This window comes from Salvelinus fontinalis, chromosome 26 (genome assembly GCF_029448725.1).
Source record: "Salvelinus fontinalis isolate EN_2023a chromosome 26, ASM2944872v1, whole genome shotgun sequence".
In the NCBI taxonomy this organism is placed as follows: domain Eukaryota; kingdom Metazoa; phylum Chordata; class Actinopteri; order Salmoniformes; family Salmonidae; genus Salvelinus; species Salvelinus fontinalis.
In genome coordinates this window covers 34,880,271-35,010,122 of record NC_074690.1, presented here as the reverse complement: position 1 = coordinate 35,010,122, position 129,852 = coordinate 34,880,271, and the positions used below count along the sequence as shown (strand labels likewise).

Sequence of the window (129,852 nt, the reverse complement as noted above, 5' to 3'; positions counted from 1 at the left end):
TTTGGATTTCATGTAATGACATACACAAAATAGTCCAAATTGGTGAAGTCAAATGTAAAAAAAATACTTGTTTCAGAAAATTCAAAAAAATGGAAAAGTGGTGGTGCATATGTATTCACCCCCTTTGCTATGAAGCCCCTAAATAAGATCTGGTGAAACCAATTACCTTCAGAAGTCACATAATTAGTTAAATAAAGTCCACCTGTGTGCAATCTAAATGTCACATGATCTGTCACATGATCACAGTATATATACACCTGTTCTGAAAGGCCCCAGAGTCTGTAACACCACTAAGCAAGGGGCACCACCAAGTAAGCAATACTATGAAGACCAAGGAGCTCTCCAAACAGATCAGGGACAAAGTTGTGGAGAAGTACAGATCAGGGTTGGGATATAAAAAATATCCGAAACTTTGAACATTCCACGGAGGACCATTAAATCCATTACTAAAAAAGGCCAGGAAAGGGCCGCCCACCAAAACTCACAGACGATGCAAGGGGGATATTAATCAGAGAGGCAACAAAGAGACCAAAGATAACCCTGAAGGCGCTGCAAAGCTCAACAGCGGAGATTGGAATATCTGTCCATAGGACCACTTTAAGCCGTACACTCCACAGAGCTGGGCATTACGGAAGAGTGACTAGATAAAAATAAGCAAACACATTTGGTGTTAGCCAAAAGGCATGTGGGAGACTCCCCGAACATATGGAAAAAGGTACTCGGGTCAGATGAGACTAAAATTGAGCTATTTTGGCCATCAAGGAAAATGCTATGGCTGGCGCAAACCCAACAACTCATCCCCCCGAGACACCATCCCCACAGTGAAGCATGATGGTAGCAGCATCATGCTCTGGGGATGTTATTCATCGGCAGGGACTGGGAAACTGGTCAGAATTGAAGGAATGATGGATGGCACTAAATACAGGGAAATCATTGAGGGAAACCTGTTCCAGTCTTCCAGAGATTTGAGACTGGGACGGAGGTTCACCTTCCAGCAGGACAATGACCGTAAGCATACCGCTAAAGCAACACTCGAGTGGTTTAAGGGGAAACATTTAAATGTCTTGGAATGGCCTAGGCAAAGCCCAGACCTCAATCCAATTGAGAATATGTGGTATGACTTAAAGATTACTGTACACCAGCGGAACCCATCCAACTTGAAGGAGCTGGAGCAGTTTTGCCTTGAAGAATGGGTTAAAATCCCAGTGGCTAGATGTGCCAAGCTTATAGAGGCATACCTCAAGAGACTTTCAGCTGTAATTGCTGCAAAAGATGGCTCTACAAAGTATTGACTTTGGGGGGGGTGAATAGTTATGCACACAAGTTTTCTGTTTTTTTTTGTCTTATTTCTTGTTTGTTTCAAAATAAAACATATTTTGCATCTTCAAAGTGGTAGGCATCTTGTGTAAATCAAATGATACAAACCCCCCAAAAATCCATTTTAATTCCAGGTTGTAAGGCAACAAAATAGGAAAAATGTCAATGGGGTGAATACTTTCGCAAGCCACTGTACGCCTTGACCTATGTCTCTCTTCTCTCTCCAGATGACATCCTGCGACTAGCGAGGTCTTGCCGCCCGACAACCTGTCCGCTCGACCCCATCCCATCCTCCCTTCTCCAGATTATCTCTGGAGACCTTTTCCCATTCCTCACTTCCCTCATCAACTCATCCCTGACCACTGGCTGCATCCCCTCCGACTTCAAAATGGCCCGAGTTGATCCCCCTCCTCAATAAACCAACACTCGACTCATCTGACGTCAAAAACTATAGACCTGTATCCCTTCTTTCTTTTTTTCCAATCACTTGAGCATGCTGTCTCTGATCAACTTTCTCGTTATCTCTCTCAGAACAATCTTCTTGTCCCTAACCAGTCAGGCTTCAAGACGGATCACTCAACCGAAACTGCTCTTCTCCATATCACGGAGGCTCTCCGCAATGCCAAAGCTGACTCTCTCTCCTCTGTTCTTATCCTCCTAGATCTACTTATTTGACACCGTGAACCATCAGATCCTCCACACTCTTGGATTGCATCCTACCTGACAGGCCGATCCTGCACCATGTACTCTCACTACTGGTGTCCCCCAGGGCTCGGTTCTAGACCCTCTCCTCTTTTCTATATGTCCCACGTAACTTGACTCCGTCATATCCTCACATGGTCTCTCCTGTCAATGCTATGCTGACACCCAGGTGGCGACACGCATCTCTGCGTCCCTGGCAGATATCTTAACTTGGATGCCGGCCCACCACCTCAAGCTCAACCTCGACAAGACGGAGTTGCTCTTCCTCCCGGGGAAGGCCTGCCCGCTCAAAGACCTCTCCATCACAGTTGACAACTCCACAGTGTTGCCCTCCCAAAGTGCAAAGAACCTTGCATGACCCTGCACAACACCCTGTCATTCTCTGTAAACATCAAAGCAGTGACCCGCTTCTGCAGGTTCATGCTCTACAACATCTGTTGATATGCCACACCTGTCAGATGGAGGAATTATATTGGCAAAGGAGATATGTTCAGTAACAGGGATGTAAACAAATTTGTGCACAACACTTGAGAGAAATATGCTTTTTGTATGTATTGGACATTTCTGAGATCTTTTATTTCAGCTGATGAAACATGGGACCAACACTTTACATGTTGCATTTATATTGTTGTTCAGTATAGTTTAAAGCAATGAAAGATCTAATTGTTACAAATAATTAATGTATGGGCTATATTTGAGAATACATGATTTTTGCTTACCGTGGCAATCTTGAAGAGAGTATACTGATTTATCACTCCAAAAAAAGTGTTATGAGTGATTGCACATCAAACATATTTCAAGGGTGTTGACAGTGGTGTAAATTACTTAAGTAAAAATACTTTAAAGTACTAGTTAAGTATTTTGGGGGGGTATCTGTACTTTACTTCACTATTTATATTTTGACACATTTTACTTTTACTTCACTACATTCCTAAAGAAAATTATGTACTTTTCACTCCATACAATTTCCCTTGACACCCAAAAGTTCTCGTTACATTTTGAATGCTTAGTGGAACAGGAATATTTTCTAATTCACAGACTCATCAAGAGAACATACCTCGTCATCCCTACTGCCTCTGATCTGGCGGACTCACTAAACACATGCTTCGTTTGTAAATGATGTCTGAGTGTTGGAGCATGCCCCTGGCTATCCGTAAATTAAAAAAAACAAGCAAATGATGCCGTATGGTTTGCACTTACATTTACTTTTGATGCTTAAGTATATTTAAATCCATATAATTTTTAACTTATACCTGTAGTATTTTACTGGGTGAATTTCACTTTCACTCAAGAAGGACAATTGGGTACTTTTTCCACCGCTGGGTGTTGATGCATCCTCCTTCTAGCCTCTTCCCCAACACCATGTGTAGGGGAAGGGTGTACATCTGCAAAAGTGAAGTTTTGCTTTGTCTACCAACGTGAAATCAACTCATACTGGTCTTGGAACTTGTTGCACAGGTTTGCCACAAATTCAAATTGAATCTTGGGAGAATTGCCAACCAGAAACAAACCCCTGGCGAACTGTTTGCCTCTATTGGCAATTCATATTATTGTTGCCAAAGGTTTACCACAGATTCTCCACTAACTTCTGGCAACATTTTTGTTCCACACTATTTAGTTTGCAGCAAATGTGCATTTAACTTCTGTGAGGTTTGCAAGGAAGCTCACTCTACCTGCCTATCAAATTAAAGGCAAATGAAGTTAATAACACTACAGAGCCCTGTGTGAAAGAGGCAAGGTAGACTTAAAGCAGCAATAAGCAGTAGAAACAATAACAAAGCGTTTTCTCTACCCCCATTTCGGGGAAAAAGCTGAGGGATAGGGTTGGAGAAATGTAACCACTCAAATGCATAGTCAGAGCTATGGATGCAAGGACTGACCTTCCGTGTAACGGCGGTCCTCCTCCTCTTTTCCCGAAAAGGAGGAGTATTGAGGGAACCAAGGCGCAGCGAAGTTTGAACACATATTTATTTAACAAAGACACGAACTTGTATAAACTAACAAAACGGTGAAGACAGACCTATACGACGAACTTACATAAAACAATAAGAACGCACGAATAGGACAATTAGACTACACAAACCGAACAAACCGTAACAGTCCCGTATGGTGCAAACAATTACACAGACACAGGAAGACAATCACCCACAACGAACACTGTGACAACGCCTACCTAAATATGACTCTTAAGAGGAACGCCAAACACCTGCCTCTAATTAAGAGCCATACCAGGCAACCCAAAACCAACACAGAAACAGAAAACATAGAATGCCCACCCAACCTCACGTCCTGATCAACTAACACACATAACAAACTAACATAAATAGGTCAGGAACGTGACATAACCCCCCCCATAAGGTGCGAACTCCGGGCGCACCAGCACAAAGTCTAGGGGAGGGTCTGGGTGGGCATCTAACCACGGTGGTGGCTCAGGCTCCGGGCGAGGTCCCCACCCCACCATAGTCAATCCCAACCTCCATCTACCCCTAAAAATGTCCACCCATATCCCACAAAATCCTCCTTGTAACATCCATGACAGGGACAGCACCTGGACAGAGGAATAAATCAAGACAGAGGGATAGATAAGAATAAAGAGGTAGATCAAGAAAGAGAGGGAGATCATAATAGAGGGGCAACTCTGGACTGAGGGGCAGTTCTGGGTATATAGCCGTTTCTGGCTGAAGGGCAGCTCATGGCTGACTGACGAATCTGGACGCTCATGGCAGGCTGACGGCTCTCGACGCTCATGGCTGGCTGACGGCTCTCGACGCTCATGGCTGGCTGACGGCTCTCGACGCTCATGGCTGGCTGACGGCTCTCGACGCTCATGGCTGGCTGACGGCTCTCGACGCTCATGGCTGGCTGACGGCTCTCGACGCTCATGGCTGGCTGACGGCTCTCGACGCTCATGGCTGGCTGACGGCTCTCGACGCTCATGGCTGGCTGACGGCTCTCGACGCTCATGGCTGGCTGACGGCTCTCGACGCTCATGGCAGGCTGACGGCTCTCGACGCTCATGGCAGGCTGACAGCTCTGGCAGATCCTGTCTGGTTGGCGGCTCTGGCAGATCCTGTCTGGTTGGCGGCTCTGGCAGATCCTGTCTGGTTGGCGGCTCTGGCAGATCCTGTCTGGTTGGCGGCTCTGGCAGATCCTGTCTGGTTGGCGGCTCTGGCAGATCCTGTCTGACGGGCGGCTCTGGCAGATCCTGTCTGACGGGCGGCTCTAGCGGCTCCTGTCTGGCGGGCGGCTCTAGCGGCTCCTGTCTGGCGGACGGCTCTGTAGGCTCATGGCAGACGGGCGGCTTTGCAGGCTCATGGTAGACGGGCGGCTTTGCAGGCTCATTGCAGACGGATGGCTCAGACGGCGCTGGGGAGACGGATGGCTCAGATGGCGCTGGGGAGACGGATGGCTCAGATGGCGCTGGTGAGACGGATGGCTCAGATGGCGCTGGTGAGACGGATGGCTCTGGCCGGATAAGGCGCACTGTAGACCTGGTGCGTGGTGCCGGAACTGGAGGCACCGGGCTAAGGACACGCACCTTCATACTAGTGCGGGGAGCAGGGACAGGGCACACTGTACTCTCAAAGCCCACTCTATACCTGGTGCGTGGTACCGGCACTGGTGACACCGGGCTGAGGACAAGCACATCAGGATTAGTAGGGGGAGAAGAAACAGTGTGTACAGGGCTCTGGAGACGCACAGGAGGCTTAGTGCGTGGTGCCGGAACTGGAGGCACCGAACTGGATACATGGAGGAGGAACTGGGCTCAGGAGACGCACTGGTAGCCTAGTGCGTAGTGTAGGCACTGTAGGTACTAGGCTGGGGCGGGGAGGTGGCGCCGGAAATACCGGACCGTGGCTCTCTTGAGCATTGAGCCTGCCCAACCTTACCTGGTTGAATGCTCCCGGTTGCCCGACCAGTGCGGGGAGGTGGAATAACCCGCACTGGGCTATGTAGGCGAACCGGGGAAACCATGCGTAAGGCAGATGCCATGTATGCCGGCCCGAGGAGACGCACTGGAGACCAGACGCGTTGAGCCGGCCTCATGACACCTGGCTCAATACCCAATCTAGCTCTACCAGTGCGGGGAGGTGGAATAACCCGCACTGGGCTATGCACTCGTACAGGAGACACCGTGCGCTCTACTGCGTAACACGGCGCCTGCCCATACTCCCGCTCTCCACGGTAAGCCTGGGAAGTGGGCGCAGGTCTCCTACCTGCCCTTGGCCCACTACCTCTTAGCCCCCCCCCAAGAAATTTTTGGGTGTTACTCACGGGCTTTTTGGGCTTCCGTGCCAGAAGCGTTCCCTCATAGCACCGGTTCCTCTCTCCAGTAGCCTCTGCTCTCCTCAGTGCCTCCAGCTGTTCCCATGGAAGGCGATCCCTACCAGCCAGGATCTCCTCCCATGTGTAGCAACCTTTCCCGTCCAATATATCGTCCCAAGTCCATTCCTCCTTCTTTTCCTGTCCCTTACTCCGTTTACTCCGCTGCTTGGCTCTGGATTGGTAGGTGATTCTGTAACGGAGGTCCTCCTCCTCTTTTCCCGAAAAGGAGGAGTATTGAGGGAACCAAGGCGCAGCGAAGTTTGAACACATATTTATTTAACAAAGACACGAACTTGTATAAACTAACAAAACAACAAAACGGTGAAGACAGACCTATACGACGAACTTACATAAAACAATAAGAACGCACGAATAGGACAATTAGACTACACAAACCGAACAAACCGTAACAGTCCCGTATGGTGCAAACAATTACACAGACACGGAAGACAATCACCCACAACGAACACTGTGACAACGCCTACCTAAATATGACTCTTAATTAGAGGAACGCCAAACACCTGCCTCTAATTAAGAGCCATACCAGGCAACCCAAAACCAACACAGAAACAGAAAACATAGAATGCCCACCCAACCTCACGTCCTGACCAACTAACACACATAACAAACTAACATAAATAGGTCAGGAACGTGACATTCCGTGATATCAACGTTATAGTTTTAACCGTGTTTTGAGGCTATACAGTGTTTGTTTACATTTACTTTGTTTACAAACATTGGAGTGAAACAAGTTTATATGTTGGGTTCTGATGGGGTACAACAGTGGAACTAAGCTCATGAGACATTTAAAGTTATATTCTTCAAGAATCTTACCTTTAAATTATGTCCAAAAATGTTTGTAGCAACTGCTGATTGATTGATTGATTTAATTAAAACCAGTTGTGATAACCCACAAAAATGTGAATATGAAATATAATTTTACGTTTATAATTAATTGTTGCATTATTGTGCCAAACATTATACACTGTGATGAACTGTCCCGTGTGGCTCAGTAGGTAGAGCATGGCACTTGCAATGCCAGGGTTGTGGGTTTGATTTCCACGGGGGACCAGTATGAAAATGTATGCACTCACTATTGTATGTCGCTCTGGATATGAGTGTCTGCTAAATGATGTAATGAACTCTAGTATTGTCATTGCTGGTTGCACTTGCACTTGAACAGAACCCCAGCCAGTCAATGAGTGTCAACCTACATAGAGACACGGATGGAAACTCAGTGCGTCAGTCAGGTTATAAATGGATCAAGCCCTGGCTCTAACTGCCATCCCATGAACATTATATCAGGTGATTGTCATTGAAGAGAGCTAATGCAACCATCCCGGTATGTCCACCCCATGGGAAGCTCGTAAAACATTCAGTTCCTGTCATGTTTGCTATTTTGGTGCCTGCCCGTTGTTCGCTCTGGTATGTATCTTGGAAAGGCTCTAGACGATTTACAATGCCAATTGTTATTTGACCCCCAAACAAAGCAAAGCAACCTTCAGTGCAGCTGTAACAGGGACAGTTTAGTTTAGCAAACTAAAGTCATAAGTAAGTATAGACACATAAACTTAGTTTGGACGTTACTGGTTGGATTCAATTACAAGAGAATGAAACACAGTAACGTTCCTTTAATCCAGTAGGGAATAACAGAGACGGGTACTAACTAAGATTCATTCATTTATGAAATGTACACTGTATATTAACAACCGTACACTCTTCCAAACGGGTTATTCAGCTGTCCCCATAGGATAACCATTTTTGGTTCCAGGTTGAACCCTTCTGGGTTCCATGTAGAACCCTCTGTGGAACGGGTTCTACATGGAACCAAAAAAGGTTTTACCTGGAACAAAAAAGGTTTCATCAAAGGGTTTAACTATGGAGACAGCCAAATAACCATTTTAGGTTCTAGGTAACATGTTTTTTTCTAAGAGTGTAGCACACAATTATCAGGGAAATTCAGAAGACTCAAATTAGGGTTCTGCCCTGCTGCACGCCAGGCTATAATTCTGTCCAAGTTCAGGATGTGGTTAGCCCTCTTCTCAGGGAGGAAGAGAGTTGATTATTGCAAAGAATAATAATTTGCATAATAGTTAAACGGCCAGGACTAGACTGGCTAATTAGAGCTTTCCTTTGTGGAAATCCAAATTTTTTGAAGAACTATTTAAGTCAAATAAACAAATTTTACTAATGTGAAACTCATGTTTTACATGTTTGTATATTGAGAGTCACAATGGTCAATTGCGCTGACAAACATTTAAAGACAATTCAATTTGCCTTGCTGTAGCATGTTGTAGACATGCATTGTTGAATAATGTTGAACCAAGTCTCCAATCAGATAGTAGATTATAAGAAATGATGGTACGAGCACAGTTTGGAGTACACTAGTGGGTGACATCTATAATGGAATCATAGGCGTCACACTGTGCCATCATACTGTGGCAATTTAATGGTAATAGTTAAGATTGATCCACTTTCAGTGAACTTTTGTGAACTTTTTGTAACCTTCACATGTGCAACCGCAACATGTTCAGAATGAACTTTATGTTGGTGACAATGAATGTCATTTTGTGGTTGGCATTTACGTCTGAAAAGATTATTCCTCCAAATTGGTCTTTCAGTGCTCATTGAAACAACGGTTTAAGGCTCAGCTCCTCTGTGTATTGTCCTTTACTGAAAGAGAAACAAATAAAATAAAGAAGCATATTTCAAAATAAAGAGGATGACACAAAAAGTCATTTCACATCCTGAGGGATATTAGAGGTTTAACCCAACAAGCTGAATATATATTACTTTCTGAGTTTATCAACTTTCTTATATATTTATTTGTCAGTGGCGTCTTTTATTTGGATTTGCTTGTTTCTGATTGGAGTAATTCAAGGTGGTCCAATTGCAATGTACCAATTGCCCTCGGCCTCTCCTATAGGACTGTTTTGATGGAACTCACAAGTTACTCAGATTTATTGTTACAACGTAGCATGGATGAATGTATATCATATACAATATGTATTTGCTGAAGACCTGCAGTATTGAAAGCAATCTTGTATGATGTCACTTAAAGAACGTAAAACTATTATGGGCCAGCTCAACGGTCTAACAGTTGGCTAAATAGAGACAGTTACCTAATACCGGATCACTTTACAGTTTCCTAAAAGGCATTATCTTTTAGCAGTTTGCTGTAATATTTGAAAATAGCAAATGTGCTTATCATGCTACTGTACTTTTATTAAGAAATTAATTTAAGTTAGGGTCTCATTTTGGATCGAGAAACCAGTAACAAACACTGGCTACATAGATTTGTGTTGATCCTTTTGAATCTTACTTTAACAAAGTAAGAGTTGGATGGTAACACAAGGTAAAGCATCCTAAAACAAAGGCTACAGAATCCATTCAACAATTCAAATTTGTACCTAATGTTCTCCCAGCAAATTTGTCTGACGCTTCATCTGAGCTTAAAATTGTCTCCAGTCCACATCCCTAAGACGATCAGACATTTGGAAGTAAGTTGCTATCAGGCATACACTGACAGGACAAAACCTTTGTAACACCTCCCTAATATTGAGTTTCACCCACGTTGCCCTCAGAACAGCCTCAATTTGTTGGGTTACAGACTACAAGGTGTCGAAAGCGTTCCACAGGGATACTGGCCCATGTTGAATCCAAAGTTGGCTGGATGTCCTTTGGGTTGGGGACCATTCTTGAAACACACGGGTAACTGTTGAGAATGAAACACCCAGCAGGTGTGTTCCAATTGGTAGTTACAGTTTTGTCTCATCGCTGCAACTCCCGTATGAAGGTCGAGAGCCGTGCGTCCTCCGAAACAAAACACAACCAAGCCGCACTGCTTTTTGACACAATGCTCAATTAACCCGGAAGCCAGCCGCACCAATGTGTCTGTGAAAACACCGTACACCTGGCTACCGTGTCAGCGTGCACTGCACCTGGCCCGCCACAGGAGTCGCTAGTGCGCGATGGGACAAGGACATCCCTGCCAGTCAAACCCTCCCCTAACCCGGACGACGCTGGGCCGCCCCATGGGTCTCCCGGTCGCGGCCGGATGCGACAGAGCCTGGACACGAACCCAGAATCTCTAGTGGCACAGCTAGCACTGCGATGCAGTGCCTTAGACCACTGACCCACTCGGGAGGCCCAGGTTTGCAGTTCTTGACACACTCAAACCCGTGCGCCTGGCACCTGCTACCATACCTGTTCAAAGGCACTTACATCTTTAGTCTTACCCATTCACCCTCTGAATGGCATACATTCACAATCCATGTCTCAATTGTCTCAAGGCTTAACAATCTTTCTTTCACCTGTCTCATCCCCTTCATCTACACTGCTTGAAGCGGATTTAACAGGTGACATCATTAAGGGATCATTGCTTTCACCTGGATTCACCTGGTTAGTCTAATCTTTTGTACAGTCAGTTTATGTTTTCTACAGGAACTCTGTACTCAGATCTGATTGTCTCTTTTCCCCTCTGTTCCTCTCTGACCATTGAAGTCCACTTATGTAAAATATGTGGGTATTATATATTCAGTGATAGGACTAGACCTCAGGATTCCTGATTAGATGAACATTTAAAAAAATTATGATTTTAAACTCCCTGAAAACAGTGAATTGTATGGTATGTACAGTACATTGTCTGGTAATTATGAGTATTTCAAACAATACAACATAGAGCAGCACTGAATAGAAAAAAACATTCACTGAACTTGAACCTGCTGCTATGAGGCAAGCGCCACACTGTCAAACTGTCACCAGGAAAAAAAATGGACCACAGTGCCCTCCTTTGGCTAAAAAGTTACATATGTGAGATGGAGTCAACACCCACTGACTTTCTGTGTGACAGATGAGGAACAAGCTGTACAATTTTATATGAATGAAAGCTGTTGAATAAATGAAAGTGTGATTACATGACCCACTCATTATAATTATTGTAGAAAGTATCTGAAGAAAACTTTACAAGAGCTCTATTCAATCTTACAATGCCATCACTTGAACAAACTTGAATCTACATTAAACGTCAAAACAAAGACTACCTGCACAACCCTTGCCGGAGAGCTCTAGAAACTTAGCAGGTATTCTCGCTTTGCTCAGATCCTTTTAGTTGAGGGCTCTGATTGAAGCCAAAGTGGTTCCAAAAAGTGTCCCCCTCTGCGTCACAATGGGATTTAATGAACTATTAGCGTTCGTTGCTATATCAACGGTGTGATGACCTAATGATTAGAATTTTGGATATCATAACAGCCTAAATTATGTTATTTTCATAATCGCTATGCAAACAAGGCTGATCTCAGTGACAATTTCACTGTTTAAACAAGTTTTGTTAAGCTTTAAAAAATGAAAACATCAATTCAAACTACTTTTGGGTACCTTGGTAAGATTACAACATGAAACACATGTCTCAAATGTTGCTTAGTTTTGGGAAATGGCAACAAAAAAAACGTGTAATCTGCTTGATACATTAAAGTTACTTACCTTACAGATTTGTGATCTGTAAGGTAAGTAACTTTAATGTATCAAGCAGTATCAAGTTTGTATCAAGCTGATTACACACCGTCAGCTAATTTCCACTCCATTCTTATGTAAATCCATCTGATTCATACACCAGCTTGTCTGGCTGTCATGTTTTTATTTTAACCTGGCCTTCCCTAATCTACACTGAAATAATATTATTTCAATAGTCCTCCTCATTAGTACACCCTTGTGGCTGAATATATATGTATCTATTGTAGATACATATTGTAGATCCTAGGATACAATGAATAATGTGGAACAAATAAATATAAATACCATCAAAGGATACATCACAATTTACAACAATGAACACCTTGTGAAACAGCTGTGAAAACCAACTTGGCAATTTTTAAGATTATTGTCACGCCCTGATCTGTTTCACCTGTCCCTCTGATTGTCTCCACCACCTCCAGGTGTCATTTATTTCCCCCAGTGTATTTATCCCTGTGTTTCCTGTCTCTCTGTGCCAGTTCGTCTTGTATGTTTAGTCAAGTCAACCAGCGTGTTTTTTCCCGTACTCATTTTCTATTCTCTTTTGCTAGTCTTCCCGGTTTTGACCACTGCCTGACTCTGGACTACTTTCCCGCCTGCCTGAACATCCTGCCTGCCTGCCCTGACCTTGAATCTGCCTGCCCTTCCGTACCTATTGGACTCTGAACTGGTTATGACCTTTTGCCTGTACACGACCATTCTCTTGTCTACCCCTTTCTGGATTAATAAACATTGTAAGACTCCAACCATCTGCATCCTGCGTCTGCACCTGGGTCTCGCCTTGTGCCTTGAGTCTCAGAAGTGGAACTTGAAGAGGGAGACGACAAAGTCCAGGCAATACTGCTCTCTGTTCTGAATGTTTGCAGTGCTAGTGTTTTTGGTTCATCTGTGCATCTCACATATTGTTTGGCCAGTATAATAGAGCAATAAAACTTTATTAGCAGATAATGACAACATGACAATAACAGTAGCTGTAGATTATGTAATAAAAAGTTGGAGGGTGGTTGGTAATGGAGGACATCAGGTGGATCCACATCTGGGTGTTGGGCAGAACCCCTAGGTCCTGGAGCAGAGTTAAAGGGAACAGGGTAGGAGATGTAAACAAGCAAACACACAGGTTACACTTTACTGTGAGAAAATTTGATGGATTAGCGCAGTGTTATAAATGGGAGATATGTACTTTTCAACACTTTTGGAAGGTATAGCCTACCTCAAGCTGGTACCAGTCCGACTCAGAGCAAAGAGAATCAGACTGATCCAAACTCTGGTGGATGGGATACCTCCTGGGGGGCTTGGAGAGTCAATGGTCTTAAAGTCATTTGGAGAGGTAAATCGAAGAGATACATTTTTTATAAGCTCAGCATAACTACCATTTCTTGCTTCCTCAAATGTCAATCAAAGCTTACTTTCTCAAATGTCAACCAAAGCTTAAGCTTTTACCGGGTAAAAAAACCTCCACATCCTTCTCAGTCCGTGCCTGAATGTGGTCCTCGAAGGCTTTCTGATCTGATTCGACAACTTCCACCACATCAGGTGGAGCTTTAGTGATCTGAAAGTACGTTATACAAAAATAGCAATAGACAAACAACACTAAGTCAATCACAAATTTGAAAGACTACAGTATATGCAATAAATTGTATATACAATTGCATTGTTTACCTCAGTCGACAGCTGTGGCTCCCGTCCATACAGAGGACTGGATGCTGCTGTTGTGTGCAAAGAGAATTACCTTCATATTGTTCTCCCACCCTTCCTGGTACAAATCAAGGGTCTTGAGGGTCTGTTTGTTCCATTCACTAAACCTGGAGGAGGGGGTAGGAAAGCAATATCTATTGACAGTGTAAGATATTGAAATATGTCTGATTATGTACCATGAAAAAAAAAGCCAAAAAATAAATAAAACAAACCTTTGTGACAGAATATAATCCTATAACATTCAAACATTGTTCCAGCATTCATGACTTCACTCAAGATGACCTCAGGAGAACCGTGGGTGTTGAAGATGTCCACCATCGCCATGGAGGTGGCCTCACCAGTCTCGTCCTTAACTTCGTTGGGGTAGGGGGCAGCATTTTCACGTTTGGATGAAAAGCGTGCCCAGAGTAAACTGCCTGCTACTCAGGCCCAGATGCTAGGATATGCATATTATCCAAAGTAGATTTGGATAGAAACCACTCTGAAGTTTCTAAAACCGTTTGAATGATGTCTGTGAGTATAACAGAACTCATATGACAGGCAAAAGCCTGAGAAAAAATCCAACCAGGAAGTGGGAAATCTGAGGTTTGTAGGTTTTCAACTCTTTGCTTATCCAAGATACAGTGTAAATGGGGTCATATTGCACTTCCTAAGGTTAGCTTGCGTTCCATTGCATTTCTGAAGAGAAAGGAACTCTCCATTTGGAACATTATTGAAGATTTATGTTAAAAACATCCTAAAGATTGATTCTATACTTCGTTTGACATGTTTCTACGGACTGTAACGGAACTTTTTGATTTTTCGTCTGCTCCTAGTGATCGCGCGTCATTAATTTGGAATACTGGGCTTAACACGCTAGCAAAAAGGAGGTGTTTGGACATAAATTATGAACTTTATCAAACAAATCAAACATTTATTCTGGAACTGGGATTCATGGGAGTGCATTCTGATGAAGATCATCAAAGTTAAGTGAATATTTATAATGCTATTTCTGACTTCTGTTGACTCCAACATGGCGGATATCTGTTTGGGTTGTGTTGGTCTCTGAGCGCGTACTCAGATTATTGCGTGGTTAGCTTTTTCCATAAAGTTTTTTTGAAATCTGACACAGCGGTTGCATTAAGGAGAAGGATATCTTTAATTCTGTGAATAACACTTGTATCTTTTATCAACGTTTATTATGAGAATTTCTGTAAATTGATGTGGCTCTGTGCAAATTTGCGGGATGTTTTGGAGGCAAAGCCAAATGTAAACTGAGGTTTTTGGATGTAAATATGAACTTGATCAAACAAAAAATACATGTATTGTATAATATGTTGTCCCGGGTCTGTCATCTGATGAAGAATATCAAAGGTTAGTGATTAATGGGTATCAAACAAAACAAAAATCTATTATTGGTTCCAAGCACTATTTTTAATGTGTTTACAGAAGGGAATTTAGAGTTAAGCATGTACTCTTCCTTTACTGACCTGACTAGACAGGGTACTGACCTTTAAGCAAAAAAATGACAAATTGAAACATTGTGTGCTCTCTGATATGACATTTATTGAAATCATAATAATTTCAATTATAATAGAATGTGATTGATAAACAAAAGGTTATTTCATTTGCCCAGCTTTCCACCTCCTTGACAATTCCCTGTCAGGAGAAGCGTAGGTTGATTTTGGCAATCATACGCTTAACTTCGAAATGGCCAGCATGCATCTCGGTCAGCACGGCCTCCTTCTCCTTAGTAAAAATCACCCTCCTGTGTGGCTGGCCATCCTTCCCCCGTAGGTACATATGATTGCCTGTCAAGTTGTAAGAGGAGTTGTTGAAATACTCAAGTCTAAGTACATTTGCTCTGCTGGCTTTCTCTCTCTGTTTCTCTCTCTCCATCTCTCTCTCTGTCTGTCTTCCACTCTGTTCCCACCTCTCTCCCTCTCTCCCTTGTATCCTTTCTTTCTCTTCCTCTCTCTCTGTGTCTGTCTCATGAAGACACCTAGTAAAGAGCATTTTAAATCACCATAATTTCTTACACCTATCAATTTCATTGATCAGGTTTAACTTATACCTAGACACCTCAATATGTCAGACATATAATTATATCAGCGGAGGCTGCTGCGGGGAGAACGGCTCATAATAATGGCTGGAATGGAGTAAAAAAATATAAGTAAAAAGATTATCCTTTATTTAACCAGGTAGGCCAGTTGAGAACAAGTTCTCATTTACAAGTACAACTTCGCCAAGATAAAGCAAAGCAGTGCGACAAAAACAACAACACCTAGTTACACATGGGATAAACAGACATACAGTCAATAACACAATAGAAAACTCTGTATACCGTGTGTGCAAATGTAGTAAGATTAGGGAGGTGAGGCAATAAATAGGCCATAGTGGCAAAATAATTACAATTTAGCATTAACACTGGAGTGATAGATGGTGCAGATGATGATGTGCCAGTAGAGATACTGGGGTGCAAAAGAGCAAAAAAATAACAATAAGGGGATGAGGTAGTTGGGTGGGCTATATACAGATGGGCTGAGAACAGGTGCAGTGATCGGTAAACTGCTTTGACAGCTGAAAAATGGTTGTACATAGCTATATCTGTCCAGTTATCTAATAGAAGTTAACTGCTTAACGTTACCCTGAATTGTGATTTTCTCAGAATGTTGAGCCTCTTGTCGAGATCAGTGGTGCCTTCATAGAATTTCGCCTGGTTGGAAAGATAAAATAAAATCTCCTCAAGGGATGCCTTTGAAGTGCAAGCTACAAACAAACAGAAAGGATTGAGTTAATTTTGATTTAGATTTCTTTGGATAATTTTTTGGTCGGTTTGTTTTTGTAATTCCTTTTGCCTATTTTGCCAACATTATTATCTAATCTAACCACTGCTACCATCACTGTCCTTATTCTGTGAATGAAACCACAATTTTGTCTCATGCCTGCCTGCTGCATGCCCTTATTAAGACTGTAAGACACGCTTACCTTTTCACATTGTGGAAATGAGACGAACTATGAACCCTTTTGATTTGCATTTAGCCTATATTTTTGTCATTTAGCAAATGGTGTAGCCTACAGTTAGAGATGTTACATGTTACACACTTGTACAAGGATGTAATGGACATCTGTTTCTTGCATATCCCAATTCCCCAGGAGACACCTGCAGGGAGTGGGGTCATGGCCAGGGCCACGATTGTGCAGCACCCCTGAAGCAATTGGGATTAAGTACCTTGCTCAAGGGCAGAGCTTGCTCAATACCGCAAACTTTCGGTTACTACCCCAACACTCTAACCTCGAGGCTACCAACCACCCCTGGTTTGGTTTGACAATTCAAGGCCCAGATAGATGTCTGCTTCTCTGTCCAGGCGGCATCTAAACTGATTGCATGGCATGCATATACCAAATGGTTGCCACAAATCTGGGTATTAATTGCATTGCTTAAATCATAGCTAATGCTATTTTGTCTTATTTACCATCTGCCTAGTTTTCACAGCCTCCCTCCCTAAACTATAGAAAGGCCTTTAATGCACATTTATTGGGCACAAATGAGCTATCATGTGAAACATTTCAAGCAACACCAATGCAGCATTTATCTGACATAGTGATGGGGACATGCGTGCCTGTGCTCACCACCCTCGGTTGCTCGAGGAGAGTGCACCCTTTTTCCTACGTCTTCTGTCAGTATCTGTCCAGTGTTCCATATTTTGTCTGAAATATTACCTCAAATGAATTACAATATGAATTATATAGATGTCCTTCCAGAAAAGTCTAATTAATGATGTTAAAAAGCAGTTTTTCTCAGTGCCCCTTCTTGGCCTGTGAGAAAAAAACAGAGTGGAATTCAAATCATTAAATATGGGTTGGGCCGTATACAGGTAAAACTATTTGATAGCTCAGCCATTAAGACACATATACACTTGGATATTAAAATGATCTCCCACGTGCGGGCACTGAGTTGGGCAGAGTCCCAAGTCAAATAGCATGGACGGATTCCGGATGTGAATAAGCACGATGGAACTACTAGGGCACCTTACCATAAAGGCAATACATGCAGACTGATTATTTCACAAGTGTGAGAAGTCGGTGTCCTTTGCTTTGTCACTGTATTCGTGATATTTCTGTTGTTAGCTACCTAACTAGCTAGCTATATCCGTGTGAAGCTAGCTAGCTAGATACTGCTGCAACATACAGTTGAAGTTGGAAGTTTACATGCACTTAGGTTGGAGTCATTAAAACTCGTTTTTCAACCACTCCACAAATTTCTTGTCAACAAACTATAGTTTTGGCAAGTCGGTTAGGACATGTACTTTGTGCATGACACAAGTCATTTTTCAACAAAAAAATTACAGACAGATTATTTCACTTATAATTAACTATATCACAATTCCAGTGGGTCAGAAGTTTGCATACACTAAGTTGACAGTGCCTTGGAAAATTTCAGAAAAAAAAGTTTAGCTTCTGTGAGGCTAAATTCCATAATTTGAGTCAATTGGAGGTGTATTTCAAGGCCTACCTTCAAACTCAGTGCCTCTTTGCTGGACATCATGGGAAAATCAAAAGAAATCATGCTGCCTCATGCAGCATGACACATCTTCTTCACATAGAGTTGATCAGGCTGTTGATTGTGGCCTGTGGAATGTTGTCCCAGTTCTCTTCACTGGCTATACGAAGTTGCTGACAATTGGTGTGAACTGGAACACGCTGTCGTACACCTCGATCTAGAGCATCCAAAACATGCTCAATGGGTGACATGTCTGGTGAGTATGTAGACAATCGAAGAATTGTGACTCTTTCAGCATCCAGATATTGTGTACAGATCCTTACGACATGGGGTTGTGTATTATCATGCTGAAACATGAGCAGTATGAATAGCACGACAATGAGCCTCAAGATCTCGTAACGGTATCTCTGTGCATTCAAATTGCAATTGTGTTTATTGTCCTTAGCTTATGCCTGCCCATACCATAACCCTACCGCCAACATGGGGTACTCTGTTCACAGCATTGACATCAGTGAAGCGCTTACCCACACAAAGCCATTGCCATTGCCCGGTACAGTTGAAACTGGGATTCATCTGTGAAGAGCCCACTTCTCCAGTGTGCCAGTGGCCATCAAACATCAGCATTTGCCCACTGAAGTCAGTTACAAACTGCAGTCAGGTCAAGATCCTGGTGAGGACGACGAGCACGCAGATGAGCTATTCTGAGAAGGTTTCTGACAGTTTGTGCAGAAATTCCACAGTTGTGCAAACCCTCAGTTTTATCAGCTGTCCGGGTGGCTGGTCTCAGACGATCCCGCAGGTGAAAAAGCCGGATGTGGAGATCCTGGGCTGGCGTGGTTACACATAGTTTGTAGTTGTGAGGGCAGTTGGACGTCCTGCCAAATTCTCTAAAACGACTTTTGCGGCGGCTAATGGTAGAGAAATGAACATTACATTCTCTGGCAACAGCTCTGTTGAACATTCCTGCAGTCAGCATGCCAATTGCACGCTCTCTCAAAACATGAGACATATGTGGCATTGTGTTGTGTGACAAAACTGCACATTTTAGAGTGGCCTGTTATTGTCCCCAGCACAAGTTGCACCTGTGTAATGATCATTTTAGATATTGAAGTGTAGTTGTTTGTCCTTTTTACTAACACCAGCTGTGGATTGCTTGGCTTGCTAGCTAGCTTGCTAATGTGCAGTGAGTGTGCACTCCTGAGCCTGTGTCTGCCCCAGTCTCGATAAGGATCCTTCTCCCTACTAGTGATGTGCAATTCGCGAACGGTTTGTTATTTTTGAACAACTTTTTTGACTGACACGAGCCATGATTCGTTTTTTTCTGAGTGACTCGTTCATTTTAGTCATTTGTTTGACCTGCTTGCCGCAATGACTACAGCAGGCTCAGCGGCCAACAACTGTCAAATAGTTCATGCTGCAAGCAGCATAGAGAAGACAAATACATGTTTATAACTGTCAATTGATCACATGGTGAAAGAATGAATGCAATTATTTGATTTTTGAATGTTATGATGGACACATCTTTGTAGAACCATAACATACACACAGCTTCAGCTCAACAAACTCGAACTCAAGAGAGAATCATTTGGGGTGCTGCAGTTTACAAACGATAGGCTATTGGGCTTATCACCCTCATGGCAGTCAAGCAATGCTTTCCACCAAGAGTCGTTCACAATCTAGTCTGGTTGCGGCCACATCGAGACCTTGTTCGAAATGTATCAAGAAATAATCTTATTTGTATGTCTATATCAACAAATGTACATTTTTTGAAGCACACTTTTATTGTCTCAGTTATAAATGAAAGCTCCAATAAGCCCCTTATTTTATTTTATTTTATTATTTTTCAGTTTATCGTTCGCCGGTAGGGGGTCCTGCGTGCTCTGTGCATTACTGACTGAAATTAACTAATTGAGTCGAAAGATTTGTTCTTTTGGCTGAACGAATTGAAAAGATCAGAGTCAGCAAAAAGAGCCAAACTTCCTATCACTACTCCCAGGCGGAGAAGTTGGGAAAAAGTGGCTAGACCAATCACATTCAGGCCTGTCTCGGCCAAAGTAACCTAATGTAGCAGGCTTAAAAGCAAATGTCTGAAACTAGATCCACTACATACTGGCCTTGACGAGAAGACAAACAACTGTCATGGGAGGTTCTCTTCTGCACTGCTCAATCAATCCAGTAAATGTGGAGGAGGAGTTAAGATGGAGTGTCGCTTTAACTTCCAAATGTGGAAGTCACGTCTCAGGCATCCACTGAAAACCGGAACAACTGGTTGTTGGGGACTAGGCATAGGCTACTGCCAAAGAGGATGATGTCAGTATGCAAAACGGTTTGTTTCAAAAATAATTTTGAGATGTAGGTTTTACTGAATGTTTTTTCTGAAATGTATGCTTTGGCCAAGTAAAGGACAATTGAACAATATTATGTGGGTAGGAGCAAACAGAATATGACCTTTTAAAAATTTCATTTTTACTGGACAGTTACTTTAAATGAGATCTCTAGTACTGAAAATACATAGATGGTATGTGATGTTATGATTGCGTCTGCTTCTATATTCTATACGTTTGTATAGCCTTCAGCTTGTAAATGAAGTTTCAACCAGTTATAATTGGTTGAGTCAATGTTTTTTTCCCCACGTAGTGGCGCAAGGTAGGCCCTATTTCTACCTGGCATTGCCAGTGATCTCTGAGTACTGATGGGTAGACTACTAGGCTGTAGATTTGTCCAAAGGTATACCAACTCCTGGATTGAGTTCAGTTTAATTTAGATTTCTTTCTTGTTAGTTTGTCCTTTTTGCTTAATTTGCCAACAATATTTTCTATCCTAACCACTGCTATCATCAATATCCTTTTTTGGAAATGAAACCACTATTTTTGCATCCATTGCCTCATTCCTGCCTGCTGCATGCCCTTATTAAGACTGGAAGACACACTTACATTTTCACATTGTGGGAATGAGACATGAACTATGGACCATTTATTGTACATTAACAAACCAAGATAAATTATATAAAACACAAAGAAAAAAGACTTTGGAGTACCTTAAATCATATAATGTGCAGAAAACCCAATTAATCGCCTTCGTCCATTTAAATTGATGGGTAACTTATAACAAAACCTTTCAATAAGTGAAATTACAACATATTTTTGTATAAAATATAAAATAATAAAATATACAGAATAATGTTTTGAATTGAGTCAAGTTCTTGTGGGAGAGGTGAAAAAACAGGCTTAGAAAAAAGCTCAAGTAATTCCACTGCCAAAAATAGTAAAGGACCCTTTGCTGGTTCCAACAGTCGCCCAATCAGTTTTCTGCCTGTTCTTATTGAACTGATGGATAGAATTAAGTTTGACCAAATACAATGGTATTTTTCAGAGAACAAGTTAGCTACTGACTTTCAACATGCATAGAGAAGTATTGGTTAAAATAAATGGTAAATAAGATGATAGTTGGAGCTGTATTGTTAGATTTCAGTGCAGCCTTTGATGTTATTCATCATAAATTATTAATGAAGGAACTCACTTTCTATGGTTTTACATCACCTACCATCACATGGTTGGACAGTTATTTAGCCAATAGAACCCTGAGAGTGTTCTTCAATGGAAGCTTCACTAACATCAGATGCTAAATGTCCACTGCGGTGTCCCTCAAGGCAGTTGTCTTGGGCCGTTACTCTTCTCTGCTTTTACAAATGATTTGCCACTGGTCTTACATAAATCTAGAATGACTATGTATGCGGATGATTCCACACTCTACATGTCAGCACCCAAAGCCAGTGAGTTCACTGAAATTCTAAATAAGGATTTTCAGTCAGTATCATAATGGGTGATTAAAATAAACTGGTTTTAAGTACAGCTAAAACTAAAAGCATTGTATTTGGTTCAAAACATTCTCCAATAACCATATCTCAGCTGGAGTTGTGTATAAAGGGTGTGACCATTGAGCAAGTTGAGGAAGCTAAACTCCTAGGTATAAAATCGGATGGTCAATTATCATGGTCAAGTAATATTGCTAAAGTTGTGGTGAAGACGGGGAGGGGTATATCTGTTATGCAAAGATGTTCTGCGTTTTTGACACAAATCAACTGTACTAGTTGTTCAGGCTCTGGTATTGTCCCATCTTGATTACTGTCTGGTAATATGGTCAAGTGCAGCAAAGAAAGACCTAGCAAAAATGGCTCAAAACAGAGCAGCATGCTTTGCCCTGAACTGCACATACAGAACTAACATCAACAACATGCATGCCAGTCTTTCCTGGTTGAGGGTTGATGAGAGATTAACTGCATCAAGTATTTATATAGATATATATATACAGTACATATATATGTATATTATTATGTTGAAATGTCAAAATTGTCTGTATAATCAATTTTCATATAGCTCTTACAGACATACTTACCCCACAAGACATGCCACCAGGTGTCTTTTTACAGTCCCCAAATCCAAAATGAATTCAAGGCCATGATCACATGGAAATCCCTTCCAGGTCAAATGACTCAAGCAACCAGCAAAATGAGCTTTAAAAAACAAATAAAACAACACCTCAACACAACACCTCTCCCTTATCTGACCTAGTTCTAATGTATGTAAATTGGTAAGTATTTTTGTCTGTAATGTTTGTTTTTGCTATGTGTCGGACCCCAGGCAGACTAGCTGTCGCCATTAACGTCGGCTAATGGGGATCCCAATAAAATTTAAAAAATGTAATTCCAAAGTCTGAGTTTATTTTCTCTCGCTTCTGCTACAATAATGGCCGCCATTGCTTTCACCAAATTTTGAGTAATTGTTTTGTGGTTGCGTCATATTTGTTTGCGTACTTAACATTGAAGCTTGCATCGATGCATTCTTTAAAATATGTACAAACATAGTACGCATTCGAGAAGTGCCCTCTCTTCTCTGTTTCGTATACTTTGATTTTGACTCATACTCCGACTCTCCCGTGCTCCAACATGAGTGCTCGGAGCACGGCAGTATGCATTTTGAAAAACATTCTTTATGTTCCTTATTATTTACTTAGTTTTATCAAACTTCATCCAGATAGAACACTGTTGATGTGTATTGAGTACAAAATCACTAGTTAGCTTGCATTCGCCAAACAATAACACCGGTGTTCCTGTAACAGAATGTGTATACTGAAATAAAGGTTATAGCTAAGGGAGGAGGAAGTTGTAGCTCGTTAGAACACAGACATGGTTATAATTTCAGTGGTGCTCATGAGGATCCCCAAAACAATACAAATGTCAATGTGGCCCCCCTCAAACATAGTGTAACATAGGAAACCCTCATGTGGTCAATGTGTGATAGGACCCTGAGCGCAGGAGTAGACGAAAATGAACATCTGGGCTTTCTGTACATTATAATCATTTATTTTCCATTCCATTATTTGCTTAGCTTGTAATTGTAGTTTGTTATATAAACATGGTCCATTCTGTGTTTATTTTTTTACAATTTCATCCACATCCTCCCTTTATGTCAATATTACAATATTGCCAGCTTGCTCAGCCTCTGCTTGGTTCAGGCTATGTACTTGGTCTGCATCACACAGTCCAGGAGTCCTCAGTCCTGTAAGTCTGTCTGGCCATGGTTTTACTTCTGTGGCCATGCAGAGCAGAGAGGGGATGGTTAATCTAAGAGAAAATGGAAAATAGGCAGCTACAATATTAGTTCTCACATTTGGTGATTGTTGGATAGGACAGAATGTTACTCTGCTAAACACAGAAGTGCAAAAATTGAGGGATGAACACATTTCACTACCTACATACATCCAATCTCTCAACTTTGAAAGCAAGCTAGCTAGCTACAGTAATTAAAACCAAAACTGAAAGGAGTCTCTATAGTAATGAACCTAGCTGTCAAAGGGAATGTGCTGACTGGCCAATGTGATACACGATGCTGCAAAGTAATATCAAAACTTGCAAACTACAGTTCAGGTACGTTGTAAGGACAAGACATAATTATGACGCATAATTTGCGTTTGCTGACAAAGCTAAGCCAATGGGGTAGTGTTAGTACTGGTAAAACAGTGGTTTACTCACTGAATTATAAATTAACTTAATTCATATGGATTTACTTCACTGCACAGTTAGCTATGCTAGCCAGCCAGCCAGCCAAACTTGTATAGTTAGCGAGCAACTGCTACTTGCTAGCTAGCTAGCCAGCTGCACTCTTGCTGTAGCGCCACCATGCTCAATGTGTCTCCAGAAACAATGAGGTGTCCCAGCTGTGTTGACATTTCACCGATCACCTTCATCCACTGATCAGAATAAAATAGCTACAGTGGCTTGTGAAAGTATTCACCCCCTTGGCATTTTTCCTATTTTGTTGCCTTACAACCTGGAATTAAAATTGATTTTTGGGGGGTTTGTATCATTTGATTTACACAACATGCCTACCACTTTGAAGATGCAAAATATGTTTTATTGTGAAACAAACAAGAAATAAAACAAAAAAACAGAAAACTTGAGCGTGCATAACTATTCACCCCCCCCTTTTGCAGCAATTACAGCTGCAAGTCCCTTGGGGTATGTCTCTGTGAGCTCTGCACATCTAGCCACTGGGATTTTTGCCCATTCTTCAAGGCAAAACTGCTCCAGCTCCTTCAAGTTGGATGGGTTCCACAGGTGTACAGCGATCTTTAAGTCATACCACAGATTCCAAATTGAATTGAGGTCTGAGCTTTGACTAGGCCATTCCAAGATATTTAAATGTTTCCCCTTAAACCACTTGAGTGTTGCTTTAGCAGTATGCTTAAGGTAATTGTCCTGCTGGAAGGTGAACCTCCGTCCCAGTCTCAAATCTCTGGAAGACTGAAACAGGTTTCCCTCAAGAATTTCCCTGTATTTAGTGCCATCCATCATTCCTTCAATTCTGACCAGTTTCCCAGTCCCAGCCAATGAAAACATCCCCACAGCATGATGCTGCAACCACCATGCTTCCCTGTTGGGATGGTGTTCTCGGGGTGATGTGAGGTGTTGGGTTTGCGCCAGCCATAGCGTTTTCCTTGATGGCCAAAAAGCTTAATTTTAGGCTCATCTGACCAGAGTACCTTCTTCCATATGTTTGGGGAGTCTCCCACATGCCTTTTAGCGAACACCAAATGTGTTTGCTTACTTTTTCTGGACGCTCTTCTGTAAAGCCCAGCTATGTGGAGTGTACATCTGAAAGTGGTCCTATGGACAGATATTCCAATCTCCGCTGTGGAGTATTGCAACTCCTTCAGGGTTATCTTTGGTATCTTTTTTGCTTCTCTGATTAATGCCCTCATTGCCTGGTCCATGAGTTTTGGTGGGCGGCCCTCTCTTGGCAGGTTTGTTGTGGTGCCATATTCTTTCCATTTTTAAATAAGAAATTTAATGGTGCTCCTTTGGATGTTCAAAGTTTCGGATATTTTTTATAACCCAACTCTGATTTGTACTTCTCCAAAACTTTGTCCCTGACCTGTTTGGAGAGCTCCTTGGTCTTCATGGTGCCGCTTGCTTGGTGGTGCCCCTTGCTTAGTGGTGTTGCAGACTCTGGGGCCTTTCAGAACTGAACTTCAGAATATATACTGAGATCATGTGACATATCATGTGGCACTTAGATTGCACACAGGTCGACTTTATTTAACTAATTATGTGACTTCTGAAGGTAATTGGTTTCACCAGATCTTATTTAGGGGCTTCATAGCAAATGGGGTGAAAGTTTTCGCCACCACTTGTCCATTTTTTATTATTTTTTTGAAACAAGTTGTTTTTTTAAATTTCACTTCACCAATTTGGACTATTTTGTGTATGTCCATTACATGAAATCCAAATAAAAATCAATTTGAATTACAGGTTGTAATGAAACAATATAGGAAAAACGCCAAGGGGGTTGAATACTTTTGCAAGGCACTGTATTTTCTTACTTTATGTTCCCACTTTGGATTTTCCACTTCAAGCCCCAATATATCATACTTAGACTCAAACGACTACTTATTTTGTTGTGCAACATGATCGGTAAGCTCTAGGCATCGTTTTCCAGCTGAAAATATATTTTAGCTGGTGTGGGTGTTTAACGCATCTGTCTGGATGTCTGGGCAGGATATGGTAAATGACCTGATGTCTCATTACTGAATACCACTAAATAAATATTCACTCTCTAGTATACAGTTTACTGGTTCAGTAAGCAATACGCATTCTGCCTCCATATGAAGTTCACACAAAACTACAATTAAATCAAGTTTAGTTGAGGGTTGCATGTTGTACCCTATTAATGTTCTCCCTAACCATATTAAAATTGCTGCATATTTGGATATAATCAAGTTATAGTGCCAGGCTATCGGCTACAGCTGACCTCCAGTAAGCCTGTGAGGAAATGGTTGTTGGGTAAAAATCTATTATTGATGGGTAAAGGACACACCAGAATAGGCTGCCATAATAAATTTATGAAATAATCAGGTTGTTTGAAACACATCGTTTTTTTTCCAGCTTGGGGGAAGATTCAGAGATTTCCTGTCCGGCTTGGATCATATTTCCTGTTTCTTCATTTCCCATTGGGAGTTCAGAGTGGTGAGCTGCCAAGGCAATAAGAATTGCCTTCATATGAGATTGAGTTGACCTAGGTCCTCATTCCCTGGAGGTGTGACTCAACTATTGTTCTGTGGTGTTCAGAGAGAGTGTCCCCTCGCCTCGTTTGTTGTTCTGGAACAATAATGAAATCATAATTAGAGAGATAAGCTAAAGCCAAAGTATTATGTTGTAATTAAGGGTTTATTACCATCTATTACCTCATATCTCTGTGGCAGAGAAATAATGCCAAAACAAAGCATTAGAAAGGATGAGGGATGAAGTAAACTGGAGGACCATGAGCTTTTACTTTAACTTCAACATAATGTACATTGGAAACATATGTACACTGGGGTCCGGAATTATTGACACACTTGATAAAGATGAGCAAAAATGACAATAACATAAATAAGTAAAGTACTGAACTATATTTTATTCTCCAAAAAATAGGGACATTATATTCCTTTATAATAATACATTTGCTCAGAGAAAGATATTTTGTTTAACAAGTCATCTTTTATTTCTCAAAATGGTATGGGTCAAAATTGTTGACACCCCTGCTTTCAATACCTTTCAATTACTCACCTTGAGAGGAGAATGACACTGAGTCTTTAAAAAAAATGAGTTAGAGAACACATTAAACCATTCCTGCATACAGAATCCTTCCAAATCTTTGTTATCCTTCGTCTGCATTTATGGACTGCCCTCTTCAATTCAAACCACAGATTTTCCATTGGTTTCAAGTCCGGAGACTGAGATGGCCATAGCAAAGTGTAGATTTTGTTTCCATAACCATTTATTTGTGGATTTTGTTGTGTGCTTGAGGTTACTGTATTGCTGGAAGATACATTTGCGGCCAAGTTTCAGCATCCTGGCAGAGGCAACCAGGTTTTTAAATAAAATATCTTGGTACTGGGTAAAGTTCATGATACCGTTGATCTTAACAAGGGCCCCAGGACTGCTACCTTTTTTAGAAAAAAAGATTACTTGTTAAACAAAATATCTTTCTCTGAGCAATTGAATATAATTTCCCAATCTTTTTGAGTATACAATATAGCTAACTATTTGAATTATTTATTGTATACAGTCATTTTTGCTCATCTTTATCATGGTGTCAATCATTTCAGAGCACACTGTAAAAAAATAAAATAATGTATGTAGTTCTGCCCTTGAGCTGTTCTTGTCTATTAATGTTCTATATTATATAATTCTGTATTATGTTTAATGTTTTGTGTGGACCCCAGGAAGAGTAGTTGCTGCTTTTGCAACAGCTAACGGGGATCCTAATAAAATACCAAAATACCAATGTCATCGACAAAAAAGAGCGTCCTATTAGCCGACGTGTGGAAAGCATGATGCTTTAGTATGTGGAAAGAAAGCCTCAGGGTTGGATCAGAAGGCAATGTTTAGTAGGTTAAAAGCCAACATTGGTCCAATGACGAATTTTGAAAGATTGTGTTTTGCTTTTTATGTATTGATGTGAATGTTGATGTGTATATTGATATGTTTAGAGTATATTGACGTGTATTGATGTGTATACAGGGTTCATATGTAAAAGAGACGTTGGTAGAAAAAATCAAGGAACATTTTCAGAGCATATTATTTCAAATCACTTTATTAGGAGTACATCTTTCTCTACAAGACAACAAAAGTCATCAATTGATCAAATAAAGTGTATAAATGAACTCTTCAATGATGATAAATGAATGTGAAAAGGCTATGAGTCGGTCAAGCTCATAAACTGGCTTGTATCACATTGTGCAGCTAGGGACATTAAAACAATTCCACATAGCGTAGTAGAACCCGGCCAAATTCACATAATGTAAGTTATAGATCTATCATTCTACTTGAAAGCAAGTCTAATAAGCTGTAGATATGCTCTATGTGCGCTAGGTTTATGCTTTCCGTTCATAAGTTTTGTTTTTGCATCTTTTACCTACTTTACAGTTTTGTACACCAGGTTCAAACAGCTGAAAAAACAAATGTTTTATTTGTACATAATGTTTTTGCCACCGTCTCTTATGACCAAAAAGAGCTTCTGGATATCAGAACAGTGTTTACTCGCCTCGAACTGGATGATTTTTTATTTATTTCATGAGTCGGACGCAAACAATTTACTGCTAATACCGGACCAGGCCCAAATCCCTGTCATTCGCACGAGGAGACGGCACAGATACAGGGGATGCAGATCCAGGTGCCCTGTGAGAATTTGTCGGCGAGTTGATAACCCGCCTATACCGTCCTATTGGCCGACGTGCAATTATTGGAAAATAAACTGGATGAGCTTCGTTCGAGACTATCCTACCAACGGGACATAAAAAATGGTAATATCTTTCGTTTCACCAAGTCGTGGCTTAACGACGACATGGATAATATACAGTTGGCTGGGTTTTCCGTGCATCGCCAAGACAGAACAGCTACCTCCGGTAAGATGAAGGGCGGTGGTCTGTGTCTATTTGTCAATAACAGCTGGTGTGCAAAATCTAATATTAAAGAAGTCTTGAGGATTTGGTCGCCTGAGGTAGTGTACCTCATGATAAGCTGTAGACCACACAGAGGAGAAAAAAACTCTAGACCACCTTTACTCCACACACAGAGAAGCGTACAAAGCTCTTTCTCACCCTCCATTTGGCAAATCTGACCATAATTATATCCTCCTGATTCCTTCCTACAAGCAAAAACTAAAGCAGGAACTACCAGTAACTCGCTCAATAAGGAAGTTGTTCAGATGACCCAGATGCTTAACTACAGGACTATTTTGCTAGCACAGACTGGCTTCATCAATAAGTGCATCGATGATGTCCTCCCCACAGTGACCGTACGTACATACCTCAACTAGAAGCCATGGATTAGATGGTATCTTACTCCAAATCAACAGTCCCTCACAGCATGTCCCAAGACAATAACTTACTCATGTTTCCTTTTCACTTTATGTGTGGTAGGCTACATGCAAGCTTCTATAAAAATATGCTTTGACTCAGTACTTTTTTTACCAAATTAATTGGCAAGTTTTCTTATAAAGTGATACTGTAGTTATTTGCCTATCTGTTCTACTGAGTAAGTAGTAAGATTTACGGTTGTGATCGTACAGTAGGCCGACTTAGCTGCTGACCTTGACCGATGTAATATTTCTTTGAATTTGTCATTTTGAATGTGTTGACCATCTAACAATGCAAGAGAACTGCCATAGATCGATTACAGATGCTCCTCTAACAAAACCATTTGATGAACCAATAGTGTCAGACATTTTGCTTATTCTTCCTCCCCCTTTTTGCCCTGAGAAAAGCCTCAATTCGTTGTGGCATGGACTTTACAAGGTGTCAAAAGCATTCCACAGGGATGCTGGCCCATGTTGACTCCAATTCTTTCCACAGTTGTGTCAAATGGGCTGGATGTCCTTTGGGTGGTGGACTATTCTTGATACACACGCGAAACTGTTAAGCATTGCAGTTCTTGACACAAACCGATGCATTTGCTGTTGGTTTTGGTTGTGTTTCAGATTATTTTGTGCCCAATAGAAATGAATTGTAAATCATGTATTGTGTCATTTTGGAGTCACTTTTATTGTAAATTAAAATAGAATATTTTTCTAAACACTTCTATGATCATGTGAATGCTACCACAGATAGTCCTAAATAAATCGTGAATAATGATGAGTGAGATAAAATCACCTGCTGGCCGAATTTGGCCCGCAGGCCGCGTATTGGGGAACCCGGATGTAGAGGATATGTACAGTAGGCTACTAGTGAAAAAATAATAACATGTAAAATGTTTCTGGAACATTTTACTCCTCCTATGCATTATGTGTCGATGGCAAATACAGTTAAAGATGTTTGTGGAAATGAATTGGCAACACTCAGAAATCGGTTGAATGTGGAGATTGTGTGGAAGGGGTGACAAAATATGTCGTTTTAGAGTCGTGGTTTAATCTAAAGCAAGAGAGCGCGGACCAATGAGATCCTTTCACGCGCCTGTCTAATACCTGCCTCTTTCCATCCCCTTTTTCATCCACATTACTCACAACTGATTTCGAGCCTCTGCCGTCAACATTTGGAGCCGTGTTGAATATTAGGGATAACTATTTGAAAGGAAGCTGCCTTTCTTAGATGTAGGTGGTTCTGAAATAGGTGAAATGAATCAGTTTGTTTTCTCTCAAATAGCGTAAGTGTGATCTTGATAGCCGAGTTGGCGTTTTCCTTGGACTGTCTAAATCACCATGCGTAAATCGCGTTACGTTTTGGGATTTGATACATCCACATAGACTGGTATAACTGAAGTTAAACTTTTTATAGTTCGATACAATGTATAGATTGATCATTAGTGTGAATGGGCCAACTATTCTGGTCCGAAATTAATGTCTGGGGGGACAGCCAACGATAAGATGTTTCGCCAAAGCAAGAATCTTATTAGGAAAAAGTTCATAATTTTATGACTGACTTGACGCTTTGTCTTGAGATGCATTTTGTATGCTAAAATCTGTCATTATAAGCAAGCTTCTTCTGTGAAATGATTATAGAATAAAATTGGCTTTAGTTATTTACTGTGATAGATGACATGATGAGCCATGCGTTGTGCACAATATGCAAATTAAATTAATTAACTTAGGACACATCTTTTAATAAGTTAGCTACATCTTTTTGTATGAGTTTGAACACTTACCAATTAACATTTGGACTGAGTTAGTGAAAAAGAACGTTTGGGGTATGGCATAAAGGCGCACAGCTCCATACTGAAGTGTTTAAGTTAGTCTGAAGGACTAAAAAGACCTAAAAATACCGCGCTGGTTTCTTCTCCACAAAGAATCATTTGAACTTCCCACCGCAGAACGAGAGCGACATAAATAGTTTTGACATGTGGATGTAATTTCAGAAGACGAAAAAAACAGACAGATGCAGAGAAATAAAGTGAGCGGGCTCAGTTTGAACGTGTTGCGGATTTAAAAAGAGGGAGGGAAAGCGAAGAGATTATAGTTATGATTTTACAAGCCACTATCAATACCATAATGAAAGGACAGATGGAGTGAAACATGTCTAGCGCTTTTGGAGACAGTTAAAAGTAGATGAAGTCATTTTAACTGAAGCATCAACGTCTGTAAAAATTGCTTTCTGAAACGGGATGGGAGCCACTCTAGTGTTCCACAGTTTGGGCTTTCTTCTCTTCAGCTTGGTCCTAAGTCGTGTCTGTCTGGTAAGTTATTTTCATTATAGAACATGTTCTGCATGTCATCTGTGTATGTAGGCGGCTAACCTCACCCTTACGAAAAAAAGATTGCAGTCAGAGTGCAAAATAACTGCAGTACATTGCAGTATACCTAGAGTATTCTGCAAATACTGTGTCCAAAATAACACAGTTTCTTTACAGAAGTAACTTTGCAGTGCAGTACCTGCAATTACTGGGTCCAAAATACCACACTAGACTGCAGTTACTGCACTTCTACTGCAGTTTCAAAACTGCAATCTTTTTTCCTCGTGCTTTATGTCTATTCAGTCGTAATAGATTGAAGCTACTTTACTAACTGGGCTTTATCTTTTGAAATAATTTTGAATTTCATTGAACATCCAGCTCATTATAGCTGGAATCATTTTGACAGATGATCAACCATCTGAATAAACTGTCTAGAGAATGCATGAATAGTCAATAATGGCACAAATAAAACGGACACATTCTTGAACATCTCTTCCCATAGCACAGGTAGAGCAAGAGTGTTTCAATAGACATTTTTACCTGCAATATGATATTCTTAACTATTCCTCTGCCCTGAGGCAATGGAGTAGGCTCCCCACCTTCCACAGAGGATGCTGTGGATAGATACCCACCCCCTCATTGCATTGCATTCACTTATGGTTGTGCCATAAAGATAATAGGTCAGGTCATTCATTCTATGCAGTGCTATTTCCTTGAATTCATGCTATTAAAACAACTCTTATAAGGTAGACATTTACTTAATTATATGAAGAATTGTTTTTACTACGGTAGACTATAATGTGTGTCATTTGAATAATGCATGAATCATACATGGGGCCCCATCAGACTGAGCGATAAGAGTCCTTGTGTTAAATCGCTATGCTAATCCTTAGTTATGTTGACATGTCTATACAGTACCTAAATACTTCATCAATGGAGAGAGTCTAAAGACAAATGTAGCTTTTTGTTACCATACTTTGCATCCGGCATGGTATCTATTATATTCATAATAACATGCATTCACTTGTAATTACTTGCCAGGTAACTTCAGTGTGTCACTTTCTAAGTTAGAATGTTAGTGTACATGTACCACATAGGGGGCAAATGCTCATTAACATTTTATGTCTGTGTAATGTCATGCTCATGTAGGTATTTAATGTGGATAGGTAATGCTAACTTATTTTGTAATGCCACAAGGTTGATGATGGCATTTACAAATGTCAGATACGGTCAGTATAACTGTAGCTCTACTCCACAGCCTACACAGTGGCCTTGCCGACAGCATTACAGGCAACTGCAACGAGCAGTTCGGGTCCTGGTTGTTCTGTGTTTTTTGGCCGAGTGTGTTGAGCGTTCAACAGGCAGTTGGCTGGATCTGTCAGTGCCTTTCTCTAGTGATGTGGTACATCACTGTGCCGCAGTCACTGGACTGCTGGCCTCATTGGTTTAGATGGCAAGGGAAAACAATTAGAACATAGCTAACTGTGTATTTATAGCTGATTCAACATTCAGTCGTTAAAGGCTGTGTCTGTGAATTGTGTTTACCCTTGCAGTTTTGATGTTCTGTTTGTGTTCTGAAAAGTTCCCCTTTAAGAGTTTTTTATAGTGTATGACCAAAGATGACATAGATCCCCCAGTTTATGAAGGCGGAGTAATGAACCACGGAGAACAACATCTATAACTGCATTAGGAATGTCTAAATCCTAACTAATCCAGTTAGTGTGTATCCTCCCATTAAAGCCAGACTTAGGTCTCATTTGCGTAATTTGTGATTCTGAAATATCAAACTGTCGGGGGGACAAACACAGGCAAGACATAATGTAAACACACCCAGGCAAGACGTAATAACGTGCTCTATCTGAGACTTATCAAGCGGCCGCTGGGCCAGCCGCCAATGATCAGTCCGTATCAGACAGCAGGTGTTCTCGTTTGCTTGTAGCCTATAACAAGCATGTAGACCACTACATTATAAAAATTAAAATGTATAAGTGGAGTCAGCTATGAACGTTACAGCAGTAAAATATAATTCCAATTTACATAGACAGGTTAAACAATATTGGTCGCCAACTAAGGTGCAAAGGTAGCACTGTATCAGCTTGTATCAGCTATATCTTGCGGTGCAAACGCTTTCCTGGAAAAGTCGACACTCAAAAACTATAGGGTTGAATTATAAAATAAATTAGACATCAAAAGGTTGCAATAGTAAACGCAACATCCAAGAGGAAAACAATTAGCTAGCTAGCAACTCCAGCAAAGTTTGCATGTACCTCTAACGTTTATTTGTTTGTGGGCTAATCACCCACCGGTAGGCTATACACATTTGCAAGCAATGTGTGTGCGGATCTATCTGTTTGCTAGCCAGCTAAATTAGCTAGTTAGTTTCTTCAATTACCAATAGACAGAGCTGGCTTTCGTGCTTATTATCTATAGTGTCCAGCATGCGGGCACTGGTCGTGCTGAGGAGTCTCAAATATGGTCCAACTAGCAAGTGTTGCACTCGGAAAATATTCTCAATCCCTTGCTGAATGAAAATTGCCCACAATTCCAGTTTTCATTCAGAATCTCAAGCTAGCAACATCAAAGCAACTTTGTAACAAGAGACCAAATCTGTGCATAGTCAACTGTCGCACAGACAGGCAGACACACTGACAGCCAGGAGACAATATTATTTACTAATAAGACATGCATTTGTCAGCTAAATTACCCTTCTGTATCACTCAATTATCATTTATAATGAGTCTTGTTTGTAATGAGATTGAGATAGCTAGATATTTATTGTTGATGTTTTGCTGTAGTCGTGGATGGATCAGAGGATCAGATTGAACGTGTGCGAGAGAAATTATCAATAGGCCTATGTGTCATAATTACCTTGAGAAATCTGACCTGTAATTTGTAAACAAAGTTGTTGTAGTTATAATTTGTGAAACCTTAAATATTCACTTTGAAGTGACCCAAATGACAAATTAATCTTTCATCTATACATTGAGATATTAAAACCAGAATAAAAGTGACATTTTATTTTGGACTTGCTAAGTCTGGCTTTAAGCTGTACTTTGTCATTTGAAGTCCTTTAAAACAAATGTATACTGATAGTGCTTGCTGTAGTTTACATTCAGTACATGTATCCAGTAATGGAAAAAGTGCCCAAATCATACTTGAGTAAAAGTAAAGATACCTTAATAGAAAATTACTCAGGTAAAAGGTGAAAGTCACATAGACTTTTACTTTTAGTATTTTACTAAAAGTATTTGGTTTTAAATATACTTAAGTATCAAAAGTAAATGTAATTGCAAAAATATACTTAAGTGTCAAAAGTGTGAATCATTTCAAATTCTTTATATTAAGCAAGCCAGAATGCTACGTTTAGTTTTTTAAATGTACAGTTAGCCAGGGGCACACGCCAACACTCAGACAATTTACAAACAAGGCATGTGTGTTTAGTGAGTCCGCCAGATCAGAGGCAGTATGGATGAACAGGGATGTTCTCTTGTTAAGTGCGTGAATTTGATCATTGTCCTGTCCTGCTAAGCATTCAAAATGTAAGGAGTACTTTTCGGGTGCCAGGGAAAATGTATGGAGTAAAAAGTAACATTTATAGAAATGTAGTAAAGTAGAATTTGTAAAAAAATATATAAGTAAAGTACAGATACCCCCCCAAAAACGACTTAAGTAGTTCAGTAAAGTATTTTTACTTAAGTACGTTACACCACTGCATGTATCTGTGGAGACATTGTCGTTCTGTTCTCACCCTGACACTTAGTTTAGTGACAATTCACAGACATGGCCAAAGCACTGCTGCCTGCCTAGTAGGATCGGCTGTCCTCAGAGTGAGTGATTCAGACTCACTGGGTTATTGAATTTTTTAAGAGGAAATGCTACTTTCAGGAACCACGGTCGGTGTGGATCGTCATCCAATTCCTACTGCATGACTGTTTTGGCTGTCTGATGACTTGCGCTTGTCATGTCTTCCTCCCAGAGTGAGAGTTAAACACAAAGTATTTGTAAAACACAAGGTAGCCATGTCTGATGTGTGATTCAGTCAATATGTTTATTCAAGAAGCTCATTCAGTGTGAACACATTGATATAGACCTGTACATATCATATCCCTAGATTTGTACGAAATACAATGCTCTTAGTTTTAGAGGTGTTCAGAACCAGAACCAGCCACCTATTCCAAAACTGACCAACTCCTTGTTAGGGTTTCAGTGACTTCATTAGCTGTTGTAACGATGTACGCTGAGAGTTGGGAAGCAAGTTCAGGGAGTGAATACATTTAATAAATAAAGGAACATGAACAAAACAAGAAACACTAACAGTGCTATGACATGAAGCAGAGACAGAAACAGTAACGCCTGCAGAAGGAACCAAAGGGAGTGACATAAATAGGGCAGGTAATCGAGGAGGTGATGAAGTCCAGGTGAGTGTCAATATGCGCTGGTGTGCGTGCCGATGGTGACCGGTGTGTGTAATAATCAGCAGTCTGGTGACCTAAAGGCCAGAGAGGGAGTATGCGTGACAGCTGTGGTTGCTGACACGTATATGGTTGAATCATCAGCATACGTGGACACACAGGCTTTGTTTAAAGTCAGTGACATGCCATTGGTAAAAATAGGAAGTCGAGGGCCTAGAGAACTGCCCTGCGGTACACCATACCCTACATTTGACATTAGAGAAGCTTCCATTAAAGAAAACCCTCTGAGTTTTATTAGATATATAGCTCTGAATCCACGACATGGCAGAGGTTGAAAAACCATGAAACATCCGTTTTCTTAATAACAGGTTATGTTCAATAATATCAGAGGCTGCAGTACAGTTCCCTCAATGTTCTTATTGTCAATTTCTTTAAAACAATCATCAGTCATTTGTGTCAGTGCAGTACATGTTGAGTGGTCTTCTCTGTAGCGGAATTACTTTGGCTTCCCTCCAGGCCTTAGAACAAACACCTTCCTCTAGATTTAGATTAAAGATATGACTGATAAGAGTGGCTATAGAGTCTGCGACTGTCCTCAGTAGCCTTCCATCTAAGTTGTCAATGCCAGGAGGTTTGTCAATATTGATCGATAACAATAATTTTTCCACCTCTCACCTTAACTTGACAAAATTCTAAAATAAAATGCTTTCATTATTTATTTTTTTATGCATGAATACTATGACTCACTGTTAATTGTTGGAATTTCCTGCTTAAGTTTTCCCACTTTGCCAATTAAGTAATCATTAAAATAATCGGCAACATCAAATGGTTTTGTGATAAATAAGCCATCTGATTTAATGAAAGATGGAGTTGAATTTGTCTTTCTGCCCATAATTTCATTTAAAGTACGTCAACGTTTCCCCCCCATCATTCTTTATATCATTGATCTTGGCTTCATAATACAGTGCTAAAATGGGATCCACTTGAGTGCTGAAATGGGATCCACTGTGCAGCAGACGTATGATTGGCAAAATATGTTTCACTGTATTATATACAGATTAGCTACCTGGATTGGTTGTTGTCCTTTCATCTGATGCAGGAAGAGAAAGCAGTATCATCAGATGTGCATTAGACAGATATTATTGTCTCATCGCTTTTTCACTCTGTATTATGCGAATAGGTCAACTTTTCAAGTGTATAAAGAAATAAAGGAGCATTCAATAACCTTTTGGGGTTCAAAAGATTGCCACTGTGGGGTAACCTTTTCAGGTCAAAAAGGTTCCTTGAGGAACCACTCTGAAAAGGTTCTTAGAGGAATCGCTGTGACATTATGCATATATTTTTGTAAAGTGTTGCAGATTGATGTTGATACGCTGATACTGGGCTGCCTGTGTAAAGTTTCAAACAGGAACCCTTTTTTTATGGGAGGGGTTCAATTTTGAACCTCTTTAATAAAATATTATAGCTGCGGCAGCCTATCATAAGATTGGAGGCGTGGCTTCCAGATAGTTATTTTGGCCGTCCGTGAGAGTAAATGTCATTCCTGTTCCTCATATAAAGTTTTTACTCTACAATTTTTTTTCTTGAATATGTATGCATATTACTGTACATTATTCTAATATAATATTAAATGGCTACTTCAGGATTTTAGCAATGAAGCCGTTTATCTACTTCCCCAGAGTAAAATTAAATCATCAATACCATTTTTATGTCTCTGAGTGCAGTTTGAAGAAATTGCTAACTAGTGTTAGTGCAATTGTTAACTAGCGTTAGCGCAATGCCTGGAAGTCTGTGGTAACTGCTAGAATGCTTGTAGAAACAGTTAAAGTTGGAAGTTTACATACACTTTAGCCAAATAGGTTCCTGACATTTAATCATAGTAAAAATTCCCTGTCTTAGTTCAGTTAGGGTCACCACTTTATTTTAACAATGTGAAATGTCAGAATATTAGTAGAGAGAATGATTTATTTCAGCATTTATTTATTTCATCACATTCTCAGTGGATCAGAAGTTTACATACACTCAATTAGTATTTGGTAGCATTGCCTTTAAATTGTTTAACTTGGGTCAAACGTTTCAGGTAGCCTTCCACAAGCTTCCCACAATAAGTTGGGGGAATTTTGTCCCATTCCTCCTGACAGAGCTGGTGTAACTGAGTCAGGTTTGTAGGCCTCCTTGCTCCCACACGCTTTTTCAGTTCTGCCCACAAATGTTCTATGGGTTTGAGGTCAGGGCTTTGTGATGGCCACTCCAATAGCTTGACTTTGTTGTTCTTAAGCCATTTGCTACAACTTTGGAAGTATGCTTGGGATCATTGTCCATTTGGAAGACCCATTTGCGACCAAACTTTAAGTTCCCGACTGATGTCTTGAGATGTTGCTTCAATATAGCCACATAATTTTCCCTCCCTCTTGATGCCATCTATTTTGTGAAGTGCACCAGCACTCCTGCAGCAAAGCACCCCCACAACATGATGCTGCCACCCCCGTGCTTCACGGTTGGGATGGTGTTCTTCGGCTTGCAAGCCTCCCCCTTTTTCCTCCAAACATAACGATGGTCATTATGGCCAAACAGTTCTATTTTTATTTCATCAGACCAGAGGACATTTCTCCAAAAAGTACGATCTTTGTCCCCATGTGCAGTTGCAAACCGTAGTCTGGCTTTTTTATGTCGGTTTTGGAGCAGTGGCTTCTTCCTTGCTGAGCGGCCTTTCAGGTTATGTTGATATAGGACTCGTTTTACTGTGGATATAGATACTTTTGTACCTGTTTCCTCCAGCATCTTCACAAGGTCCTTTGCTGTTGTTCTGGGATTGATTTGCACTTTTCACACCAAAGTACGTTCATCTCTAGGAGACCGAACGCGTCTCCTTCCTGAGCGGTATGACGGCTGCGTGGTCCCATGGTGTTTATACTTGCGTACTATTGTTTTTACAGATGAACGTGGTACCTTCAGGCGTTTAGAAATTGCTCCCAAGGGTGAACCAGACTTGTGGAGGTCTACAATTTGTTTTTGATGTCTTGGCTGATTTCTTTTGATTTTCCCATGATGTTAAGCAAAGAGGCACTGAGTTTGAAGGATGGCCCTGAAGTACATCCACAGGTACACCTCCAATTGATTCAGATGATGTCAGTTAGCCTATCAGAAGCTTCTAAAGCCATGACATAATTTTCTGGATTTTCCAAGCTGTTTTAAAGGAACAGTCAACTTCGGGTATGTAAAAAACTTCTGACCCACTGGAGTTGTGATACAGTGAATTATAAGTGAAATAATCTGTCTGTAAACAATTGTTGGAAAAATTACTTGTGTCTTGCACAAAGTAGATGTCCTAACCATGTTGCCAAAATCATAGTTTGTTGACAAGAAATTTGTGGAGTGGTTGAAAAACAAGTATTAATGACTTCAACCTAAGCGTATGTAAACTTCCGACTTCAACTGTACCATAGACTTCCAGTAATTTATTGCGTGCTAGTAGATACAATAGACTTCCATTCATTGCACTAACACAAGTTAGCTCTAACGTCCTTCATACTGGATACAGAGAATAGTATCTATGAGTGCATCTGACTCTGGGGAAGTTGATTAATGGTGTCATAGCCAAAATCCACAAGTATCTCTTTAACATTGCTGATTATATATAGTAATAAAATGGTAACTATTCCAACATTGGGATTTGCATAGGCTCTTGAGAAACTCATACACCTCTGCAAGCCTCATTACTACAAAACTGTTAGTGTTCAATCTTAACATGTAATGACAATACAACAGAACAAATTGTCCGGAATGACATTTACTCGAATGTGTGGCCAAAAATAAATATCTGAAAACCACGCCCCTAATGAGCCATGTCTCTAGTCTTCTGATCTGACATGCTGAGTCATATTTTGGTAACCCAGCATCAACCACCCAACCTGGCTGTTTTTAAAGAACACAATCCAAATAAGTGATCCAATGCCTGCAACCCAGCAGTTGGGTCATCCAAACAACCAAGCATTTTCAAGATTGTAGGCTAGGTTGAAGATACTGTAGCTATTGTGCATTCAGAAAGTATTCAGACCCCTTCAATTTTTCCCACATTTTGTTACGTTACAGCCTTATTCTAAAATGTATTAAATTGTTTTTCTCCCTCCATCAGTCGACACACAGTACCCCATAATGACAAATCAAAAACTATATATGTTTTAATTTTGCACTTCAAAAATACAAAATTAACTGAAATATTACATTTACATAAGTATTCAGAACCTTTACTCAGTACTTTGTTAAAGCACCTTTAGCAGCGATTACAGTCTCGAGTCTTCTTGGTTATGACGCTACAAGTTTGGCACACCTGTATTTCTGGAGTTTCTCACATTTTTCTCTGCAGATCCTCTCAAGCTCTGTCAGGTTGGATGGGGAGCGTCACTGCACAGCTATTTTCAGGTCTCTCCAGAGATGTTAAATCGGGTTCAGGACTGGGCTCTGGCTGGGCCACTCAAGGACATTCAGAGACTTGTCCCGAAGCCACTCCTGCGTTGTCTTGGCTGTGTGCTTAGGGTCATTGTCCTGTTGGAAGGTGAACCTTCGCTCCAGTATGAGGTCCTGAGCGCTCTGGAGCAGGTTTCCATCAACGATCTCTCTGTACTTTGGATCCATTCATCTTTCCCTCGGTCCTGACTAGTCTCCCAGTCCCTGCAGCTGAAAAACATCCCCACAGCATGATGCTGCCACCACCATGCTTCACCGTATGGATGGTGCCAGGTTTCCTCCAGACGTGATGCTTGGCATTCAGGCCAAAGAGTTCAATCTTGGTTTCATCAGAACAAAGAATCTTGTTTCTCATAGTCTGAGAGTCCTTTAGGTGCCTTTTGGCAAACTCCAGGTGGGCTGTCATGTGCCTTTTACTTACGAGTGGCTTCTGTCTGGTCCCTCTACCATAAAGGCCTGATTGGTGGACTGCTGCAGAGATGGTTGTCCTTCTAGAATGTTCTCCCATCTCCACAGGGGAACTCTGGAGCTGTGTCAGAGTTACAGGTTTTTGGTCACCTCCCTGACCAAGGCCTTTCTCTCCCGATTGCTCAGTTTGGTCGGGCGTCCAGCTCTAGGGAGAGTCTTGGTGGTTCCAAACTTCCTCCATTTAAGAATGATGATGGCCACTGTATTCTTGTGGACCTTCAATGCTGCAGACATTTGGTTCTCAGATCTGTGGCTAGACACAATCCTGTCTCGGACCTCTATAGACAATTCCTTTGACCTCATGGCTTGGTTTTTGGTCTGACATGCACTGTCAACTGTGGAACCTTGTATAAAACGGTGTGTGCTTCTCCAAATCATGTCTAATCAATTGAATTTACCACAGATGGACTCCAATCAAGTTGTAGAAACATCTCAAGGATGATCAATGGAAACAGGATGCACCTGAGCTCAATTTCGAGGGTCAACATTTGCCACATTTTTTTGTCATTATGGGTGTAACGGCTTTCCTCCTCCTCTTCATCCGAAGAGGAGGAGCAGGGATTGAACCAAAATGCAGCGTTGTGTGATGACATATTATTTATTTAAACAAGACACAAAACGAACTATACTTGATTAACTACAAAACAACAAACGACGTAGACGCACCTGAACATAAGAACTTACATATAACGAAGAACGCATGAAAACAGGAACAGACTACATAAACCGAAACAAACGAACAAACAAAACCGAAACAGTCCCATGTGGCGTAACATAACACAGACACAGGAGACAACCACCCACAAACAAACAGTGTGAAAACACCTACCTTAATATGGCTCTCAATCAGAAGAAATGAAAACCACCTGCCTCTAATTGAGAGCCATATCAGGTCACCCTTAAACAAACATAGAAACACATAACATAGACTACCCACCCAAACTCACGCCCTGACCGTCAAACACATACAAAATAACAGAAAACCGGTCAGGAACGTGACAATGGGTATTGTGTGTAAATTGATTTTAGTGTGTAGCATCGTGATGGTATCAAGTATCGTGATACTAAACCTGTTATTGGTATCAAAGTAAAAATTATTGTATCGTGACAACACTAAAGTGTACTAGCAAAAGTCCTGGCTGGCACACAAATGTGTGTCACTCTCTGTGTGTCCTTCATTGCAGACAATTACAGTGCCTTCAGAAAGTATTCACACCCCTTGACTTGTTCTACATTTTGTTGTGTTACAGCATTTGTCAAACTCATTCCCCGGAGGGCAGAGTGTCTGCGGGTTTTCCCTCCACACTTGTATTCATTTGATGAATTAAGGTCACTAATTAGTAAGGAACTCCTCTTATCTGGTTGTTTAAGTCCTAATTGAAAGGAGAAAACTAAATCTTCAGATACTCGGCCCTCCACAATATTAGTTTTTTTGTCACTGGCCTACACACAATACCCCATAATGTCAACGTTGAAATGTCTTGAGTCGATAAGTATTCAATCCCTTTGTTTGGCAAGCCTAAATAAGTTAAGAAGAAATGTGCTTAACAAGTCACATAATGAGTTGCATGGACTCACTCTGTGTATAATAATAGTGTTTAGCATGATTTTTTAACAACTACCTCATCTGTACCCAAGACATACAATTAACTGTAAGGTCCCTCAGTTGACAAGTGAATTTCAAATACAGATTCAACCAGAAAGACCAGGGATGTTTTCCAAGGCCTCACAAAGAAGGGCACCTATTGGTAGATTGGTAAAAAAAACTAAAAAACAAGACATTGAATATCCATTTGAGCTTGGTGATGTTATTAATTACACTTTGGATGGTGTATCAATACACTCAATCACTACAAAGATACAGATGTCCTTCCTAGCTCGGTTGCCGGAGAGGAAGGAAGCCTTTCAGGGATTTCACCTTGAGGCCAATGGTGACATTAAAACAGTTAAAGAGTTTAATGGCTGTGATAGGTTAAAACTGTGCATGGATCAACAACATTGTAGTTACTCCACAATACTAACCTAATTGACAGAGTGAAAAGAAGAAAGCCTGTACGGAATACAAATATTCCAAAACATACATCCTGTTTGCAACAAGGCACTAAAGTAATACTGCAAAAAATGTGGCAAAGCAATTCACTTTATGCCCTAAATACAAATCCAATACAACACATTACTGAGTACCACTCTCCATGTTTTCGAGCATAGTGGTGGCTACATAATGTTATTGGTATGCTTGTAATCGTTAAGGACTGTGGAGCTGTTAAGGACTGTACATAAGGCCAAATCTTCCCCGGAGCTACTTACTGTCACGCCCTGACCATAGTTTGCTTTGTATGTTTATATGTTTTGTTTGGTCAGGGTGTGATCTGAGTGGGCATTCTATGTTGTATGTCTAGTTTGTCTGTGTCTGTGTTTAGCCTGATATGGTTCTCAATCAGAGGCAGGTGTTAGTCGTTGTCTCTGATTGGGAACCATATTTAGGTAGCCTGTTTTGTCATTGTGGGTTGTGGGTGATTGTCTATGTGTAGTGTTTTTGTGTCAGCGCTATTATTCATTAGCTTCACGTTCGTTGTTTGTTATTTTTGTATAGTTTAGTTAAGTGTTCTCTGTGTTAATAAATATCAAGATGAACACTTACCACGCTGCATATTGGTCCTCCGATCCTTCAAACTTCTCCTCCTCAGATGAGGAGGACGACGAGCGTGACACTTACGAAGAAGACAGTGAATGTTACAGTGTCCTAGTTATAGTTATAGTTATAGTTTTTACTTACATCTATGGAAAGACCTGAAATGGTTGCCTAGCAATGATGAACATCCAATTTTACAGAGCTTGAAGACTTTTGCAAAGAATAAAGACACAAATTCACAATCCCGGTGTGGAAAGGTCTTAGAGACTTACCCAGAGAGACACACAGCTGTAAGGTGGTTCTACACAGTATTGACTCGGGAGTATAAATTATATTTTTCTGTGTTTAATTTTCAATAGATTTGCAAAAACGCTTGGAAATGTGTTCACTTTGCCATTATGGGGTATTGTGTGTAGACTGGTGAAAAAATGTCGAATATTTTCTGAAGGCACTGTATGTATTACCATTGTTAACATTGATCTAGTGCTAAATTGATATAGATTACTCCATTGGTGGGTTTGGAGCTTCTAAGAAAGGCATTTCACTGTACTTGTGCACGTGACATTAAAACTTTAAACCGGGACTGCTTCCTCACATTCCCTTTAGAATTACCCTTTCTTTCCCAGTCACCAAGACGCACTGAGACATTTTGTTGACATAGGATGGTTTGGCGGGATGAGAAATGCCTAATATTGTGTGTGTGTGTGTGTGTGTGTGTGTGCACGAGCGTGATAAACTACTGAGAAAGTGAAGAGGGCAGTAGGAAACGAGGTAGTCTTTAATGGATGTGACACTGAACCAGTACAATTATTTAATTCACACCCCTCCAGCCTAACATTTTAAGTAGTACAAGACTTAAGAGGAACTGCAAAAGGTTTATAAGCAATTTTCCTAGTTAACATGTAAATTCATGAATCATTATGAACCGTTATAGCTTATTGGTTCGTAAAGTATGATCTTCATTTTAATGCATTTCAGTGCTATAAATCTGAGTGCCAAATAGTGATTTTATACTGTATATTGAGAGTTAGTTGTGGGCTACTGTTGTAAACATACTAAATATTCATGGATGGAGGACATTTCTTCTCATTCCAGTCGGTGTGAGAAGGTCAACCACTGTCGTCATTGCCTGGTCTCTTCGAAAAGTGTGTTTGTGTGATTTCTTTTCTTCTTCCTGGGATTCATTTGAGATTTTTCACACATAAGTATACTTTTAGGGGCTAAAACCACTCCTTACACATTATCCCAATCAAATAGTTTTTTATGCAGTTTCCTTACATTTTCTTAATAGAGAATTTTAAATATATCTTTGACATTTCTTATATTCAAAATGTATGTATCTATCTATTACCCATACATTTATTTTATGTTGACTGACACATAGCAGGGCTTTTGAAAAGGGCTGTGACTCAGTCTCATAACGGGCCTGTTAATAGTCAAGTCTTTAGTTTCGTTGGCATGGTAAAGTTATACCATGGCTGTGTTTGACTCAGGAAAGAGCTTGTTTTCTTGACTTTTTTTGACCTTCGCTTTTTTCTCTCAACTTTTCCACTTAAAGAATGCAGGAGTGTGAGTAACTCAATGCCACTTTTACACCTCACTGAAAAAGTTACACCACTAATCAGGTTTCCACCCAAACTTTTTATACGAGTAACTTACATGGCTGATAAGAAAAATTTCATGACAGGCCTGATGGTAAACTTTCCTAATGTCGACAAAACATAGTACGCTAGACAAGGTGGGATCTCTCTGTCTGCAAAATTAATTAAGCGAGAAATATTGGTGAAAACACTTTCATGCGCAATTATTGATATTATAAGTAAACTTGGAGTCACGCGATGACATGTTGTGTGGTCCTCCCACTACGACTCAGGAATGCATGCAGTTTACTAGGCTACAGATTAAATAAATTACGATGAACTTCACAGGGTGTTGAAAGAGCAAGGTGATGAACTCGATTCTCCTTTCCAATAAATATTCATGGTCTTATTCTGGTGACATGATCATTGATGCTTGGCTGCCGTTCGACAAATAAAAATAATCTTGCTCTTTTGTCCATAATAATATCACCATGTATGTAGCCTATCTGCGTCTGCGAGCTGTTGGCTAGATCACACATGCCAATACCAGAGTGGGCACACTCGCTCTATATATTGAACATTTGATGGAATTTAACTTGGATTTTTTTATTCAGTACATGGAAATTTAACCGCAAAAGGTATTTGCATGTGCACTACGTCATCATCACGCTCAGCCTTTTATCCTGTTATGGCTGCACGCTGAATATTGAAAAAACTGGAAAATGTGTGCACATTTTCAAACGGCCTCCTAAGAAACTTTTTATTTTCCAATATGCATATATTTACTACTGTTGGATAGATAACAGTCTGTAGTTTCTAAAAAGGTTTGAATTGTTTCTCTAAGTCAAACAGAAATATTTTTACAGCCATTTTCCCAGCCGAATTGAGTTTCCCAAAATGCGATGTGTCTCTTTAAGACCTTCTCTATAAAAGGCCGTTTGACTTAGGACCATAGGGACACGTCAGAGGCGTACCTCAGACTGTAATGCGGAAGTGAGAATTGAAAGGGGTCGAATATCTCGTCCCTGGACTGAATAACAGAACTTCTTGTGAGACATGCGCAGTTAAAATAAAAATCCGGGCGCGAAGGATAATTTGATCTCGGCTTCTGGAACAAGGTAGGTAACTTTGAATATGATGCCTGACTACGATATTATTTGCTACATGTCACAAAATCATCCTAAAGGTTGTTTTTTCAATATACTTTAATTATATTATTGCAATTTATTCTGGACTTTAGATGTGAAACGACGGAAGAATTTTTTGAAGAAACGCTTTCTGGCGCAGCAATGCTACCGTGCTAGCTAACCAAAGAGGGGAATCCTTCGTTCTGGAACCCAACTAAAGACTCTACTGGACATTGGACCCCGTTACAACATTCTGATGGAGTACCAAGAAAGATAAGACCCAATTTGGGATGCTTTTTCATATATATGTCGAACTGTTGAATGCTAACGCTGCTAACTATGCTAGGCTAGCGCTTGACTAGAATCAATGCTGCCTTATGCTAGCTTATGATGTTAGCTAATATAACGATATATTGTGTTTTCGCTGTAAAACACTTCAAAAATCGGAAATGTTGTCTGTATTCACAAGATATCTGTCTTTCATTAGTTATCCACCATATGTTTTTCTGAAATGTTTTATGAGGTGTAATTAGTAGCCGACGTTGGTGTATGTATTTTCTCTGGCTACTCCCGGCTGGATTCAGACTCTAGCTATGTGTTAGCATTTTTGGGTAGCATCAATGTAAAACAGATTTATAGCTAAAATATGCACTTTTTATGAACAAAACATAGATTTATTGTGTAACATGTTATATGACTGTCATCTGAGGTCGTTTTTTCTGGGCTCTTTAGGTTGGTTTTAGTTTATTTCGGTTGGTTGTGCATGCTACTTCAATCATAATTCATACTTCATAATCATAATTCATACGTGTCTGTCCACTTTTGTATTTGGTGGTGAGCTAACATAAATATATGTGGTGTTTTCTCTGTAAAACATTTAAAAAATCGGACATGTTGGCTGGATTGACAAGATGTTTATCTTTCAAATGCTGTATTGGACTTGTTAATGTGTAAAAGTTAAATATTTTAAAAAAATAGATTTTGAATTTCGCGCTCTGCAGCTGTTGTCATTTTTGGTCCGAGGTCGGGCTTGCACCCCAAACAGGATTTATCTTCAACAAGTCAATTTGATGGAAACACATCTCTGGTGGGAAAATGTCGCCAATTAGATGGAAACCGAGCTACTAACACAGATATTTTAGTAATGCGTCTCTTTTTTCCATAGGACTTTTGGCGGGTCTCTAATGCTCTTTCTAGCAAAGATAAACCTGTTATTTGGTGTTTTGAATGGACCATTTACATTTTATAGTATACACGTATTGACATTTCTTGACAGGATTACGCTTAGCACCATGCTTTATTTTGGAAATAACTTACTAAATAACTGTCTAAAAAGTGTTCATGAGCCAATGCAATTCATATATTTTATTTCAGTATACATTCGGAGCTATGTTGCTGCTGGAACCAGTACAGCAAGAATAGTGCTGTTGGCCTACCTACCAAGAAGTAAAGTCACTGAACTACATGACACTGTGCTTCCATATTGTCATATGTCATTTCTTGTATTTCCACCATCACTGACTGCACTGCACATAATTATGTTATATCATGCCTGTTCTAATATTTTACATTCCCATAATCATAACTCTCTGCACCGGGTCATTTACAGAGTTAATACCTGAATCACAGTTAGAACATCATGCATTTTAAAGGCCAGGAAAGGCAACCGTCTTTATTATTACCTGTATGAAGCAGAGTATGTAAATAGGAAAATAAATAGTGAATATGACTGTACTGATCTTTTGGACAGACAACCTATTGGAGGTATGTTCTTGGTTTTTCATGAAGGCCTGGTAAAGAAATGAAAAGAGGGATTTTGTCACATGTGGGCAGCTGCCAAATGTCAAATGCATATCAAGAGACAAAAATAATGGGCAATGGTTGTGTTTGAAACTGTAGGCGTGTGTCAAATGGTTTGACCAACCTGCAGGAATGAGCACTCTTTCAGTGCCAACATTTGATAACACAGCCTATTAAATTGTATTTGTCACTTACACTGTTTACAGCAGGTATGACAGGTGCAGTGAAATGCTTAAAGTAGGAGCTAGCAACAGTGTCTGTCGGCACCATCTTCTTCTGTCTCCTCGATCCACGGTTGAATTACCTAAACATTGTTCCCAAGTTACCTATGAACAGTGTTATCTTGTGTTACGACATGAAACACAAGATATATGACATTTGTGTATTTGACCATGAACAAAAACATTTGATACGTTTTTAATAATCACTAAGCAAATGTCTTGTTCTTTGGGGTTCTTCTTCCCTCTATCCAGCGACTGTAGGAATATTCTGCTATAGAATTGTAGAATTCTATGTGGTGAGCATGCCACAACTCCCAGGGTACCTCAATTGCGTTGACTTGTGAAGATTCTCAGCCGTGTTGCTGCCTTCCCCATTGACATAACATCCTGCAACACCCTCCGTCACCGGCGGTGCAAGGGATATCATTTCAAACACTCATGACATATACTGACATATCCACCACACAGCCCTCATCACAACATCAAATGGGCTTTCAAATAATCCATTTCTCAGATCAAGGCAGCTGCTGAGATCTGTCGTTACTAGGAATCCTCCTCAGTTGTGATCCAGTTGTTGTTGATGTGATTTGCATGCAGTTCTAGTTTTGGGCAGGACCAACCCGCTCTCCTTGGCTAGTTTGTGGCTTATATGCAGGGAGCATTTCTTAAAAGGACCTTTATTACTTTCATTACAGACCTCTGGGGCTTATGGGTTTGTAAGTATGAAGTTCACAGCTCCAAGATTTTCCTGCAGTAGCAAGAGTAATAAATCCTCTCTTTTCAGCACATTGAGCCAAGTCAAATTCAGGTAACAGCGAGGTTTTGCCTAGATTGCGGCAAAAGCTCCATTGCATTTAGTGCATGATCCAATGAGAACAGAAAATCTCCAAGCTGTTTCAAAGCTTACAGTCTGATCTGGTGATCCATGGTTTTGTCTGGGGAATATATTGTAATTTCTAGGGTTAAATGGTACTTACATTAGTCTGGCTAACACCTAACTCCAAGTCCTCCTGACTTCAGAATCTGGAAAGGCTGTTTTGATGTTGTCGGCACAATGCATCGATAATGGAGGGGGATGTGCTTTTCCTGGTTGTTTTTTTCTTTCTTTCTCACTCAAACACTAACACGCACAGCCATACACAGCCCCTGAACTCCACCCTTTCCATTACAACTGTTGGATTTTCCAAACAATGAGATGTCTCAACCCCCCCCCCCCCCCCAGGACAAAAACAACCTTTGAGAGAACCAATCAATGCTTCAGCTAAATTACAGAGCAAATACTGCAAAACCTACAGCAAAGCACCCCCACAACATGATGCTGCCACCCCCGTGCTTCACGGTTGGGATGGTGTTCTTCGGCTTGCAAGCCTCCCCCTTTTTCCTCCAAACATAATGATGGTCATTATGGGCAAACGGTTCTATTTTTGTTTCATCAGCCCAGAGGACATATCTCAAAAAAGTGCGATCATTGTCCCCATGTGCAGTAAGTAGCAAACCGTAGTCTGGCTTTTTTATGTCGGTTTTGGAGCAGTGGCTTCTTCCTTGCTCAGGTTATGTCAATATAGGACTCGTTTTTACTGTGGATATAGATACTTTTGTACCTGTTTCCATTCATCTTTAGGAGACAGAACGCGTCTCCTTCCTGAGCGGTAAGACGGCTGCGTGGTCCCATGGTGTTTATACTTGCGTACTATTGTTTGTACAGATGAACATGGTACCCTCAGCTGTTTGGAAATTGCTCCCAAGGATGAACCAGACTTGTGGAAGTATACAATCTGTTTTCTGAGGTCTTGGCTGATTTCTTTTGATTTTCCCATGATGTCAAGCAGAGGCACTGAGTTTGAAGGTAGGCCTTGACACACATCCACAGGTACACCTCCAATTGACTCAAATTATGTCAATTAGCCTATCAGAAGCTTCTAATAGAATATTGCTGTTCTCCATGACATAATTTTCTAGAATATTCCAAGCTGTTTAAAGGCACAGTCAACTTAGTGTATGCAATCTTCCGACTCACTGGAATTGTGATACAGTTCATTATAAATGAAATAATCTGTCTGTAAACAATTGTTGAAAAAATGAATTGTGTCATGCACAAAGTAGATGTCCTTACCAACTTGCCAAAACTATAGTTTGTTAACAAGAAATGTGTGGAGTGGTTGAAAAATGACTTTTAATCACTTCAACCTAAGTATATGTAAACTTCTGACTTCAACTGTATCACAGTCAAATATACAGGATACAACAATCCATTCGAGGTAAACAATGCAAAAAAATAAAAATTATGTACATCTAAATTCTAGGAATAAAAAAATCTGAGAACAGCAATATTCTATACACACATGAAGGTACCCATAAGCAATCATTTCTGATGAAAAACGCATGCAAATAGTTGGTGGATATTGCATTTTGGATATAGCATTTTGGAAATAAACTATGTTCAACTTAATAAAAAAAGAAGTGTTCCCATCTCAAGAGGTTACATAAAATTAAAGACTATAGTAAGTGCCAAATAAAGTAACAGGGTTGACCATAACAGTGTCTATGATTTAATCTTAAATCAGCCATAAATCCGCTCATGACAAAGGCAATGGAAGCCTCTTGTGTTTAACAAAGAGTGCCAATTGAATGCAAGCTTCACAAAAAAATTATTAATTCAGAAAACATTTCTAGCCTATGGAGAACAGGGTTGACGTGTTAGGCTCAACCCACTCAGTTTTCCACAACAAAATTGCCAAACTTACACTGTGATTTGACTATTAGATAGATGTTCAATGTATCTTAAAACAAATATTTAAGAAGGAATAGTTTCACCATATTAAAACAAGAATTCAGTTCACGTAACAGGATTGACCTTACAGCAGAATGAGGGAAATACGTAAAGGACTCACTAGTCACATGAAATAAATAATAATATTCAGAAATGATTTTGTCAAACCAACAAAATAATTAGGGATTCACCATAATGGTGAAACTTTGAGATTTTGTTGATTTATGTGGGTTTAAATCTTCCTAGAAGTGACACAGGGTTGACAAAGGAAATGTCAAAATGCTGGATTTTGGCACTTTAGCATGCCTTTATTCATATTAAAATGAATTATCCATGTGGTCTATATTAAAGGGCACTTTATTTAATATAACAGGCTTTTAAAATGCAATATTGTTGAACAATTTCTATTTAAAATATCAAAGTGACGCAAAAGGCACTTATTTCGTGGAACGACCCAGAAAGACCACATAGTTGTGATGTTGTAGGAAAACACGGAGTTTAATTTATACTGGACAGTGGGAGGCTTCATGCCTAGACATGAATGTATGCTCAGACCATACAGGGTACTGTAAATTTGTGTTATCAACTTGTCCAGTACCTCGAAGAACACATTCCAGCATACTTTTGCCTTTTGACGAAGACTGCTGCTTTTTCTCTAAGAACCCTTGTTATTTCTAGTCAATTATAAATACAAGGTTTCAAAGGCCTCAATACAAGTGTCCTTGTAGTATATGGAAAGTGGAAAAGCCTATGCTGAAAGGACTTTTAGCAGAGCACTTAATTGGAATCTGCCATGTACAGTTCAAGCATACAATGCTGTATGTACACTCTTAGAAAAAAGGGTTCCAAAATGGTTCTTCGGCTGTCCCCATAGGATAATCCGTTTTGGTTCCAGGTAGAACTAGAACTTAGCTCAGAAAAATTGAAAATATACTTTTCCCATTATGGCGCGAGTGCGGTTATGAAGTGGCCATGTTGAGCATAAAAGGGATAATTTGAAACGGGTCCTATTTGCTAGATTTAGGGTTATTTGGCAACTTTAGTTGGAAATGTATACAAACCTTTAGAATGTATTGGAAATCAAAACCGATATTGGATGCATGATGTTACTATAGGCTATAAAAGATTTGAGAACATTGTTAAAAAAAGCTTGCGCTCTGTTCCTTGACTCAGGCTGCACACCCTGTTCTCTCATCAAGTGATCATATTTTCACCCATCAATCTAATCTCAATTTAATCTTGTCTTTACTAATATGTCAAATTAGTTTCGTTTTAAAATGGCCCATTTATTAAAGGGGCAGGAATGGGCAGGGGGAAAAAATATGTGTCACTGAATTCAATGGAATAGCTAATACAGTCCACTTTCCCGCCAGTTAGTTTTTTCAATCATGCCTGGTAGGCTACTCCGGTTATTTCACTCCATGCCTCAACCACTGTTTGAGGAGTATGCAGACTCTCGCTGTGCGACAGGTGATATTCCGCCCAAACTCTGTATGCCATAGGCTCTCTAACCCTGTTTTTGCAGCTACCCAGTACTTAATTTGGGATACCAAGTGAAATCTGTTCAGGAACAGCAATAGTAACATGTTTTCACAACAAGACATATTTAATTAAACTGTTGACAGCCCCTCTGCGCTCGAGAAAGGAATGTAATTTACATAAATACAGTGGCTTGCGAAAGTATTCACCCCCTTGGTATTTTTCCTATTTTGTTGCCTTACAACCTGAAATTAAAATGGATTTTTGGGGAGTATGTATCATTTAAATTAAACATGCCTTCAACTTTGAAGATGCAAAATATTGTTTATTGTGGAACAAACAAGAAATAAAACAAAAAAACAGAAAACTTAAGCGTGCATAACTATTCACCCACCCAAACTCAATACTCTGTTAGAGCCACCCTTTGCAGCAATTACAGCTGCAAGTCTCTTGGGGTATGTCTTTATAAGCTTGGCACATCAAGCCACTGGGATTTTTGCCAATTCTTCAAGGCAAAACTGCTCCAGCTCCTTCAAGTTGGATGGGTTCCAATAGTGTACAGCAATCTTAAGTCATACCATAGATTCTCAATTGGATTGAGGTCTGGGCTTTGACTAGGCCATTCCAAGACATTTAAATGTTTCCCCTTAAACCACTTGTCCTGCTGGAAGGTGAACCTCCGTCCCAGTCTCAAATCTCTGGAAGACTGAAACAGGTTTCCTTCAAGAATTTCCCTGTATTTAGCGCCATCCATCATTCCTTCAATTCTGACCAGTTTCCGAGTCCCTGCCCATGAAAAACATCCCCACAGAATGATGCTGCCACCACCATGCTTCACTGTGTGGATGGTGTTCTCGGGGTGATGAGAGGTGTTGGGTTTGCGCAGACATAGCGTTTTCCTTGATGGCCAAATAGCTACATTTTAGTCTCATCTGACCAAAGTACCTTCTTCTATATGTTTGAGGAGTCTCTCACATGCCTTTTAGCGAACATAAAACGTGTTTGCTTATTCTTTTCTTTAAGCAATGGCTTTTTTCAGGCCACTCTTCCGTAAAGCCCAGCTCTGTGGAATGTAGGCTAAAAGTGGTCATATGGACAGATACTCCAATCTCCGCTGTGGAGCTTTGCAGTTCCTTCAGGGTTATCTTTGGTATCTTTGTTGCCTCTCTGATTAATGCCCTGCTTGCCTGGTCCATGAGTTTTGGTGGGCGGCCCTCTCTTGGCAGGTTTGTTGTGGTGCCATATTTTTTCAATTTTTTAATAACAGAGTTAATGTTGCTCTGTGGGATGTTCAAAGTTTTGGATATTTTTTTATAACCCAACCCTCATCTATACTTCTCCAAAACGTTGTCCCTGACCTGTTTGGAGAGCTCCTTGGTCTTCATGGTGCCGTTACCTTGGTGGTGCCCCTTGCAGACTCTGGGGGCTTTCAGAACAGGTGTATATACACTGAGATCATGTGACAGATCATGTGACACTTAGATTGCACACGTGTGGACTTTATTTAAGTAATTATGTGACTTCTGAAGGTAATTGTTTGCACCATGTCTTATTTAGGGGCTTCATAGCAAAGGGGGTGAATACATATGCACGCACCACTTTTCTGTGTTATTTTTTAGAATTTTTGGAAACAAGTAATTTTTTTCATTTCACTTCACCAATTTGGACTATTTTGTGTAGGTCCATTACATGAAATCCAAATAAAAATTAATTTAAATTACAGGTTGTAATGCAACAAAATAGGAAAACGCCAAGGGGGATGAATACTTTTGCAAGGCACTGTAGTCACACCCCTGAGTCAATACATTGTAGAATCACCTTTGGCGGTGATAACAGCTGTGAGTGTTTTCTGGGTAAGTCTCTAAGAGCTTTTCACACCTGGATTGTACAATATTTGCACATTTATTCTGTTAAAAATTCTTCAAGCTCCGTCAAGATGGTTGTTGGTGTCACGCCCTGGCCTTAGTATTCTTTGTTTTCTTTATTATTTTAGTTAGGTCAGGGTGTGACATGGGGAATGTTTTTGTTTTGTTGGTTTTGGGTGTTTTTTATGGTATAGGGGTTGTTGTATAATATATGGGTTTGTGTGGAGTACAGGTGTCTAGTGTTGTCTATGTATGTTTAGTTGTCTAGGAGAGTCTATGGTTGCCTGAATGAGTTCCCAATTAGAGACAGCTGATTTCGGTTGTCTCTGATTGGGAGCCTTATTTAGGGTAGCCATAGGCTCTCATTGGTTGTGGGTAATTGTCTATGTAGAACGTTTTGTAGCCTGTATGTATGTGCACAACGTTTGTAGCTTCACGGTCGTTTTGTTGTTTTGTTCGTTTTGTTAAAGTGTTTCGTGTTTATTTTTGTCATCTTTTAAAATAAAAGAAGATGGCTTATTTTCCAACTGCTGCGTTTTGGTCCGTCAATCCCCCACACGATCGTGACAGAATTACCCACCATAGGACCAAGCGGCATGGAAAGCGGCAACAGGATCTACCTACACAGGATTCATGGACATGGGAGGAGATACTGGATGGTAAGGGGCCGTGGGCTCAACCGGGAGAATATCGCCTTCCTCGTGAAGAGCTGGAGGCAGCTAAAGCCGAGAGGAGGCGATATGAGGAGGCAGCACGGAGACAAGGCTGGAAGCCCGTGAGTACAACCCAAAAATTTCTTGGGGGGGGCCTTAAAGGGAGTGTGGCGAAGTCAGGTAGGAAACCTGCGCCTACTCCCTGTACTTACCGTGGAGAGCGAGAGTACGGGCAGACACCGTGTTACGCAGTAGAGCGCACGGTGTCTCCTGTACGCGTGCATAGCCCGGTTCGGTACATTTCAGCTCCACGTATCGGCCGGGCTAGACTGAGCGTTGAGCCATATGTCATGAAGCCGGCCCAACGCATCTGGTCACCAGTGCGTCTCCTCGGGCCGGCGTACATGGCACCAGCCTTACGCATGGTGTCCCCGGTTCGCCTACATAGGCCGGTGCGGGTTATTCCACCTCCCCGCACTGGTCAGGCGACGGGGAGCATAGAACCAGGTAAGGTTGGGCAGGCTCGGCGTTCAAGGGAGCCAGTACGCCTGCAAGGTCCGGTATTTCCGGCGCCACCTCCCCGCCCCAATCCAGTACCACCAGTGCCTCCTCCACGCACTAGCTATATGGTGCGTGTCTCCAGCCCTTTACCACCAGTGTCTGAACCACGCACCAAGCCTCCTGTGTGTCCCCAGAGTCCTGTGCGTCCTGTTGCTGCTCCCCGCACTAGCCCTGAGATGCGTGTCCCCAGCCCGGTGCCACCAGTCCCGGCACCACGCACCAGGCCTACAGTGCGCCTCAGCCGGCAGGAGTCTGCCGTCTGCACAGCGTTGACTGAACTGCTCGTCTCCCCAGCGCCATCTGAGCCATCCGTCTCCCCAGCGCCATCTGAGCCATCCGTCTCCCCAGCGCCATCTGAGTCATCCGTCTGCAATGAGCCTGCAAAGCCGCCCGTCTGCCATGAGCCTGCAAAGCCGCCCGTCTGCCATGAGCCCACTGAGCCGTCCGCCAGACAGGAGCCGCTAGAGCCGCCAGCCAGACAGGAGCCGCTAGAGCCGTCCGTCAGACAGGATCTGCCAGAGCCGCCAACCAGACAGGATCTGCCAGAGCCGCCAACCAGACAGGAGCAGCCAGATCAGTTAGCCAGCCATGAGCAGCCAGATCTGTCAGCCAGCCATGGGCCGTCCCTCAGTCCGGAGCTGCAGTCCCTCAGTCCGGAGCTGCAGTCCCTCAGTCCGGAGCTGCAGTCCCTCAGTCCGGAGCTGCCATTCCTCAGTCCGGAGCTGCCCCTTACCCTGGAGCTGCCCCTTACCATGGTGCTGCCTCTTACCCTGGTGCTGCCCCTTACCCTGGTGCTGCCCCTTATCCTGGTACTGCCCCTTATCCTGGTACTGCCACTGACCCTGGTACTGCCCCTTACCCTGGTACTGGTCCTTAGTCCGGAGCTGTCCCTTAGTCCGGAACTCCCCCTTAATGCAATGGGGTTAATGTGGAGGGGGGTCGTTTGGAGGAAGCCTAGGAGGTGGTTAGATACTGTGGTGACGTGGGGACCGCGACCGGAGCCGGAGCCGCCACCGTGGATGGAAGCCCACCCAGACCCTCCCCTAGACTGTGTATGGTGCGCCCGGAGTTCGCGCCTCAAGGGGGGGGTTATGTCACGCCCTGGCCTTAGTATTCTTTGTTTTCTTTATTATTTTAGTTAGGTCAGGGTGTGACATGGGGAATGTTTTTGTTTTGTTGGTTTTGGGTGTTTTTTATGGTATAGGGGTTGTTGTATAATATATGGGTTTGTGTGGAGTACAGGTGTCTAGTGTTGTCTATGTATGTTTAGTTGTCTAGGAGAGTCTATGGTTGCCTGAATGAGTTCCCAATTAGAGACAGCTGATTTCGGTTGTCTCTGATTGGGAGCCTTATTTAGGGTAGCCATAGGCTCTCATTGGTTGTGGGTAATTGTCTATGTAGAACGTTTTGTAGCCTGTATGTATGTGCACAACGTTTGTAGCTTCACGGTCGTTTTGTTTTGTTCGTTTTGTTAAAGTGTTTCGTGTTTATTTTTGTCATCTTTTAAAATAAAAGAAGATGGCTTATTTTCCAACTGCTGCGTTTTGGTCCGTCAATCCCCCACACGATCGTGACAGTTGGTTATTGTTAGACAGCCATTTTCAGGTCTTGCCATAGATTTTCAAGACGATTTAAGTCAAACGTGTTACTAGGCCACTCAGGAACATTCACTGTCATCTTGGTAAGACCCTCCAGTGTATATTTGGCCTTGTGTTTTAGGTTATTGTCCTATTAAAAGGTGAATTTGTCTCCCAGTGTCTGTTGGAAAACAGACTGAAGCAAGTTTTCCTCTAGGATTTTGCCTGTGCTTAGCTCTATTCCGTTTATTTTTATCCCAAAAACCTCCCTATTCCTTGCCCATGACAAGCACAGCCATCACTGAGAACCATGCTTGTGGTTCTCAGTGATGTGTTGTGTTGGATTTGCTCCAAACATAACACTTTGTTTTCAAGACAGTCAATTTCTTTGCCACATTTTTTGCAGTTTTCCTTTAGTGCATTTTTGCAAACAGGATGCATGTTTTGAAAAATGTTTATTCTGTACAGGCTTGCTTCCTTTTCACTCAATCAATTAAGTTGGTATTGTGGAGTAACTACAATGTTGTTGATCCATCCCCAGTCTTCTCCTATCACAGCCATTCAACACTGTAAGGGTTCTAAAGTCACCTTTGGCCTCATGGTGAAATCCCTGATCTGTTTCCTTCCTCTCTGGCAACTGAGTTAGGAAGGATGCCTGTATCTTTGTTGTGACTGGGTCTGTTGATGCAACATCCAAAGTGTAAATAATAACTTCAACATGCTCAAATGGATATTCAATGTCTGTTGTTTTTTTACCCATCTAACAATTGGTGCCCTTCTTTGCGAGGCATTGAAAAAACAATCTGGTCTATATGGTTGAATCTATGTGAACCATCTGCTCGACTGAGGGACCTTACAGATAATTAATTGTACAGTATAAACAGAATATGAGGTGACCAGCATTCAATTACTGTATACATGTGCATGGGGCAATAGCCTCAAGGTGCAGGGCTGAGTAGCTGGCTACTGATGATCTGTTCATGAGATGGCCTGGTGATAGCTGTTTCTCAGTCTCTCTGTCCCGGCTCTGATGCACCTGTACTGTCTCTGTCTGCTAGATGGTAGCAGAGTGAACAGTGGCTGAGGTCCTTAATGATCTTCCTGGCCTTTGACGCCAAGTGCTGTAAATGTCCTGGAAGGCAGGCAGTGTACCCCCGGTGATGTGTTGGGCTGACCACACCACCCTCTGGAGAGTGATGCTGTTGAGGGTGGTGCAGTTACCATACCAGGCGGTGATGCAGCCCGACAGAATTCTCTCAATGGTTCATCTGTAGAAGTTTGTGTGGGTCTTAGGGGCCATGACGAATTTCTTCAGACGCCTGATATTTTGAATCAATTCTCATTTGAAATAAAAATGAATAAATATGATTAATTATACATTTAATCGGATTTTTGCAAACTCTGCCAACAAATTTACTTGTGATGTTTCCTTTATTTACCAGTAGGCTAGTGATAATAATCTACTAATGGCCCTGTCTTCTTTGTTACGCATCGCAAGTTGGGTTACAATGCATCTTCTCCCTCTATATGATCGGCTGTTTCCCACCATCACAGCTCCTCCATGTTTCAATGCCTGGCTGCAGTGCTGTGTGATCAGCACTTGAAAATAAATTATTGCAGTCAAGTCAAAACCTGACAGCCGTTGCACTCAGTTTTCTGGCCTTCAGGGAGATATTATCCCATGAAGATTCATCGAAGGCATCAAATAGTTTGAGTGTTATCGTTTGATAGCATGTCTGAAATGTTGTTTTCTATAATGTTTAGTAACTCCATGCTTTCTCCTTATAGCCAAGCTATTTTTGCTGGCCCCTCTAGTAATGCCATAGGGCTGATGCAACATATGCAAATGTTGGAGTTACTTGTCTCTGTAGAGCTTACATGCCACCCTGTCTTATCATTACTATGGTGGTTGTTTATCTTATTCTTCAGATAAAATGTCCTCTTCATTTGCTTCAACAAGAGCATAGGACTTAACAGGTGATTATCTGCAGTTTGCTAAATGTATCACAAATACATACCAGTTTTAACCATGGATGGATCAATAAGGAAAATCTGGGCCGATACGATAAGTGCACTGGTGGCTGGTCATTTTGTACAATATTGACATAGAATATAGGCTATAAAAATGACTTTTGGCCAATACTGCCGATAATTAACACCTGATGCAATGCGTCTGTAATTGTAGCATTGAACCCCATTGTGTTTACTCTCCATGGTCAGCATCTATTAAAGGGTCAAATGTCAGAAATCGAATTGATCATAGCACACTGAGCTTTATTACGGGTGGAATACCAGAAAGTTGGTTGGCCCTCTTTTGATGTCACGTAGGTTGATATATTGCTACGTTTTCATTCATAAAGCCCTTTATAAAAAGTCCCACTGTACCTAACATCTTTACTAAACTTTAGATATACGAGTTACCACAGTATAAACAGATACTGGGGTGGTTAACTCTGGGAATTCCTCTCGTCTTTACTGATTTGGGTATATCAACTTTTAGTCTCTTGCATCTTATTTGTCGAACATTCTTCAAAATGTTCTCACATTTGATGTTCTGGTGCCTCTAGGGCAAATTCAGAAAGCTGATTGAGGACCGTATTCCTGACGAATGTGTTTTTATGACTGTGTTTTTCTTTCTGCTTGCATTTTGCATATTTTGATGTGTATTTTCTGTAATTTATGTAATTCGGGGCTCATCTGTAAAATAAACCTTGGTCTCAGTATGACTCCCTGATAAAATAAAGGGGAACTATTTCATAACAGACAACAGACTGAAGGAACTTGCATAGCTGTCCTGCTGAGCTTTGCGCTCTTTCTCAATTTGAGCTTTCACATAAGTAAACCCTTTTTGATTTGGCTCCTCAGTTTTAGTGGATGTAGCACAGCTCCTCTGCAAGCACTCCAGGCTCCGTTTGACGTTGCCATCAAGGTTCACTTGCAAAAGACCCTTCAACAAGTTAATCAAAGGGAAGGGATGTTTGGGGAACAAGAGACACCTCGGATAATTAAGCAGACGCTGATCATCCTCCAATATGCGATGCAGGCAGTCACAATTAGGGGCAATACACAAACGCCTGATCCTACTCTGCTCCTTTGCTGGAGGTTGGGCACTTATATGATAGTGCAAATTCCCAATTTTTCATCCAAGGGTCGGGGCGTCAAACCGTTTCAGGGAATTGATTGTGCCATGTACTCGGCCCATTCAGAGAAAGATATGGTGATGGTGAAAACGTCTACAACATGTCGTGATTCATATGACAGTTTCATGTGAGGATTGTGGAGGATAAAGATAGATGGTGCAAATCATTTCAACACAGTCTTTTTTTCTCCATTATGGGGGCTTGGGCAATTTGGTATCGCACTGTTGGGTTTTGTGGGTTATCGCTAATCAAATATTCCACACAGACCGTTACTAATGTGTTTAGCACAAAATACATAATAGGGGGAAAAAGTTGAGATTGCCAGCAAACTTTTGTATGTGCAAAAATCTTACTATATTATTTTAGTTTCGGGTGCCGTTTTAGTACTAGCTCAGCTATGGTGGCACTGGCAATATATTTACATGTTTCTATCCTGAATTCTACTGTGCAATCCATGTATTCTGAGAAGCATGAACAAAGATAACATCAACACATTCTAAGGAATGTTCTAATAAATATGAACTGAAACAGCATGCTTGAATTAAATCATCCTTAATGTACTGTAGGTAGTTGTTCATTCATCTGGAATCTTCTCTGGAGCATAACCTAATGCTCTCAGGGGGAAAATAGCTTAACATTTTAAAATGTTCCTACCTGACCACACATGCTGTCTGAACCATCTTTTATAAACACTGACTGCCCAAAGAACAGACAAAGCAAACTTTTGGATCACTTTAACAACACTTTACTGAGAGGTCAGAACATTATTACTTGTTCGAGGCATTTTTTTAAATTGTACCTTTTATTTAACTAAACAAGTCAGTTAAGAACAAATTCTTATTTCAATGACACCCTAGAATAGTGGGTTAACTGCCTTGTTCACGGGCAGAACGACAGATTTACCTTGTCAGCTCGGGGATTTGATCTTGCAACCTTTTGGTTACAAGTCCAACGCTTTAACCACTAGGCTACCTGCCACCCCATTTAGTGGCCTTTATAATGTATAATTATGAGGCTTATAATAGTATGTCTCTATGTATGTAGAATAAAATAAAATAAATTGTTGGCTTTAACAATTGAAAGTGTTACCAAGCTTCTAGAAACAGGCACTCTAGAAATGTGTAAAATCCCCACTAAAAACTACAAGCGTGAGTGATCACTATGATTCCACTCAGCTGCCATGGCCGTTGGAGGCCTTTTCATATGGTTAAAGGGTCGACACTGGATGACATTTAGTCTTCTTAAAGGTGTTGCGGTGCTGCCTGAGACGCCTCTATTGTAGTATCTGGCACGACAACCCTCTATTGTAGTAACAATGCTGACAAACCTTTCAGAATCACTTTCAGAGCGGTAGAGGTTCATGTATGAAGGTAAGACCCAGATGCAGACAACGTTGAATTAACAATGGTTTAATAATCCAACAGGGGCAGGCAATAGACAGGTCAAGGCAGGCAGGGGTCAGTAAACCAGAGGTGTGGCAACGATACCAGATGGCAGGCAGGCTCAGGGTAGGCAGAGGTCAATAATCCAGAGGTGGGGCAAAGGTACAGGTCAGCAGGCAGAGTCAGGGGCAGGCAGAGTGGTCAGGCAGGCTCAGAGTCAGGACAGGCAAGGGTCAAAACCAGGAGGGCGAGGGAAAAGAGAGACTGGGAAAAGCAGGAGCTGAGAATTAAAACGCTGGTTTACTTGACAAACAAGACAAACTGGCAACAGACCAACAGAGAACACAGGTATAAATACACAGGGGAAGTTGCGCAACACCTGGAGGGGGATGGAGACAATCACAAAAACAGGTAAAACAGATCAGGGTGTGACAGAGTAGAGAGAGGCTATACATGAGATGCTGAAATGCGACAAACTACTGCACAGTATGTCCGTTTAAACAAAGCAGCAACCCTCATTCAATCTATTGGGTTGAAGACAAACCAATCACAACTAAGAGACTAACCTGGAATGATAATGGAATGTTAATGTGTTTTTGCCCCACATACAGTACAATACCTTTTGAATTAGACTTAGCTAGCAGCAGAATGTTGATTGGTCACATTGTGGACTTAGATTGGCGTTATGGGAAATGTGCTGGAATGAAAAAGAAAGTGAAAGACATTGGTCTCAAATTATGGCAAAGCTGTAAATGTGAATGTTGAAAACAAGTCATGAAGAAACTTGAATCAGGTTGGGATATTTTAAAGTGGATTGTGGTGAACCTTTTGAGCTCCTCTGTCCTGGCACTAAACTTTCATTCACTGTCATCATTCATTTATGGTATTTTTTATTAGGTAAAAAAAAACAGTACCTGTGGAAAGCTTTTAGACATTTCAGGAGTCTTCCTTCCCCTCTTGATGTGTTATTTTTCTTATTTTTTTTTACGTAACTAACTTTAAAAAATGTATGAATCCATTAGAACACATTTGCAGTCCATCCATGGTAAATATTGTTGCGTCTGGCTTCCTGACTCACCTAGTCTTTTTTCACAATAAGGTTATGGCTATATGCAAGCGATTCAATGAGTTTGGTCCACAATAGTCTCTTTCCCCTGTTATATATATTACATATTACTTATTACTCTTTCCATTTAAAATAAGTAGCACATTACATTACAATATTACTTTGTGTGGAAAGCAACACGTTATATTACTTTGTGTTACTTTAATGACTTGTCTGACTGTCGTAGGGAGCAAGGCGAGTCGCGCGCTCTCTACCAAAAATAGGCTACTTACTAACTCAGGTTTGATCACTAGTTTCTGGGCTGCTTAATTAGCCATATACACTGACTATACCAAACATTAGGAACACCATCCTAATATTGAGTTGCACTACACCCCTTTAACCCTCAGAACAGCCACAATTCGTCAGGGCGTTGCAGTTCTTGACACAAAACGGTGCGCCTGGCACCCACCACCATAACCCATTCAAAGGCACTTAAATATGTTGACTTGCCCGTTCACCCTCTGAATGGCACACATATACAATCCATGTCTCAAAACTCAAGAAAAATCTTTCTTTAACCTGTTTCCTCTACACGAATTGAAGTGGATTTAACTGATAACATTCTAAGCCTTGTCTAAGCCGGGGTGGGGGGGTTCTACTAAGTTATATGGATTTGTTTTTAGAAGGTCACAGCCTTTCCAACAAGTCAGTCTGTGAAATTTCTGCCCTGCTAGAGCTGCCCCAGTCAATTGTAAGTCCTGTTATTGTGAAGTGGAAATGTCTAGGAGCAACAACGGCTCAGCTGTGAAGTGGTAAGCCACACAAGCTAACAGAACGGGGCCACTGAGTGCTGAAGTGCATAGCGTGTAAAAATCGTCAGTTCCAAACTGCCTCTGGAAGTAATTTCAGCACAAAATGTCAGCACAAGAACTGTTCATCGGGAGCTTCATGAAATGGGTTTCCCAAATCAGTGACTGACCTCTAATGCTCTTGTGGCTGAATGGAAGCAAGTCCCCGCAGCAATGTTCCAACATCTAGTTGAAAGCCTTCCCAGAAGAGTGGAGGCTGTTATAGCAGCAAAGGGAGGACCAACTCCATATTATTGCCCATGATTTTGGAATGAGTTGTTTGACGAGCAGGCGCGCACATATTTTTTTGCGATGTAGTGTAAATCTAAAAATGTTTTTTTTTTCGGGCCTTACTGCTATTAGCCGTTACAAACGCATTGAATAATAGATTCACTACATGGAACAACAGATAGTCCCCCAAAAAATGAAAAAGGAAGTTTGTTCTGAAGTGTCTGTTCTATATATGAGAGATATAAGAAAGATTTTTTACATGTGTTTAACCCTTTTATTTTTGTCAGTAAATGGTCTCCATACACACTTCCATAAATGTTTTTCAACTGGTACCGTGGGACATGTCTTGTGAGGCCTGTGTGCCTGTGTGCATTATAGTTCGTTTTTAAAACTATTCGGACGCTACAGACGATTATGTGAGCAGACCGATATTCAGGCTGTCTCATGGTCTGACAAACACCGCTCTAGCTCTGTCACCTTTCACTGCAGATGCGGAAGTGCGACATTGGCTGATGGGGTGGATTGAGATGCATCCAATGCCATAAAACTGATATCTCTAGCTTAAATTGACTGCTTTCTTTGGGATTAGATTCCCGCGGGGCGCGGATATCGACTATTTTCTTTACAAGTGACATCAATAAGGGATAATAGCTTTCACCTGGTCAGTCTCATGGAAAGAGCAGGTGTTCTTTATATTTTGTACACTCAGTGTATACTGTAAGCTAAACATCTGTACAGATGTCCTATCTTTTCACTCAGTCTTCTCTCAAACCGTTAGTTCTGGTTATAGACCGCAAATACACGGACCCATTAAGATGTATATACTGTACATACCACTAGACGGGAAATTCTCTCTATGGGCTTTGCTGTCAGAGAAGCGATCAATGGCAAAGATTAGAAGTGCGCCCTCTATATGTTTCTATGGACTGCAGCTACAGTATCATAACATTTCCCCAAAGAGCCTTCTTCCGCTCGCTCAAAAACTAAATGAGGAAGCAAGTCGAGATCGGATCATGTTAACACGCGCCCGGTAGTGATACGATTCTGAAAGTAACGCACACGTTGTTTGAGAAAGTAACTAATAATATTACCCAATTTGAAAAAGTCACACATTACTTTACTCAACTACTCATAAAAGTGATCTGATTACATAATGCGTTACTTTTGTAACCCATTACCCCAACACTAGAAATGATACAACGGTGAACGATACAGTAGGCTCTACAATGTACATCATATACATCTGTAAAACTTTCCACTAAGTTGCTCTCATACTTATGTATTAACACTATACTTATTTCAGAATCAACATCACATTTGCTTAATTGCATAGTAATGGAGTCTAGCGTTTTCTTTATTTTTTAAATGTATCTTTCACACAGTGTTCATGATTTTTAAATAATGAATATTTGCATGGAATAGATAACACACTAACCTGTATGAACAATGTAATTTGAAGGTTGCCTTATGAGTTGACAGGTTACTGTGTCTAATTTTTATCAGATGTTACACTCAGATGTATGATCTGAAAATATATGTTATTCTCTTCTACTGTATCTTAGTCTATGCCGCTCTGACATTGCTCATCCAAATATTTATATATTCTTAATTCCATTCCTCTACTTAGATTTGTGTGTATTGTTGTGAAATTGATAGATATTACTTGTTAGTTATTACTGCACTGTTGGAGCTAAAAACACAAGCATTTCGCTACACCCGCAATAACATCTGCTAAACACGTGTATGTGACCAATAACATTTGATTTGATTAAAGTGTCGCAGTATCAAGAGTAAAACGAACAGGTTCTGTTGCAGTATCTCAAAATAGAAACCTCTTAGGAGAATTTAAAAAAATAACATATTTAATCCATAATCTAGATAATCTGGCATGTGTATGTCAAAAGAACCACTTCCCTTAACAACATACTTTGCATATACTGCATTCCCTAGATGCATGTAAATATAACCTATTGTCATGCTGGCCACCTCCAACCTCCATCCATCCCTCCCCATGTTAGTCATATCTGAAATGCCCATTAGGATATTATGAAATGTCTGGTGTCTTTAAGTGTTATATAACCATTAGTAGTTTAAGCTTTTGATGAAAATGAAAATGCTGTCATCCTGGCTGGTATTGCTTTAGTGACAGCGAGACAGAACTCATGCACGCTCTGTATTAAAGGCAAAGGACTTATATAACTTGTATAAAAATAAATGCTCAATTTCCAATTAGAGACAACAACACACATAGACAGACCTCTTCTGGTCCCATGGTCCCATGATATGCAAGGCTCTGCTGCAGCACACACAATGTTTCCATCAGGGACAAAAGTGCTGTTCTTCAGGCATATCTGGCCAAGCCAGGGTATAATTAGGAGCTGAATGCTGCTTTAAGTCAGAGTGTGGTTTGCAGAGCATTTCCAAAGGACAACCAGTTTTGTGGTCTGTGGTTTTTATCATCAAATGCAAATGGCACAGTTGAAGAGGAGTGGCACTGACTCATAGAGTTTATAATATCCAGGAACTCGCGTACGCTAAAACATTCATGCGGTGCAATATGTCAAAAGTAACATATTCATGTTTTTTTCCCAGATAGTGGACAGGCCATTAAAAACAAGATTCAGCGGAGCTATAATTTACAAGATCCCTCTTTTTTTTTCTTTTTTTTTTTTTAAGTGTGGAGGGAAAGTCGAAAAAGCCCTTGGGATCGCAGTTTGAAAATAAGCCAACAACAAGGAAGGAAATGTAAGCCTCTGGTGTAAAGAAGGGCAAATGACCAAAACAAGTACAAAAAACAAACATATACCTGTATTCCCATAATTCAGGCGCTTTACGGGTGCAACAGGGTAAATATTATCTGTATATTATTTATCATCTATGTGACGAAGTGTGATCTGGAGCGGAAAGTCTCACTTTACGTTAAACCAAGAATCCCATCCTCCGTTATTTACTAACCAACAGAAGGAGGATTATTACTAGACTACTTAAACATTCAGGAAATTGATCTGAAGCACGTTTTCAATCAAAACGCCTACTGATCAGGAGTTTGGTGTTGACAGGCAAATCACAGAAACTGGAGTTGGACGTCTGAAAGTGGACATAGGACTTTTGTGTCAATAATATACAGTGTTTGCCTTTTTCTCCCCCAGCATTAAAAATGATTTAATGGTTTGGTGGCTGGACTTATCCCTAAATGACCTACGTTTTTGAAAATCCATCAAGTGTAATTTGCCATGAAATGAAAAGCAACAGTGAGATATAAAAACATTCCCTTGTGTATGTTGGGATGTCGGTTATTCACACCTATAGCTGAGCAGAAAGCACAATGGATACTCGAAATCTTCAGAATGAGGAAGCCGCTATCAACCTTTATTCTTAACAATTTAAGGTTTAGGGGAGCAGATTTTCTTTCACAAGAAAACAAGCATTATTCTTACAAGCAATACATGCATTTAACACTGTCTTCACATTTGAAAACCCCAACCCCACAACTGGCCAAAAATACACATCATGAACATTTGACACAGCTTGTGGCATATTTGTCTGCAGTAGGCTATTGTATCTCTCACTTTCAACTTTCTAAATCTTAACCATCCCAGGTTAAGGTTAATGTATTAAATGCATGTCCATCCACATACAGTTGAAGTCGGAAGTTTAAATACACTTAAGTTGGAGTCATTAAAACTCGTTTTTCAACCACTCCACAAATTTCTTGTTAACAAACTATAGTTTTGGCAAGTTGGTTGGGATGTCTACTTTATGCATGACACAAGTGATTTTTCCAACAATTGTTTACAGACAGATTATTTCACTTATAATTCACTGTATCACAATTCCAGTGGGTCAGAAGTTTATATACACTAAGTTGACTGTGCCTTTAAACAGCTTAGAAAATTCCAGAAAATGATGTCATGGCTTTAGAAGATTCTGATAGGCTAACTGACATAATTTGAGTTAATTGGAGGTGTACCTGTGGATGTATTTCAAGGCCTACCTTCAAACTCAGTGCCCCTTTGCTTGACATCATGGGAAAATCAAAAGAAATTGTAGACCTCCACAAGTCTGGTTCATCCTTGGGAGCAATTTCCAAACACCTGAAGGTACCACGTTCATCTGTACAGACAATAGTACGCAAGTATAAACACCATGCGACCGCGCAGCCGCCATACCGCTCAGGAAGGAGACTTGTTCTATCTCCTAGAGAATGACCATTGTTATGTTTGGAGTGAAAGGGGGGAGGCTTGCAAGCCAAAGAACACCATCCCAACCGTGAAGCACAGGGGTAGCAGCATCATGTTGTGGGTGTGCTTTGCTGCAGGAGGGACTGGTGAACTAAACAAAATAGATGGCGTTATGAGGAAGGAAAATTATGTGGATATATTGAAGCAACATCTCAAGACATCAGTCAGGAGGTTAAAGCTTGGTCGCAAATGGCTCTTCCAAATGGACAATGACCCCAAGCATACTTCCAAAGTTGTGGCAAAATGGCTTAAGGACAACAAAGTCAAGATATTGGAGTGGCCATCACAAGCCCTGACCTCAATCCCATAGAAAATGTGTGGGCAGAACTGAAAAAAGTGTGTGCGAGCAAAGAGGCCTACAAACCTGACTCAGTTACACCAGCTCTGTCAGGAGGAATGGGCCAAAATTCCCCCAACTTATTGTGGGAAGCTTGTGGAAGGCTACCAGAAACGTTTGACCCAAGTTAAACAATTTAAAGGAAATGCTACCAAATACTAATTGAGTGTAAACTTTTGACCCACTGGAAATGTGATTAAAAAAATTAAAGCTGAAATAAATCATTCTCTCTACTATTATTCTGACATTTCACATTCTTAAATAAAGTGGTGATCCTAACTGACTTAAGACAGTTTTTTTTTACTAGGATTAAATGTCAGGAATTGTGAAAAACTGAGTTTAAATCCATTTGGCTAAAGTGTATGTAAACTTCAGACTTCAACTGTAAGTGTTCAGAATTTGCTGATTTTTTAATTTGTGGAAAACATGATTTCAGTAACGACTTACTTGTCTGTTTTTTTTATTTAGAATTTATACATGTTCGTTTAATAATCTTGGAACACATACAGGCATTGTTGTTCAGTTTTTGGATGGGAAAACTTCCACTTTCAGCATTTTAGTCACAAATATACAGAGGGAACGATTTGAGAAAATGCTTAATGCCATTGTAGAAGAGTATTCGTCTATAATCAAGACTATGGGTAATGTAGTGGAACCCACTGTCTCCACTCTAAGCTCAACTCATTCTTTTTGCACTCTTGTCATCACTCAGACCCTTTGACTTTTTCCACATTTTGTTATGTTAGACTTTTTCTGAAATGGATTAAATGTATGACCAAAGCAAAAACACGAAATATGACATTTACATAAGTATTCAGACCCTTTACTCAGTACTTTGTTGAATCACCTTTGGCAGACATTTCAGCCTTGAGTCTTCTTGGGTATGATGCTACATGCTTGGCACACCTGTATTCTTCCCTGCAGATTCTCTCAAGCTCTGTCAGGTTGCATGGGGAGCGTCACTGCAGAGTTATTTTTAGGTCTCTCCAGAGATGTTTGATCCGGTTCAAGTCCGGGCTCTGGCTGGGCCACTCAAGGAAATTCAGGGACTTGTACCGACGCCACTCCTGAGTTGTCTTGGCTGTGTGCTTAGGGTCGTTGTCATGTTGGAAGGTGAACCTTAACCCCAGTCTGAATTCCTAAGTGCTCTGGAGTCAGTTTTCATCAAGGATCTCTCTATACCTTGCTCAGTTAATCTTTCTCCCAAACCTGACTAGTCTCCCAGTCCATGCAGCTGAAAAACATCCCTGCAGCATGATGCTGCCACCACCATGTTTCCCCTTAGGGATGGTGCCAGGTTTCCTTCAGACGTGATGCTTGGCATTCAGGCCAAAGATTTCAATTTTGGTTTCATCAGACCCGAGAATCTCATTTCTCATGGTCTGAGAGTCCTTTAGGTGCCTTTTGGCAAACTCCAAGTGGGCTGTCATCTGCATTTTACTGAGGAGTGGCTTCCGTCTGTCCACTCTACCATAAAGGCCTGATTGGTGGAGTGCTGCAGAGATGGTTGTCCTTCTGGAAGGTTCTCTCATCTCCACAGTGTAACGGCGTTCCTCCTCCTCTTCATCCGAAGAGGAGGAGCAGGGATTGAACCAAAATGCAGCTTCTTGATATAACATGATTTATTAAATTAAAGACGAAAAAACACGAAAACACTTTAACAAACTACAAAACAACAAACGACGTAGACGCACCTGAACATAAGAACTTACATGACACGAAGAACGCATGAAACAGGAACAGACTACATAAACCGAACAAACGAACAAACAAACCGAAAACAGTCCCGTGTGGCGCAACGTACATAGACACAGACACAGGAGACAACCACCCAACACAAACAATGTGAAAACACCTACCTTAATATGACTCTCAATCAGAGGAAATGAAAACCACCTGCCTCTAATTGAGAGCCATATCAGGTCACCCTTAAACAAACATAGAAACACATAACATAGACTACCCACCCAAACTCACGCCGTGACCGTCAAACACATACAAAATAACAGAAAACCGGTCAGGAACGTGACACACAGAGGAACTATGGAGCTCTGTCAGAGTAACCATCGGGTTTTTGGTCACCTCCCTGACCAAGGCCCTTCTCCCCTGATTGCTCAATTTGGCCGGGTGTCCAGCTCTTGAAAGAGACTTGGTGGTTCCAAACTTCTTCCATTTAAGAATGATGGAGGCCACTTTGTTCTTGGGGACCTTCAATGCTGCAGAATTTATTTGGAACCCTTCCCCAGATCTGAAACTAGGCACAATCCTGTCTTGGATCTCTACAGACACTTAAGTAAGTGTCTGTAGAGATCCGAGACAGGATTGTGCCTAGTTTCAGATGGCTTGGTTTTTGCTCTGACATGCACTGTCAACTGTGGGACCTTATATAGACAGGTGTGTGCGTTTCCAAATCGTGTCCATTCAATTGAATTTACCACAGGTGGACTCCAATCAAGTTATATAAACGTCTCAAGGATGATCAATGGAAACAGGATGCACCTGAGCTCAATTTTGAGTCTCATAGCAAAGGGTCTGAATACTTGTATGTAAATTTGATATTTCCGTTTTTATTTTTAATACATTTGCAAGAAATTCTAAACTGTTTTTGCTCTGTCATTATTGGGTATTGTGTGTAGATTGAGGGGGAAAAACAATTTAATACATTTTAGAATAAGGCTGTAGCGTAACAAAATGTGGAAAAAGTAAAGGGGTCTGAATACTTTCCGAATGCACTGTATATGTGCATTTGCAACAAAACTAAAATAATCAATCTTTACTTTACGCAATATTTCAACAGAAACCAAATCTATTCTCTCATGTTACTCAAACAGCATTGATGACAACTTTGAGTGAGCGGTAAATGGGTGCAGTTTTATTTAGTTTATAAACTTAATAAAGCAAGAGTGGATCCAATTGTACTGTATATTCATCAACAGGCAATAGCCATAGTGGTACGACACTGACTGTTTCAATGGGCTTGTCCCTTCAGTCTATATGCAGCAAACTCAATATTGGTCTGCACAGTTCCTTGAAAATAGATTTTATTTAATTAATTTTCTTGAGTCTGTTCATTCAAGTAGTGTTTGTATTTAGAGGACCAATGATGAAAACTCATATTTATATGGTGTGTACTTTCCTAATTTTCTTTTTGGCACGCTGTCAAAAATATTTAACAAAAATAACACTGTATTTAAAAAAATATATATTAAATTCAGATAACTAAGAATGTGCAAAGCTTCTTTCTCCCTGTTAGAGTTATGTTTGTTTTGGTGGTTTGGAGCCTGGCCAGTGGAGAAGGAACAGTTTTTGAAAACTATCGTAAGGCACAGGCTTATTACCCAAGATACTCCTCTAAAGGATGGCTCTAATCTGAATTGATATGTCATGATATCTTGACATTATAAAGAGGGATTATTTCTTCTTTACCAAATCAGCTGCACTGTCTTCTTGTAAAATATTGTCTGAAGTCTGCGGGCAATTCCATTATACCTGGGGGCCTCTCATTCTCTTTCTGTCTTAAACCACAGCCTCAAATGTAACCCCAATTACTCTTCCATGCAACAGGGTCACAAAACTAAGCCATACCAGAAAGGTCAAGGTTTACAGTAGAATATAGCTTTATTTATCCATTATATAGAGACAACATTTTAAAGGTGACAAATCCCCATCAATTCCTGGCTTGAAGGTATTTATCAAACTGTCATTTGTAGTTCAGGGGCAGACTTAGATAAAAAAATATATATATATATATTTCGATTAAAAAAGCTGTTTTCTAGCAGGAAGCCTTAAAAACACATTGCATGAAACTAAGGTAAAACACTGCCCTCTCTCTTACCTGCAGAATCAAATTGCAAAGTAAAAATGGTCTATACAGTTATGTTTAAGATCTTTGTTCTTCAACTTCCTTGCATAGTTTCTTTAAAGACCTCAGATGGCTACTTAATGTCAAACATAATTATTTTCTGAATATGCCATCTTTAGATTCGGAACGAAGACACCAGTCTTTTCAAGGGCTGACGTCAGCAAGCTCAGTTTTGTTGTTTTTCTGGCCTGTCACTGGCATTACCCCTGCATAAAGTAACATAAGTCAGCAGTGATTTAGATGTGAAAATGATCTTCGCTTCTTTGGAATAGACCTGTGGAATATTCTATATTGGCATAGCCAGTACAGTAAACAGGTTGTATCTATCCTTGTCGCTGTGTGGTGAAATGTTGTTCCATCTGTGGTTGTTTACCGTCTTAGGCCATAAATGTCTTCTTTACTCTATAACCCCATTCAGCTCTCAAAATGGACATCCTTATTTCAAGCCTTAAACTAGTGAAAATATTGATGGATCAAGCATTAGGGTTTCAAGTGCTGCAGTGCAGAGGGCCTGGTATTTGTCATGTAATATTATATCCCCTGAATCACATGGCTTCAGAGACAAAACTCCCATATCTTATTTCCCTAATGATATAAGGTAGATTGAAGTCACAATCTGTTGTTTAGATATACAGACAACCGGAGTAGGCATTATAGACTGCACTCTGATACCTATTATTCATTTAAAAAACTAAGACTCAAGTTCACTTTCTCCTGGGAGTAGGCCTACATTAAGTCAAATGTCTCCTTTGGGTCAACTTGGTGGCACATTGGAGCATACCAGCTTTTTGGGGTTTATATCGATATCTGTGTACGACCTACGCTGACATACAGTACCACATGCTGAGAGTCTGACACTGGCTGAGGGATGAACGTTTTATCACTTCTTTAGTCACAGTAGCTAGGTTTCCATCAAATTGGCAACATATTTTGGTGTAAGTATGCAAATTTCCAAACGAACTTGATGCGGATAAATATCAGCACGTGGTGATGTAGTGGACAAAATGTGAATTTTTTGCATACTGACCGGAAACGTCGCGTACGCGAGCGACGCAAAATACATTTAGAAATCCATGTTATTCAATTATTGCACCCACACTGCTCACGCGAGTCAATGAGCGTCTGCGTTGCCAAGGGCTAAAATAGAAGTAATTTCTATTTCTGACGCAGATCTCGCTGAAAGTCCTGCCTCTCCCATTTCCTCATTAGTTTATAGAACCAGGTACCCACGTGCCATCTCATTGGTTATACCCACGTGGGTGACTGAAAGACGAACTGTTTTGCCGGTAGTTGTGGTAATACTATGAAATTTTAGAAGACAATCACCATATAAGTTAAAAGATGAAAAAACCTGGAAGGAGGAGAGATTACTAGAAACGATTCGGTTGCCCATTTTATGTGTGGATTAATTGGCGAAGTAGAGGAGCTTGTGCATTTCAGGTAAAATAACAACTCAATGTTTATATCCCAGGACAAATTAGCTAGCAACAGCAAGCTAGCTAAATAGGACAAATCAGCTAGCAAGTGCAAGCTAACTAGCTAAATTGGCATACATGTTTAATTCTTCTCGACCTGTCCCCAAATTAATGTAATTGGTTCAGAGTTTGTTTTGCTATTTTAACCTGTGTGTCCTGATCACGTTTGGTGTAGGGGGACAAAATACATTTATGCAAGATAGCGCACGCGCGCAGCAGGTTTGGGTTCGGGATAAGTGTACGGGATTTTTAAGTGTACGGGATTTTCAACCATAAGTTTTCAAACAGTTGGAAAGATGCCTGCTGGGAAGCAAGCATATGAAATGTATTGTCACGAATGCCAAAGAGGACACTTGTCAAAGTCAATAGAACAATATTTGTTACCGATGCTTACTGATCCCAGCACTCAGCGTCCAGCCAAAGGCACCTATTAAATCTAATTATTCGTCACATACACATTTTACAGCAGGTGTAAAAGGTGCAGTGAAATGCTTATGTGCTAGCTCCCTCAACAATGCAGTACATTGATCAATAGCCACATTTCCATGCACAGTTTTTCTGCGAGCGAAGTCATACCGTATAAAACATGTTTTTTTTTACGACAGCTGTGATGGAAACAGGAAGTTTCGGTACAATTTTATAATTGCCGATCTGATCTTTTTGCGTCTAAAATTAATTATGTGAGAAATGGCGGCGGAAACGCATTTATGTGCAAATATTGATATAATCACCATCATATCAAAGTAAACTTGGAGTAACACGATATGGTGTGTGGTCCTCCCAGTACGACTATGGAAACTATGCAGTTTATTAGGCTACAGATGAAATAAGTTATGATGAACTTCACAGGGTGGTGAAAGTGCACTGTGATCTTGATGCACCTTTCTAAAAGATATCGACATGATGGCCGATGCTTGACAGCCATTTGACAAATACAAAATGTTCTCGCTATAATCCATAATAATCTCACCATGTAGACTATACCCGCACAGTCTACCAGCACTGTATCTGCGAGCTGTTAGCTAGAGTACACGTGCCAAGACCAGAGTAGGCACATTCACTATTTAACACAACCGTTTTTGTGACAAAACTATCCGTGGAGTTGAAAATGCGATGGAAACATATTGAACTTGATTTTTATTCGGTACATGAAAACTTGAGCGAAAAATAACATTTTTCAATTACATTGCATCACGCACTGATTTTTATTAGCAAATTTGGTGGAAACACCACTGGTGGGAAAACGTGCATATTTTCTTTATCCAGATTCTAGAGTATTTGCATGAAAATCTGTCGCAAATTGGATGGAAACCTAGCTATTGATAAGAATAAAAGAATCAAGTAAAAAATAAGTAATAGAAGAGGTAGTATGATGTAATAATGGACTGTATTTATCAATCAATCAATCAATTTTATTTTATATAGCCCTTCGTACATCAGATAATATCTCGAAGTGCTGTACAGAAACCCAGCCTAAAACCCCAAACAGCTAGAATGCAGGTGTAGAAGCACGGTGGCTAGGAAAAACTCCCTAGAAAGGCCAAAACCTAGGAAGAAACCTAGAGAGGAACCAGGCTATGAGGGGTGGCCAGTCCTCTTCTGGCTGTGCCGGGTGGAGATTATAACAGAACTATGCCAAGATGTTCAAAAATGTTCATAAGTGACAAGCATGGTCAAATAATAATCATGAATAATTTTCAGTTGGCTTTTCATAGCTGATCATTAAGAGTTGAAAAACAACAGGTCTGGGACAGGTGGCGGATCCATAACCGCAGGCAGAACAGCTGAAACTGGAATAGCAGCAAGGCCAGGCGGACTGGGGACAGCAAGGAGTCACCACAGGCGGCAGTCCCGACGCATGGTCCTAGGGCCCAGGTCCTCCGAGAGAAAGAAAGAGAGAAGGAGAAAATTAGAGAGAGCCAAGATTTTCAAAATGTTCATAAATGACAAGCATGGTCAAATAATAATCAGGAATAAATCTCAGTTGGCTTTTCATAGCCGATCATTAAGAGTTGAAAACAGCAGGTCTGGGACAGGTAGGGGTTCCATAACCGCAGGCAGAAGAGTTGAAACTGGAATAGCAGCAAGGCCAGGCGGACTGGGGGCAGCAAGGAGTCACCACGGCCGGTAGTCCCGACGTATGGTCCTAGGGCTCAGGTCCTCCGAGAGAAAGAGAGAAGGAGAAAATTAGAGAGAGCCAAGATTTTCAAAATGTTCATAAATGACAAGCATGGTCAAATAATAATCAGGAATAAATCTCAGTTGGCTTTTCATAGCCGATCATTAAGAGTTGAAAACAGCAGGTCTGGGACAGGTAGGGGTTCCATAACCGCAGGCAGAAGAGTTGAAACTGGAATAGCAGCAAGGCCAGGCGGACTGGGGGCAGCAAGGAGTCACCACGGCCGGTAGTCCCGACGTATGGTCCTAGGGCTCAGGTCCTCCGAGAGAAAGAGAGAAGGAGAAAATTAGAGAGAGCCAAGATTTTCAAAATGTTCATAAATGACAAGCATGGTCAAATAATAATCAGGAATAAATCTCAGTTGGCTTTTCATAGCCGATCATTAAGAGTTGAAAACAGCAGGTCTGGGACAGGTAGGGGTTTCGTAACCGCAGGCAGAAACAGTTGAAACTGGAATAGCAGCAAGGCCGGGCGGACTGGGGACAGCAAGGTGTCAGCATGCCCGGTAGTCCTGACGTATGGTCCTAGGGCTCAGGTTCTCAGAGAGAAAGAGAGAACGAGAGAATTAGAGAGAGCATACTTAAATTCACACAGGACAGTGGATAAGACAGGAGAAGTATTCCAGGTATAACCAACTGACCCTAGCCCCCCGACACATAAACTACTGCAGCATAAATACTGGAGGCTGAGACAGGAGCGGTCAGGAGACACTGTGGCCCCATCCGAAGAAACCCCCGGACAGGGCCAAACAGGAAGGATATAACCCCACCCACTCTGCCAAAGCACAGCCCCCACACCACTAGAGGGATATCCTCAACCACCAACTTACAATCCTGAGACAAGGCCGAGTATAGCCCACAAAGGTCTCCACCACAGCACAACCAAGGGGGGGCGCCAACCCAGACAGGAAGTTCACGTCAGTAACTCAACCCACTCAAGTGACGCACCCCTCCTAGGGACGGCATGAAAGAGCACCAGCAAGCCAGTGACTCAGCCCCAGTAACAGGGTTAGAGGCAGAGAATCCCAGTGGAGAGAGGGGAACCGGCCCTGGAGAGACAGCAAGGGCGGTTCGTTGCTCCAGAGCCTTTACAAAATAATTATCTAATTTGACTGTATATATTTTTTTTTACAAATATATATTGGGTAGTGAATTGGTCACGCAGTATAATAAATAGTATACAGTATAATTGAAAAGCCTTTGAGTGTGTATGTGTCTGAGTTCTGAGTGTGTGTGTGTGTTTGTGTGTAAGGGTTGGATGTATGGGTAGTCAGTGTAGTAATCTCTAAAGTGCAGACATTTCATTGAATGGAAAACCCCACCTGGGATACTATGGCTCTGTCTCCAGCACTGTTTGAAAGTTGAGCAAATGTTGTGAGGTCTAAGAGGAAAAGGTTTGGTCATATCTGATTAGTGCTTAATGGTACACCAGCCACAGAGTGGCTAAAATCACAGGAGTACCAGCTGGGTCTATAAACTAAGAGCGAAACTGATGCTGTTTAGACAAGAAACAGATTCCGCAAGGTCTTTTAGAACCCCTTGCCTCCATGGGCAGTTAAGACAGGAATAAAAATATGTAACCGACTTTACGTTTACCTAAACCACCGTGACTCACAGTTGGCCAAATGCCTCTTATTTGGTTCATCTTAATTGTACTGTGAAAGAAAATGCTTTTTTGTGTTTTAGGAAACTCTTAGACTAGGACAATGAGAGGGATGGGGTTTTGATAATCGGGTTGTATTGCATCTATGTACACATTACACATGCTACAAGTCTACCACCTACTGCTGTTGGCTAGGCTTGTTTGTATACAGCATGAGGGTGGGGTGTGTGTGTGTGTGTGTACAACCTCCTGCTCTGCTATCTGATGTTTGTTACAAACTGTTTGGGTCAATCTCGCATAAAATAATGCTGTCAACCTAGCATAAAATGCTTATTGATATGGGAAATTAAATGTGGTTTCACAACAACGCATCCCTGCTCTGCTATCTGATGTTTGTTACAAACTTTTCCATTGTGTTTATTGAGGAACGATTGCTCCTCAGTCTACTAACTCAGTGTCATTGTCCTTTTTTCATGCAGGTAGAGGCAGATGATGTGCTCACCAAAGAGGAACAGATCGGCCTGTTGTTCAAAGCCAAACGCAAGTGTGAGGTAGCCATCAGGAACAAACACAAGCCTGGTGGTGAGTTTTAAATGCATTTTAAATGTACTTTTTCTCAGATTAAAGTTCTTTAAACCTGATGTATCAGCCTACCCTTTTTTTTTTATTGACATGAAAATGGTCCTGTCATGTTGATATTGGATAAATGACATACAGTATGTGGCTTTCTGCACAGTTAAATTAAATCTCTGTTGGTTTACTGCCTGCTCTGTTAACCAGGCACGAATGTATGTAACAGTCCTGACCTGTTTTATGTTGTTTTTATGTGTTTATGGTCAGGGCATGTGTTTTGGGTGGGCAGTCTATGTTATTCGTTTCTATGTTGGTTTTGGTTTGCCTGGTATGGCTCTTGATTAGAGGCAGGTGGTTTGCATTTTCCTCTAATCAAGAGTCATATTTAGGTAGGGCATTCACACTGTTGGTTTGTGGGTGGTTGTCTCCTGTGTCTGTGTCTATGTTTGCACCATACGGGACTGTATACGGTTTGTTCATTTCATGTAGTCTGTTCCTGTTCATTTCGTTCTTCACGTTGTATGTAAGTTCGTAGTTCAGGTCTGTCTACTTTCGTTTTGTTATTTTGTATCATTTTCAAGTATAGTTCGTTTTGTCTTGTTAAATAAATTCATCATGTCATTTCAACGCGCTGCACCTTGGTTCAATCCCTGCTCCTCCTCTTCGGATGAAGAGGAGGAGGACCGTCATTACAATGTAGTTATGTCACATTGACACCTGAGGGCATATCATAAGTATAAACATTATTTTGTCTACTACTGTGTGTTGTCTCAGCAGAACAATACCACACAGAGCAGAGGTAACAGTCGATTAAGAGGCTGAGATGTATAGATTATTGAGCGAGTCAGAACTCACACAGGCGTTCTGTAGGAATAATGATTTGACTCTGACAGAATGCCGGAAAATGAATTATCTTGTGGAGAAAATGGTTTCTTTTGTCACTATTTGAATCATATTAGTCAAATTAGTGTGAATGCTGATGGCATTGATCCAATCCCAGATTGTAGCTCTAATATGGAGCATTCATTTAGGACAATTACGGATAGTACCATGGCTGGACTATAGTTTGAAATGAAGAGTGGAACGTTTATTATATTTCTTCCTGTATGGTTAGGAGGTTAGGGTGGTCGGGGGGATTTTTGAGAGAAGCTGATCCAGTCCGTATTTGTTTACTTGTGGTTGTGTGAATGACCGTCACTTTCAGGCAGACCACAGATTTTCCCGTCTCTGTGGTCAGTATATTTTTTTCAGTTTGATTATTCTAAAGAGGTTTTGGATTCCATATCCAGACAGTCATATTATTTTCTCTTGAACCCCGGTTCATTGTGGTCTTGTGTTCTTTCTGTGTTGGAAGCATTCTTTCTCCGTAAATGAAACTAAGACTGTAGAACTAAGAAATACAAAGGGTATTATTGATGGATTCCCAGTAGTTATATTATCTCTCACAATATTCCCCAAATGTGCACAGATTCTGCAAATGTTCACAGCTTTCAGGCTTAACTTGAAATAGAACTTAAAAGAACACCTTTTTTAAGATCATCAATCATCATCAATCATCAAAAGACTTGTTGGTACAAGATGGTTTCAGTGTTTAAAAGGGAAAGGGTAAAGCAGGCCTGTGGTTCCTCAAAGTGTATTGATCAGAATGATCCCAGACACTAACACTAAGCAGAGCACTTGGCGCCACATTAGAGCTGTCTAAGATGAGTCTCCTTACCTCTTCTGACCACCATCAGCCCTAATGCAGCTTGACATGTCTTGCGTGTCAGTGTCGTATGAGGCGTTATTATTTTTTCAGGTAGCTGGGGGTACAATTCCAGGGTAGATTTCATCCTTCAACAGCTTCCTTCTTCGTCATTTGGGAGAGTATTTGACATTTTAAATGAAATATGTGTTAAGTCGACCTAATATTTTATTACCATGGAGAATGCACATCTTACTTCCAGTTTTGGTCGGTTTCTTTTTAAATTTGTCAATTTGTGAAATGGACAGAAATGCAAATCCCAAATTGAAATAATTGTCTTTAAAAACCTCTGAAGGATCGGACCCTTTTTCCCATTTTTGCCTGAAATGGTATACCCTAATCTAACTGCCTGTAGCTCAGGACCTGAAGTAAGGATATGCACATTCTTGATACCATTTGAAAGGAAACACATTGAAGTTTGTGGAAATGTTAAATTAATGTAGGAGAATATAACACATTAGATCTGGTTAAAGATAATACAAAGAAAAAAACATGCGTTTTTTAAAGTTTTTTTTTGTACCATCATCTTTGGAATGCAAGAGAAAGGCCATAATGTATTATTCCAGCCCAGGTGCAATTTAGATTTTGGCCACTAGATGGCAGCAGTGTATGTGCAAAGTTTTGGACTGATCCAATGAAACATTGCATTTCTATTAAAATATTTGTATCAAGACTGCCGAAACGTGCCTAATTGGTTTATTCATAACTTTTCAAGTTCATAACTGTGCACTCTCCTCAAACAATAGCATCGTATTATTTCACTGTAATAGTTACTGTAACTTGGACAGTGCAGTTAGATGAACAACAATTTAAGCTTTCTGCCAATATCAGATATGTCTATGTCCTGGGAAATGTTCTTGTTACTTACAACCTCATGGTAATCGCATTAGCCTACATTAGCTCAACCGTCCCGCAGGGGACCCACCGATCCTGTAGAGGTTTTAATACATAAACACAGCAAGTAGGTCACATGGGGGAGAGGCGTTGTGCCGTGAGGTATTTCTTTATTTGTTTTTTGAAAGCAGGTTTGCTGTTCATTTGCGCTATATAAGATGGAAGGCAGTTGCATGCACTCATGGCTCTATATAGTACTGTATGTTTCCTTGAATCTGTTCTGGACCTGGGGACTGTGAAAAGAACCCTGGTAGCATGCCTGGTGGGGTAAGTGTGTAAGTGCTGTGTGTGTGACTATGCAAACAATTTGGAATTTCCAACACATTGTTTCTGATATGCTGACCACACCACTCGTGTTGCAAAATAAATGTACACATGCATGTTATTCAATCATTGCACCCACATTGCTCGTGTACATCAACGAGCATCTGTGTAGCCAGGTGCTAAAATATAACTTGTTTCTAATCTCAGCAAAAAAAAGAAACGTCCTCTCACTGTCAACTGTGTTTATTTTCAGTAAACTTAACATGTGTAAATATTTGTATGAACATAACAAGATTCAACAACTGAAACATAAAATGAACAAGTTCCACAGACATGTGACAAACAGAAATGGAATAATGTGTCCCTGAAAAAAGGGGGGATCAAAATCAAAAGTAACTGTCAGTATCTGGTGTGGCCACCAGCTGCATTAAGTACTGCAGTGCATCTCCTCCTCATGGACTGCACCAGATTTGCCAGTTCTTGCTGTGAGATGTTACCCACTCTTCCACAAAGGCACCTGCAAGTTCCCGGACATTTCTGGGGGAAATAGCCCTAGCCATCTCCCTCCGATCCAACAGGTCCCAGACGTGCTCAATGGGTTTGAGATCCGGGCTCTTCGCTGGCCATAGCAGAACACTGACATTCCTGTCTTGCAGGAAATCACGTACAGAACGAGCAGTATGGCTGGTGGCATTGTCATGCTGAAGGGTCATGTCAGGATGAGCCTGCAGGAAGGGTACAACATGAGGGAGGAGGATGTCTTCCCTGTAATGCACAGCGTTGAGATTGCCTGCAATTACAACAAGCTTAGTCCAATGATGCTGTGACACACCGCCCCAGACCATGACGGACCCTCCACCTCCAAATCAATCCCGCTCCAGAGTACAGGCCTCGGTGTAACGCTCATTCCTTCGACGATAAACACGAATCCGACCATCACTCCTGGTGAGACAAAACCGCGACTCGTCAGTGAAGAGCACTTTTTGCCAGTCCTGTCTGGTCCTGCGACGGTTGGTTTGTGCCCATAGACCATGTTGTTGCTGGTGATGTCTGGTGAGGACCTGCCTTACAGGCCTACAAGCCCTCAGTCCAGCCTCTCTCAGCCTATTGCGGACAGTCTGAGCACTGATGGAGGGATTGTGCGTTTTTGGTGTTACTCGGGCAGTTGTTGTTGCCATCCTGTACCTGTCCCACAGGTGTGATGTTCGGATGTACCGATCCTGTGCAGGTGTTACACGTGGTCTGCCACTGCGAGGACGATCAGCTGTCCATCCTGTCTCCTTGTAGCTCTGTCTTACATGCTGACCAGACCGGACATGTCGCGTGCGTCACAAAATAAATGTAGAAATCCATGTTATTCAAATATTGCACCCACACTGCCAACGAGCGTCTGCGATGCCAAGGGCTAAAATATACCTCCTTCCTATTTCTGACGCAGATCGTGCTGGAAGTCCTGCCTCTCCCATCTCCTCATTGGTTTATAGAAGCAGGTACCCATGTGCCATCTCCTCATTGGTTATACCCACGTGGGTGATTGAAAGACGAAATGTTTTGCCAGTTGTCATGGTAAAAGTGTAGATGCCAATCACCATATAAATTCAAAGATGAAAAAGCCTGGAAGGAGAGATGACTAGAAATTATTTGGTTGGCCGTTTTATGTGTGGATTAATTGTCGGAGTAGAAGACCTTGTGCATTTCAGGTAAAATAACAACGATGTTTATATCCCAGGACAAATTAGCTAGCAACAGCAAGCCAGCTAAATAGGACAAATTAGCTAGCAAGTGCAAGCTAACTAGCTAAATTGCTATACATGTTTAATGCTTTTTGGCCTGTCCCCAAATGAATGTAATTGGTTCAGAGTTTGTTTTGATATTTTAACCTGCGTGTCGTGATCACGTTTGGTGTAGGGGGACAAAATACATGTATGCACGATAGCGCACGATGGCGCACACAGGCAGCTGGTCTGGGTTCCGTGTTAGGCTTCTCACAGTACGGACATTGCAATTTATTGCCCTGGCCACATCTGCTGTCCTCGTGCCTCCTTGCAGCATGCCTAAGGCACATTCACGCAGATGAGCATGGACCTCAGGCATCTTTCTTTTGGTGTTTTTCAGAGTCAGTAGAAAGGCCTCTTTAGTGTCCTAAGTTTTCATACCTGTGACCTTAATTGCCAACCGTCTGTAAGCTATTAGAGTATTAATGACCGTTCCAAAGGTGCATGTTCATTAATTGTTTATGGTTCATTGAACAAGCATGGGAAACAGTGTTTTAAAACCCTTTACAATGAAGATCTGTGAAGTTATTTGGATTTTTATGAATTATCTTTGAAAGACAGGGTCCTGAAAAAGGGATGTTTTTTTTGCTGAGTTTATTTGTAACGCTTGATGCGCTGCAAGTCCTGCCTCTCCCGTCTCCTCATCGGTTTTTAGGAGCATATACCCACGTGGGTGATTGAATGATGAACTGAGGTCCACAATCTAGTCCAGTTGGTGGTGGTAATGCACCATATAAAATCCAAAGAATAAGAAGTAGCCTGAAGGACAAGAGATTACTAGAAACAAACTCGGTTTACTCTTTTATCTGTGTATTAATTGTCGGAGTAGAGGACCTTGTGCATTTCAGGTAAAATAACAACCCAAGGTTTATATCCCAGGACAAATTAGCTAGCAACAGCAAGCTAGCTAGCTAAATTGCCATACATATTTAATGCTTTTCGACCTGTCCCCAAATTAATACAGTTGGTTCATAGTTATTTTTGATATTTCAACCTTGCGTGTCCTTATCACGTCTGGTGTGGTTGAATGCAAACACGCGAGCGGTCTGGTCAGCATGTTATAAAAACAAGAAGTGACGCAGTCTTTCCTCAACTCTTAGCCAAGAGAGACTGGCATGCATAGTATTAATATTACCCCTCTGATTACAATGAAGAGCAAGACGTGCCGCTCTGTTCTGGGCCAGCTACAGCTTAACATGGCATTTTTTCGCAGCACCTGACCACATGACTGGACAATAAAATAAGTTAAAACTAGAGCCTGCAGGACTTGCTTTGTGGAGTGTGGTGTCAAAAAAGCAAAGCATCTCTTTATTACGGACATACCTCTGCCCATCTTTACAACCATTGCATCTATACGTTTTAACCATGACAGTTTACAATCTAAGGTAAAACCAAGTAATTTAGACTCCTCAACTTGTTCAACAGCCATACATTTCATTACCAGATTCAGCTGAGGTCTAGAATTTAGGGCATGAGTTTTACCAAATACAATGCTCTTAGTTGTAGAGATGTTCAGGACCAGTGTATTACTGGCCACCCATTCCAAAACAGACTGCAACTGTTTAAGGGCTTCAGTGAATTCATTAGCTGTGGTTGCTGATGTGTATATGGTAGAATCAGGAGCACACATGGACACACATGATTTGTTTAATGCCAGTGGCAGGTCATTGGTAAAAAATAGAAAACAGCAGAGGGCCTAAAGAGCTGCCATGCGGTACAACACAGTTTACATGTTTGACATTAGAGAAGCTTCCATTAAAAAACAACCTCTGAGTTCTATTAGATTGTCTTATCATGGATTCAGAGCTGAGGTTGAAAAGCCATAATACATAAGTTTTCTTAACAACAGGTTATGGTCAATAATATCAAAATCTAACAGTACAGCTCCCACAATCTTCTTATTATGAATGTATTTTAACCAATCATCAGTCATTTGTGTCTGTGCAGTACATGTTCAGTGCCCTTCTATATAAGCGTGCTGAAATTGTTAATTTGTTTACAGTGAAATAGCATTGTATTTGGTCAAACACAATTGTTTCCAACAGTTTGCTAAGAGCTGGCAGCAAGCTGATAGGTCTGCTGTTAGAACCAGTAAAGGTTGCTTTATCACTCTTAGGCAGTGGAATGACTTTGGCTTCCCTCCAGGCCTGAGGACAAAGACATTCCTCTAGGCTCAGACTAAATATATGACAGATAAGAGTGGCTATAAAGTCAGCTACCATCCTCAGTAGCTATCCATCTAAGTTGTCAATGCCATTATTGATCGATAACAATCATTTTCCCACCTCTCCCACACTAACTTACAATGCATTTTTTAATTGTTAGTTTTTTTAATGCATGAATTAGGATGGCTCATTGTTGGCATTTCCTCTAGGTTTTCCCATTTTGCCAATGAAGTAATCATTACAATAATTTGCAACATCAAATGGTTTTGTGATTAATAAGCCATACGATTTGATATGTTGAATGTCTTTCTGCCAACAATTTCATTTAAAGTACATCATTCATTGTACACTACATGACCAAACATATGTGGACACCTTCTCGTCGAACATCTCAGTCCAAAATCATGGGTATTAATATGGAGTTGCTCCCCCCTTTGGTGCTATAACAGCCTCCACTCTTCTGGGAAGGCTTTCCACTAGATATTGAAACATTTCTGCGGGGACTTGCTTCAATTCAGCCACAAGAGCATTAGTGAGTTCAGGCTCTGATGTATGGCGATCAGGCCTGGCTCGTAGTAGGCATTCCAATTCATTCCAAAGGTGTTCAATGGGGTTGAGGTTAAGGCTCTGGGCAGGCCAGTCAAGTTCTTCCACACCAATCTTGACAAACCATTTCTGTATGGACCTTGCTTTGTGCACGGGGGCATTGTCATGCTGAAAAAGGAAAGGACCTTCCCAAACTGTTGGCACAAAGTTAGAACACAGAATTGTCTAGAATGTCATTGTATGCTGTAGCATTAAGATTTCCCTTCACTGGAACTAAGGGTCCTAGCCTGAACCATGAAAAACAGCTCCAGACCATTATTCCTCCTTCACAAAACTTTACAGTTGGTACTATGCATTGGGGCAGGTACCGTTCTCCTGGCATCCCAAACCCAGATTCGTGCGTCAGACTGCAAGATGGTGAAGCATGATTCATCACTCCAGAGAATGCATTTCCACTGCTCCAGAGTCCAATGGTGGCGAGCTTTACACCACTCCAGCCGACGTTTGGCATTGCGCATGGTGAGCTTAGACTTGTGTGCGGCTGCTCGGCCATGGAAACCCATTTCATGAAGCTCCCGACAAACAGTTCTTATGCTGACGTTGCTTCCAGAGGCAGTTTGGAACCCGTTCTGTGAGCTTGTGTGGCATACCACTTCAAGGCTGAGCCGTTGTTGCTCTTAGATGTTTTCATTTCACAATAACATCACTTACAGTTGACCGGGGCAGCTCTAGCAGGGCAGACATTTGACGAACTGACTTGTTGGAAAGGTGGCATCCTATGACGGTGCCACTTCATAAGTCATTGAGCTCTTCAGTAAGGCCATTCTTCTGTCAATGGTTGTCTATGGAGATTGCATGGCTGTGTGCTTGATTTTATACGGATGTGGCTGAAATAACCAGAATCCATTCATTTGAAGGGGTGTCCACATACTTTTGTATATACTGTATAGTGTGTCATTGAGCTTGGCTTCATAATAGTTTCTTCTTCTTTTTGTTGAGTTTAGTTACATAATTTCTTAATTTGCAGTACGTCAGCCAGTCAGATGTCCAGCCAGACTTAGACACTCCTTTTGCCCAATCTCTTTCAACCATAAAGTTTTTCAATTCCTCCTCAATCCATGGAGTCTTAACAGTTCTAATTAATAACCTCTTAAATGCAGTGGAAAAATGTAGATTTCCACCTAAATAGACATACCCAAAAGTAAGTGCTATTCCTGTGTAATTACATGATTCTGACATGGTATATTTGGAAAGAAGACATCTGGGAGATTATGAGGAAATGATCAGAAGATAGTTTGGAGTTACATAGTTTAGAATTCACAAGATCAAGCACACACAAAGCACACACTGTTCTTTTGTTATTTTAGTTTAATTATTGATGACTAGAGCTGGAAACACATCAGATGGCTTCCACAACATGTGAGCAATATCAGAAAAAAATGTGATTGATAGACCTAACTAGAAATGGGCAGATGTTTTAGTAAGTGGTGTCAGGTGTGGTCACGGGACGTTTCCAAGTGTCCCTACACCTCTCCAAAGCGGCATATGTCTGTAAATTAGATAATTCCAGTGCTATTATATATTTGAAATCCCTAAATGCAATTTGTTCAGTATAAAAACAATTTCTACCACATCAACCTCACTCAAACATTGTGGTGGTGTTATGGAGTATCCAGCTACATTCAAGTGTCCTTTCAACCTCTCCAAAGTGTCCGAATGTGGTAATCGAACTGTTTTTGCACACGGAATGTGCCTAAAAGTTATTGTACACTATAAAAACTAAAGTTCTACAGCGTCAACCTCTCTCAAACATTGTGGCGGTGTCGGGACATACAGGGGATATGGATGCGTAAGCAAGCAACATATTTTTGATGCGCAAAGATATAGTCACTTGGTGGATATTCGATGTTGCCATTAAGTCATACGTCATCAGATAACATAAGCTAGATTTGTTCCTACCAACCTAAGGATTAATTTGATACTCCCCATGTAGCTATAACTCAAACACAGACCAAATTGAAGCTTACCTTGTAAGATGTTTGCTGTTTGGTGAAAACGTTGTGTAATATGAATATTTTGATTCTCAGGGCTGGTGATCAATAACGGTAGGTCACAGGCAGACAAATAAGATATCCTCATGATCTGTGAAGTCCCAGCTTTCGGTGTCTATTAACTGAAAGCTGCACCATCGAGAGCATCCTGACTGGTTGCATCACTAGCTGGTATGGCAACTGCTCGGCCTCCGACCGCAAGGCATTAGAGGGTAGTGCGAACGGCCCAGTACATCACTGGGGCCAAGCTTCTTGCCATCCAGGACCTCTATACCAGGCGGTGTCAGAGGAATGCCCTAAAAATTGTTTAAGACTCCAGCCACCCTAGTCATAGACTGTCCTCTTTGCTACCGCACGGCAAGCGGTACCGGAGCGCCAAGTCTAGGTCCAAGAGGCTTGTAAACAGCTTCTACCCCCAAGCCATAAGACTCCTGAACAGCTAGTCAAATGGTTACCCAGACTATTTTCATAGCCTTTACACCATTGCTACTCTCTGTCATCTATGCATAGTCACTTTAACTCTACCTACATGTACAGTTGAAGTTGGAAGTTTACATACACTTTAGCCAAATACAATTAAACTCAGTTTTCCACAATTCCTGACATATAATCCTAGTAAAAATTCCCTGTCTTAGGTCAGTTATGGTCACCACTTTATTTTAAGAATGTGAAATGTCCGAATAATAGTAGAGAGAATGATTTATTTCAGCTTTTATTTCTTTCATCACATTCCCAGTTGTTCAAACGTTTACATACATTCAATTAGTATTTGGTAGCATTGCCTTTAAATTGTTTAACTTTGGTCAAACGTTTCAGGTAGCCTTCCACAAGCTTCCCACAATAAGTTGGGTGAATTTTGGCCCATTCCTCCTGACAGCTGGTGTAACTGAGTCAGGTTTGTAGGCCTCCTTGCTCGCACACACTTTTTCAGTTCTGCCCACAAATTTCTATAGGATTGAGGTCAGCACTTTGTGATGGCCACTCCAATAACTTGACTTTGTTGTCCTTGTGGCCATTTTGCCACAACTTTGGAAGTATGCTTGGGGTCATTGTCGATTTAGAAGACCCATTTGCAATCAAGCTTTAACTTACTGACTGATGTCATGAGATGTTGCTTCAATATATTCACATAATTTTCCTACCTCGTGATGCCATCTATTTTGTGAAGTGCACCAGCACTCCTGCAGCAAAGCACACCCACAACATGATTCTGCCACCCTCGTGCTTCACGGTTGGGATGGTGGTCTTCGGCTTGCAAGCCCCCCCCCCCCCCCTTTTTCCTCCAAACCTAACGATGGTCATTATGGCCAAACAGTTGTATTTTTGTTTCATCAGCCCAGAGGGCATTTCTCCAAAAAGTACAATCTTTGTCCCCATGTGCAATTGCAAACCGTAGTCTGGCTTTTTTTAGCGGTTTTGGAGCAGTGGCTTCTTCCTTGCTGAGCGGCCTTTCAGGTTATGTCAATATAGGTCTCATTTTACTGTGGATATAGATCCTTTGCTGTTGTTCTGGGATTGATACGCACTTTTCTCACCAAAGTAGATTCATCTCCAGGAGACAGAACGCGTCTCCTTCATGAGCGGTATGACTGCTGCGTGGTCCCATGGTGTTTATACTTGCGTACTATTGTTTGTACAGATGAACGTGGTACCTTCAGGCATTTAGAAATTGCGCTCAAGGGTGAACCAGACTTGTGGAGGTCTACAATCTTTTTCCTGAGGTCTTGGCTGATTTCTTCCGATTTTCCCATGATGTCAAGCAAAGAGACACTGCGTTTGAAGGTAGGCCTTGAAATACATCCACAGGTACACCTCCATTGACTCAAATGTCAATTAGACTATCAGAAGCCATGACATTTTCTGGAATTTTCCAAGCTGTTTAAAGAAACAGTCAACTTAGTTTGTAATCTTGTGACCCATCTTGTGTAATACAGTGAATTATAAGTGAAATAATCTGTCTGTAAACAATTGTTGGAAAAATTACTTGTCACGCACAAAGTATAATGTCCTACCTCAACTAACCGGTGTCCCCGCACATTGACTCTATTTGTACCCCCCTGTATATAGTCGCTATTGTTATTTTACTGCTGCTCTTTACTTGTTATTTTTATCTTCTCTGTATTTTTTTTAACTGCATTGTTGGTTAGGGGCTCATAAGGAAGCATTTCACTGCACATGTGACTAATAAAATTCCGTGTTTATTTAATTTATGCTTCACAATGTTAACCCGGAAGGTAGGTAGCAGCGATCTTGAAATGAGGTCCTCGGCTCAGCCTGCCCTTATAAATTAGTGTACCCATATATGGTAGTAATGTTTCTTATTTATCACATCAGCCCAAATAATGTAACATCAAACAATCATTGTTTTCCCACATCATTTCAATGAAATTACATTGAACCACGGTGGGTGCATCAGAGATGACTACTTAACCTGTATACCTGGTGACGCTGTCAGAGAGTAGTAGAATCGACTTAGCCTGTTGGCTGTAACCTGACCCCTTTTTGAAAGGTTGCACACTATCAAGGCGAGACCCAAATGCAACCACAGGAGGCAGATGGTTAGAGTCCTACAAATGTTTATTAATCTAAAGGACAGGCAAAAAGGTCAAAACCAGATCAGAGTCCAGGAGGTACAGAGTGGCAGACAGGCTCGTGGTCAAGGCAGGCGGGTACAAAGTCCAGAAACAGGCAAGGGTCAAAACCGGGAGGACTAGGAAAAAAAGGCGAATGCAAAAAGCAAGCGAACGGGAAAACTGCTGGTTGACTTGGAAACATGCCAGACAAACTGGCACAGAGAGACTGGAAACACAGGGATAAATACACTGGGAAAAATAAGCGACACCTGGAGGTGGTGGAGACAATCACAAGGACAGGTGAAACAGATCAGGGCGTGACACACGTCTTCACAATCATAGCTCAGCTGAAGCTGAAATGTGGGTATGCATATTACCTACCTCTCAAAGAGAGAGGGAAAGCTCTGGTGTACTTTTTGCCTAAAAAAGATTTCAATACCTTATTTGGTGTGCTTGGTTAATTCAGTATTCTTTTTACTTTATAATTTGAGCATTTTCATTTGAACTTCATTTCAACCTAATGTGCACATTGTTTATTTGACATCATTATGTTCTGTACAGTATAGCCTATGTTGTAGTTAGTCTCATGATGACCCTGTAGAAATTTGTAACGATGTACGCTGAGAGTCAGGAAGTTCAGGGACTGAATACATTTAATAAATAAACAAAGTTGAACAAAAAAAGAAACACTAACAGCTAGATACAGAAACACTAACACCTAGGGAAGGAACCAAAGGGAGTGACATAAATAGGGCAGGTAATCAAGGAGGTGATGGAGTCCAGGTGAGTGTCAATAAGTGCTGGTGCACATGACGAGGGTGACAGGTGCGTGTAATAATCAGCAGTCTGGTGACCTAGAGGCCAGAGAGGGAGTATACGTGACAAAAATATGGTGGAAACTTTTGCTGTTAACTGGCCATTATGTTTTATAAATAGTTTTTATTTTTGTAATGTTGACAACATTGGCTAAGAAAAGTGTGCCCTTTATTTGGAATAGGCTAAAGCTCATTTTGGTCTCCTCTATTGTGGAAAAACCTTGCATGCTGACTCAAACTCAAAGAATAGCAACTGAATACATTTTTGAGGCGTTTGGCTTTTCTTCCAGATTTGCCTTGACCATGTCTTATGTGAGCACCCCTTGGTGTTATGTGCCACTGTAAACTTGTGGTTAGCCAAACTATTATTAGAACTGTGGAGGGATGACTGTTTCAAATGGTTTGCACCGTGTGGTTGTAAAATTAGCAAATAGTAATGAACTGATCTTTCTATTCTAACTATTTTGAAAGTGGTGGCTGGTAGGGTGGTGGGCCAACCTCAGCCCAAGGCCAGGGTCTTGTTTAGTGTTGCAGTGTTTCACTGTGAAGTCCCATCTATTTGTTATTATTTCTCATTTGTGCCTTAAATACACATGAGTTCTCCATTACTTCCCTGAGACAACGTTTTCATTGAGGGAGACACTGAGGTTTGCCTGGTTAGGTCAGTGGAGGGATGTGGGCTCAAGACCCCAGACCTTGCAGTGTGTGAAAATAGCTCAATATTCAAACGTGTGGTCTTGGTGTAAAAGCTTGCAACTATCAAAACTCTACTGCGATATGTTTTGACATCTGCAAGACTTGAATCAAATGACTGGAGGGAAAAGAAAGCGCTATTATAAACCTCAATTACATCACCGATACCAAAGTCCCCCACTCCCCCATAGTCACATTTATATTTATGGTCATGGTCATGGAATTTATAGGAAATTATATATGTGTGTGTTCTGTGTTTAATTTGAGCCTGTTGGTAGGTGGTCCGATGGGTTATAAAAGTTCAGTGAAAAAAAACTTCAACCTAAGACCGATTTCACTCCCAGGACATGTGATCATTGATATAGAAAAACCTGAAGCATCTTAGGCTTCTCTCTCAATCCAAAACCAGTTGAAAAAATATGAAGTGTGCCCTCTAATTATGATATCCGAATGGCGGGCGATTTTGAAGGCACATAAAAATAATGTCGTCATAGCCTCTTTGTAATATTGATTACATGAATGAGAAAGTAATACATTTCATAGCAAAGAGAAAACCGTTTTTGTTTTATCCTTATCTAGTTATTAGTGGTGAGTGTGGGGAAGATGTTTTCAATAATAGAAAATGAAAGCGTAGCCAGAAAGTGGCTTCTGCCAGGGATCTGTGGGGAGAGGGTACTACATTCCCACTGTCGGAAGGCTAAGGTTTCTGCACCATTTGGTATAGCTAACAATTAAGAATAATTTTGTTCTAAAATGCTACTGCTGCCCCTTTGTATCAATGAACATAAGGTTGCTTGACATCTATCTAGGGTTTGTTCTGTTTGCCAAAGCAACAATTCCTTGCGAGTCAAAGGCATTTTTTGCTAACTTGCTTAAAGTATACAAACAAAAACTTTACCGCGCTGTACGCATACCCAGGGGGTGAGGAAGAAAGATTTTACAAGAGGGTGGAAATAAGAGAGGTTAGCAGAACTGCTAACTGCTTGACTCTGCTCTTCCACTGTGGTGAACTAGACTGTCTCAGTGGTGTACCATAGTATCTTTGTTTTTTTCCCAAGGGATCCAGAACCCTGCACCATTGTCGCTGTTGTTTTCTTGATTTTGCATGGAATTTCCACAAATAAGATCCATATTGAAACCACTTTAACAGAAGAGATACACTTTATGTTGAAGTGTGTGAGTGCTGCGGTAAGATCATAAACATTCAATAAATAGTGCATTTAGGCCTATGCCCCTCCTATGGATCACTAGAAACATGCCTGCATAGGCCTCCTCAGTTATTTCCCGACTGCAACATTGCAAGTCTCCTTTTCATGCGGCGGAAGAAACATAGAGTAACAAGCATGTCTTTCTTGTGAGGTGGACGTAAACAGTGGAAGCAGATTCATGCCAAAACAAAGTACAATAAAAACATTGAAGTATGACACAAATTTGCTTGAAAATGTTGACATTTTGAGCTATTTTCGGAATTATATGCTTGTTTGTTTAGCATTAATTGTAGTTTTGATGGAGAGCAGCAGCCACAAATCTTCTCTGGATGATCAAACATATCCAGCAGACAGAAGACATCACTGCTATAGATGACTGGTGTTGTGAACAAGGGACATTATATCCATTTCCTACTTACCCACCAATTAACAGGCTACTGGGGCCATCTTTCTCTACATGCTATTTATGACCATGACATTAGGTTAAAGTTCGTTTGTGTATCCTTTTCAGGGGACAACACAATCTAAAAACAGCTACTCATTGGTGTCTTGGAATATAACGAAGCCTAAGGCGACGTAATGTTGGAGCCAAGGCAGTGAACAGTCAACGTCACTGGGCTTAAATGTCACTACTGCTTTGGCTCTATTCCTGCAGATGGTTACTGCTCGCCAGAGTGGGATGGCATTGTTTGTTGGCCTGAGGGGTCTCCTGGAAAGCTGGTGTCCACTGCCTGTCCAGAGTACATTTACGACTTCAACCATAAAGGTAAGACAGGCCCTGGGTAGCCTGCAGTTCAACAGTTCTCTTTCACTGAGCTCATTTTCAGTGTTACGTCAAATGTACGCACGCATGACTAATTTGCTTTGGATAAAAGTGTCTGCTAATTGGCATATATTATAGGGAATGGTGTTCACTATTGTAAAATCTGAAAACAACCTCTTGTAACTGCTTTACTCTGGAAGACAGCATGGGGCGTTGCTTTTGAATACGTTTCTATAGTTACATCGACGCAACAAGATGTGATCTTTTAAAACTTGAGTTCTTCATCTAACAAGGCTGTTACACTGGAAGAAATACACATGATTTCTGATGTGATGACATTCTACCAAACTCCTAACATACTATTCACTTTGTTTCCTAGAAAATGCCAACAGACATTTATTCTAGGAAATTGTCACGCACAGCATATCCTAGTATACAACACCAATATGTACTTACAGGTGAAAAGAAATGACACGTGCATTGTCATTCTGTTGTATTCTATGTGTTGTATTCTACAGGACTAGCCTATCGTCGATGTGACAACAATGGGACGTGGGAGCTGACCACTACCAACAACAAGACATGGGCAAACTACAGTGAATGTGCAAAATTCCTCTCGCACTATAACCAAAATAATGAGAAGGTGAGGGTCAAGTCTATCCTAGCATGCATTTCTTCACACCATTAGACAATGCCAACTTTGTCAGAGACGTGACACAATAGCAGTGGACAGGGACAATGGCCATTGTGTGTATTTTTTCTGAAAAGAAAGTGTGACATTTAAGTCTATTTCAATCTATTGTTTGAGGGCAGTTCTAGCATTAGCCTACACAATCAATGTGGAGGTATTGGAATGTGTATGATATTGGACGTGTGATCTGATTGGTAAGAAACTAGGCCCTTTTTACTGGTGTAGGTTAGGCCGCTTTTCATTTCTGTCACAATTCAGATGGAGCTGTAGGGGGATGTGTGTGTGAGTATACTGCAGGAGCTAGCTAGCTACTGCTCTCTGAGGGCTCAATCATTCTCTAACCTCACATGTCTAACTTCTTGAACCTCTACAGTGTTCATCGTCTGTCTGCCATCCCCATTGTTAGACTCGTTTACATTCTGCTTTTTCTGGTGCTTCTACCCATTTGCAGGAAACCTAACAATGACAAAAGATATGTAGAAGATCAACATAAAAACCCTGTTTACCATTTAGATGAAGAATGTCGCCAAATGGAACAAAAGACGTGTCCCCTCAGAAATGTGAGGCTACTTCAAATGAAAAGCAGACATGCCAATTCTTTACTATTGCCTTATTTCCCCATTGGAGATTATGTGAACAATGTTTGGAATGATTATAATTGTGTTTGGAACAAATAATCTATTGCTATATTAAGCGAAGCGTTACCTCCATTGAACCCCTTCTTACAATCTGATATGATAGGCTTCTTCTTCTGACTTAAATATATTGGAGCTGAATTGGATATCGGAATAAAGGCTATATGACAGGCACATCTCTCCAAAAATGAGTGCTCTAGCCAGGATTTCGAGGAAAAGATTCAACATGTGGAAAATGTAAGAAAAATGTCTTAAACACTTTAAAGTATCTTTAATCCTAGAAAAACTGCTGATACTGTTACGTCTTTATTTTTGCTTAGTTCCGTTATCATCACAGAGGCCATTCCAATTCCTTTCATTCTATTATTTCCTCTGCCCTCAACTGTTATTTGATGTGCTCATTGATCAAATGGATTGCCTGTTACACTCAGTCCTGGGCCAATGGACAACAAGGTTGGGCTACATTTGAATTGAAGGCAGTAAATTCAGGAAGCAAGCAAAAATTACAATTCAATAATCGAAAAAAATGCATTTATTTTCAATGACTTCTCAATTAGCTGAAAAGTAGAAGCTATTTCAAAAGTTTAGAATTTTTTTATTCAAATCACTTCCTGAATTGACTGCCTTCAATTTGAATTGAGCCCAAGTCTAGTGGTCAGCAGGTTGCCATGGGTAACAGGTTGCCATGGGTAACACTGGGCCATGTAAAAGGAGGCGGTAAGTAATCAGTCCCTGAATGACGAGTCGAGGGCGCTAAGCAGGAAATTGTCGAACGCTACTCCCCACCCTTAACCTGAGCAAGGATACTTAGCTGTTAGCTCCAGCCAAGGTTCAGAAAAGGTCATCCTGAGTACTGTAGGTTGGATTCAGTCTGGTTTAACCAGGCTATCTGCTTTTGGGCTTACTCCCATAATAACGTGCACCAGAGACCGCTTACTGCAACCCAAAATATCTGGCTTCATATGAATATTAAACCAAACTTCTCTGGTCTCTCCCCGCACGTGCATTCTTCTCTCCTCCTTTTAAATGTGGGTCTCAACATTACGGTTGTGGGCGAGGATGTCATGGGTATCCTTCCATCCACATTTTGAGGAGAGGGCCCCTGATTTATTTCTTCTTAGACTTCAAATGTTTATGTTGATGGTCTCCTGGTCCCAGGACTCATAGCAGCAGCTATAGTTAATGAAAAATGCATATGCACCAAATTAAACCCTTCAGCCGTGCACCACAACTTAGGAACCCTTGGGTTTGGCACTGTGTCCCCATCCCTAAATGATAACAGCAGTGGAGTAGGCTCTGGTTACAGCAGGCCCCAGAGGAGCCTCTCCACTAGGCTGTGTTGATCCAGCAACCACGGCTAGCTAGCTAGAGGCCAGACCTGGATTCAAACAGTATTTCAAATACTTTGAGAGTATGATTGAGTCCTGCCTGGAGTGCCAGGTGAACAGGATTTATTTTAGCCAGGCAAGCTCAATCAAGTGCAGCTAAAATATTTGAAATAAAACCAATCCTATTTGAATCCAGGTTTTTTTAGCAGCTCACCTCTCCAGCAGTATGTCCTCTGGTTGCCTGCTCTGTGCTGTAATCTCCAGCTGGAAGCCCCAGCACGCACCACACCCCACCCCACCCAGGGCTTTTGTCAGTGCGGCACATCTCTCAAGCCAAATATTCTGTTTATTAGAAATCTCCATCTCAGTCTGACATTTGGCGGGCATCCCATTGCCTGGTGGGCGTCAGTCCTCTGGTGGGCAGCTCACTGTCAGAAGTAACGTACCTTATTTTATTCAGAAACTAATCAGAGGCCTGGAATGGTCGCACACCATGAAATGACCTTAGACCTTGGAATGGTCGCACACCATGACATGACCTTAGACCTTGGAATGGTCGCACACCATGACAGCACCTTTGAGCTTTAAGATGCATGGTGTTTTGTTTTTGGTCCGCGGCAGTTTTCTGTTTAGTAATGCGTAGCCTGCAACTGTGAGTCATTTTTGTCGTATAGTAACATTATCCTCAGTGCCTCTATAAAGGTTCAAACAGTGAGGCACAGAGACCCTATGAACGCTTTCAGCAGATTTATGGGGACAATATTGTGTAATTGGAATGTCCTGAGTCAATGACTTTTATGTTGAAAAAAAAAACAATCAATGTAGCACATCAGGTACACTTATCAAACATCTATCACATCCTCAAGCAGGCTACTGTAAGTAGGCCGACAACTCTGAGTAGACAGTTCACTCCTGACCTGCCACCTGATATGACTAACAATATATCTCCTTCGTATGACCTTGTCTCTCTCAACAGGAAGTATTTGAACGTCTGTACCTTATCTACACAATGGGCTACTCTGTCTCTCTTAATATTTATCCTTCAAACGATCTTGTCTCTCTCAACAGGAAGTATTTGACCGTTTGTACCTCATCTACACAGTGGGCTACTCCATCTCTCTGGGATCACTTATGGTGGCTGTGATCATCCTGGGTTATTTCCGGTGAGTAGTACTTGTCTTTGGGAAAATTCCTTCCTCAGTCAATATTTTATCTCCCACCAAATCTCTCATCAAATGTTTGTGTGGTGAAACAAAGAGACAAAGCCTGCAAAATGTGTTTGTGTAATGTTTTACCTTTGCTTTTCCATGAGCGTTTGACTTTTAAAAGGATTAGAGGTGGCTGCCTTTGAGGTTGTTGCCTTGGAGCCAGCGTGTAATTGTGAATCGTGCCTCATCTTGCTGGCATTTACAGTAGTCTTTGTTATTTTCATACTTATTCATCTCAGACCTCAGCCGTGGTTAGTGGTTATATTTACTTGGTTGTATGTTTACATGAAGATGTGGGCGGCAGGTAGCCTAGTGGTTAGAGCATTGGGCCAGTAACCGAAAGGTTGCTGGATCGAATCCCTGAGCTGACAAGGTAAAAATCTGTCGTTCTACCCCTGAACAAGGCAGTTAACCCACGGTTCCCCGGTAGGCTGTCATTGTAAATAAGAATTTGTTCTTAACTTACTTGCCTAGTTAAATAAAAATAAATATCACTAATATATTGGTGTGCAGTTTCACCCTAATTTAATATTCTGTCATGTCCGGGCGGTTAAGGCAGGCTGAAAGAGAAATAGATTGGCAAATTAATTCTGACAGTCAATTTGATATGTAGTGAATTTGGTTGGATTTTCTAGAGACAGTTACTTTGTTCTTATCATTGCCTTAGCCAAATAACAAATTACAAAAAACAAATTCAGCCACATGAACAGTAATCCTTGCACACAAGGTTGTATTTGTTTGACATTTTACATTGAATCGTTTCATTTTTCTTTTAGGTGATTAATGCAAGGAAACCTCCCCATTATTTACAAATTTTTGTTTAGCGGAGGGAGAGTGTCAAGTCCAGGAATTGGTGTAAAGTTGTGTTCACAAACATTGCGCTCAACGTGACTTAGAGCCTAAGCCAGGCTTCTCAGAAGGGAGTAAATGTTTTAAGAGAGAGAGACCCTAAACTGGCACCAGGAAATCTACAGGACAAATTAGTTTAATCACACGTCTCGTGGGTCCCCGGGGGTCTGGGCTGACGTCCCAGCAGCGCATTCAGGAGCACTCCAGCTACATCTCCCTCTTCCCTTTAACATGTCAGGCTTTTAAAACCCTCGGACACAGGAGAGGCAGGTTCATAAATGTTTTCTGTGGAGAGACCGAGGGATACATACTGCACATTAGCACTGGTGTTTTTCCTCTTCCTGTTCACAAATTAGTTTCCCTCACCACTTCACAAATCAAAATTCCCAAAGGAGAGCTTGTCCAATATCTTAATAGCCAGTTGAGAGGTGGCAGGTAGCTTAGTAGTTAAGAGCGTTGGGCCAGTAATCCCTAAGCCAAAAAGTTGGCCGATGTACTCTTGAGCAAGGCACCTTAATTGCTCTTTTAAGTCGGTTTGGATAAGTGCGTCTGCTAAATGACTAAAATGTAGTAATGGGTTTGACTGCAGAGGTTAGACACAAGCAAATAATGATTCATGAGTTTTCTGCGGTTACTTGTTATATATACTCACTGCTTGCCACAGTAATACACTGTAGGCCTACACTGATATTGTCACGATCGCCGTCGTCGTGGAAATGACCGGACCAAGGTGCAGCGTGGTGAGCGTACATCTTTCTTTATTATAAATGTCGCCAACAAAACAAGAAACAACAAAAACTAACGTGAAGCTTACTAGGGCTATACAGGCCACTAACAAAGACAACTACCCACAAAATACAAAAGGAAAAAAGGCTGCCTAAGTATGATTCCCAATCAGAGACAACGATAGACAGCTGTCCCTGATTGAGAACCATACCTGGCCAAAACATAGAAACACAGAACATAGAGTTTCCCACCCGAGTCACACCCTGACCAACCAAACATAGAGAATAAAAAGATCTCTACGGTCAGGGCGTGACAGAAACAGGGCTGGGAATTGCCAGGGATATTATCACAATTACGTGCCGATACAATATATATTGCGATTCTCACAATTTTATGTGTATTGCGATTCAATAGTGACATGTTATTGCGATTTGATGTTCCAAAAAGAATGCTCACTATATGTCTGCTGCAGAGAAACGAGAGAACATGAGGAAATTAGTTTTGATCAGTCATGGAAATATGAAAACATAATGGCTCGTTATTTAAAATAAGATGGAGAACAAGCTATGCAATGAAATACCAGAGTTTTGGTACAGGTACAGCCGAATAGCACCAAATAACACTACCTAGCAATTGACACTTGGAGTCAAAGTATCAATAAAATAAAATAAAATATTGTCCAAAATAATATGTAACTGTATCGATTTGTTCCCCCATCACTACACTGATAAGGGTTTTTAGAATATTCTTAGCCAAATTGGCTTCATGATCAATAATAATTTTATATCGCTGGAGGCTAACATTTGTTGCCAACATGGGGTGTCTGACAAATGCTTGGATTTACATGAAAGCAAATGTCAGAATATAGATAACCGTTTTTAGTTTGGTTTGCCTGTGTATCGACAACACAATACAATCCGACTCCAACTTCATCAAATTATCCCTTCAATGTTGGCAAGGGATGTTTTGAGGATAATGTGAGAGATAAACTTTTGCTTGTCTGGGAGGAAATACGCATGCTCTTGGATCTGCTCAACACATGCTTGCAATTTTGTTTTTACAGCTCACTTTGAGCTCTGCAATTCAATATTTGTGCTTTTCAAGCCCCTAAATCTCAAGAATGTGTTATAGTCAGCGCGGAATTCAGCTGGCTCTAATTAGGATGAGTATTGTTCTGAAGAGTGTGAAAATACAAACACACGTACACTCACACACGCACACACATCACGCACACATACAGTACCAGTCAAAAGTTTGGACACACCTACTCATTCAAGGGTTTTTCTTTATTTTTACTATTTTATACAATGTAGAATAATAGTGAAGGATAGTGAATAGTGAAACGATGAAATAACACATATGAAAAAGTGTTAAACAAATCAAAATATATTTGAGATTCTTCAAAGTAGCCACCCTTTGCCTTGATGACAGCTTTGCACACTCTTGGCATTCTCTCAACCAGCTTCACCTGGAATGCTTTTCCAACAGTATTGAAGGAGTTCCCACATATGCTGAGCACTTGTTGACTGCTTTTCCTTCACTCTGCGGTCCAACTCATCCCAAACCATCTCAATTGGGTTGAGGTTGGGTGATTGTGGAGGCCAGGTCATCTGATGCAGCATTCCATCACTCTCCTTCTTGGTCAAACAGCCCTAACACAGCCTTGAGGTGTGTTGGGTCAATGTTCTGTTGCAAAACAAATGAAGCGCAAACCAGATGGGATGGCATATCGCTGCAGAAGGCTGTGGTAGCCATGCTGGTTAAGTGTGCCTTGAATTCTAAATAAATAACCGACACTGTCACCAGCAAAGCCCCATCACACCTCCTCCTCCATGCTTCATGGTGGGAACCACACATGTGGAGATCATCCGTTCACCTACTCTGCGTCTCACAAAGACACAGCTATTGGAACCAAAAATCTCAAATTTGGACTCATCAGACCAAAGGACAGATTTCCACTGGTCTAATGTCCATTCCTTGTGTTTCTTAGCCAAAGGAAGTCTCTTCTTCTTACTGGTGTCCTTTTAGTAGTGTTTTCTTTTTGCAGCAATCCGACCATGAAGGCCTGATTCACGCAGTCTCCTCTGAACAGTTGATGTTGAGATGTGTCTGTTACTCGAACTATGTCAAGCAATTATTGGGGCTGCAATCTGAGATGCAGTTACCTCTAATGAACTTATCCTCTGCAGCAGAGGTAACTCTGGGTCTTCCATTCCTGTGGCGGTCCTCGTGAGAGCCAGTTTCATCAAAGAGTGTGATGGATTTTGTGACTGCACTTGAAGAAACGTGCGATTGGCTGATTGGCTCAAACGCATTAAGAATGAAAAAAAATCCACAAATTAACTTTTAGCAAGGTTATTGAAATTTTCCATAATTTTCCATATTGACTGACCTTCATGTCATAAAGTACTGATGGACTGTTGTTTCTCTTTGCATATTTGAGCTGTTCTTGCGTTAAATTCCCAATCTGGCCCTCAAACCATCATGGTCACCTAATAATCCCCAGTTTACAATTGGCTCATTCATCCCCCTCCTCTCCCCTGTAACTATTCCCCAGGTCGTTGCTGCAAATGAGAATGTGTTCTCAGTCAACTTACCTGGTAAAATAACGGTAAAATAAAAATAAATAACAAAATATGGACTTGGTCTTTTACCAAATAGGGATATCTTCTGTATACTACCCCTACCTTGTCACAACACAACTGATTGGCTCAAACGCATTAAGAATTAAAAGAAATCCACAAATTAACTTTTAGCAAGGCACACCTGTTAATTGAAATGCATTCCAGTTGGCTAACCCATGAAGCTGGTTGAGAAAATGCCAAGAGTGCTTTGAGGACAGCTTTGCAGAAAGGGTGTCTACTTTGAAGAATCTCAAATATAAAATATATTTTGATTTCTTTAACACTTTTTTGGGGTTATTACATGATTCCATGTGTTATTTCTTTGTTTTGATGTCTTCACTATTATTCTACAACGTAGAAAATGGTTGAAAAAAATAGAAAAACCCTGGAATGAGTTGCTGTGTCCAAATGTTTGACTGGTACTGTACATACAAACACACTCACTGTGGAAAACTCTTCCCCCCTCCACACACTTACCACCTTGATAAGATTTAAACATTGGTTCCTAGTGTATTAACGGCTTACTAGCGTCAGTTTCTCAGAAGTTTTGCACAAGCGTTTCTGTATTTTTTTCAATGATTGTCTTTGGTTTGAGTAAGCCAATAGTATGACCTAGTATTACCACAACACGACTATTGCTTGTCACTGTGAAGATGATATCTTTTTTTGTACATTTATCTCCTCCACTCATCCAGGCGGTTGCATTGTACCAGGAACTACATCCACATGCACCTGTTTGTGTCTTTCATGCTGCGAGGCATCAGCATCTTCATAAAGGATGTGGTGCTGTACTCTGGCTCTGCCCTAGAGGACATGGAAAGAGTCAGTGTGGAAGATCTCAAGTCCATCACTGAGGCTCCTCCAGCTAACAAAACCCAGTTTGTAAGTACCTAACATTGTCCCCAGACTATAGGAGGATTAATACGTGAGAATAGTAAGTACCAGGCTAAGGTAGTGAAGTTATTGACCAAGGAACCTGTGTAATTATTTACGTAGAACATATTTTCATAAATACAGTTCTGACTGTTTTTGTGAAACGTCTGTTCTAAATTTGTTGGATCATTGTAAAAGGCCGTCCTCTAAGGACATAGTGATCAATGTAATCCAGGGACTATTCGATATGAGTTGCTAGCATTCAGTCATTCCAGCATTCAGTACACCTGACTCTTGAGGCATTTCATTATGATTGTTTTATTACTTTCTCTCGCAGCATTTCTAAATAAGCTAAATCAATGCTATTTGTAAAGACTTGCCACAAAGAAAGTCTGATTATAAAACTGGATAAGAAAGCTAAGAGGATAAGTCTCTCTTGGCTCGCGCATATTATCATACCTCATGAAGCTGGTTGAGAGAGTGCAAAGCTGTCATCAAGTCAAAGGGTGGCTACTTTGAAGAATCTAAAATCTAAAACATATTCGGATTTGTTGAAAACGTTTTTGGTTACTACATGATTCCATATGTGTTATTTCATAGTTTTGATGTCTTCGCTATTATTCTACAATGTAGAAAATAGTAAAAATAAAGAAAAACCCTTGAATGAGTAGGTGTGTCCAAAGTTTTGACCTGTACTGTACATCAAAGTATCCTGGTAGAGGATTAGGACCAGTATTGGAGGTATACGCCTTATCAATTAATAAGCCTAATGGAACCGATCAGAATGTTTAGCTTAAAATGTTGATAAACTCTTAGTTCTTCACGTTTTAAGCGCAGCAGTATGCACACGGCGGTAGGCCTACTCTCAAATGTTCCAAAATGCAATTTGCGGGAAAATTGCACTCTGTCCTGGACAGAGATGGACATTTAGAAAGAGGTGAGATATAATGATGCAACAACTATTATGGGTTGCTCATATGACAAGGATAATATCTTTGGCTGCCAGACAATGAAAGAAAGTTGATTTGAAAAACAATAGAACAGGAGAGCGGAAATGAGAAGTCTTTTAAAAATAATTGCCTCCACGTTTCTATGGTGAGATTTTGGCTTTAGGTTACTTTGAAGCAAGGTAAGTCATGCCTCATAATATGAAGTAAAACATCCAGGTTTCATACAATTTAACGAACCAGAAAAATATAGTGATGCTAATGATAGGCTTAAACATCTTCGGGTGGGCCGTTTGAGGGGGAAAATGGCTAAATTTGAGTATACCCACTTCTCCAGGGACCACTACACCACTGAGTAGGACAGACAGAGGCATAGAGGTTGGCATCTCTTGGGGCATACACAGGCTAAACTACCAGGAATTCCCTGTTGTTTAATTCCCTGTATATTTTATCAACCTCTCCAGGTTTGAGCAATGCATAGTATTAATTGGATTAGAATAAATCTTTCATTGTACAAACCGTGCTTGGAACCTAGAAGTTTCATCATGGAGAGGCTTAAATGTTGGTTTACTCCCTGCAAAGTGAATACACATTTGTCAGTGTACACACTACCCTTAGTGTTTCTGTATGTCACACAAGCCAAGCAGTATATAATAGTGCAAAGCAAGAGTGGATTCTAAAGATTCAAAATGTATGGCTTCAGGTCACTACAAGAAGAACCTTGTGCTTGTGACCATGAAATAGCTTATTGTATTTAGTAAATTCAGGATATTAGATGTATTTGTCTGTTGTGTTTCCTTTAGATTGGCTGTAAATTAGCAGTGACCCTGTTCCTGTATTTCCTGGCCACCAACTACTACTGGATCCTAGTAGAGGGCTTGTACCTCCACAGCCTCATCTTCATGACCTTCTTCTCAGACAGGAAGTACCTCTGGGGATTCACTTTGATTGGATGGGGTATGTGATGTCATAGCAAACACATTTTTTACTGCAGATTCACTGCTACTAATGAAATCAATAAGCTTAAATGAAACCCTTTAAAAACAAATAGATTTGAAGTCGGAAGTGTACATACACGTTAGCCAATATATTTAAACTTAGTTTTTCACAATTCTTGACATTTAATCCTAGTAAAAATTCCATGTCTTAGGTCAGTTAGGATCAACACTTTATTTTAATAATGTGAAATGTCAGAATAATAGTAGAGAATGATTTATTTCAGCTTTTATTTATTTCATCACGTTCCCAGTGGGTCAGAAGTTTACATACACACAATTAGTATTTGGTAGCATTGCCTTTAAATTGTTTAACTTTGGTCAAACGTTTCGGGTAGCCTTCCACAAACTTCCCACAATAAGTTGGGGGAAATTTGGCCCATTCGTCCTGACAGAGCTGGTGTAACTGAGTCAGGTTTGTAGGCTTCCTTGCTCGCAGAACCTTTTTCAGTTCTGCCCACACATTTTCTATAGGATTGAGGTCAGGGCTTTGTGATGGCCACTCCAATACCTTGACTTTGTTGTCCTTAAGCCATTTTGACACAACTTTGGAAATATGCTTGTGGTCAATGTCAATTTGGAAGACCCATTTGCCACCAAGCTTTAACTTCCTGACGGATATCTTGAGATGTTGCTTCATATATCAACATAATTTTCCATCCTCATGATGCCATCGATTTTGTGAAGTGCACCAGTTCCTCCTGCAGCAAAGCACCCCCACAACATGATGCTGCCACCCCCGTGCTTCACAGTTGAGATGGTGTTCTTCGGCTTGCAAGCATCCCCCTTTTTCCTACTAACATAACAATGGTCATTATGGCCAAAAGGTTCTATTTTTGTTTCATCAGACCAGAGGACATTTCTCCAAAAAGTACAATCTTTGTCCCCATGTGCAAACTGCAGTCTGGCTTTTTTATGTTGGTTTTGGAGCAGTGGCTTCTTCCTTGCTGAGCGGCCATTCAGGTTATGTTGATATAGGACTCGTTTTACTGTGGATATAGATACTTTTGTACCCGTTTCCTCCAGCATCTTCACAAGGTCCTTTGCTGTTGTTCTGGGATTGTTTTGCACTTTTCGCACCACAGTGCGTTCATCTCTAGGAGACAGAACGCGTCTCCTTCCTGAGCGGTATGACGGCTGCGTGGTTCCATGGTGTTTATACTTGCGTACTATTGTTTGTACAGATGAACGTGGTACCTTCAGGCATTTGGAAATTGCTCCCAAGGATGAACCATACTTGTGAAGCATACTTGTGGAGGTCTACAATTTTTTTTCTGAGGTCTTGGCTGATTTGTTTTTGATTTTCCCATGATGTCAAGCAAAGAGGCACTGAGTTTGAAGGTAGTCCTTGAAATACATCCACAGGTACAGCTCCAATTGTCTCAAATTATGTCAATTAGCCTATCAGAAGCTTCTAAAGCCATGACATAATTTTCTGGAATTTTCCAAGCTGTTTAAAGGCACAGTCAACTTAGTGTATGTAAACTTTTGATCCACTGGAATTGTGATACAGTGAAATAATCTGTCTGTAAACAATTGTTGAAAAATTTCTTGTGTCATGCACAAAGTAGATGTCCTATCCAACTTGCCAAAACTATAGTTTGTTAACAATACATTTGAAAAACAAGTTTTAACAACAATTATTAACTATTTCATGTTTTCACACATACGGTGTGAATACTGTTATACACAGAACCCAAGAATAGTTCAGAGAGCTAGGCTGTACGGCTCCTGCATTGTACACACTGTGCGTCACGTTCATGTAAGCACAGCGCATACAATGTGGATGCTGTGTCGCCCAATTGCCTCGCTATATTAACAGTATATTACAAGGCTAATTTTGGCTTGAACCCACTATAATAATTGGAAGAAAATTGCTGTATTTTGTGTTTTAATCATTATTTGTGTGATTTATAGATCATTATAATCTGTTTTGCAGGGGTCTCAGCTGTTAAGTTGTTTTGAGATCTATCTTGATGTTCGTTGTTGATTTACAGGTGTCCCAGCTATGTTTGTGACAGTGTGGGCAAGTGTAAGAGCCACCTTGGCAGACACAGAGTAAGTATTGCGCTGTAATCCCAATTTGTCATCATTGATGTTGGCTCTGAACACACAGTACTGTGTATTTGCCAGAGTCTTTCATGGGAACGTGTTCAAGAATCCCCTTAGGTTCATAGAATGTTTAAAGGCAGAGTGTACGTCTTCAATTTAATCGAAACCCACATTGCAGTATTTACACGGTAGTAACACATGGTTATATACAATCACAGAATTACTTTGAGTACTGTAGAAACATGCTACTACTAGCCTATCACGTTGACTCCACCCTAAGGTAGATTCTGGCCATTTTCAGAATAAGAATTGTGTGCGCGCAGGCAGTAGCTTGTACACAAGGACCATGCGTAAAACATTGCTATGGCAGGCTGGATTGAATTCCAGCCAAGACTTTAGAGCCTAGGACCAGTCTGTAAGGGTTGCCAACTTCCCCATGTGTTGTTGTTACACTAGGATATACCGAAATAGATTAGTTCCTGAATGCGATTAGTTACACAATCATGCGTATCTATATTCGTTTTTCATAAATTCCCTGTTTATCACTTACAGGTGCTGGGACCTAAGTGCAGGCAATCTGAAGTGGATTGTACAAGTGCCCATTCTAACAGCAATAGTGGTGAGTAAACATGTCAATTGAAAATGTTAATTGGCATAATGGCATTTAACATTTTCAATTGACATGTTTAATTATCACAATTACTGACCACTATTACCACTATCTGCTTTCTGAGAGAGTTAGTAGTTGAGATATTGGGCTTTGGTGTGCTACATTGTGTCATTGTCTTTTATAAAAGGTGAATTTTATGCTGTTCCTGAATATAATCCGAGTTCTGGCCACTAAACTTCGAGAGACAAATGCTGGCAGATGTGACACAAGACAGCAGTACAGGTAAGAAGCCATACTCTGACTGTTCCTTCCCTGACTGCTTTATCATGACATGTATGCCCAAGCCCAGCTCAGTTAATCCCTACCATTGTGTCGCTGAGTTGTCATAATGCTTCAGCAAATGTACATTATCCCAGGGGCGTTGGTAGACACAATATAAGTAACCTAATGTACAGTGCATTCGGAAAGTATTCAGACCCCTTTTTCCACATTTTGTTACATTTTGAAAGAAGGCTGTAATGTATACAATCATTTTTTCCCTCATCAACCTACACACAATACCCATAATGACGACCTGAAAACAGGTTTCTCTAAGTTTTTGCAAATGTATTAAAAATATAAAACAGTTATCTTATTTACATAAGAATTCAGACCGAAATGTAGCTCTAGGGGAATCCTGTTTCCATTGATCATCCTTGAGATGTTTCTACAACTTGATTGGAGTCCACCTGTAGTAAATTCTATTGATTTGACATGATTTGGAAAGGCACATACCTGTCTATATAAGGTCCCACAGTTGTCAGAGCAAAAACCAAGCCATGAGGTTGAAGTAATTGTCCGTAGAGCTCCGAGACAGGATTGTGTCGAAGGCACAGATCTGGGGAAGGGAACAAAAAATGTCTGCAGCATTGAAGGTCCCCAAGAACACTGTGGCCTCCATCATTCTTAAATGGAAGAAGTTTGGAACCACCAAGACTTCCTAGAGCTGGCCGCCCGGCCAAACTGAGCAATCTGGGGTGAAGGGCCTTGGTCAGTGAGGTGACCAAGAACCCGAGGGTCACTCTAACAGAGCTCCAAAGTTCCTCTGTGGAGATGGGCGACAGTTCCTGAAGGACAACCATCTCTGCAGCACTCTCCCAATCAGGCCTTTTAGTTAGAGTGGCCAGGCGGAAGCCACTCCTCAGTAAAAGGCAAAAGACAGCCCGCTTGGAGTTTGCCAAAAGGCACCTAAAGACTCACAGACCATGAGAAACAAGATTCTCGGGTCTGATGAAACCTAGATTGAACTCTTTGGCCAGAATGCCAAGCGTCACGTCTGGAGAAAGCCTGGCACCATCCTTATGGTGAAGCATGATGGTGGCAGCATCATGCTGTGGAGATGTTTTTCAGCGGCACTGACTGGGAGACTAGTCAGGATCGAGGGAAAGATGAATGGAGCAAAGTACAGAGAGATACTTGATGAAAACCTGCTCCAGAGTGCTTAGGACCTCAGACTGGGGTGAAGGTTCACCTTCCAACATGACAACAACCCTCAGGACACAGCCAAGACAACGCAGGAGTTGCTTCAGAACAAGTCTCTGAATGTCCTGGAGTGGCCCAACCAGAGCACAGACTTGAACCCGACCGAACATCTCTGAAGAGATCTGAAAATAGCTGTGCAGCGACGCTCCCCATCCAACCTGATAGAGCTTGAGAGGATCTGCAGAGAATAGTGGGAGAAACTCCCCAAATACAGGCGTGTCTAGCTTGTAGTGTCATACCTAAGAAGACTCAAGGCTGTAAACGCTGCCAAAGGTGCTTCAGCAAAGTACTGAGTAAAGGGTCTGAATACTTACTTAAATGTGATTTTTTTTTCATACATTTGAAAATAATTCTAAAAAACAGGTTTTCCATTATGGGGTATTGTGTGTAGATTGATGAATGTTTTTTTTTTCATCCATTTTAGAATAAGGCTTTAACGTAACAAAATGTGGAAAAAGGCAAGGGGTCTGAATACTTTCCAGAATGCATTGTATATCCCTTTAACTGCCTTGAATGCCTGCTGATCCTACAGCTATTGTAAACAGCAATCATGTGCCTATGAACCAGAGTTATACTGTTAGCACTGAGGCGGTGTGCCCTAGTAGGAAGTCCACTGTGCAGCTCACCTTCCACTAACATAAATAACATGAGCATGTCTACTTCTGCTACGCTTCCCAGTAAAGCAATGAAAACAATCAAGCATCCCAGAAAAGTGATACAAATAGCCTATGTTAATATATGTAGCTTAAGAACAAGGTTAATGAAATCAATAATTTGATAGAAACAGATGACATTCATATTCTGACAATCTCTGAAACTCACTTAGATAATACCTTTGATACAGTGGTAGCAATACATGGTTATAACATCTACAGAAAATACAGAAATGCCAATGGTGGATGTGTTGCTGTTTATATTCAGAACCACATTCCTGTAAAGCTAAGAGACAATCTCCTGTTTAATCCTGTTGAAGTAATATGGCTACAGGTTCATATGCCTCACCTAAAGCCTATTCTTGTGGGAAGCTGCTATAGACCACCAAGTGCTAACAGTCAGTATCTGGATAACATGTGTGAAATGCTTGATAATGTATGTGATATCAACATAGAGGTATATTATCTGGGTGATTTTAAATATTGACTGCCTTTCATCAAGCTGCCCACTCAAGAAAAAGCTTCTTATCAGTCAACCTACCAGGGTAGTTACAAACAGCACAGGAATTAAATCGTCAACATGTATTGATCACATCTTTACTAATGCTACAGAAATTTGCTTTAGAGCTGTATCCAAATCCATCGGCTGTAGGGATCACAATATAGTAGCCATATCTAGTTCCAAAGGCTGGGCCTAATATAGTGTATAAGAGGTTATACAAGATGTTTTGTAGTGATTCCTATGTTGTTGATATAAATAATACTTGTTGGTCTGTAATGAGGAGCAACCCAGAAGCTGCACTTAACACATTTATGAAATAGTTGTATTCTAGTTACTAATAAGCATGATGAGGAATTGAAAAATTGTATGGTTGAGAAGGATGAGGCAAAAGGAATGGCAAATAAGTCTGGCTGCACAACCATTTGGCAAACATACTTCAAATTGAGAAATCATGTGACTAAACTGAATAAAAAGAAGAAACTACACTGAAACAAAGATAAATTATATCAAGAATGATAGTAAAAATCTTTGGAGCACCTTAAATGACATGTTGGGCAAAAAGGCAAACGAATCATTAATTGAATCAGATGGCTCATTCATCACGAAACACACTGATATTGATTATTGTTAATTAATTCGTTTTTCATTGGCAGGATTCGCATGGCATGCCAACATCAAACGCTGACACTAAACATCCAAGTATAACTGATCAAATTATGAAAGACAAGAATTGTAATTTTGAATTCTGTAAAAATGAGTGTGGAGGTGAAAAAAGTATTGTTGTCTATCAACAATGACAAGCCACCGGGGTCTGAGAATTAATGGAAAATTACTGAGGATAATAGTGGACGATATTGCCACTCCTGTTTGCCATATCTTCAATCTAAGCCTACGAGAAAGTGTTTTCCCTTAGGCCTGGAGTGAAATACAAAATGAATTCCGCTACCCAAGAATAGTAAAGCTCCCTTTACTGGCTCAAATAGCCGAGCAGTCAGCCTGTTACCAACCCTTAGTAAACTTTTGGGAAAAATGTTGTTGACCAGATAGAATGCTATTTACTGTAAACAAATTGACAACACACTTTCAGCATGCTTATAGGGAAGCACAGTCAACATCTAGCACGGCACTTACACAAATGACTGATGGCTGTGAGAAATTTATGATAAAAAGATTGTGGGAGCTGTTTTGTTAGACTTCAGTGCGGCTTTTGACATTATCATTCATAGTCTGCTTATGGGGCTTTACACCCCCTGCTATATTGTGGATAAAGAGTTACCTATCTAACAGAACACAGAGGGTGTTATTTAATGGAAGCCTATCCAACATAATGCAGGTAGAATCAGGAATTCCCCAGGGCAGCTGTCTAGGCCCCTTATTTTTTTCAATCTTTACTAATGACATGCCACTGGATTTGAGTAAAGCCAGTGTGTCTATGTATACGGATGACTCAACACTATACACATCAGCTACTACAGTGACTGAAATGGCTGCAACGCTTAACAAAGAGCTGCAGTTAGTTTCAGAATGGGTGGCAAGGAATAAGTTAGTCCTAAATATTTACTTATACTTATAGTTAAAGCACTGTATTTGGGAGAAATCATTCACTAACCCTAAGCCTCAACTAAATCTTGTAATAAATAATGTGGAAATTGAGCAAGTCGAGGTGACTAAACTGGCATGACCCTGGATTGTAAACTGTCAAAATATGTTGATACAACAGTAGCTAAAATGGGGAGAAGTCTGTCCATAATAAAGTGCTGCTCTGCCTTTTAAACAACACTATCAACAAGGCAGGTCCTATAGGCCCTAGTTTTGTCAAACCTGGACTACTGTTCAGTCGTGTGGTAAGGTGCCACGAAGAGGTACTTAGGAAAATTACAATTGGCTCAGAACAGGGCAGCACTGCTGGCCCTTAAATGTACACGGAGAGCTAACATTTAATAATATACATGTAAATCTCTCATGACTCAAATTGGAGGAGAGATTTACTTCATCACTACTTGTTTTTGTAAGAAGTTTTGACATGATGAATGGACCAAGATGTCTGTTTAAACTACGAGCACACAGCTCGGACACCCATGCATACCCCACAAGACATGCCACCAAAGGTCTCTTCACAATCCCCAAGTCAAGAACAGACTATGGGAGGTGCACAGTACTACATAGAGCCATGGCTACATGGAACTCTATTCCACATCAGGTAACTAATGCAAGCAGTAGAATCAGATTTAAAAAAACGGATAAAAATACACTTTATGGAACAGCAGGAACTGTGAAGAGACACACAGGCACACACAAATACACATGATAAGACACACACTCTACACACACGTACACATGGATTTTGTATTGTAGATATGTGATAGAGTCACTGCCTGAGGGAACACACTTAATGTGTTGTGAAAAGTGTTATGAAGTGTAATGTCATGTAATATTTTAAATTGTATATAACTGCCTTGATGTTGCTGGACTATATGAAGAGTAGCTGCTGCCTTGGCAGCATCTAATGGGGATCTTTAATAAATACAAATACAAATGTACTGTAAGGTAGCCTACAGATGTATTCTGTGTTATCTCCAGCATGCTGATAGAAGTATTTAATCTTTATCACACCAAAACATGCCACCAATCGCTGGGCACAAACTGGTTAAATCAACGTTGTTTCAGCGTAATTTGTCAACGTATTGTGACATGAAATTTACGACGAAAATACATTGGGTTTGCAAAAAGTCGTCAATGTTGTTTTGAAGGTGACATTTCAACCACAGGATTATGTCATCATGGTTACCATTTTTCAAGCTAGACAAACCGTATGTTGAATTTATACATTTGAAACAACTTCAGATTTTTACTGGAGAGTTGATCTATCTACAGCTATCCCTTTGGTCTCCCATCCAGGATTTTAACAAACTTAAAGATGGAAATGATTATTGAGAGATCATTTAATAACTAAATAGGTTCATTGTTGCTATCAAAGTCATTCCAACGGGCATGTTTAATAGAGCACATTAATGAAACTATTTCAATTTAACCCAGGGTTCAACTAAAAATAGAGCATAAATATAGTCCTAGGGCTGGTGTTAAGGCGACACTAGTGTCAAACGCACACTTTGGCAATTTCAACTTATAAAAGCCAGAACTCTGCTATTTACAAACCTGGTGCCAGGGTTGGTAATTTACCTGTCTTATATCAGCTTGCTTGCGCTGAGGTGAGAGGGGTGGAAATATTTGAGATGTGTGTCCTTAAAAATTTGCCAATTTCAAGCAGCGCTACTAGTGATATTTAAGACTCACTAAAAACTTGTCGGTAATGCGATTGGTTATGGCATCGATTTTGCCAGTGGAGGCGCACGTCTTAATCAGTAGCCTATAGCCAATGTTTTATTAAAATATCATAAACATCAGAACAGTCAACTGACATTCCCATTTTATTATTTATATTGGACATCATTTTTGTCCATGCAGCTTCTGTGAAAAGTTTGGACTCATTAGGCCTATGTTCGATGCCCATTGAATGAAAGGTGTCAGTGACTGTAGGAAGTCTGTTTAGGAAGATGACGTTATTGCAATAGACTGCTTATTGTTTTTCGTTTATCATTTTGTTTTAAAAAAGCATCTTGCACTTTCGTCTGTTTTCAACTGTCAACTTGCAGGAATTCTGATCGCTGTCCTTGGTGCTGAATCCGCTTGTATCCTAGACTATTTTCCAGTTTGTTTGTTTACCTTTGACGTGGCAAAGTCACTAACGGGCCATATGAACGGCGATGGGAGGCTAATCTTATTCCAACGTTTGGGCAATGTCCAATTGTCTATGGCTCGAACATGCAGTGCATTTTCAAAATGTGAATGCAATGTGTGTAGATGAATATTTGCATGTTGAAACCAATAAAAACTTGATTGGCTACATGTTTGTTATAACTAGGCCTATTGTAGGGTTACTGTATACTATTTAATGAACTATCTAGGACATCAATTACGCCTGCCGAAGAGCCCTTAGGCCTACGTGTGCACACATTGCCTTATGCTCATGGAACGAGAGATGTGATTTATTATATCATGCTTCTGACCCGATCCTATTTAGAAATATTGTTGTTGTTTAAAAAACGGATTAATTGTTGTTTGTTTAATTTGATTAAAGACCAAACTAATTAGAAAGATTAACGGTCCATGTGTTTATGTTAAGAACTCAAAGGCAATGCAATTGTCTATTTCTGGAGAAATGCAAATATGATTTGTAAGATGGTTCCATGGTATTTATATAACGTTACTTTTGGGAGCAGTATACTGGTGAGTGGACATTCCCACTTTCTCTTTATATTGGATCTTTGTCCAGCTCCTGTGAAAAGTTTGCATGTGCGTAAAACCATCCATATTCTAAGTTGCCTTGTTTGTTGTATAGGCCCAATATAAGCAATTATGGTGCCTGTAACTGTATTTAGACATAGCCTATTTAAGACAGGTTGTTGTTTCATTATTATTAGGATTTGATTATAATTATACACTGTATTTTTAGGCCTTATCAATAGCTTAGTGAATTTAATTTTGCTTATTAACTACGTTTGGCATGTCCAGACTGCAATTTACAGTAGGCCTAGCCCCTATATCAGTGTGAATGCTATAGTCTATGTTTAACAATGTATTCCCATATTGAAGCAATGCAAATAGAAAAATGTGGACTGCAAACATGTTCAACATATTTAGCAAATATGAGGCAGGCTATTTAACAAACTAGGCTATAGCAGACTAATATTCTAATTGGAGTTAATGACGACACAATACATAAAAGACCATAAATACGCAAGTACACAAGCATCCGCATATCAAGCCATGGACCACGTTCTGATTGGCTAGTGAGGTGTTAATCCCCGACACAGCCACAACTTGTTTATTCATCAAATCCCAGCTCTTTCGCGCCACCGCCAGCTACTGCACCCATAATTCCTGTTGTGAAATTAGCTAAAATATTTCTGACACACTCCTGAAGCTAGAGCGCTACTGCCAGCGCTAAGATTCATCATTGCGTTAGGTTTGTTAAAATAGAGCCCCTTGGGTTTTGTCAGGGTTGTGTGCGGCGAAGTAGCAGAGTCAAATGCAGGACACAGGTGTTGAGCGAAACACAAAACGTTTACTCAAAAATCACAGCAAAATTCCACAAAGGGAATAATAAGAAATAACAACAACCACTAACGTAACAAACAATCACGGACAAAACAGAAATGAAAGCCAGAGGGTTAAATAGGGAACATAATAGGGGAATTGAAACCAGGTGTGTAATTATGCAGACAAAACAAAACAGAAAAATGGATCGGTGGTGACTAGAAAGCCGGTGACGTCGACCGCCGAACACCACCCGAACAAGGAGAAGGGCCGACTTCGGCGGAGGTCGTGACAGGTTTCAAGCTTTGGTTGATTTCAAATGTAATATACAAGTTTATAATGAATATGTTGGATTCACATCTCCATCTCAACCAAAAGTCAAAGATAAAGAATAGGACTACAGTAAATCAAATCAAACTTTATTTAAAGTGCATTTTAAGTTCTTTGATTTGATTTAGTCCTATTCTTTAACTTTGATCTTTGGTTGAGATGGAGAAGTGAATCCAACATATCAATTATTAATTTGAAGACAAACTGGATATTGAATTATCTTTGGTTGTCAACGCAACCAAATATAAACATTTGAAGGAAATGTACTGTGTCCTCTGCTTTGATAGTTCCATCTGTGCCACTTACTTAGTCTGGCTTTAATTCCAGTTTGTCTATAAATGTAAAATATGTCAGATTTACGTCTCCATCTCAACCAAATATAAAAATGAATGAATTGGACTAAATAATATAAAATCAAACTTTAAATGCACTTTAAATCAAGTTTAATTTGATTTCGTCATATACTTTACCTTAGATTTTTGGTTGATAGAGATGTATGGGGTCAATTTCACACCATATGTATTGAATTAAAAATAAAATAAATCGTGAACATGAAAATAAAGATGAGAATGTTAACATTATATTTTTGAGGACGGGTGAAATAATGGATGTTGAAATCAAAAACCAAACAATTGAAAGCGTAGGCAAAATCTATTCAATAGGATTGGTTGCTGGGACAGTTTAACTGAAAATGATTTTTGCATTCGTTTTTCAAATATTTTTTAATAATTTGTCCCAAAGTTTTTTGCTCTCGCTTTAAAATGATTTGCTTACAAGTTTTGGGGTTTTGCTTTTGATGTCTTTTATTTACAATTCTGTACATTTTGCTTTGAATTGTTTGGTTTTTGATTTCAACATCTATTATTTCACCCGTCCTCGAAAATATGTAAAATATATTTAAATATATATTTATTTTTCATGTTCACAATTTATTTTATTTTGAATTCAAAACATATGGCGTGAAATTGACCCCATAGAGATATCAATAGCCTATTAACATGTCAACAACTAAAAAAATGATATGTTGGATTCACGTCACCAACTAAACCAAAAATAAAAGTTAAAGAACACAATTAATCCAGTGGCTCAGATGAAACTAGCCAATCATTTAGATGCATCTCCTTGAAATGTTGCTATTTGGTTGAGTTGTCAACCAAACACAGTTCAATACTACTTTTGTAATACTGTTTAAAGTTATCTTAGAAACTGATGTAACACTATTTATTAAATTTTAAAATGAGTAACACATCCATGGCCACATGTTGAGGTTACTGTAATTATATAAGTCTTCTTATGTAATCATAGAAAGTGTGTATGTTAAAGATAGCATGCAACGGTTGCAGGTCTGTGGAGATATTCACAGCGATAATAATCTGGGCAGAATCTCGAACAGCATTGATCACTTGCACTGTACTTTTAATGTTATCTCAGCTGCAATCCAGGTCATTTGGTTGTGCTATTAGAGGAAGCACATTGATTAATTAAGTTGTATAAATACAACATATCTGAACTGTGTTGTGCTTTTAAATGGTTGAAAGCTCAGTGATTAAATATTTAGATGACAACTAAACCAAAAATCTTACATAGTTTTTCCATTGGAATTTGGTTATGCATTTAGATGGTTGAAAACATAGTGATAACATGATAATTCAACAAACTGCTGGATGTCTTTTTGAGTGGGTGAATAAAGGTTGACATCTCATTGATCAACGTCTCAACAAAATATTCCCCAAATATCCACTTGGAAATGTCGTAGTGTGCCAAGTGGGGCAGTCATGTCACTAATACAGTATGTAAGAAAATGAATAATACAATGAATGTCTATTATAATATAACATTTTATCTCCCCATGACAACTGTCACACACACAGTAAATGTAAAATGAATCGCTGCTATTATTCATTCCCTCCACAGGAAACTGTTGAAGTCTACTTTGGTCCTGATGCCACTGTTTGGCGTTCACTACATAGTGTTCATGGCCATGCCTTATACTGAGGTAACTGGAGTCCCCTGGCAGATACAGATGCACTACGAGATGCTCTTCAATTCATTCCAGGTACTGACTGGTCTTGTACAGCATGGATGAATGAACGAACAACCCAATAATGTTTTACTGCATGTGGGTTTAGTCACAGGCAGCCAGCAATGGACCTGAAATGATGAGCTGCTACAGTACTGTAAAAAGGGGATATATCAATCGGCCAAAGTCCACTATGGGGCACTGCATATGCTGTAGTGGTGTGCTACACATAATTAAGTATTGAGTTGTGATTAAACTTTTATGAGGAAAATTAGAGAGAGCTGCACAGCTCAGTGTTTTCAGAGTAAGCAGCTGGTGTCAATGACTTGAATAGTCACTTTAGATTGCATGACATTCTTCTAAAGTGCTCTGGATAGATGCTCAGGTCAACCTGTGTACTTTGAGTCATACGCAAACTTGTAATAATGGTTTATCTTCTTTTCAGGGATTCTTTGTGGCAATTATATATTGTTTCTGCAATGGGGAGGTAAGGACAACGTTGAACAATTTTATTAAGATTTATCTGTGAAAATGTCTGTAAGGAAATCCTAATAGATTATAGTATATTATTTAAGACACTATGTAATCCTGATATATAATATTATGCTCATGATTAATTGCAGTCACAGCATGCACACAGTATGCACACAAAAAAACTCAGACTCAATTATTGTATGCAGGGATGTGCACAGACCTTTCAGGGGGCAGGTTCTCAAAATGAAAAAAGGTCTATATTTATTTATGCAACACACTTACTCATCCCACATTGTAAGCAAGTTAGTTACAGTGCCTCTTGAAGGCATGATTGACATTGGGAATAGAGGGCGATCAGCTGATTATTGATGTAAATCTGCTAAAAAAATAATATTTATATCTTCAATGCTCTTAAATAATAACTTCATAATATAGCCTAATGTTCATTGTTATTTTAGTATATGGTGGTTAACTAGAGTCTAGACTACCTGTGTTCCGTGCTTCATTTGTTAATTTGGGAGGAACAAAAAGTGAGCGAGAGGGGGGTCACCTAGGGAGCTCTGAGGTACCGGAACGCATAAAAAATTACATTGCGGCTATAATAAAGCATTGCATGCATATCATCGCATTTGCGTAGTGGCATAGAGAAGTAGCCTAGAGTAGAGGTGCACACAGAAGTTGCACATATGGGGAACATTTTTAGTAGCCTAGGGTCAGAAAACAGTTTGTGCCTTTTTATAAACGCATTTTCTGCAATTCTACATCATTTTACATGACTGGAGACTTTATCAGAATTATGTTTAATACTGGACAAATTTTCAAAATGGCAAGCTACTTTGACAGTGACTGAGAGGCCTAGGTGTGTGGAGACACGCATATGGTACAATATGAGGAGGAAATTAGAGTCTTAAAAAAGCTTTCCAGTTTCACTGACTCACCCAATGACGTCTCTTGTTAACAATGTTCACTCAATAGGCCCATTTGGAAGTTGAGCCATTTGCTTTCAAACCTGTGTTTTCCAAGGATTTGTATTTGAAATATTGTGAAAGGCCTGTTTTGACTGCATGCTGTTCACTGACAGATTTGCCGTGTGTTCCCGACTGCTTTGTTATTGGGCTACACACAATCCACAACTAGGCAATTTTTTAAAAGAAGCTATTTATCCTCTGTGGCTAAATTATAGGCCTACTCATGGTGTAGTAGGCTATTCTGAATGATTTCATACATTTCTGAACAGACAGCAGTAATTCTATAACTGGCAAATTTATTTCAATTTATTGGGGGTGCTGCAACACCTCCAGCACCCTTCCTGTGGCTATGATTGTATAAGGAAATACATTATGAAGGGCTGCTGCCAACCTGACAGGTATTGATGATGATGTAAATCAAGTGTTATCAAGGGTTAATCAAATGGTATGCTGTACTGTTTATATTTAAACTAGGTAGCTTGCTACACACACACTCAACCGGTGACCTGCATCACGAGCTATGCATGTTTGGATACCAGGCGCACGTGAGCTCCGTACAGGCCAGACCAATGGGTGGGGGGTGCCGAACTTTACGACGTCTTGACGACTTGGGAGCAGTGGGTACAGAACAACAACGAATTAAACTGTATTAAAAAACGTTAGACCACCACAAAAAAGGGCAGGGTGGGAGGGCAAAGGGGAAGATGCTTGGCCACAGGTAGACACATATCTGTGCACGTGCCTGAATATATGCCACTGTCGATTTAGATGTACTTAGTGACAATCTTATTTCTTTTCATCTTCCTTTAGGTCCAGGCAGAAATTAAGAAAACCTGGAGCAGGAGGACACTAGCGCTGGACTTTAAACGTAAAGCCCGTAGTGGCAGTAACACGTATAGTTATGGACCTATGGTGTCTCACACCAGTGTAACCAACGTCACTGCCCGGGGACCCCTGGCCCTCCATCTCACCACGCGCCTTGGGGCCCCAGTCACCGTCAACGGGCACCGGAACCTCCCGGGGTATGTGAAGAACGGTTCCGTCTCCGAGCACTCTATCCCCTCCTCGGGACAGGAGTTACACATTCCCGAGGAGGAGCAGCTATCCGATAACACGCCACCGCATTCTGTTGAGGAGGAGAAACCCTCGCCTGTGGTGGAGGAGGAGCGGGAGACCGTTATGTGACGTTCATGTGACCTCTAGTGAAAGACAGTCATGTCAATAGCCCCTCCGTTGTGAGGGCGATCTCTGTAGGAATGAGTCATGGAACATAGCACCAGTCATTATTCTCAGGATGTTATACAGTAGGATGGCTGCCTTTCGTCGACACTGCCAGTTTTCCTCCTGTGAATCGAGCCAGGATTTTAGTGGGTGGATAAGGACTGGAGGACAAAGGCTTAAGGCTAAAAGGGTACCTTAGTGTTTGAGGTGAGCCACCAACACAGACAATCACCTTCTCTATTGTCCTGTAGCAAACACCACCGCTCTTTCGGAGACTATTTCCACCTGCCAAACGGACAAAAATTCATATTTGTTTTGTTTTATTTCACTGACTTCAATGAGTTGCAGCAGGTACTTTATAATTGATGAAAACCAACTTGCAGATGTAGCTTTTTCACATTCTAAAGCTATTATAAAACGTGTGGATCATGAATGGTCTGTGGATGGACAGTAGGCTAATGTCTCTGTCTGAAACCTACAGCAGTGATGGTCGACAGGTCCTGTGGTTGAAGGTGTCTAACAGTATATGTAGGTCCTCATTCTGGCAGGAGCATGTTAGCTTATGTTAGTGTACCGGATGGATAAGTTAGCATACAGCTCACTAGCTTACATTTGTTACATTAGGAACTCCTAGTGATATAAGGAAATGCCTGGCTGCAGTTGACTGCCTGCATGGTTAGGGAGATCTCACTACATATCGATTGGTTTGAAATATGGATGTCAATTCAGAAAACCTAACCCACTTTGATGTAAAAGGGAATAAAACTCAGGTACTAGTCCAAACTCACCATTCTAGTGCATCAGTTTGAGCTAGTCTGTACTGTAGTTTCAGATTTGTGCTGGCTTCTAGTGTTGATTTATATGGAGGAAGGCCAATGGAAGACTTTTCTCCATGAGTATCAACGTTTTGTACAGTTTTTATTTTTGCTATTTAAAAGATACAATCCTGATATTCAGTAGTGTAATGACTATGGAAGGTTGTTGTTTCCATGATGTTCTGATGATTCAATTCTTCAATGATAATATTCTGTTTCACAATATATAATGCCACAAAAGTAACCGAAACATATCAATGGAGTGGGAGAGACAGCGTTAAGAGGATTTAAAAAAAATAAGCTTTTATATACTGTACAGTGCCATCCGAAAGTATTCATACCCCTTGACTTATTCCACATTTTGTTGTGTTACAGCCTGAATTTAAAATGGATTAAATAAATACAAAATCTTACCCATCTACACAATATAGCCCATAATGACAAATTGAAAACAAGTTTTTAGACATTTTTGCTTATTTATTGAAAATGAAATTCAGAAATACGTAATTTACAGCGATTACAGCTGTGAGTCTTTCTGGAACTTTCCCTTAAGGGCTTTGCACACCTGGATTGTACAATATTTGCCAATTATTCTTTTAAAAATGATTCAAACTCTGTCAAATGTATTGTTGATCGTTGCAACACAACCATTTTCAATACTTGCCATAGATTTTCAAGTAGATTTAAGTCAAAACTAACTCGGCCACCCAGGAACATTCATTGTCTTCTTGGTAAGCAATTCCAGTTCAGATTTGGCCTTGTGTTTTAGGTTATTGTCCTGCTGAAAGGTGAATTAATCTCTGTGTCTGGTGAAAAGCAGACTGAACCAGGTTTACCTCTCAGACTTTGCTTGTGCTTAGCTCTATTCCATTTATTTTATATCCTGAAAAACTCCCCAGTCCTTAACAATTACAAGCATACCCATAACATGATGCAGCTACCAGTATGCTTGAAAATATGGAGAGTGGTACTCAGTGATATGTTTGGGGCAAATCCAACACAACACTTTGTTTTTAGGACAGAAAGTTTATTGCTTTTTTTGCAGTATTACTTTAGTGCCTTGTTGCAAACAGGAAAGCATGTTTTGTAAAAGCTTCCTTCTTTTCACTCTGTCAATTAGGTTAGTATTGCGTAGTAACTACAATGTTGTTGATCCATCCACAGTTTTCTCCTATCACAGCCATTAATCTCTGTAACTGTTTTAAAGTCACCATTGGCCTCAAGGTGAAATCCCTGAGCATTTTTCTTCCTATCCGGCAACTGAGTTAGGAAGGACGCCTGTATCTTTGTAGTGACTGGGTGCATTGATACACGATATAAAGTGTAATTAATAACTTCACCATGCTCAAAGGGATATTCAATGTGTGCTCTTTTTTTTACCCATCTACCAGTAATTTGTAAACATTTCTAAAAACATTAATCCACTTTGATGTTATGGGGTATTGTGTGTACGCCAGTGACAGAAAAATCTACATTTAATCCGGTTTAAATTCAGGTTGTAACACAACAAAGTGTGGAAAAGGTCAAAAGGTATGAATACTTCCTGAAGGCACTGTAATTGTAGCAAACTACTTTTATTAACGTTTCAAAGGGAGGCACCCTCCAAAACTCAGGGTGCAGCAAACAGTTACATTTTCGAAATAAAATGTTATTTAAATGAGGATTTCCAAGGAATTCTCAAATTTCACAGGAAAATTCCAAGGAAGAATTCCATAGGAGACTCGTGAAGAGACGGTATGAAGGAACACCAGAACTAAATAGCACACAACTGTTGTTTTATATGGTCAAGTGTTATGCTGCTCTTTTTGTATATACAGTATGTATGCATTTGCATAGAAGTTACAATGTTTACAATGATGATAAAAATCCATTCTAGTTGTGAGCTAAAATAGCATTAAGGGTCATGGAAATGTATTCTAAATATAATTTGATGCTTGTACAGACTGTTCAAAAATGTAAGGGACGTTTGATATTTGAAATGTGTTATATTGTATATAGTCTTAAATGTATAGAAACTGGAGAATATACTGTAGGTGAGGGACAATACTGTATGTATCAGGACCGTTAAAATAAGATTTCAGTAGAATGCCTAACAAAGGTATTGACAGAACATTAGACGGTTATTTACACTCGCATATAATTATTTGATTCAAGAACTAAATTGCACTTTGACCCTACAGTTTCCTCTCCCACCACTGTATATCCACATTTCTACACTCAAGAAACTTTTGTGAAAATATGTCTAGTTACACTTTAGAAATATATATATATATATATATATATATATATATATATACTGTATATTTATTATTTGTATTATTTTTTCTCTCTCTCTGCATTGTTATGAAGGGCCCGTAAGTAACCATTTCACTGTTAGTCTAAACGTGTTGTTTACATAGCATGTGACAAATCAAATTTGATTTTGATTTGAAATACCCCATCTTTACAAGTTCCATTCCATCATTTACATCATTTACATTTAAGTCATTTAGCAGACAGCAGTTCGTTTTCCAGCCCATGTTCTCAGGGGGAATTGAAGGATTAAAATCATTTGTTTGTTAGTTAGTTTGTCACAGAACCAGTATTTGTGTCTTTACGCTCTGTAAAAGTAGCCTTGTCCTATACTCTATGTGCTGTAGCCAATGCTTCTATCATTGTCATGCCTCGTGTTTGGCATGAAAATAAACAAACACACAGAGGAGTTGACTAAAGCACAAACAGACTGGAGCACCAGGCTATGTCTAAAGATGTCACAGTTCCAACACTTTGTGTTTCAACCTTATCTGTCTAAATAGTTCATGTACAGTAGGTTTCATTCCTATCCATCCCAATATTTCCACGTTGTTTCAAGGGTTGACTTAACATGGTAAACGTACATTTGTGTTCCTCCATTTTAGTATGATATGTATTTATTAGGAGAACCCTTTTGGAAAAAAATGTTTTGGTTCCAGGTAGAACCCTTTTGGTTTCCAAGTATAACCCTTACCACATGGAACCCAAATGGGTTCTACCTGGAACAGAAAAAGGGTTCTCCTATGGGGACAGCCGAAAACCCCTTTTTTTGTAGTTACAAAGTTACTAATTAGCTAAAATGCGAAAGTTGTCTGTGATGTGATTGGAACACGCAACCTTTGGGTTGCAAGATGTTTGCATTATACTCCCACATCTTTCCCTTTCATTTTTAGAGTAACACATTTACGTTTACTATGTTACTTCTAGTCTGAGCGGCCAGGCTATATGCGGCCAGGCATATACGGTTCAAACCTTCCCTCCAAATGTACATTTCATTCCTAATCTTTGTGGTTTCCTATTTATTGTCATGGTCTTATATGGTTAGGGCACATTACCCTTTACACCAGATAAATATAGAAGCAGAGTTCGTTTTCTGCCTTACAAAGTTCTGTTGAAGTCGGAAGTTTACATACACCTTAGCCGAATACATTTAAACTCAGTTTTTCACAATACCTTGACTTTGTTGTACTTAAGCAATTTGCCACAACTTAGTATAAACACCATGGGACCACGCAGCAGTCATACCGCTCAGGAAGGAGATGCGTTCTGTCTCCTGGAGATGAATGTACTTTGGTGAGAAAAGTGCGTATCAATCCCAGAACAACAGCAAAGGATCTATATCCACAGTAAAATGAGACCTATATTGACATAACCTGAAAGGCCGCTCAGCAAGGAAGAATCCACTGCTGCAAAACCGCTAAAAAAAGCCAGACTAGGGTTTGCAATTGCACATGGGGACAAAGATCATACTTTTTGGAGAAATGTCCTCTGGGCTGATGAAACAAAAATACAACTGTTTGGCCATAATGACCATCGTTAGGTTTGGAGGAAAAAGGGGGGAGGCTTGCAAGCCGAAGACCACCATCCCAACCGTGAAGCACGAGGGTGGCAGAATCATGTTGTGGGGGTGCTTTGCTGCAGGAGTGCTGGTGCACTTCACAAAATAGATGGCATCACGAGGTAGGAAAATGATGTGAATATATTGAAGCAACATCTCATGACATCAGTCAGAAAGTTAAAGATTGGTCCCAAATGGGTCTTCTAAATCGAGCATACTTCCAAAGTTGTGGCAAAATGGCTTAAGGATAACAAAGTCAAGTTATTGGAGTGGCCATCACAAAGCGCTGACCTCAATCCTATAGAAAATTTGTGGGCAGAACTGAAAAAGTGTGTGCGAGCAAGGAGGCCTACAAACCTGACTCAGTTACACCAGCTGTCAGGAGGAATGGGCCAAAATTCACCCAACTTATTGTGGGAAGCTTGTGGAAGGCTACCTGAAACGTTTGACCAAAGTTAAACAATTTAATGGCAATGCTACCAAATACTAATTGAGTGTATGTAAACGTTTGAACAACTGGGAATGTGATGAAAGAAATAAAAGCTGAATTAAATAATTCTGTACTATTATTCGGACATTTCACATTCTTAAAATAAAGTGGTGACCATAACTGACCTAAGACAGGGAATTTTAGAATAAGAATAAGAATAGCATAGAATAAAAAAAAATTGTCAGATATTATTCATCCTAATCAGACAGGTTTTTTACATGGACGATACATTGGAGATAATATAAGGCAAGTACTGGAAACAATAGAACACTATGAGATATCGGGGACACCAGGCCTGGTTTTCATAGCTGATTTTGAAAAGGCTTTTGATAAAGTACGACTGGAGTTTATATATAAATGCCTAGAATATTTCAATTTTGGTGAATCTCTTATAAAATGGGTTAAAATTATGTATAGTAACCCTAGGTGTAAAATAGTAAATAATGGCTACATCTCAGAAAGTTTTAAACTATCTAGAGGAGTAAAACAAGGTTGTCCACTATCGGCATATCTATTTATTATTGCCATCGAAATGTTAGCTGTTAAAATTAGATCAAACATTAATATTAAAGGATTAGAAATCCATGGCTTAAAAACTAAGGTGTCATTGTACGCTGATGATTCATGTTTTCTTTTAAAACCACAACTAGAGTCTCTCCAGGGCCTCATAGAGGATCTAGATACCTTTGCTATCCTCTCTGGATTAAAACCAAATTATGATAAATGTACCATATTACGTATTGGATCACTAAAAAATACACATTTTATATTGCCATGTAGTTTACCAATTAAATGGTCTGACGGAGATGTGGACATACTCGGTATAAAAATCCCAAAAGAAAGAAATGATCTCACTCCAATAAATTTTTATAGAAAGTTAGCAAAAATAGATAAGATCTTGCTACCATGGAAAGGAAAATACCTGTCTATTTGTGGAAAAATCACCCTAATTAACTCTTTAGTCATATCACAGTTTACCTATTTGCTTATGGTTTTGCCTACACCTAGTGACCTGTTTTTTAAATTATATGAACAAAAAATATTCAATTTTATTTGGAACGGCAAGCCAGATAAAATTAAAAGGGCCTATTTATATAACGAATATGAATTCGGAGGGCAGAAATTATTAAATATTAAAGCATTAGACCTCTCACTAAAGGCATCGGTCATACAAAAGTTATACTTAAATCCAAACTGGTTCTCTAGTAAACTGGTACGAATGTCTCATCCTATGTTCAAGAAGGGCCTTTTTCCCTTTATTCAGATTACACCTGCTCATTTTCGGTTGTTTGAAAAGGAAATGATCTCCAAAATATCCTTATTCTTTAAACAAGCCTTAGAAAGTTGGTTGCAATTTCAGTTTAATCCACCTGAAAGGACGGAACAAATAGTACAACAAATATTGTGGTTAAATTCAAATATAATAATTGATAAAAAAACTGTATTTATCGAAGAAATGTTTAAAAAAGGTATAATTTTTGTGAATGATATCATAAATAGGACTGGTGGAGTTATGTCACACATGCAGCTAACACAGACATATGGAAAAGTCTGCTCTACCCAAAATTACAACCAATTAATTGCAGCATTACCACAAAAATGGAAGAGGCAAGTAGAAGGGGAAAAAAGTAAGGAACTTGTATGTCGGCCCTGTATTAAAGAACAAAAATGGTTAAAGAAAAGTGTGATAAATAAAAACATATACCAATTTCATTTAAGGACCAAAAAACTAACAGCTGTGCCATACAAATTGCAAAATAGTTGGGAAGAGATTTTTGATGTACCCATTCCATGGCACATGGTTTATGAATTGATACGCAAAACAACGCCGGATTCAAAACTTCGAATTTTTCAATATAAATTACTGTACAAAATTCTTGCAACTAATAGAATGTTATATATATGGGGTATACAATCTTCCCAGCTCTGCAGATTCTGTTGTGAGGAGGCAGAGTCATTAGATCATTTATTTTGGTATTGTCCATATGTAGCTTGTTTTTGGTCACAGGTCCAGGAATGGCTGAAGAATTGCAACATTTGCCTAAAACTAACGCTACAGATAGCAATACTGGGGGATTTGAAAAGCCATAGTCAATCAATCAATAATATAATAATTATTTTGGCAAAGATGTTTATTTTTAATTTACAATCTGTAGAAGCTATGAGAATAGGAAGGTTCAGGTCTTTTGTGAAGCATCACAGCACAGTTGAGAAATGTATGGCAAATAGGAATCCGAAATGGATGATGTTGGAAGATAGATGGGAGGGGTTGGGTGGAGCTGAAGGGTGGGACTAATAACAAGATAAACAATATAGGGCATACGGGATCTGTGAAATGTGTATAGGTGCGGAGCTTTTGTGAAATAGCACAGTTACAAGTGGAAATAAAATTGGATGGACAACAGAAATAGAGGAAGGACTAAGAACAAATAAGAGAGAACTATTGTAAAGTGGACTGTGTCTGTAAGATAGGTATAAGATGTAGAAATTGAAGGTAAAAGCAGAAGTGTTTATAAGTTTACTCCAATTGGGGGATTGGTGGTAGGGTCGCGGGGAATAATAATAAAGGCATATTCTTTAAAAAAGTATGTATGTCTATATAGGTATGTGTATGTATATATGTGTATATGTATGCATACGTATATGGATATATATATTTACCCAAAAAAATATAGGGGAATGGAAATGATGCAGACAATTACATTGGAAGCAACATTCTTTCCGCAATACTAAGCTGATCCACCCCTAAAAAAAATAAAAATAAAAAAAATAAATAAATAAATAAAAAAAATTGCCACAACTTTAGAAGTATGCTTGGGGTCATTGTCCATTTGGAAGACCCATTTGTGACCAAGCTTTAACCTCCTGACTGATGTCTTGAGATGTTGCTTCAATATATCCACATAATTTTCCAACCTCATGATGCCATTTTATTTTGTGAAGTGCACCAGTCCCTGCTGCAGCAAAGCACCCTCACAACATGATGCTGCCACCCCCTTGCTTCACAGTTGGGATGGTGTTCTTCGGCTTGCAAGCGTTCCCCTTTCTCCTCCAAACATAACGATGATCATTATGGCCAAACAGTTCTACTTTTGTTTCATCAGACCAGAGGACATTTCTCCAAAAAGTATGATCTTTGTCCCCATGTGCAGTTGCAAACCGTAGTCTGTCTTTTTTATCTTGGTTTTGGAGCAGTGGCTTCTTCCTTGATGAGCGGCCTTTCAGGTTATGTCAATATAGGTCTCATTTTACTGTGGATATAGATACCTTTTGTTCCTGTTTCCTCCAGCATCTTCACAAGGTCCTTTTCTGTTGTTCTGGGATTGATACGCACTTTTCTCACCAAAGTACATTCATCTCTAGGAGACCGAACGCGTCTCCTTCCTGAGCGGTATGACTGCTGCGTGGTCCCATGGTGTTTATACTTGCGTATTATTGTTTGTACAGATGAACGTGGTACCTTCAGGCGTTTGGAATTTGCTCCCAAGGATGAACCAGACTTGTGGAGGTCTACAATTTATTTTCTGAGGTCTTGGCTAATTTCTTTTGATTTTCCCATGATGTCAAGCAAAGAGGCACTGAGTTTGAAGGTAGGCCTTGAAATACATCCACAGGTACATCTCCAATTGACTCAAATTATGTCAATTAGCCTATCAGAAGCTTCTAAAGCCATGACATGTTTTTCTGGAATTTTCCAAGCTGTTTAAAGGCAGTCAACTTAGTGTATGTAAAGTTCTGACCCAATGGAATTGTGATACAGTGAAATAATCTGTCTGTAAACAATTGTTGTAAAATGACTTGTGTCATGCACAAAGTAGATGTCCTAACTGACTTGCCAAAACTATAGTTTGTTAACAAGAAATGTGTGGAGTGGTTGAAAAACGAGTTCCAATGACTCCAACCTAAGTGTATGTAAACTTCCGACTTCAACTGTACATGTAAGTGTGATATAAGGATACTATTAGAGAACGTGTTACCAAGAGATGCCATCTAAGCCAACAAGGAAATTAAAAATAAAGTAGAATATTCACATTTTCTTATACAGTGGTTATCTTACACCCACCTACAGCCAACGAACATGCCACTAGTAAATAAGCTTGGTAGTATTGTGTATAGTAGATACGCTAGTCTGGCCTTTAACTGTCCGTGTTTGTTTAGGAGGGGGCGACACTAGAACCAGTGTTGATGGGAAAATATCATTTCAAACAAACATTTGTAGATTTATGCACACTTTATACCCTATTCCATTTCATATTGATTGTATCATGTAAATTGATTGTGTTTTTGAATTCGATTATGTAAAAAGGCCATTACTTTACAGAGATAATATTGTACACATTTCTTTTTATTTACCTCTCATGGAAGTATATAATATCACCTATGATATTTTCGTTGTTTTTTATTTATCTCATATTGCAAATGTATCTGTCCTCAGAGAGATAGGAGTTGGTATTTTGTGTTAATAGTCTACTGTATTTGCCATGTGTGGACAGGGTGTGACTGTTTTGTTTGAAATAGGACACCAAACTTGGTTGATTTCACTCCATGTCCTTTGTGTGAAGTCAATGTTGTAAATGTAAACGTGGGTTTAAGAGGAAAATGTTTTTCAGTCT

At 40.3% G+C, this 129,852-nt stretch overlaps 1 protein-coding gene across 1 annotated transcript; it reads left to right on the top strand.

Moving 5' to 3' along the window:
- Positions 1–31,664: 31,664 nt before the first annotated feature.
- Positions 31,665–126,067, top strand: pth1r (parathyroid hormone 1 receptor; the record flags this gene model as incomplete). The annotated part of the gene is made up of 13 exons (XM_055884190.1): positions 31,665–31,742; positions 78,176–78,278; positions 93,653–93,763; positions 94,279–94,403; positions 97,483–97,577; positions 102,517–102,703; positions 104,445–104,598; positions 106,634–106,694; positions 107,241–107,307; positions 107,486–107,580; positions 117,316–117,457; positions 117,867–117,908; positions 119,674–126,067. Coding segments are annotated over 13 exons (1,635 nt in total), but the record flags the coding sequence as incomplete, so codon positions are not given.
- Between the last annotated feature and the right edge of the window lie 3,785 nt (positions 126,068–129,852).